General features: G+C 41.6%; 1 protein-coding gene across 1 annotated transcript; it reads left to right on the top strand.

Annotated features, from left to right (window-relative positions):
- The first annotated feature begins 26,412 nt into the window (after positions 1-26,412).
- On the top strand, positions 26,413-139,795 carry DNHD1 (dynein heavy chain domain 1). The gene is made up of 45 exons (XM_036743773.1): positions 26,413-26,506; positions 27,019-27,706; positions 35,345-35,527; positions 37,558-37,761; positions 37,987-38,097; positions 40,177-40,333; positions 48,611-48,865; positions 48,961-49,098; positions 49,402-49,453; positions 68,149-68,465; positions 68,847-69,090; positions 74,150-74,307; positions 74,636-74,761; positions 74,970-75,246; positions 75,394-75,521; positions 75,749-75,947; positions 76,277-76,371; positions 78,050-78,266; positions 87,169-87,294; positions 95,720-95,817; positions 95,955-98,787; positions 99,150-99,324; positions 99,585-99,777; positions 99,890-100,172; positions 102,982-104,599; positions 104,850-105,058; positions 105,335-105,539; positions 105,740-105,842; positions 107,909-108,058; positions 109,991-110,173; positions 110,584-111,015; positions 111,664-112,135; positions 120,916-121,101; positions 121,686-121,838; positions 122,292-122,470; positions 122,939-123,910; positions 124,402-124,468; positions 124,724-124,832; positions 125,169-125,389; positions 127,211-127,330; positions 127,621-127,834; positions 128,090-128,181; positions 128,571-128,720; positions 138,210-139,327; positions 139,445-139,795. The coding sequence occupies exons 1-45, from the start codon at positions 26,413-26,415 to the stop codon at positions 139,793-139,795; spliced, it is 14,655 nt and encodes a 4,884-aa protein (XP_036599668.1).
- The last annotated feature ends 4,384 nt before the right edge of the window (positions 139,796-144,179 follow it).

Genomic DNA, 144,179 nt, shown 5'->3' with positions numbered 1-144,179 from the left:
CCCACCCTCCCTAAGAAGACAAGGCATTCAACATAGGCCACATACATATCATTATGTAAAACCCTTCCACAATACTCATGTTGTGAAAGACAAACTCTATTTTGCTCTTTCCTAACCTATCCCCCTTTGTTGAATTTTCTCCCTTGACCCTATCCCCTTTCGAGAGTGTTTTTGATTACCTCCACCCCCATCTGCCCTCCCTTCTATCATCACCCCTTTTTATCTTCTTCCTCCTTCTTTCCTATGGGATAAGATACCCAACTGAGTGTGTATGGTATTCTCTCCTCAGATAAAATCTGATGAGAGCAAGATTCACTCATTCCCCCTCGCCTGCCCTCTCTTCCCTTCCTACAGAACTGCTTTTTCTTGCCACTTTTATGCAAGATAATTTACCCCATTCTATCTCTCCCTTTCTCCCTCTCTCAATATATTCCTCCCTCATCCTTTAATTTGATTTTATTTTTTTAGATATTATCCCTTCATATTCAACTCACCCTGTGCCATCTGTCTATATGTATATATATACACATACACATATACATACAAATACACACACATGCGCACACATACACACACACACACACACACACATATGCATATTCCCTTTAGCTCCCCTAATACTGAGGTCTCATGAATCATACACATCATCTTTCCATGTAGGAATGTAAACAAAACAGTTCAACTCTAGTAAGTCCCTTGTGATTTCTCTTTCTTGTTTACCTTTTCATGCTTCTCTTGATTCTTGTGTTTGAAAGTCAAATTTTCTATTCAGCTCTGGTCTTTTCACTGAGAAAGCTTGAAAGTCCTCTATTTTATTGAAAATCCATATTTTGCCTTGGAGCATGATACTCAGTTTTGCTGGGTAGGTGATTCTTGGTTTTAATCCTGGCTCCATTGACCTCCAGAATATTTTACTCCAAGCCCTTCGATCCCTTAAGGTACAAGCTGCTAGATCTTGTATTATTCTGATTGTGTTTCCACAATACTCAAATTGTTTCTTTCTGGCTGCTTGCAATATTTTCTCCTTGATCTGGGAGCTCTGGAATTTGGCGATAACATTCCTAGGAGTTTTCTTTTTGGGATCGTTTTGAAGAGGCAATGTGTGGATTCTTTCAATTTCTATTTTACCCTCTGGCTCTAGAATATCTGGGCAGTTCTCCCTGATAATTTCTTGAAAGATGATATCTAGGCTCTTTTTTTGATCATGGCTTTCAGGTAGTCCAATAATTTTTAAATTATCTCTCCTGGATCTATTTTCCAGGCCAGTGGTTTTTCCAATGAGATATTTCACATTGTCTTCCATTTTTTTCCACTCCTTTGGTTCTGTTTTCTAATATCTTGATTTCTCATAAAGTCACTAGCTTCCACTTGCTCCAGTCTAATTTTTAAGGTAGTATTTCCTTCAGTGGTCTTTTGGACCTTCTTTTCCATTTGGCTAATTCTGCCTTTCAAGGCATTCTTCTCCTCATTGGCTTTTTGGAGCTATTTAGCCATTTGAGTTAGTCTATTTTTTAAGGTGTTATTTCCTTCAGTTTTTTTTTCAGTATTTTTTTTGGTCTCCTTTAGCAAGTCATTGACTTGTTTTTCATGGTTTTCTCACATCATTCTCATTTCTCTTCCCAATTTTTCTTCTGCTTCTCTAACTTGCTTTTCCAAATCCTTTTTGAGCTCTTCCGTGGCCTGAGGCCAGTTCATGTTTTTCTTGGAGGCTTTTGCTGTAGGCTCTTTGGCTTTGTTGACATCTTCTGGCTGTATGTTTTGGTCTTCTTTGTCACCAAACAAAGATTCCAGAGTCTGAGTCTGAATCTGAGCACATTTTCTCTGCTTGGCCATTTTCCCAGCCAACTTACTTGACCCTTGAGTTTTTCATTGGTGTATGACTGCTTGTAAAGAGTACTTTGTTCTAAGCTCAAGGGGCTGTGCTGTTGTTTTCAGAGCTATTTCTATACAGCCAGCTCTGCCACACCAGCACTTCTCCTCCCCCAAGAACCACCAACCTAGACCTGACTCAGATCTTTTTTTTTTTTTAAGGTGTTTTATTTATTTTTAGTTTACCACACACGGTTCTACATAGTTTTGAGCTCCAGTTTTTCTCCCCTCCCTCCCCCCTCCCTCCCCAAGACGGCATGAAGTCTCATATAACTGTCATGTATAACTTCGCATTGAATTAATTTATGCTCTAGTCAAGTCGTGGAGAAGAATTTTGACCAATGGAATGAATCACGAGAAAGAAGAAACAGAACCAAAAAAAAAAAAAAAACAAAACAAACAAGAAAAAAAAAAACCCCAAAAACAAAAACAAAAGAGAAGCAGAAAAGGCGAGCATGTAGTGTGCCTCAGTCTGTATTCAAACTTCTCAGTTCTTTCTCTGAATGAAGATAGCATTCTCCATCGTGAGTCCCCTGGAATTGTCCTTGCCCCTTTAGGTTGCTGAAAGAAGCGCAGTATGGACCTGACTCAGATCTTAAGCAGGCTCTGCACTCCCACTCAGAACCGCCACTTAATTCCTCCCACCAGGTGGGCCTGGAGCAGGAAGCAACTGCAGCTGTAGTTCTGTAGCTGCACCACCCCCGCTTCCCTCGGGGCAGTGGCTGAACATGAACTCCTTTCACTCTGTCCCCCACAGCTTTTCCAACTAACCTTCTCTGTTGTCTTTGGTGTTTGTGGGTTGAGAAGCCTGGTAACTGCCCCAGCTCACTGATTCAGGGTCCTAGGGCCTGTTCCGCCTGGTCTGGTTGGTCCAGGCGTAGCCCACACTGGGCTCCGCTCCTCTCCACTCCCAGCTCCATGGGATAGACCTTACCTAGTGACCATCCAGGCTGTTCTGGGCTGGAACCCTGCTTTCCTCTGCTATTCCGTTACTTCTGCAGCTCTAGAATTTGTTCAGAGCCATTTTTTATAGGTTTTTGGAGGGACTTGGAGGGGAGCTCATGCAAGTCCCTGCTTTCTAGCTGCAATCTTGCACATCATTAACACTTCCAAAAATCTCTATTCATAGACAAGAGCTTAAGACATTCAATGATTTTCAACAGCTGCTTGGGGATATTGATTGGATTTGTCCTCACCCACAAATAGGTACCCGAGAGTTGGGAGAACTATTCAAGATCTTAAGGGGAGATCCACACCCCAGTTCTCCTCGACAATTAACCCTACAAGCCTTACAACAACTGACAAAAGTTGAGGAGGCTCTTCAAAAGTACCAAACACATAGGATTGATCCCAAGCGCCTGCTAGAAGTTACTATCCTCCCTACACCAAAAATTCCTTTTGGAGCTTTACACCAACAAAATGACATCATAGAATGGATTTATTTGCCATTTCAAGCCTCAGGAAGCATTTCTCCTTACCCTCAAATGGTTGCTCAACTTCTTCAGAAAAGCATAAAAAGAGTCACATTGCTGATAGGGAATAGACCACATGCTCTTCATCAGCCATATACTAAAGAACAGGTCGAGCTTCTACTAGTTAATGACCTTGACTGGCAAGTTTTTCCAATGATGTATCAAGGTCCCATTGACAATAATTAAACACCCCGTATTCCAATTCTTAACCCCTTACCAGTGGATATTTCCCAAAATTATTAAGTCCTACCCTATATTCCATGCTAGGACAGTATTCACTGATGCAATTCAGCACCACCAAGCATGCTATTTCTCCCCACTAAATGTAAAGCAAATAATTACTACACCATTTTCGTATACACAGCAAAATGAGCTGTATGCTATAATAGCTATATTAAGGGACTTTTCTGAACCACTTAACATTATATCTGATAGCAAAAATGCTGTCTATGTAATCCAACATATTGAGACTGCCCAAAGAAAATTTGCTCAAAATCTCTCTATAAATCATCTTTTCCTTGACTTGCAATGTCTTATTCAAACATGAAGAGAGCCAGTGTTTTGTTCTCACATTTACTTGCACACCACATTACCAGCTCCATTGACTGAAGGGAATTCAATAGCAGATCTACTAAGCACATACTCCTTTTCAATGACAGAAGCCCAACACTCCCCCGCACGCTTTCATCAGTCCTCTAAAATGCTACACAAACAATTTCACATCACATGAGAACAGGCTAGAAATAAAGTAAAACCTTGCCCACAATCTATACCATATCTACCTCCCCCCACCCCAATACTGCAATCAATCCTCGAGGCCTTAAGCCTTATGACTTTGGCGAATGGATGTCCCTTACTACCAACCATTTGGTAAGCTTCAATACATCCACATTACAATAGATACCTTTTCTTCATATATTATAGCCACTGCACAATCACGGAAAGCCTCTACACATGTAATAGGTCATCTCTTAGTCTGCTTCGAGGTGGCTGGTGTCCCAGAAACTCTAAAGACAGATAATGGCCCAGCTTACACCAGCAAATCATTCAAAGAATTCTGTTCCATGTTCCAGATAAAACACATCACAGGAATCCCACACAACCCAACAGGACGGGCCATTGTAGAAAGATATTAAAATTCTCTTATGGGGGTGGAGCCAGGATGGTGGCTGGAAAGCAGGGACTTGCGAGAGCTCCCCCCACCCCCAGGTCCCTCCAAAAACCTATAAAAAATGGCTCTGAACAAATTCTAGAGCAGCAGAACCTACGGAATAGCAGAGAAAAGCAGGGCTGAAGCCCAGAACAGCCTGGATAGTCACTGGGTAATGTCTATCCCACGGAGCTGGGAGCAGAACAGAGCAGAGCCCAGCATGGGCTGCACCTGGACCAACCAGACCAGGAGCCGGGTGGAACAGACCCTAGCATCCTGAATCAGTGACCTGTGGCAGTTACCAGACTTCGCAACCCACAAACGCCAAAGACAACAGAGAAGGTTAGTGGGAAAAGCAGCAGGGAGTGAAAGGAGTTCGTGGTTCAGCCACCGCCCCAGGAGCAGTGGGGGTAGTGCAGCTACAGAACTACAGCTGCAGTTGCTTCCTGCCCCAAGCCCACCTGGTGGGAGGAATTAAGTGGCAGTTCTGAGTGGGAGTGCAGAGCCTGCTTAAGATCTGAGTCAGGTCTAGGTTGGTGGTTCTTGGGGTGTGGCAGAGCTGGCTGTATAGAAATAGCTCTGAAAACAACAGCGCAGCCCCTCAAGCTTGGAACAAAGTACTCTATACTCTACAAGCAGTCATACCCTGACAAAAAACTCAAGGGTCAAGTAGTTGGCTGGGAACATGGACAGGCAGCAAAAACGGACTCATATTCAGACTCAGACTCTGGAATCTTTGTTTGGTGACAAAGAAGACCAAAACATACAGCCAGAAAAAACAACAAAGCCAAAGAGCCTACATCAAAAGCCTCCAAGAAAAACATGAACTGGTCTCAGGCCATGGAAGAGCTCAAAAAGGATTTGGAAAAGCAAATTAGAGGAGTAGAGGAAAAATTGGGAAGAGAAATGAGAAGGATGTGGGAAAACCATGAAAAACAAGTCAATGACTTCCTAAAGGAGACCCAAAAAAATACTGAAGAAAATAACACTTTAAATAAATAGACTAACTCAAATGGCAAAAGAGCTCCAAAAAGCCAATGAGGAGATGAATGCCTTGAAAGGCAGAATTAGCCAAATGACCAGTGAAGAAAATACTACCTTAAAAATTAGATTGGAGCAAGTGGAAGCTAGTGACTTTATGAGAAATCAAGATATTAGAAAACAGAACCAAAGGAGTAAAAAAATGGAAGACAATGTGAAATATCTCATTGGAAAAACCACTGGCCTGGAAAATAGATCCAGGAGAGATAATTTAAAATTATTGGACTACCTGAAAGCCATGATCAAAAAAAGAGCCTAGATATCATCTTTCAAGAAATTAGCAGGGAGAACTGCCCTGATATTCTAGAGCCAGAGGGTAAAATAGAAATTGAAAGAATCCACAGATTGCCTCCTCAAAAAGATCCCAAAAAGAGAACTCCTAGGAATATTGTTGCCAAATTCCAGAGCTCCCAGATCAAGGAGAAAATACTGCAAGCAGCCAGAAAGAAACAATTTGAGTATTGTGGAAACACAATCAGAATAATACAAGATCTAGCAGCTTGTACCTTAAGGGATCTAAGGGCTTGGAATATGATATTCTGGAGGCCAATGGAGCTAGGATTAAAACCAAGAATCACCTACCCAGCAAAACTGAGTATCATGCTCCAAGGCAAAATATGGATTTTCAATAAAATAGAGGACTTTCAAGCTTTCTCAGTGAAAAGACCAGAGCTGAATAGAAAATTTAGAAAAACAGAAAACAGAAAAACACAAGAATCAAGAGAAGCATGAAAAGGTAAACAAGAAAGAGAAATCATAAGGAACTTACTAGAGTTGAACTGTTTTGTTTACATTCCTACATGGAAAGATGCTGTGTATAATTCATGAGACCTCAGTATTAGGGGAGCTGAAGGGAATACACATACATACATACATATATATGTATGTGTGTGTGTGTGTGTGTATACATATATATAGACAGAGGGCACAGGGTGAGTTGAATATGATGGGATGATATCTAAAGAAAATAAAATCAAGTTACGGGATGAGAGAGGAATATATTGGGAGAGGGAGAAAGGGAGAGATAGAATGGGGTAAATTATCTCACATAAAAGTGGCAAGAAAAAGCAGTTCTGTTGGGAGGGTAGAGGGGGCAGGTGAGGGGGAATGAGTGAATCTTGCTCTCATTGGATTTGACCTTAGGAGGGAATAACATACACACTCATTTGGGTATCTCACCCCACAGGAAAGAAGGAGGAAGAAGATAAAAATGCGGGGATGATAAAAGGGAGGGCAGATAGGGGGAGGAGGCAATCAAAAGCAAACACTTTTGAAAAGGGACAGGGTCAAGGGAGAAAATTGCATAAAGGGGAATAGGATGTGAAGGAGCAAAATATAGTTAGTCTTTCACAACATGAGTATTGTGGAAGGGTTTTGCATAATGATACACATGTGGTCTATGTTGAATTGCTTGTCTTCTTAGGGAGGGTGGGTGGGAAGGGAAGAGGGGAGAGAATTTGGAACTAAAAGTTTTAAAAGCAGATGTTCAAAAAAAAAGTTTTTGCATGCAACTAGGAAGTAAGATATACAGGCAATGGGGCATAAAAATGTATCTTGCCCCCCAAGAAAGTAAGGCAAAAGGGGATGGGAGGGAGTGGGGTGACAGAAGGGAGGGTTGACTGGGGAATGGGGCAATTGGAATATATGCCATCTTGGAGTGGGGGGAGGGTAGAAATGGGGAGAAAATTTGTAATTCAAACTCTCGTGAAAATTAATGCTGAAAACTAAAATATTAAATAAATAAAAAACTATTACAAAAAAAATTCTCTCGAAAAAAACAAAAGAAAGGGGGAGGCGGGAAGGAAAAAAGAATAAGAAGAAGGTTGGATCAAGTGCTATATACTATAAATTTTCTAACACCAGATAACCAAAACTTAACCCCAGCACAAAAATATTTTAATAGATAAAAACAAAGGTTCCGGAATGATGAGGATATGCCATTCATGGGGAAAGACCCAAAAACAGGATGTTGGGAAGGGCCAGTTAGGCTACTAACATGGGGGCAAGGGTATGCTTGTGTCTCCCCAGATGACACAGAAAAACCAATCTGGATCCCAGAAAAAAAACATCTTACCTTGTGACTACATTGGCTAACAGGATAAGGATGCTCAAAATACAGAAAAACCCCAGAACAGAGAAGGAGAGAAGAAACCAAAGACCCAGGAGGAGAGGCGACTACAAGAGCCTCGCTACCATTCTTGCCATGATGATGATTTCGGGGGTCAAAGAAAATAAGGCTCACTAGGCACGTATGCCTTTTCCTCCATGGCTTAGGCTCACCACGTGGTGGAATACAACTAAGCTGCCAGGCGGCCTTGAACTTGATTTCTGGTCCAGACAGACGGAGTGTCATGGTCACCTTGGTCACATCACTGTGAATCACAATATATGGTACACACATCATTCGGGGGAGGGGGATTACTATGTACAAGCTGGTCTTCCATATCCCTATTTCTTTGTATCTACAAATTTATGGCATAATCATAATGTGACATGAGATATAAGTGATTTAGAATTTATCACCCACCTAACTGAACACAACAAAGCCCCAGAAACTGATCCTGAAGGCATCACCAATGAGTTATTGCAACTCCTAAAGCAAGTCGAAGCAACATTGTTGCCACCTTCTTCCCTTGTTTGCCTTCCTAACACTATTGTGTCTCATAGGGCCCTGTCTTCTACAAGTCATCATTAATTTAAGCTCCATCTTAAAAAAAAAAAAAAAGTAGGGGGGAGATGTAGAGGGCCAGCTCTGAGAAAGTCCATTCTGGGATAAGATACAGGCCACGTTTTCACTGAAAGCTGTTCTTGCCCTTCGGCTGATAACTCAGGATGTGGGCTCTCCAAACCCCCTCTGCACACATGTGCTAAACACCACCTGTGGGCTGTTAAAACGATATTGTTAGGGCAAAAAGGGAACAAAGCACGAGGAAGTCACGCAATGTAACAAATGTTTCACACACGAACTTGTTGATCTGCTTGCCTAAAAAGTATATAAGCCCTATAGTATATAAAAAGCCCTAAAGTATATAAAGGGAGCTGTGCTGTACTCTCTCGCCTGGCACATGTCTTCTTTTCACTCTCTGTGGCCTTCTTTTTCTCTCTGGTATCCTGGCCCCATGGCTGCTGGTGGCACAGGATCTCTGTGTTTAATTTACCACTAACATTCCATAACATAGTATATACCCATAAAATATTAAGATAAGAAAAAAGTCACATAATTCAGGATAGTGTCTGGGGTTAAGGTCTCATCCTTAATGGCTTTAGAGGAGGAAAGAATGCTCTTAAGTCAGCCTGATCTGGCCTTGTTGACATAGGAGGAGTTTACTCAGAGAACAAAGAAGCTTAAGTTCAGCTAGTTAATCAGTCCAGTCTCTTCTTCTGGTGAATCAATTCAGGCTCTGGCTCTTACTGAAATTACAAAAATGATATTAATGATCATCAAAACTTATCTACCCAGGAGTTGGGAGGAGGTTGGCCCTTCGTAATTCCCATATGAATTTGAATACCAAAATTCCCTTGGAAATGAAGAAACACTTGCATGCCCACCCTACAAGCATGTTACTCTACCTTTTCTGCACACACAAAAAAAAAAAAACTTGAGTTTTGGGACCTATTTCTCCTTTAAGTTCTTGAGCTTGAGGAGTTAAACCTTCATATCATTTAATGACTGACTGACTGCTGGGTGCCAGGTGTAATAAAATTCCCCAGTGAGAGCCCCCAGCAAAGTGATTCTCCTGGCTGGCTCACCAAAAATTGTTAAAAGAAAATCTTTGTTCATACCTTGCTGTAAATAATGAATCAAACCGAGGAAGAGAAAATTTAAAGTTTATCGTAGTGCCCAAAGCAAAAGTTCATCCGCCCACTGCTTTTATAGACAACTTTTTGTAATAAGAGCAAGACAGTCCTGATAGTTACACATTTCCAAAAAGGGATGTGCTATTACTTCTGAGTTCCTTCCCCATTGCAGCATCAGAGGAAAATGAAATTGGAGATAAAGGGAATAGGACAAAAATACAGGTGGCTAAATGCTAATTAGCAGGTAATACAAAGTACAAGGGGATGGGCTCAAAATGGGCTCCTCTCCCAACAGACTGGTCAACTCATGCAGAAGAAAAGTAAGGCTGGAAACAATGGGGTTACTTTGACTAACTCAGCACAAATTTCTTTTTTTTTCCTCTATCCTCTGATGGCATGAAGGAAACTGATTTTTCTTCTATTTATTCTTCTATTCCAAAAGAAGAATTTTCAAACTTAAAGAGGCAGAATCAATCATTTGAAGAAAAAACAAGAGCTCACATCAGCAGGATGATTTAATTTACAAAGAACTTCACCTACAATAACATTGGATCTTCACAACAGACCTATGACATGGTCAGGGTAGGATTCTCATGGCCTTAAGCTCAGGATAGCAGTGACAGATCCAAAATCATCCAGACAAAGGAACAAGGAGGGAAATTTTTACCCTCCTTGAAACAATCACCAGATCCTGTGGAACATCTCTGGGGTCATCATGACCTGCATGTCCTGACTTCGTACCTCAGGCCAGTAGCTCAGAATGGCTGAGTGACCTGACTCAAATCCCTGCAGCTGGAACTAGGACTCAAACCCTGTGACTAGGGGAGCTCCTTCCACAGTACTAGAGGGCCTTTATTGCACTTTCAATAATTTCTTCAAACACTTACTTCATTTTACCTTTTATGTTGTCAATCTCAGGTAATCTTCCTGCTTTTCTGTACTAATCAGTTTTGGTGCACTATCACATGGTTATTCTTTTTAAATTTCTTCTGGCAAAATGAGAAATAGGTTTACTCTTTTGAACTGTCATGTAATAATATACACCAATAATATTCAGTGTTGTATTCAACTATTCTCATATTCTATATTAAGACCAACTGATATTTTATCATTTGCTGCACACATACAAAATGTTCATATGATTTAGCTATTTAATCATTAAGCACAATAATTTCCCTAGTGAAGCTTTTTAATCTTATTTTTTCTATTGACAGATCTGAGACCACAACATGACTGGCAGCCACTTTTTCTTCTTTTTCCCTGAGGTAGAATAGATAATTTTGAGCAATCACTTCTTTAGAATAGCTATTACCCATATATTTTAAAAAATGTATCTTCTGTAACTCCAAACTATCATGATCAATACATGTATACTATACAATGATTTTGGTGTTTATGCAGTAATTATATCAAACTCTGTCCACTTCCAAGTGAAACAAATTCTTTCAGTTTCTCAACCTGACATCAAATTGTTTCCAAACTGCCAGCGGGTTAGGACATACAAGTGCAAATGAATTCCCAATGGATAGCCAAAGCTATGCACAAATCTTCATTTCTTTACTGTACACTGCATCAATGTGGTCACTTCATTCCAAGGTTACTTTGTAATCTCATATCATCAGTGCTGTAATCACCACAACAAGGTGCTACAAATGTTTGTGTTCCTTCATTGAAGAAAGCAGACTATTGCCTCTCATCGAAGTGTTAAGGCTACTTTCTGATTTGAACTTATTTTTCTGTTTGTTGCTATTCTTCTATCCAGATGTTCAAGGGAACTGTTTGGTAACACAAGTCCATAGTTTCTGTGAGAGTACCAGCGGCAGGAAGAAGAAAATAATGTCTGATGAATTCTTTCCTTACAAAGGTTGTTGTATTCTGTCAACCAGGTGAAGCCCATCCCTGAAAATGCAGAGGAGTCCAAGCTGAGATGAGGGTCTCTGGGTGCCTGGGGCCATTTCTTCTGGATCTAGGCTCTCTCCTAGGAAAAGGCTTTGGTCTCTGCAAGCTGACCCAGCACCAGCATGTGCAGACCTGGCTCCAAGAAGGCAGAGAGATCTCAGTTCCAAGGGAAAAAGGCAGAGAGAGAGAGATCGCAGATCCCAGGGCTTTTGCTTCTATCATGTCTATCCACAAATTTCAATAGTACTTTCTTTGCATTTTATAGTCTTGGAGTTTGCCTAGGTGCTCGAGCACTGAGAGATTACATGATGTTTCCAGGGTCACAACTAGTCAGAGGTAAATTTTGAAGTTGGGACTTTCTGGATGCAAGACCAGCTCCTTTATTCACTAGAGCACTCTACTTACCTATAAAAGATATGTGAAAGGAAAAATCAACAACTTCTTAAATGAATGGATGTGGGGAAAGGGAAAGACTTAAAGATGACTCAGTGGTTTCCAACCTGGGTAACTGGGATACTGGTGCCATAGAAAAAAATCAGGGAAATTAGGAGGAGGAGCAAAGGGGCAGGTTTGGGGGGGCAGGGCAGGTGACGACTTTAATTTTGGATGTATCTGTAATTTGGGGTAAAGAATTCTGCAAGAGATACAGATTTAGGAGTCATCTGTGTAGAAATGATCATTGAAGCCCTGTCCCAGTTCAAAGCCTAGACTGGAACCTGCTTGAGAGTACAGGTTGCCTTTTGCCATTCTTTGTATCCCCAGCAGCACTAGTGCCTGGCACATATGGTACGTGGCTCTTAATAAATGCTAGTTGACTTAACACACACTGAGTGGAGTGGGAGGGGGAAGAAGAGATTGGAGACAATAGTAAAGTGTCATTCAATAGAGTGTTGTTCAATCCCCTCTCCCCATTCCTCGTGGCCCAAAAAAACCTTCTCCAGTTCCTCCAGATGCCTTGGCCCGTCTGAGTGCCCTGCACGAGTGGGCCCTCCTTTTGACTACCCCGGAGTCAGTCGTGCTCTGAGATATGCCTAGGTACAGGCCTGGGTAGCTCCGCCCCCAGGAACCCCGGGCAAGACACAACCTGCTTCCTTAGACCGACCTCTGAGGCTCTCTCTGGTCAGCTCAGCCAGCTTCACACAGGCCCCGCCCCAGGCATGCGTCCGCCTTCTCCCCGCCCACTCGAGGCTCTGGCCCCGCCCCCAGCCTCGCTCTGCACACTACTCCTTAACTCCTCCAACGGCTGGAGAGTAACCAGCTGAGCCACCGAGTGTGAGTGGGGCACCCCGAGGGCGGCCCTAGGGAGGACCAGAAGTGGGGGGGGGGGGCATGGCTGGGGACAGAGCTCCAGTCTTCTCCTAAACTGTCTCTCCCCTTGGCTCCGCCCTCCCCGCCTCTCCTCGACCTCCCTCCTCCTGGCACTTACTCTTTCTAGTCCTTCCTCCTGGTGCCTTCCCGCCTCCTCTCCTCTCCCTCCCTCTCTTCCTTCTCCCCCCCTCTCCCCCTTCCCACTCCCTTTCTCTTCCTCTCTCCTCCTTCTCCCCCCTTTTCTCCCCTTTCCCTCTTAACTCCCCACCTTTTCTCCCCCTCCCACTCCCTTCCCCCCCTTCCCTTTCTCCCCCTCCCACTCCTTTCCCCTTCCCTTCCTTCTCTCCCCCTCCCTCCCTTCCCTCTCCCCCTCACACTCCCTTCCACCTCCCTCCCTCTTTTCTTTCTCTCTCTCCATCCATGGCCCCCTGGAAGGACAGGGGACCCGAGCCTACCTGACTTTTGGCAAGTCACTTTGCTTCTCTGGGCTTCCATTTCAGAGCTGCACAGGAGGGCCCCTATAGTACCCTTCCAGCCCTGAATCCGAAAACCTGTGCTCCCTTCTTTTCTCCTTGCACTCCCCATCTGCTCCACTTCCCTAGTTCCTTTCCCTCTCTTGGCCTCAGGAGGATTTCCACAAGCAGAGATTGGGGTAGGAGGAAGGCATTGTCTGAAGTGTAGAGGCTACAGAGCCCAGGATAGATAGATGTTCAGGAAATGGCAAGTAAGTTTGACTCCATCATATGTGTAAGTGAAGGAAGTCGAAGTCAAATTGTTTTCAACTTTGAAGGGTTGGCATATGAAAGAGGGCCTTTTTCTTTTGCTTGGCTCTAGAGCTAAGAGCAACAGGTAAAAGTAGTTAGGGGTAAATTTTTGCCTGTAAGGAAAAACTGGCTCAAATTTAGAGCTATCCAAAAATGAAATGGGCTACCTTTGGAGGTCCGAAATTCCTTGTCATTGGAGATCTTCAAGTATAGAGGAATTGGCCACTTGTCTAGCATATTCTGAGGGTATTTTTATACCTATGGATTGGACTATAAATGGCCTTTGAGGTCCCTTCCAACTCTGCCATTTTGTGACAAGGTGGAATTCTTTAGGAGATGCCTATGTTTAGGACCCAAGAAAAGGATAGACATACTGAATTTTGAGGATATAGGACTAAAGTTTGAATCCTAGTTTTTCTACTTAGTGCTTTAACCTTCCTTTTATCTATAAAATGAGGGGGGTTAGACTAGAGATCTTCTTTTTTTTTGTAGAGGGAAGGCAGGGCAATTGGGGTTAAGTGACTTGCCCAAGGTCACACAGCTAGTAAGTGTGTTAAGTGTCTGAAAGCAGATTTGAACTTAGATCCTCCTGACTTCACTGCACCACCTAGCTGCCCCTAGATAGCTTCTAAAGTTTACTTCTATGGTTAACTTTTAAACCTCTTCTGTGCTTTAGGTCTATGATCCTATAATTAGATAAAAGTGAGTGGTAAGAGAGTTAGGAGGAAAATCAAGTATCTGGTCACATAAGAGAGTAGAATATCCAGATATGAGTAGTCAATACTGTAGGGAGATCAAAGAGAACAGAGAAAAGGTTTTTGGATTTGGTGATTGGGGTAATTTGAGATATTGAGGAGAGCATTTTCAAGGGAGGGGTAAAGTAAGGGTGGGGTAGAAACCAGATTACAAAGAGCTGAGAAATTTATCGAAGTTATGTGATATATTGGAGGAACACCCTGGTTTAAAATGGATAGAGTGTTGGCCTTGGAGCCAGGAAGTTCTAAGCTTAAGTCTCATCTCTAAGACTAGTATTAGTTGTGTGGCCCTTGGCAAGTCATTTAAACTTTCAGTGCTGAGAACCTATGGTTCCCAATTTTTTTTTATATGTGAACCCTCTTTCAACAACAACAAAAAATGTGTTATGAACCCCAGAGTGACTTAATATACTACTTTTAATATTCTTTTGGATTTATTCATTAAGTGCTTATAATAACTACAATGATGATTTTTGCCCTCAAATGCTCTACATTAAAATTTACATTTTATAATTATAAAATGAAAAATTATTCTACCTATAATTATGGCATCTCTAAATATGAAATTATAAAATTAATTATGAGATAATTATGAATATTTTATTTGAGACATTCTATAAAAATTAAAAAATCTTACAAGACCTTATATGCTTGCTATTATCTGCAAAACTTCATATTAAATTTATTTATTTTAGAAGAGTTGTTGACTATAAATAACATTTTATTTTTGGTGAAGCAGTTGGGGTTAAGTGACTTACCCAGGTCTACCCATCTAGTAAGTATCTGAGGTCATATTTGAACTCGGGTTCTCCTGACTCCAGGGCTGGTGCTCTATCCACTGTGCCACCTAGCTTCCCTCAAATAAAAATTTTAATGAAAAAAAAGTTACACTTTGGAGATATTTAACCTACTATGATAATCATATATAAACTTAATTTCTTATTTTGTAAATAGTATTTTTTCCAATTACATGTAAAGATAGTTTTCAACATTTTTTCTTGTTTTAATTTATTTAATATTTTTAGTTTTCAGCATTGATTTTCATAAGAGTTTGAATTCCAAATTTTCTCCCCATTTCTACCCTCCCCCCACTCCAAGATGGCATGTATTCTGAATGCCCTGTTCCCCAGTCAGCCCTCCCTTCTGTCACCCCACTCCCCCCCATCCCCCTTTCCCTTACTTTCTTGTAGGGCAACATAGATTTCTACGCCCCATTGCCTGTATATTTTATTTCCTAGTTGCATGCAAAAACTTATTTTTTTAACATCTGCTTTTAAAACTTTGAGTTCCAAATTCTCTCCCCTCTTCCCTCCCCATTCACCCTCCCTAAGAAGGCAAGCAATTCAACATAGGCTACACATGTATCATTGTGTAAAACACTTCTACAATACTCATGTTGTAAAAGACTAACTATATTTTACTCCATCCTATCCTGTCACCCTTTATTCAATTTTCTCCCTTGACCCTGTCCCTTTTCAAAAGTGTTTGCTTTTGATTGCCTCCTCCCCCTATCTGCCCTCTCTTCTATCGTCCCCCCTTTGTTATCTCCTTCCTCCTTCTTTCCTCTGGGGTAAGATACCCAACTGAGTGTGTATGTTATTCCCTCCTAAGGTCAAATCTGATGAGAGCAAGATTCACTCATTCCCTCTCACTTGCCCCCTCTTCCCTCCCAACAGAACTGCTTCTTCTTGCCACTTTTATGCGAGAAAATTTACCCCATTCTATCTCTCCCTTTCTCCTTCTCTCAATATATTCCTCTCTGATCCCTTAATTTGATTTTATTTTTTTAGATATCATCCCTTCATATTCAACTCACCCTGTGCCCTCTGTCTATATGTGTGTATGTATGTATATTCCCTTCAGCTACCCTAATACTGAGGTCTCATGAATTATACACAGCACCTTTCCATGTAGGAATGTAAACAAAACAGTTCAACTTTAGCAAGTCCCTTATGATTTCTCTTTCTTGTTTACCTTTTCATGCTTCTCTTGATTCTTGTGTTTGAAAGTCAAATTTTCTATTCAGCTCTGGTCTTTTCACTGAGAAAGCTTGAAAGTCCTCTATTATATTGAAAATCCATATTTTGCCTTGGAGCATGATACTCAGTTTTGCTGGGTAGGCGATTCTAGGTTTTAATCCTAGCTCCATTGACCTCTGGAATATCATATTCCAAGCCCTTTGATCCCTTAATGTAGAAGCTGCTAGATCTTGTGTTATCCTGATTGTGTTTCCACAATACTCAAATTGTTTCTTTCTGGCTGCCTGCAGTATTTTCTCTTTGATCTGGGAGCTCTGGAATTTGGCAACAATATTCCTAGGAGTTCTCTTTTTGGGATCTTTTTGAGGAGGCGATCTGTGGATTCTTTCAATTTCTATTTTACCCTCTGGCTCTAGAATATCTGGGCAGTTCTCCTTGATAATTTCTTGAAAGATGATATCTAGGCTCTTTTTTTGATCATGGCTTTCAGGTAGTCCAGTAATTTTAAACTATATCTCCTGGATCTATTTTCCAGGCCAGTGTTTTTTCCAATGAGATATTTCACATTGTCTTCCATTTTTTCACTCCTTTGGTTCTGTTTTATAGCATCTTGATTTCTTATAAAGTCACTGGCTTCTACTTGCTCCAATGTAATTTTTAAGGTAGTATTTTCTTCACTGGTCGTTTGGACCTCCTTTTCCATTTGGCTAATTCTGCCTTTCAAGGCATTCATCTCCTCATTGGCTTTTTGGAGCTCTTTTGCCATTTGAGTTAGTCTATTTTTTTAAGGTGTTATTTTCTTCAGTATTTTTTTGGGTCTCCTTTAGGAAGTCATTGACTTGTTTTTCATGGTTTTCCTGCATCACTCTCATTTCTCCTCCCAATTTTTCCTCTACTTCTCTAACTTGCTTTTCCAAATACTTTTTGAGCTTTTCCATGGCCTGAGGCCAGTTCATGTTTTTCTTGGAGGCTTTTGTTGTAGGCTCTTTGACTTCGTTGACTTGTTCTGGCTGTATGTTTTGGTCTTCTTTGTCACCAAACAAAGATTCCAAAGTCTGAGTCTGAATATGAGTCCGTTTTTGCTGCCTGTCCATGTTCCCAGCCAACTACTTGACCCTTGAGTTTTTTGTCAGGGTATGACTGCTTGTAGAGTATAGAGTACTTTGTCCCAAGCTTGAGGGGCTGCACTGTTGTTTTCAGAGCTATTTGTAAATAGCAAGTTCTGCCACACCAGCGTTCCTCCTCCCCCAAGAACCGCCAACCTGGACAGTGACTCAGATCTGAGCAGGCTCTGCACTCCCACTCAGATCCACCACTTAATTCCTCCCACCAGGTGGACCTGGGGCCAGAAACAACTGCAGCTGTAGTAATCTGTAGCTGTACCACCTCCACTGCCCCGGGATGGTGGCCGAACTGTGAACTCCTTTCACTCTGTCCCCGCAGTTTTTTCCCACTAACCTTCTCTGTTGTCTTAGGTGTTTACGGGTTGAGAAGTCTGGTAACTGCCCCAGCTCACTGATTCAGGGCACTACGGCCTGTTCTACCTGGCTCCTGGTCTGGTTGGTCCAGGTACAGCCCACACTGGGCTCTGCTCCATTCCGTTCCCAGCTCCGTGTGATAGACCTTACCCAGCGACCATCCAGGCTGTCCTGGGCTGGAGCCCTGCTTCCCTTTGCTATTTTGTGGGTTCTGCAGTTCTAGAATTTGTTCAGAGCCATTTTTTCTACGTGTTTGGAGGATCTTGGGGGAGAGCTTTAGGCCAGTCCCTGCTTTCCAGCTGCCATCTTGGCTCTGCCCCCCAACTTAAGTCTTTATACTTGACTCTGTTCAACTAATATACCTTTCTATTTCTTAGCTGGTACCTGGTGGTTTTTGATAATTACTGCCTTATAATATACTTTAAGATCCATTACTGCTAAACCTCCATCCTTTATTTTTTTCCCTCATTAGTTCCTTTGATATTATTGACCTTTTGTTCTTCCAAATGAATTTTGTTATTATTTCTTCTAACTCAGTAAAATATTTTTTTTGGTAATTTAACTGAGATGGCATTGTATATATAGATTAATTTAGGTAAAATTGTCATTTTTATTATATTGGCCCTGCCTATCCATAAACAACCAGTATTTCTCCAGTTATTTAAATCTGATTTTATTTGTATATTTATTTTGTATATTTTATTTGTATATTTTTTATAATTTTGTTTACATAGTTACTGAGTTTGTTTTGACAGGTATACTCCCAGATACTATATACTATCTAGAGCAATTTTAAATGGGGTATCTCTTACTATCTTTTCTTGCAGAGTTTTTTTGGTGATATATAGGAATGCTGAAGATTAATGTGGGTTTACTTTCTATCCGCTACTTTGCTAAAATTATTATTTTAGATAACTTCTTAGTTGAGTCTTTAGGATTTTCCAAGTAATCATCCTATTGTCTGAAAAAAGAGATAGTTTTATTAACTCATTCCTTCTATTTCGTTTTCTTCTCTTATTACTATTGTTAGGATTTCCAATACAGAATTGAACAACATCGGTGATAATGGGGCATCCTCCTTTCACACCTGATCTTACTGGGAAGGCTTATCTCCATTACAAATAATATTGCTAATGGTTTTAGGTAAAGGCTTCACAACAATTTAAGGAAAAATCTATTTATGCCTATACTTTCGATTGTTTTTAATAGAAATTAGTATTGTACTTTATCAAAATCTTCATCTACATCTATTGACATAATCGTATGATTTTTGTTATTTTTATTATTGACATAATCAAATAGTTTTCCTTATGTTAAACCATTGTTGTGTTCCTGGTATAAATCCCACTTGGTTACAATGTACAATCTTCGTAATCTATTATTGTAATCTCCTAGCTAGAATTTTATTTAGGATTTTTGCATCCATATTCACTAATGAATTGTTCTACAATTTTCTTTCTTTGTTTTTACTCTTCCTGGCTCTAGGTATCAATATCATATTCTTTTTATAAAAGGAGTTTGGTAGGTCCACTTCTTTGCCTATTATTCCAGATAATTTATTTAATATTGAAATTAGTTGGTCTTTAAATGTTTTATAGAATTCACCTGTAAATCCATCTGGTTCTGGATTCTTTTTTCTTAGGAAGCTCATTTATGGCCTGTTTAATTTCTTATTCTGAGATATGTCTATTTAGATATTCTGTTCCCTCTTCTGTTGATCTAGGCAGCTAACATTTTTGTAAATGTTCTTCTATTTCACTTAAATTTTTAAATTTATTAGCATATAATTGGGCAAAATAGCTCCTTATAATTCTTTTGATTTCATCTTCATTGGTGGTATATGCAACCCCTTCATTTTTAATACAAGTGATTTGGTTTTCTTCTCTCTTTTGATCTTATGATTTTTATCATATTAACCAATGGTTTATCAGTTTTATTGGTTTTTTTCATAAAACCAACTCCTAGTTTTATTTATTCAATGGTTTTCTTAACCCTCAATTTTATTAATCTTACCTTTAATTTTTAGAATTTCCAATTTAATGTTTGAGTGGAATACAAGATTGTGAAAGCTTCCCTGTGAATAACTCAAGCAGTAAGCCTCACCAGACCTAAGTTTCGTTTTCCTGTAAATCATACGATTTAGGGGAAACCAGATGGTATTTCCCTCTCCCCCTCCCCTGGCCTACTTGCAAACTGCCATCTTAGCATTAGAGTTCCCCTGTAAGGTAATTCTGTAGTTTTTGTGCTTGTATTGGGTAAAAACTTATTTCTTTATTCCTGGTTAGATTGTGAGGCCACCTGTCCCTGCCAGTGGGGATGAGGGTCCAGCCTCTGGGGTGGGATTTCTTAGAATTGTTTGTACAAGGGTATATATCTCCCTGCTTGCCTTCTCTCCCGCTCAACCCAACTCTCTCATCGCTGCTAGTCTGCCCTGGTAGTGAAAAAGATGCCCAACTCTCTTGAGACTTGATCAAATAAAGCTTCTGTTTTCCCTACTTTGAGAAACCTCTTTTTTTTTTCACTTGAGTCGGTGGTCTTCTGACCCATACATGTTTAATTGGAGATTTTTAGTTTTGGGTTTTTGTTTCTAGTTTTCTGAATCACATACCCAGTTCATTGTCTGCTCTTTCTGTTTTATTTTTAAAATTTTTTTATTTTTAGTTTACAACAGTTCCACAGGTTTTTGAGTTCCAAATTTTCTTCCCCTCCCTCCCTTCCCTCCTCCTCCCAAGATGGCATGGAATCTGATATATGTTCTACGTATACTTTCACATTAAACATTCTTTCTCTGCTTTATTGATGTAAGCATTTAGAGATATAAATTTTCCTCTGTTTACTGCTTTTGCCATATGCCATAGCTTTGATATGTTGTCTCACTGTTGTCATTCTCTTTAATGAAATTATTGATTGCTTCTATGATTTATTCTTTAACCCACTCATTCTTTAAGATTAGGTTGCTTAGTCTCCAATTAGTTTTTATTCTTTGTTTCCATGGTCCCTTTTTAAATATAATTTTTATTTCATTGTGATCTGAAAAGGATGCATTTAATATTTCTGCTTTTAAATATGAAATTTTTATCCCAGACATATGATAAGTCTCTGTAAAGATACCACATATCACTGTATTCCTTTCTATTCCCATTCACTTCTTTCCACATATCTATCACATCCAGCTTATCTAAAATTCTATTCGCTTCCTTGATTTCTTTCTTATTTATTTTTTGGTTAGATTTATCTAGTTTTGAGAGGAGAAGATTAAAGTCCCCACTATTAGGATACTACTGTCTATTTCTGCCTGTAATTCATTTAGCTTTTCTTTTAAAAATTTAGATGCTATAGTATTTGGTGCATGTAAGTTTAGTATTGATATTTCTTCAATGTCTATGGTACCTTTTATCATAACTTAATTTTGCTGCTTATCTTTTTTAATTAAATCTATTTTAGCTTTAATTTTGTCTGAGCTCATGATTGCTACCCCTGCTTTTTTTTACATCAACTAAAACATAATAAATTCTACTCCAGTCCTTTATTTTAACTCTGTGTATTTCTCATTTTTAAATGTGTTTTTTATAAACAACATTTGTTGGATTTAATCCATTCTGCTATCTGCTTCTGTTTTATGAGTGAGTTCCTCCCATTCATATTCAAGGTTATAATGAGTATTTGTGTATTTCCCTCCATCCTATTTTTCCTCACTATTATCTTTCTCAGCCTCTTTTTACCCTATCTCGCCTCATACTGCCTAGTTTACTTCTAACTACTACCTCCCTAATCCACATTCTTTTAAAGAATTCCTTCCTTATGCTCTCCCCTTTCCCTCTAATTTTGTATTCTACTTACCCCTCTAAGAGTCCCTCCCTTATCCTCTTCCCTCACCCTCCTAAATCCTAATCTACACACACTTCCAAAAGTCCCTTTCCTGTCCCCTTGCCCTCTTATTTCTTTATAGATTTAGAAGACTTTTATACCCTTCCAGATATATATGTTCTCTCTTTAACCCAGATCCGATGAGAGTAAGGTTCCAACACCACCAGCCCTCCATCCCTACCTGTTTCTTCTGTATCATTTCTTCCTTTCATGAGATAATTACTCCTTTTTACTTTTTCCTACCCAATTTTATTTCTTAGAATCACCCCATCATATTTAGCTCGGCCCTAATCTTTTATTTTTTTTGAGGGAGGGAAGGCAGGGCAGTTGGGATTAAGTGACTTGCCCAAGGTCACACAGCTAGTAAGTGTGTCAAATGTTCTGAAGCCAGATTTGAACTCAGGTCCTCCTGACTCCAGGGCCAGTGTTCTGCTCACTGCACCACCTAGCTGTCCCCCTTATTCAGGTTCAGTTCACTAAATGTTACTTTTTTTCATTCAGGATTATACTCAACTTTGCTGGGTAAGTTATTTTTGTTCACAACCACAGCTTTTTTGCTCTTCAAATATAATGTTCCAAGACCTGTGGTCTTTTAGTGTAGAAGCCACTGGGTTTTGTGTAATCCTGATTGTAGCCCTGCCGTATTTAAATTATTTTTTTTTTCTTGTTGCTTGTAATATTTTCTCCTTAACCTGGGAGCTTTGAAACTTAGCTATGATATTCTTGCAAATTTTCATCCTGGGATCTCTTTCAGGTGGTAATTAGTGGATTTATTTCTACTTCTACTTTACCCTTTTGTTCTAGAACTTCAGCAATTTTCCTTAATAATTTCTTGTAATATTGTATCAAGATTCTTTTTTTAATCATAACTTTCAGGTAGTCTACCAATTCTTACATTGTCTCTCCTAGAACTGTTCTTCAGATCAGTTGTTTTCCTAATGAGATGTTTTATATTCTTTTCTGTTTTTTCATTATTTTGATTTTTAAACATTATTTCTTGGTGTCTTATAATGTCATTAGCTTCCCCTTGTCCAATTCCAGTTTTCAAGGAGTTATTTTCTTCTTTAAGTTCTTGGATCTCTTTTCCAATTGGTTGACTCTCTTTTAATAATTTTCTTGATTTTCTTGGATTGCTCTTATTTTTTTCCCTAATTTTTCCTCAATCTCTCTTATTTGGTTTTTGAAGTCCTTTTTAAGTTCTTACAAGAACTCTTTCTGTGCTTGTGACCATTTTACATTTCTCTTTGGCATAGTGGTGGCTTCTTTATTTTACTTCACTAATCTTCCTCCCTAGATCTTCTTTATCTCCATAGTAGCTGTCTGTGGTCAGGTTCTTTCTCCTTGCTTACTCATTTTTGGTTTTGTTTTGTTTTGTTTTGTTTTTAGCAATTTATTGTTGTAATCAGATTCTAGTACTGAGATGTGGCTAATGGTGTCCTGCCTCAGGTCCTTCTAATTGTTATTTTCTGAGCTCTGTCGCAGGTGGGAGGAGTAGGAAAGGAAAGGGAGACTAATCTCTGGCACTCCTCTTTACCCCCATATTATCCGGAAAAGCTCTTTTCCCTATAGTTCTTCCTGTGGACCTGTAGTCCCCTCCAGGGACTCTGCTATTCTTCGAGTGCCCACAGCCAGCAGGGTCCCCACCCGTCTGCTGCCTCACTGACCTGGTATGTACTAGCTCCTTCTGGCCCTCACCTGGGGACCACATCTAGTCAGCACAGCTGTGCCTGATATCTCATGACACCAGATGGTCCTTCATTCTTCTCCTACTTAGCCATCTGACCCCCACACCATTAGTGAGGTGAAAGTCCCTGAGGCCTAGGCTGCTTCCCAACAGCTGGCTTGTTGTTTATTGCTTCAGCAGAGTTGACCAGGAGGGATTTAGACTTCACTCAGGCTGAATCTCTGCCCCTGGCGATCCAGACTTTCCTGAGGTCCTCTCAAGTTGTCATAGGAGGACAACTGCTTTACCCCAACTTTGGTTTATTTTTGCTGCTTTGTGTTCACTTTGAGGCAATGTTCTCTCTTGTTTGTGGAGGAAATTTGGAGAGTTTGGAATTTTCTGACCTACTCTGGCATCTTCCCAGAATCCTCTTTCCAGTTACTTTTGAAGTCCTTTGATCTAAGAGTTCTAGCTTCCTCTGCCCTCATTAGTCTTCATGGTTGTATGCAATGTGTGTCTTGTGCGTATGTACACACATATGTTCTATATTAGATACAGTTTTAAAATTATATATATATAGAGAGAGGGGGGTGGGGATTGGTGACACTTATTAATGTGTGACATTAAGCAATTGTTAAGACTTGGTATGGTGAAGATTTGTGGATTTAGTGTCAGTGGACCTAGGTTGAAATCTTAGGTCTGCTCCTTACTAAAGGGGCCTTGAACAAGTTTCATAGCCTCCATTTCTTCACTTGTAGAATGTGGTGGTTGAACTAAGGTTCCTTTCAACTCTGAATCTATTGTTCTATGAATTAAAATTTGTTCAATAAACTCATATCTTTACATTTATTATTTATGTCTTTATTTGATTTTCCTTTTTCTCGTAATGGAATAGTGAGATTTCTCACTATTACTGGATTTTTTTATCCATTGTTTCTTATAATACTGTTAACTTTTTGAAATTAATTTGGCTATTATATTATTATATTATAAATTTTGTGTTCTATTCTTATTCCTCTACTAAGTTCCTACTCTGATGTCTTATTGTGTTGCAGAAGTAACCTTGGGTTTTAGAGATTATTCCAGGTTAGTGTCAGCTCTGACAGGTCTTATGAAGCTGGAAAGACTGAGTACAGGTCTGGTGAAGGACTGTACCTCTTGTTTAAGAACAAATAGAGCTAAATTTGGGAGTCTGATAACCAGTTTGGACAGAGGATGATGACTTTTCAGCTAATATTTTAAGTTAGTTATTTCCTGATATATCCTCTCCTTTTTTATAATAAAACCAATAAAATGATTGATGCAATTTTAATAGCATAGATGACATTCAGCCCCATGAATGAATGAATGAATGGAAGGAAGGAAGGATAAAGTAGTTATTTAGTGCTTACTGTGTGCAAAGCACTGTGCTAAGTTTTGGGGGTACAAATAGAAAAGTAAAACAGTTCCTGATCTCAAGGAGCTCACTTTTTAGTGCAGGAAGACAACACAATGTGGTAAGTTTTAGCTGCAAGTCAGATAAAAAAGCCCCATGGTTCTTAGGGTGCAGCAGCAAAGCATATATGGGAATGCCTCTTCTTTAATGTGATTTCCTCTGATAAAATCTTATCGCTTTCTGATATTGAACCATTTGATAGTGCCAAAGACTTTGGTGATAAGAACTTTCTTTTCCGCATCTCCAATAAATGAGGTTGTAGCACTTGCAAGAGTAGTTGCCAGGCTGTATCTCCACCGGGGTTGCTTCCCAGGATGATGGCTGGGCGCTGGGATAGAAGCATTGTCATTCCCAAGTCTCTTGGTTTAGAGTCCTGGGCTGATTCCACCAGAGTATGAGGGGAGATGGTGGCTTCCATTGTTGCCGGGGAAGGGGAAGAAGATATGATTTCCACTTTCATAGGAATTCTAAGGGAGACCTTTCAGAGTCCTAAGTAACACATCCTTTTAAAGCAGGAATTCTTCACCTGGGGTCTATGAATTTTTTCTTCTTATTTTGATAACTGCATTTCAATATAATTGGTTTCCTTTGTAATCCTATGTATTTTATTTGTTCTGAGAAGGGGTCCTTTCATAGGCTCTACCAGACTGCCAAAAGAGGTTTATGACACAAAAAAGTTAAGAATTGCTGCTTTAAAGTCTTCTAAGAAGGCAGCTGTTGCTGCTCAGTTGCTAAAATCTCTGACAAAGCTCCTCTTTCATAAGCGTGGGTAGGGGAGTGAGACCAGTTAGAAACTTCTGGTGTAGTGTCAAAGGGCCTGTCTGCTAGAAGGGGGCAGGATATACACTCAGCTCTAGGGAAAGTGGATTCTCCTGATTATCTCTATTGTATGAAAATATTTTTAATACAAGGCCATAAGAATTGTAAAGACCAAGTGTTATGGGAATTCAGAGGAGCAGTGAGGTTACTTCTAGTTGGGGGAAATCAGGAGGGATTTTCTGAAGGAAATGGCATTTGAGGTAGACCTTGAGTATTGTTAGGATTGATAAGTAGCATGGTCGGGGAAAGCATCCTAGGCAGATGAATGAGTTGACATGGACAAGAACCAAAAATTTTATTTTTGGTCTTATTGGAGTATAGAGTAAATGGAGAAGAGTAGTGTGAGAATGAGTTAAAGGTGGAAAGCTAGATGAGGTACAGAATATAAAGGACCAGATGAGAAAGTTGTGTCATTCCTTGATAGCCTCTCTTCCTTCCCTGTCCTCCCTCCCCCTCTAATATCACCTTCCACTTCTATGAACTCTCTGCTCCTTAGTCTAGGTCTCCTTCTCTCCATTCTCTGAGGACTTTGCTCTTTTCTCCCCTGCTTCCCCTTCTACTCATACACACATTATTCCTACCTAAGCCTATTGGAAAAAGAAAAGAATTAGAGGTGGATTTCTCTTCTTGCCTTACACTAATGAGCTATCTCCTTTCTTTCTCAGGCCGTTGCTGGAATTGGCAGAAGACTACTTCATGCTCCCTAAGGTGATGTGTATGACTGGACTAGGGATATGTGTGACTGCCTGTGGATGTGTGTGTGTGTGTGTGTGTGTGTGTACGCACGTGCATACACGCATGAGCACATACATGCACATACTAACTGCTTACCTGCCTTCCTGCTGTATGCTGAATATTTTGGGTGGAGGTATATGTGTGTTCTGTATCTGACTAGGGCAGTGGGTGTGTGTAGTAGGTTACTATATGTAAGTAGATTTGATCGGAGAGCTTCTGTGAGACTGATGAATGTATATGACTAGCATTGCTCTGTGGAGATGTGATTTAGATGCATTGTGTGGGAGTGGTGTTTCTTGGGTCTGTGACAAAGGAAGGTCTGTGATTGGGGGTTGCCATTGTTTGAATATAGGCTCAGACTCTGCGCTGTGAGAGAGGCCATGAGCTACTCTAGGACTTCTTCACCTAAGGAGCATGGTTTACCTTCACCCCCTCCAACCACCCCTATTCCCTTTAATCAGGAGATTAGACCAGGTGAGAGGGGAAGGGACTGGGGGGGGGGAGGTTGGAACCTGAGGGTACCAGCTTTATAATTTCAGCTTCATTGAGCCAGTTCCTTATCAGATCTCATAGGATGAATGGCTGGAGAGAGGTAATACGGTACTCTGGAAACTCATGGGGTATAGGGAGCATGATATCGTCTACCTGTTACAAGCCATAGGGAGGCCCTGTCCAACCTCAGCACTGATTCCCTTTCCCCTATTCCCTCTCTCCGCACAAGTGTCTCCTTGTCTCTCCACAGTTCCAAGTCTTTTCCTAAATCACCTTGTTCTCGTGGAGAGGTTGGTAGATGGCTCCCAGGCATTCCACATGCCTTCCAGTTACTCAAGACTAGGCAATACTTCACCTGGTCTATTCCCCTAATATCTTACTGGGTTGAGGTGTACAAAGTGGAAAGCAGGGAGGCTACTGAGACTTTTTTTCCATATCCCCATTTTGGAGCTCTTCTCTTACTCATCTCTTCTTTCCTTCCTGCTCTCTCCTAGCCTGGGACTGGCAATCAAAGCCAGAGCTGTGGGCTCAGGCTATTCGTCAGCAGCTCAATGCCCAGCTGCAGCATCCCCTGGAACTGGACCAGTCCCCAGCAGTGGAGCTCCTTCTAGCTGAACTTCAGGTCCTTCTGGCTGCTGTGCTCAAGGATGGCAGTCCTGCAGCTTGGTACTACCTGTATAATGTGCTTGCCTCTCTCTCACCTTACCGGAACCTGCTTTGTGGTCACCTTGACACATTACCTTTCTTGGAGCAGTTATATCTCTGGGCCCCCAAAATCCAGACCCAGTTTGGTCTGGATTTTCCAGAGGTGCTGAGACAGGCCTTTCCACCAGACACCTCTATGATGGCCCCATCCACCCATACTTCTTGCAGACACCAGAAGAAGCTGAAAATACTGTCCTCCCAAGCTGCTTTGAGCCAACTGTGCCCTTTTGTCCAGGCTGAACAAAAGCAGAGACAGGACAATAAGGATGAAGATGAGGATGAGGATGAAAACTGGGTGTACCCTGTGACCCTCCCTGAGCTACAATATGCTCTGGGCATTGTGGGGGTAGATGTGGCCCAAGATGAAGACTTCTGGATGAATGGCCTTGGTCTTCTGCCTTTGGCCTTGGCCACAGAAATACCTGTGAAGTATATTAGTAATAAAGAGGAAGAGGAGTATCGTAGCAGTGGTGCTAGGTGAGCAAACACCAGAACCTGGAGAAAGAGAGAGGAGTCAAGACCCTAAACTCTGGCTCTCCTCCTTATTCTCTCCCTTTTTTCTCCCTTCTCTCTCCTTTCCAGTCCCTGCCCAACATAGTTGTAGACACTCTGGCTGACTGGGGCCCCTGGGTGAAGGTGGGGGAAGCTCTGGTTCTAGGCTCTCTTACTGGTACAATCTCTAGATGCTGCAGCCCTAAACCAACTTAATTTGTCACTATTTTTGCTTTTTGGCCCTGGGAACAAGGCTATCCTGCTTATTTTTTGTCCACTATTACTAGACACTCCTGGCACAGTTTTTTCTTTTTAATCCACTTAGGCTGAGACTACCAGACCCACAGGGGTATTCATGGCAAATGGATCCCCTGCTTTCCTCACCTGAAATATTCAGGCAAGAAGGGGTACCCTTGAGATGTTTATTACTCAGCCTTGGAATGAAGCAGATACAGGTACAAGAGTGAAGGAAGGGAAAGAGGACAGTTCCAAGGGACTTCAGAAGATCAAGGAAAGATTCAGTGGGTTTGGAATTTGAGTGCTCTTCTTGTTTTAGCTAGAATTCATTTGTAAAAAGTTCTGCCTGAAAAAGTCCTGGCCCCTTTTGTGGAGCTATGAGGTCACCAATTTCACCCCTATGTGGCCTGTTCCTCCCTACCCCCTAGAAAAATATTACATTGGGCCTTTGGCAGGAAGCTGCTAATTGTTAGTCAAAGGTTATTGAGCAAATTAGTCTCACCTCATGAGAAAAGTCAGAAAACTGCTATAAATACATAAAGCCTGTTAAGGTGAATAGACTTAGCATTTAGCCAGTTTACCTCAGCAGTTCATTGTGGCAATTGTCCACAAGAACTACCAACAGGGAAGATTGAGGTTTCGTTTCTAGCAGGTATGGAGAGCAAGGAGAAGTTTTCAGGGGCCTGCATAGAGTGTGAGATGTTTGCTTTTCTGGCATGGCCAAGTAACTGTCCGCTATGGTCAAAATACAGATTAGTTTTGCTTCTAGAAGGGAAGATGCAGAGGTTAAAAGGATGGATTCCCAAAGCGGGAAATACCTCCCCTTGGGGGTCACTGGAATGATCCAGGGGGTAGGTGGTAGTAGCCTTAAGTGATGCAAATTTAAAAAAAAAAACATTAAAGGGTTAAAGAAAGTAGATCTCCAGGAAGGAGCTGAGCATTTTTTTTTAAGGTGTGATAGGCCAAATAAGTTTGGGAACCTCTGGAATGTCTTTCCATTCTCGGGGTTATCAGGAGAAAATGAATATCTAGTTAAGAAGATGGTATCTGAAAATAATTTTAGTTCAAAAGAAACATGAGATACACAAATTTAGAGACATCTCCGCTCCAAATGCTCGTATGGACTATTTGTACCTGACCATGGTAGAGCTTCCTGGGCTCGTATTGGTCTGATTAGTCACATTTGAACACATTGTACCTTGACCCCAACATAGTGATGTCATTTTGGTCTTTTTTGAGTATGAAGGACAATAATCAAGTAACCAACTATCTGAAGATGAAATTTAGATTTTGGACTACAGCATCAATTATGGGTATGATAGGCTCTATACTGTAGAGGTAGTGCATCTAATGAGAGATTGTAACTGTATAATTGTCTGAATTCTTAAAAATCTAATTAAAAGGAATTTACATTGAAAAGAGAAGCTGTAGAGGAAGAAGAAAATCAGTAGGGGTACTTCATAATTCATAGAATACCAAATCTAAGACCAGAACCAGAAATAAAACCAGGATCTTAGTTATTTTTGCAAAAATTCACAAAATACACACAAGAAACAAAATGACATACAGAACTTAATGCAAGGACATAAATTCTCCTTCATAGATATTTTTTTAATTTAAATTTATTTATTTGACATATTTAGTTTTCAGCATTGATTTTCATAATAGTTTGAATTACAAATTTTCTCCCCATTTCTACCCTCCCCCCCCACTCCAAGATGGCATATATTCTGGTTGCCCTGTTCCCCAGTCAGCCCTCCCCTCTATCACCCCCCTCCCCTCTCATCCCCTTTTCCCTTCCTTTCTTGTAGGGCAAGATAAATTTCTACGCCCCATTGCCTGCTGTATCTTATTTTCTAGTTGCATGCAAAAACTTTTTTTTTTGTTTTTGAACATCTGATTTTAAACCTTTGAGTTCCAAATTCTCTCCCCTCTTCCCTTCCCACCCACCCTCCCTAAGAAGTCGAGCAATTCAACCTAGGCCAAATGTGTATCATTATGTATAACCCTTCCACAATACTCATGTTGTGAAAGACTAACTACATTTTGCTCCTTCCCAACCCATCCCGCTTTATTGAATTTTCTCCCTTGACCCTGTCCCCTTTCCAAAGTGTTTGTTTTTGATTACCTCCACCCCCATCTGCCCTCCCCTCCATCATCCCCCCCCTTTTATTTTTTTTTATCTTCCTCCCTCTTCTTTCCTGTGGGGTAAGATACACAACTGAGTATGTATGGTATTCCCTCCTCAGGCCAAATCTGATGAGCACAAGGTTCACTCATTCCCCCCTCACCTGCCCTCTCCCCTCCTCCCACAGAACTGCTTCCTCTTGCCACTTTTATGTGAGATAATTTACCCCATTCTATCTCTCCCTATCTCCCTCTCTCAGTATGTTGCTCTCTCATCCCTTAATTTCATTTTATTTCTTTTAGATATCTTCCCTTCATCTTCAACTCACCCTGTGTCACACATATATATATATACACATAGATATATACATATATACACATTCACTTATATATATACATAAACATATATATATATATAAACATATATATATATATGCATATTCCCTTCAGCTACCCTAATACTGAGGTCTCATGAATCATACGCATCATCTTTCCATGTAGGAATGTAAACAGAACAGTTCAACTTTAGTAAGTCCCTTGCAATTTCTGTTTCTTGATTACCTTTTCATGCTTCTCTTGATTCTTGTGTTTGAAAGTCAAATTTTCTATTCAGTTCTGGTCTTTTCACTGAGAAAGCTTGAAAGTCCTCTATTTTATTGAAAATCCATATTTTGCCTTGGAGCATGATACTCAGTTTTGCTGGGTAGGTGATTCTAGGTTTTAATCCTAGCTCCATTGACCTCCGGAATATCGCATTCCAAGCCCTTCGATCTCTCAATGTAGAAGCTGCCAGATCCTGGGTTATTCTGATTGGGTTTCCACAATACTCAAATTGTTTCTTTCTGTCTGCTTGCAGTATTTTCTCCTTGATCTGGGAGCTCTGGAATTTGGCGACAATATTCCTAGGAGATTTCTTTTTGGGATCTATTTGAGGAGGCGATCGATGGATTCTTTCAATTTCTATTTTGCCCCGTGGCTCTAGAATATCAGGGCAGTTCTCCTTGATAATTTCTTGAAAGATGATATCTAGGCTCTTTTTTTGATCATGGCTTTCAGGTAGTCCAATAATTTTTAAATTATCTCTCCTGGATCTATTTTCCAGGTCAGTGGTTTTTCCAATGAGATATTTGACATTGTCTTCCATTTTTTCATTCCTTTGGTTCTGTTTTATAATATCCTGATTTCTCATAAAGTCACTAGCTTCCATTTGCTCCAATCTAATTTTTAAAGTAGTATTTTCTTCAGTGGTCTTTTGGACCTCCTTTTCCATTTGGCTAATTCTGCCTTTCAAGGCATTCTTCTCCTCATTGGCTTTTTGGAGCTCTTTTGGCATTTGAGTTAATCTATTTTCTAAGGTGTTGTTTTCTTCAGTGTATTTTTCAGTATTTTTTTGGGTCTCCTTTAGCAAGTCATTGACTTGTTTTTCATGGTTTTCTCGCATCCTTCTCATTTCTCTTCCCAATTTTTCCTCTACTTCTCTAACTTGCTTTTCCAAATCCTTTTTGAGCTCTTCCATGGCCTGGGACCAGTTCATGTTTTTCTTGGAGGTTTCTGTTGTAGGCTCTTTGACTTTATTAATTTCTTCTGTCTGTATGTTTTGGTCTTCTTTGTCAGCAAAGAAAGAATGCAGAGTCTGAGACTGAATCTCGGTGCGTTTTCGCTGCCTGGCCATATTCCCAGCCAACTAACTTGACCTTTGAGTTTTTCAGTGGGGTATGACTGCTTGTAGACTACAGAGTTCTATGTTCCACGTTTGTGGGGGAGGTGCCAGCTCTGCCACACCAGCACTGCTCCTTCCCCAAGAACCCCCAACCCGAACTGGGCTTAGATCTTCGGCAGGCTGTGCACCCCTGCTCTGATCTGCCACTTAATTCCTCCCACCAGGTGGGCCTGGAGCCGGAAGCAGCAGCAGCCGTAGCTGCCCCACCTCCGCTGCCCCTGGGGCTGGAAGCCGAACCGCGAACTCCTTCCACTCCCGCAGCTTTTCCCACTAACCTTCTCCACAGTCTTTGGTGTTTGTGGGTTGAGAAGTCTCGTAACTGCCGCAGCTCACTGAATCAGGGCGCTAGGGCATGCTCTGCCCAGTTGCTGGTCTTGTTGGTCCACGCCGCTCAGGCTGGGCTCTGCTCCACTCCGTTCCCAGCTCCCAGCTCCCAGCTCCGTGTGGGATAGACCTCACCCAGAGACCATCCAGGCTGTCCTGGGCTGGAGCCCTGCTTCCCTCTGCTGTTCTGTGGATTCTGCCATTCTAGAATTGGTTCAGAGCCATTTTTTATAGGTTTTTGGAGGGGCTCGGCAGGGAGCTCCGGCTGGTCCCTGCTTTCCAGCCGCCATCTTGGCTCCACCCCCCTCCTTCATAGATATTAATGAAACTTGTCTACATGGTGTTGGTTGGTCTCCTTCAAGGAAAAATAGGTGAAAGGCCTTGAGGGAATGCTGCTTCCTCTCCTTCTTCCAGGTTATTAGAGACAATGAAGTGATCCTCAAAATATTAGAAGATAGACTTCAATGTGAAAAAGAAAGAGGTTAAAAAAAGAATATGAAGACGTAGAGGGAAATTGTGACTTGCGTTAGAGGGTTGGTGGGAGGAAGAATAAAATATACAGTTTGAGGAAGGAAGACACTGAAAAGAACGCTTGGAGCTAAGATGCAAACTTGAGGCTTTTCCAGAAGAGAGAAGGGCATTTGGTGGTTTGAGAGAAAGCAATCGCTTGTCCTCCAAGAAATGGTGAAGTAGATACTAGATTTGTCAGTAAGGGGCATTGGAAGAAGAAAAGAGTGATGGAAATCAGTGAGTGTGCTGTTAGTGCAACAGCCATTTAGCAACCTGATCAAAATATAGAGGTTTCCTGTTTTTCTAAATCATGTATCCAAGATATGACAGAGAACCTGTTAAGATTTGTCAAAACAGATGGCTACTACCCACTTCTGGTGATTCATGTGGGCAAAAATGATACTGTCAGAAGGAACCTAAATTGTAAAATCTTGGGCAAGAAACAGAAGACTACAGGAATATAAGTAGTGTTTTCATTACTCCTGCCCACTGAAGACAAATGATGTATGTAGAAGAGGAAAAGAGATTTGATAAATGAAAGTTAAGACTATGGTAGATGGGCATGGGATTTAGATTTCTAGAACAAGATATAGGAATATATTAGCTTAAATAGCTTAAAATATAGGAATGAGAGACTCATATAATGATGTAATTTACCTCACAAAGATTGGTAAGCACATATTTGCCTGAGAGTTTACAAATCTAATGAAAGGGGCTTTAAATTGAAGAGAAAGGAGGAGAAAGAAAACCATCAAACTACATACCTACATAACTACCTAGGGAGTAGTTCACAGTGTAAGAAGAATAATAGCAGTCGTGATGCTCAGAAGATTTAAGACAAAATCCAAGAAAGGAGCCAGTAATAAAAATCCATGTAGCCCAATAGAAAGAGTGCTGGACCTGGAGTCAGGAAGACCTGAAACCTAGGGTGTATGGGTAAAAATTATACTTGTTTTATTTATTTGTTTTTAACACTCATTTAAAATTTTTTTTCCTGTTCCACATTCTTTCTTCTGCCCCTCTCCTGCCCATTGAGAAGGCAAACAATATGATATCAATTATACACGTGAAGTCATGCCAAACATTTCCATATTAGCTGTGTTGTAAAAAAAAGACAAGCAATAAAGAGCAAGAAACATAAAGAAGTATCCTTCCATCTGCACTCAGAGTTCATCTGATCTCTTTTTGGAGATGGAAGTAGCATTTTTCAATTCCTTTGGAATTGTCCTGGATCATTGTATTGATCAGATTAACCAAGTCCTTCATAGCTGATCATCGTTACGGTATTGCTCTCACCGTGTACAATATTCTCCTGTTTCCGTAGCATTTCTTGTAGCACAATAACATTCTATCACAATTATATACCACAATCTGTTCAGCCATTCCTCAATTGATGGACATCCCCTCCATTTCTAATTCTTTACCACTACAAAGAGAGCTGCTATAAATATTTTTGTAGGCCTTTTCCCCTTTTCTTTGGTACCTTTGGGATATACACCTAATGTATTGCTGGATCAAGGGGTATGCAGAGCTTTATAGTCCTTTGGGCATAGTTCCAAATAGTTCTCCAGAATGGTTAGACCAGTTCACAACTCCACCAGCAGTACATCAGTGTACCTATTTTTCCACATCCCCTCCAATGTTTGTCATTTTACTTTTCTATCATGTTAGCCAATCTGATAGATGTGAGATGATACCTCAGATTTATTTTAATTTCTATTTCACTAATCAGTAGTGATTTAGAGTGTTTTTTTCGTGTAACTATTGATAGATTTGATTTCTTCATTGGAAAACTGCCTGTTCATATCCTTTGACCATTTATCAATTGGGGAATGGCTCTTGTTTATAAATTTGGCTCACTTCCCTATATATTTGAGAAAGGGCTTTATCAGAGAAACTTGCTGCAAATTTTTTCCCTTCCCTGCCCTTCCCTTTTTCCCTGTTTCCCTTCTAATCTTGGCTGCATTGGTTTTGTTTGCATAAAACCTTTAAATTTTTGTACAGTCAAGATTATCCATTCTATTTCCTGTAATCTTCTCTATGTCTTGTTTGGTCATAAACTCTTCTCTTATCCATAGATCTGAGCCCCCCTTTATGTCTAAATCACGTACCATATGTGGATAAAAATCACAGGAAGGCATATTTATACCCACCTAAGGGGAAACTTCTTAACAATTACAACTGGCCAAATGTAGAATGGGCTGCCTCAAAAGGATTGTGAGTTCTCTGTCACTTGGAAATATTTAAGTGAATCCTGGGTGAAGTCAAGAATGTTTCATATAGGATTTCTATTTTGGTTAGTAGTTGGACCTCTGAGGCGCCAAATCTAAGATTCTATCATTCTACATATTTGAGGTGGGGGTGGGGGTGGGCATATATGTGGTATGGACCCATGTGTATGACCATATATGAAGTATGTGTTTTTATATGTGAATGTCAGTATCTGTGTATATATATTCAAATTCCCCTTGCACAAAATCTCCCAGAAGACTTGCTCTACCAGTTCCTCCTTCTTGATCTGTACATCAAGGATGAGCATATAGCTTCCTTCTACCCTGATGTAAAGCAGTCAGGATACCCTGGGCCTGAACTGTCTTCCTTAGTAATTCTAGGCATAAATATCCTATTACCTTTCTTTTCTCCCCTTCTTTTGCCCTTCCTTTTACTCTCTTTCCCAGCACTGTTTTCTACATTATATTATACAGATACACATCTCAGTTATTATCATTAAGGGCTACTGAAGAAAAGAGACCTCCGAGGTCAAGCTCTGAATACTTACCTCAAACTGTCCTCCTAAAGAACCAAATCATTTCAATTTTTCGGAAGAACAGGTACCTAAGTCAGATCCACTTCATCTACCTCAATTTGGCAACTACTAGGCATTTCAGGTAAGCATCTAGCTCCCACGCATTCCTGGTTTAAGCCCATATCCTCTAGGAACCCTCTTCCTTTGATCTTTTCCTTTTTGCTCCCTGCCCTAAATCCTGCCTTCCTCATTCTCTTTCTTTGTCCCTTTCCAACAAATCTCTCATTCTATCCTTATCTGACCTCCTTTCCTTGGCCTGGAATCCTAGAGTTAGAAATTATCCTAGAGGTCATTTAGTCCAGCCTCCCTTCTAGTGCAGGAGTCCTCTTTGCTAATGTTTATTCTGCTTGTTTGAACAATTCCATTAACATCTTCCAAGGCAGCTCTAATTGTTAATACATTCTTTCTTATATTGAGCTAAAAATTTCCGCTCTGTAACTTTCCATTTATTGGGCCTAGTTCTGTCCTGTGGCTCCTCCATATGGGGCTCACCCCATATTTTCAGACCAACATTTGCTCTTTATACATCCTTTCTGATGCTTTTTTGGAACCCTCTCATGCATGAATCTTCTTGCTCTCCACATTCCTCAGTTAGGAAACCTCCAGTCTGTGTCAGAGGAACAGCATATCACCATCTTCCTCTGGATTGGCTTTATTTTGTCAATATCCTTCCTAAAATATAACACTCAGAGCTGATTGTAATACTCAGGTTTGTCCTGAGCAATGTGAAGTCAAATAGAACTATAACATTTCTTGTTTGGTTCTGGATATTATATTAATTCAGCATTAGATTTTTTTGTTTACCACATCTTCTTGTTGACTTGTTAAGCTCATCATTCAATAAAACCCCAGAACCATTTTGTAACCATGCCTCTGTTTGACATCAGTTACTGATGGAGCTATTTTTTAAAGTTAAGTGCAGGCCTTTCTGTATAACCCCATTAGGGCAGGTACTGGTGCAATAGATAGAGAGCTGGGCCTGAAATCAGGAAGAGCTGAGTTCAAATCTGGCCCCAGACACTTACTTGCTATGTGATCTTGGGCAAGTCACTTAACCTCTTAAATTTTCCTTACCTGTAAAATGAGGATAATAATAGCACCTAACTCCTAGAGTTGATGTGAGAATCAATTGAGATAATATTTGTAAAGTACTTAGCACAGTGCCTGACACATAACAGACAATTATTTATTCTCTTTCCCTGTTCCCTTACCTTCATTATATAGTTAATCATTCTAGGCCCTAGAAATCCATTCCAATCTTGGTTGTATCATACAACTGTATTACCTTTTGCTCCCATCAATGGAACATTCTCAGTTTAGTAAACATGTATTCTAAATATTAAAATGATTAAGAAACATGTTGAATGGAATAGGACCAATATGAGTCAACACCTTCTTCCATGGTGACATCCATCACCACTCTTTGTATATGGTTGTGCTACAAACCTACACAAAGCTACAAATCCACCATCTTCCCATCTTCAGCACTACCTCTTGCTTACAAGAATATCATGAGATACCTTGTTAAGTGCCTTGCTTAAATTCAGCTTCAGTGTCATTTCCTTGATTAATCTACTAGTCAAGTAACCCTATGAGGTTAGTTTGCACAAGTTGTTCTTAGTGAATCATTGCCACTTGATTGTGATTACTACTGCTAAGTACACACGGATCTACTAATTAAGAAATCGATTTGAGAATTTATAAAATATTAGTAGTGTGTAGTTTCCAATGAAGGGGGAACCTTTATCTTTTCCCAGTTATTTTGGCACCTTTCTTTCTTAATGACTTCTCAGCAGTCACCAATATGATCCCAGTATCATATCCTTATGTTATTGGTATTAGCCTGGAGATTAAGATTCATTTAAAGTGATCCTTACTATGATCTTATCTCTCTTGGGCTATATTTTGGTCTTAACTGTTTATTCTTTCCTGTTTGAAGGTCATAATATCTTTCTCCTATTTTTCTTACTCTCATCCACTTTTTTGCCTCCTTTCTTCTATTCCTTTACTCTTCCACTTCCTCCTCTGTCCTCTTTTCTTGGGCAATACAACCTAATTATAGGGGTTGAGGGTATGTTTGTGTGTTCATTGGTCAGAACACTCTCTTCCTAGGCCATATAGCCTGATGGTGGTGCCACGGAACCTGGCAAAACCAGAGCACTACATCTTTTCTCCTTTTGGAGTCCTACATGTGCATCCTGTGGAAGGCAGTGAGTTAATAACACTGGGTGTCTGGCACCGGCATGCCATGCTCTGGCAACAACTCCAAAATATCCCTTTCTTCAAGCATTATCTTGTGAGGAAGGCCTTTACTTGGTAAGAGTGAAATGGTTTGGAGTACAGAGATGGGGGGAGGTGGGAGAAGGAATGGAAAAGGTGGGTGAGGGGACAGGGTATGAGGAGATGAGATTGTGAACATTGCTTCAGGCTAAGGAGACTTCAGTGGTGATAGGGGAGTTATAGGGTTAGAGTAAGAGTCAAAGAAGGGGGTAGGGGTGAGGAGAAGTTTGAAGAGAATTCTGACTGAACTTTGGTCCACAGCTGGAGGAAGTGTGTTAAGTTGCAGGTGCTGAAGAAACGCCGGGATTTCCTGAGGAACTACCTGCTCTTTGCTATACCCCACTTTGGAGTTTGTCTGCTCCACATTAACAGGTGGGATTTTTGACTCTTGTTCCTTGAAACCTTTTTCTCTGTCCTTCTCCTCAGCCCTCTACCCTCACTATCCAAGTGACAAAATGCTACGTCCTCTACAGCTTTTCTCCTGGTTGTAAGCAGGACTGTTCTGGGCAATGTGTGAGGAACAAGACAAGTCTAGCTATATCCTGAGGGATGGAAGGCATATCTCACTCTTACATCCCTTATCCCAGTCTGTTCTCACTTTAGTACCTTCTTTCCTTGTGTTTCTATCTTTTTCTTAGGGTTTTCTCTACTTTTTTGGCCAACCTTGGTTGGCCAGGGCTGACTACTGGGACCTTCAAGATTGGCTAGTAGATCTTGAGGAGACCAGGAGTGATGGCAGGCTTTTATAATTCAGATCTTTCATCTTTTAGTCCCTTATTTTCATCTTTTAGTCCCTTATTTTCTCCCCACTTGGGCACTCAAATTTTACCCTTTCTTCATAGTTAGTTCAGTTCTTCTCTCTTGGCTCATAGCTTACCCAATATATAACATCCCTTCCAATCTACCACACAGCCACTTAACATGAAATAAACAGATAGTGACTTCCTGAGCACAAGATCTTCAGGAAGGATATATCCAGAGTGGGGAATTTTTTCTCTTTCCTTTCTCCCTGATTTCCCAACCCCTGTTCTTCTGATTTGTTATCCTAGATTTCCTATTGCCTTTATTCTCCTGCCTTCTTGAGTTTTTACCACAATTCATCTCACATCCTAATCTTCCCATCCCTTGCTCTTATCTCTTTTGCCCCAGCTGGGCTGCTATGATCTCTGGCTCCTTCTACCAGTCCTCTTCCATTTTCTTTTAAGGAGAGTAGGGTAGCTAAGAAGGGTCTGGCCCAATCTAGTGGGTATGTAGCATTTTTGTCTCTTATAAGCAACTGGTCTTAAGAGTGGAAGCCTGGTCTCAGTCCTCAAGTTTTCGGGGGAAGGAGTTTAGACAGATCTCAACCCCCAAAATTCTTTCTCTGGGGCCAAAGAGTGAGAAAGGGGGTTCCTTCTAAACTAACCAATCAGTAAATCTCTAGTGGATATTATTATGTGGCCAGCCCTGCACTAAGCTCAGCTATGAGGGAGAGGAGAATATGTGGTCATTGCCTTCAGGGAATTTACTATACCTGTATGACTAGCCCAGGCCAAGGATGGTAGTGTCTCATGCTAGCCTAGATAAGGTTTTTTTTTTAGCTATGGGTACTGGCATTTCCTTTCCTCAGCCCCTGTTCTCTGTTACTTCTTGATCTCCACTGATCTCCTTTCCCTAAGCACTATAGACTTTTTGCTGAAGAGATAGACTTCAATGTTCTGCTATGTCTAGAAAAGCCAATAAAGGTCCAGGTACCATCAGAAAAGAAGGAAGGAAGAAAGAAAGGAAGAAGGAAAGAAGGAAGGAAGGAAGGAAGGAAGGAAGGAAGGAAGGAAGGAAGGAAGGAAGGAAGGAAGGAAGGAAGGAAGGAAGGAAAGAAGGAAGGAAGAGGGCATGAAAGCTAAACAGGAACTATTCTGTCCCCATATGAATCTTGGTTCATCCAATTTTGAAAATTATGTAGGTGTGGTCATTGCAGCTCAAAGAAGATATACCAAGATGAAAAGTGCAACTAGAAGGACATCTTATGTGAGGTGACAGTTCTGAAGTCTAAGAACTGGGAAGAGGATGAAGAGGTGGAACACAAATGTACTTACCAAAACCTTTGTTTTAAACCAGACTACCTTTCAAGTTTGAAAGTTATTTTAGAATTCCTTCCCAAAAAACCAAAATAAAACAAACAATTCACACAGGAGAGATTCACGGTATAAACCAGATTACTTGGGAGATGATTCAGTTACCCAGACCAAGCAAGAGAAGAAAGATTTTGTAAGTTGTGGCCCTGATTTCTCAGAGGTGGCCAAAAATCTAAGAGATCATCAGTCTTAGGAAGGGGTGCAGAAATCCTATTGGTACAATTTCATTAGGATATTCAGAGAAGGGATGTGGGAAGGCTGCCTATGGTCCCTGTCCTTTTGTGTGTCTGGCCAAAAGAAACTTCGATTCTAACATTCTGTGGGCCCTTCCTCCCAGGTTCCTGCAAGAGCTACACTCTGTTTCCTGGCTGCCGCAAGAGGAGAATCGATGCTACACCCTTCCTGAGCTGCAGCGGGCCCTGGCCAAGATGAATAGAGGAGCCTTGCGGGTATTGAGGCGTTGCCTCCGGCTCTCCGCAGCTATCCTTCAGATGGTAAGCTTTCTAACTCCAAATAGATAATCCAAAAACCACCTATCCCCTGTGCCCCAGGGCTGAAGATAACTGTGAACAGTGACAATAGCATCTATGTAGTGCTTTAAGGTTTGCTGGGTGCTTTACCACTATCTCATTTTAGCTCCACAGTAACCCAGGGAGGTGGGTGCTGTTATTATTCCCATTTACAGATGAAGAAACCTGGCCTTGCTCAGGCCTAGCCTTTCGCCCCTTCCCTAACGCTGCTGTGGTTTGGTCTCTGAGGTGGCTTAGAGCATCAGCACAGCTAGGGAAATAGGCATTCAAGTGGTTTAATGGGTGAGCAAACTGACAAGCAGTCTTCTGGGCAGACATATAGGCTACTTTCTGGGGGGAAACTTTGATGGTGGGCTTATCATGGGCAGGCCTTTGACTTGGTGTTAGGAGGAGAGAAGGGAACTACCAAAAACATCTGATTGCCCCTCCCCCCCACTCCCCCTTTCCACTATCCCTCCATCCCTTCAGTTACCAGTTCACATATATATCATTTACCTGACTTCCATCTCCCCTTCCTTTCCCTTGATCATTCCAAATTCTCATCTATTCTTTGATTATGCAGATGTTCTTTTGAAAAATAATTTATCGTGCACTTAACTTTAAGCTGAAACAAAACCAATCAACTATACATATACAGTGATTTAAACTTAGAAATTAATTTCTACATAAAAATCCATAGTAGCCTATTAATTATTCCCCCTCTATCCTGTTCTGTTCTTTTTGTCTATTCATGTCTGTGTTCCTGTATATTTAGAAAATCCCAAATGTCTCATAGCTTAAAACTCCATTGCCAATATGGTTCTTTTTTTAACACTTAGTTTATATTTTATTTTTTCTCAATTACATGTAAACAAAAAAATGTTAACATTCTTTTTTATGGTCAGACAGTTTTGTTTATTTACTTATTTGTTATATTTCAAGTTCTGAACTGTCTCTCTCCCTCCCTTCCCACCTCACACTAGAGAAGGCTACCATTTGACACAGATTTATCTATTTCTATGTCTATATAGATCTATATACCTATGTCTGTATCTACATATGTAAAAAACATATCATGGATACTTCTATTTATCAGTTCTTTCTCTGGAAATGGATAGCATTTTGCATCATAAGTCCTTTAGAATTGTCTACGATCACTGTATTGCTGAGAATAGCTAAGTCATTCACAGTCGATCATCATACAATATTACTGTTACTGTATAAATGTTCTCCTGCTTCTGCTCACTTCACGTTTCATCAGTTCATGTAAGTCGTCCCAAGTTTTTCTGAAACCATTTGGCTTGTCATTTCTTATAGCACAATAGTAATCCATCACGGTCATATACCACAGCTTGTTTAGCCATTTCCCAAATGATGAGCTTTTCTCAATCTCTAATTCTTTGCTACCACAAAAAGAGCTGCTATAAATATTTTTGTACATATAGATCCTTTTCCTTTTCTAAAATATTTCTTTGGGATACAGATTTAGTTGTGGTATTGCTGGGTCAAAGGATATGCATAGTGTTATAGTCCTTTGGGCATAGTTCCAAATCACACTTCAGAATGATTGGATCAGTTCACAATTCCAACAACAATGCATTAATGTACCTATTTTTCCAAATTCCCCATTTGTCATTTTACTTTTTTGTCATATTAGCCAATCTGATAGGTATGAGATGGTACTTCCTAGTTGTCTTAATTTGCATTTCTCTAATCAATAGTGATTTAGAGCATTTCTTTCATATGACTAGGGATAGTTTTGATTTTTTTTCTTCTGAAAACTGCCCATCCATATTTTTTGACCATTTGCCAATTGGGGAATGACTCTTATTCTTACTGATTTGACTCACTATATATTTGAGAAATGAGGCTGTTATTAAACAAACTTGCTGTGAAAATTTTTTCCCAGTTTCCTGTTTCTCTTCTAATATTGTCTCTGTTCTTGTTCACTCAAAACCTTTTTAATTTGATGTAATCAAAATAATGAATTTTACATCTTGTAATGCTCTTTATTTCTTGTTTGGTCATAAATTGTTCCCTTATCCATAAATCTGACAGGTAGAATATTCCATGCTTCTCTAATTTGCTTATGATATCACCCTTTAAGTCTATGTACCCACGTACCCATTTTGCGCTTATGTCCATGTGGTGTGTGGTTTGTCCTTCATTCTTGAGGAGGACCATGACATCAGGAAGATGATGTCATGACTTGCAAGTAAATTGGATTTAAGTGAGGGAAGGCTGTGCAAAGTCGCCAGCTTCACTTTCTTCTCCAGAGTCATCTAGGTTCAATGGCCAGATAGAGATCAGGATGACTGGAGATGCAGTAATATAGACTATACCTTCTATTTAGTTCCCACAACCAGTTCACCCTTTTAGGCTGGACTTAGTCTCTTTCATCTCTCAACCACATGCTAACACAAAGTTCTGTTTTATTTTAGATTTCCCACCTCCCAGTGAAATGGTAACTGGCCAGATGCAATTTAATGACTAGTTTAGAAAGCACTATAGAGAAAGTTAAAGGATTCTCAGAGACACAGGCACATGAACAAACAGCAAGGGCCAAGGTCTTGGTAATTCTGCTCCAGGATCTAGAACTTTGCCATGCTTCACATTGTTGTTGCAGCCCCATCAATAAAATAGGGTGGGGTTCAAGAGCCACCAAGGTTAATGCTTACCTAGTGCTTCCTGTTATGGATTGTCAACCATTTACCAAAGGTTTAGTCCAAAGAAACAAACAGAATCCGTTTCCCCCTTAACTGAAGGTTTGCCTTAAGAACAAACAGAATGGCGTCTGCCTTAACCAAAGGTTTGTCCGAAGGACAGACAGAATGAGGTTCCCCCTTTACCAAAGGTTTGTTCAAGAACAAACACAATAGAGTTCATCTTACCAAAAGTTTGAACAAGGAACAAACAGAATTGGGCTGTACATGTGCTATAACACGCTTATTTATTTTCATTAAGCCAGAGAATCATACATGGTGGAGTCAGAAAATAATTCTGAACTCAGAGATAAACAAGCTGAAGGAGACCCTTTATACACTTAGAGCAATCCCAACTCAGGATGCCTGTGTCAGCCCAAAATGATAGTCTCCATATGTGTTTAACCATAATGTGAGAAAGGAATTTTTTAACGGGATAGGTTGTAAATACAATAAGAGAATGTCAAGGTGTCAATTAAATTATAGACCCAGATGTCTATGTTTCTTTTTTCATTAGCATGATGTAATATAACATAAGAAAACGTAAGAAAAGTCCCATTATTCAAGATAGTGTTTGGTTCAAAGCACTTTGTCCTTCGTAGTCATAAACAGAAGAATGCTCCTGGTCAGCTTCATCTGGCCTCATAGTTGCTGACACAGGAAGGGGCATTTTGTGTTCACTCAGAGAGCAAAGCAAAGCATGTCTGTTATGCCAGAGTACACAAAGCATTATGGTAGGTTAAGCTCAGAGTGGGCCAAAATGTCTTTCTCCTGATTGTCCAATCCAGGTTTTAGGCCTTTCTCAGGTGATGAGAGGCCCAAAATGGTTCAGAGGATTTAATGCTAAAAATTACAGGGGAACAGATGTAGCCCCTGCTGCCATTGTGTCTTTCTAATACTCTGTTTCTTTTCCTTTCTTAAACTCACATATTGGGATGTGTCTCCTGCATCAGAGTGGTCCCTAAAGTCCACCAATTAAATCCAGTTCTGTACTGAAGGAACAAAACCAGTTGTTTTGTTCTCTGCATTTTCCTTAAGTTGCAAGTGTAGCCACATCGCTTTCACACTCCAAATTACGTATAATACTCTCTATGCTTCTCTCCCTCCACTTAAGTTCTATTCTGATGCCTCACTGTGGTATGGAAGTGATCCTAGCCTGGGTTACCAAAATCTAAGCCAGATAACCACTTAGATTTTCAAGTCCTACCAAATTAAAAAAAAACATTGAGTAAGGGACCAATGATAGCTTTTGAGTCCCTTGTCTGAGAACTAGCCTGTCCAGCTGTGGAGAAGCTCATCACCAGATTGGTCTGCTCCTCACTCCTTCCATTTTTGTTTAATATTCTTCTGACCCATCTTTTTCTTCCTCCTTTCTACCGTAGTATATTCCTTTTACAGCAGTAACAGTAGTAGATGCAGCTAGGTGGCACAGTGGATAGGGCCTGGAGTCAGGAAGACTCATCCTCATGAGTTCAAATCTGGCCTCAGATACTTACTAGCTGTGTTACCCTGGGCAAGTCATTTTGCTTCAGTTTCCTCATCTGTAAATGAGCTGGAGAAGGAAATATCTTTGCCAAGAAAAATCAAAATGGGGTCATAAAGATTTGGTCATGACTGAACAACAACAAAATTCCTTTTCTTTGTCCTCTTTTCCCTTTCAAAATCCTCAGAACAGAACCAGTCCACTTTCAGGATCTCTGGTTTTCATCTTTAGCTTTTTTAATACCCTTTGAGAACATTAATATTCTAAAGGCATACTTACTTCTCTTCCCTCTCTTAGAATATTAACACTGTGTCATCATAGAGCCCTTTGCAATTGCTCGAATAAATTAATCTTTCTAGGTTTCTTTTAACTCTATGTTTAGATTTCAAAGATCCTACTCAACTCTGTTCTTTTAATCAGAAATGCTTAACAGTCTTCTTCCATTAAAGGTCCATTTTTTCCCTTGTAGGAACTTTGAAGGATAAGTTATTATTGATTGTAAGCCTATATCTCCTACCTTTTGTAATATTCAATTTCAGGATTACCTCCCGTTTATAGTAGAAGCTGTCAGGTTTTGAGTGACCCTAAATAATGTGGTTCTTTGATACCTTAATTCTCCTTTTTCGTTGTTGTTGTAAAAGTTATGGATTTTGGTGAGTTTTCACTTTGAAAGTTTCTTTTAGGAAGTGATCAAGTGATTCTTTCTATTTTCACTTTGCTTTCTAATTTTAATACGTCAGGGTAGTCTTCACCTGTGTTTTCTTTAAGTAAAGTGCTCAGGCTTTTAAAGAAAAATCATAATTTTCAAGGAGTCTGATGATTCTTAGATTACCTCTCCTTGACCTGTTTTCCAACTAAATTGTCTTTGGTAGAAAGTGGCTTATATTTTCTTCTACTTTTTCAGTCTTTTCATTTCGTTATAATATTTTTGTTGTTGTCTCATGGAGCCATTCATTTTTCTCTGGTATATTCTAATTTTTAGGGAATCTGTTAATTGGGCAGAGTTTGCCACTGTAAGGGCTGTGTGTGTGTGTGTGTGTGTGTGTGTGTGTGTGTATGTGTCCCATGTAAGTTATATATGTCTGCATGAATTGTCTAAATGTGGTTTGTGAAAGGTATTGATAGATATCTTTGGAATCTTGCCCTCTCCTTTCCAAGGGAGACTGCAGACTACAATTCCTGCCTTGAGGAGAGAGAAGGGCCTTGAACCTGCATCCTCTGTTCTTTAGTCTCTGAGAAGGGTGCTGGCTTAGAGTGATATCTGTCTGCCGTGTCCCCTTCCTACACCCCCTTTACCACTTCCTCCCACCCTGCCCTGCCCATACCTGTCTGGGGTATGATTTTGGTTCAAAACAAAAAGATACTTCCCTCATAGCTCTTAAAGAAGGAGGATTACCTTAAACATATCCATAGGCTTAACTCATTCCTATGAAATGCTAGTTACATAAAAAACCTCATAGACAGTTAAAAAGAGTAACCCATTTATCAAAGCATATGACAAACAGAATTCAGAAAAATTATATAGATTAGAATTAACAGAAAATACATAGAGTAAATGGGCTTTTTAGATTAGTGTGAGATGAAATTTCAACTCAACCAAGAGAAAGTCCCTGATCTCATCTAAGAGAAAATTATCTGAAGTCTTTAGAGGGGCAAGCTAGAAATCAGGGACATATTGAGGATCCTTCTTCCCTATTTGTCTGCCATTTCCAGAGGCTGTTTATTTTTCCCCATGTATCCAGAATTGGTCCCGAAGAGACTAATTTTTAGAACCTAACATGTCATTTTGATAAATTTCTCTTCTTTCCAAAGTTCTAGCACTTACTGCATCCTTACACAGACAGGTGCCCTGCTCTTAGTATTCTCTCAACTAGAGTTATACCTATGCAGCAGCATGAAAATACACCATGCTTGGAAGCCTTATTATATCAACTCCTCTTCTAAGCAATTTATTCTCTACTCACTTTTTTTTTACGTCAGAGCTTATAGTTCATTTTTTATCTCTTGCTTAATTTCTTCCAGGCATTCATGTAGTGCTTGTGGAAAATTTACTTTTTTCTTTGAATCTCTACTTGCAGTTGTTATGGAGTTATTTTTTCTTTCTAGATTGCATTTTACGTGTCTTTGGATATATTATAATTCTTTATAACAGCCTATATCTTCCGCTTACTCATCTCTTTTAGTTCCTGATTCGGGCTTTGTGCCAGGCCCAGACTCTGCCTTCTGTGGTACTTTTGAGTGGCTGGTCAGCTCTTTTTGTTCTCATTTTGGATTATCTGAGTTCCATGTTCTAACTTCTGCTTCCCCAGGTTAGGCCTTCTTGATTTTTAAAGTTCAGAATGCTGCATCTTCAGAGTCCTCTATGGTCTCAGAACTGAGTGCTAGGAACCTAAGTCTGGAGTGTTCCTGGCTGAGTGCTGCTACACCTCTAGACTGGTTACTGCCATGCTCTGGGAGCATCCAAGTTACCCTCTGTGGGTCTCTAGCCACCCAGGGGATTTGTCAAGGGAGTTCTCCATTCTCTTTGGTTGGGAGACAGAATCATGTCATCAATATGTATCTCTGGCCCATCTCTTAAAATGTTGAGAGCCTGCTGGATTGTTTGCTTATGTTGGCGCTGGCTTTGCTGATAGCCATCTTTCCTATTTTCTAAGGGCTTCTGGATGACTTTTTTGTAGCTATAGGGTATAAGAAGTCACTTGTTATACTTTCTTGATTGATTTCCTAATCATTATTTGGTCTGATGTGATTTTCTTAGGTTTTTATTTGAGTAGACGTGGCGGGGGGGGGGGGGGGTGTGTGCGGTGAACTGCCCTTATCTATGTGGGAAGCCATCTTGGCCAGAAGTCTCAGGTCTAAATATCTAGCCCTTCTCTCCCTCCTGAGTTCAGTTCTTGCGTCATCAGTTACCTACTGAACACATCCAATTGATATCTCTTAAGCATCTCAAACTCAGAATATCTATGACAGAACTCATTATTCCCCCCCACACACACCCCAATCCCCTACTCATATGAATTTCTCTTTTTCTTTTGTGGGAACTATCATCCTTTCATTCACTCAGCTTTATTTTTATTGCCTCATTATTATTCACCCTACATATGCAATCAGCTGTCAAGTTTCCTTATTGGTTCCCCTACTTCATGTCTAACCTCTCTCCAGTACATTCTCTACACAGCTGCAAAAGTGATGTTCCTGAAGAACAAGTCTCACCATGCTACCCTTCCCTGCCTCCTGCTCCTTGAAATAAACTCCAGTTATTACCTCTAGGATCAAATACTAATTCCTATGTTTGGCATTTAAAGCCCTATACAATGGATTCTTATCTACCTTTCCAGCCATACTCTATATTTACTTCTCATCACCTATTGTATATTTCAGCCAAACTGGCCTTGTTCTTTACATACTATGTTCCTTCTTCTGTCTTCATGCCTTTCCATAGGCTGTAACCCATACTCTCGTCATCTCTGCCTTTTGGAATCCCTAGTTTCCTTTAAAGATAGCTAAAGTGCCATTTTCTATACAACACTCCCCTCAAATCCCCCACCCCACTCAGTAGTTGGGGGAGAAAAGGAGAGAAGTTATGAGTGAAGGAGAATGAGAAAAAGGCCATTAGATTTGGCAATTAAGAGATCGTTGGTACCCTTTAAGGGAAAAGTTTCAGTTGAATGATGAAGTTGGAAGCTGGTTGCAAGTGGTTAAGGAGAGGGTAAAAGGAAAAGAAGTGGAGTGAGCACAGGTGGGTTTGTTGTTGTTATTGTTTGTAGGAGTTTGAGGAAAGGAAGGAAGATAATAGACTGAAAATTTGGAAGGATGGCAGGGTTAAGTGAAAGTTCATTCTCTTAGTTCTCTATTGTTAGACCTAAGTGGAGGGGACTCTACCTGGAGTAGACATTTTGGAATCCCTCCAGAGTCCTTCTTTTCCTACTCCTGCTAAAGGCTCATTCTACAACACATGTACTGCTGCTTTGTGTATAAATGGTCTGGGCTTTGGGTTACTGTGGCCTTAGAACAGGGTTGGGCTGTAGGTGTTGAGTCTGTGGCTGTGCTGTACTGTCTTGCCATCTTCTGTACCAGGTGCATGAAGACACATATCGGATGCGGCAGGGCCTGCAAGAGCGAGTAGAGAGCTTCTCCGAGTACAGTTCAGCAAAGGGCTCCATGTACCGAAAGTGGTTTCGTCAGCAGCAGCTGATTCAGAAACTGAACCGAGCAGAGCTGTGGTGGCAGCTTTTGGGACGCCTCGCTCGCCTTGTTGACTATATGACCTGCCAGAAACTCGTCTCCATTTTGGAGAGTGAGCTGGTCACATTTGTTACTTGTGTCCTACAGGTGAGGGTGAGGCAGAGTAGTATGGGGTAAGTATAAAGTTCAGGAAAGGCTGGAGAAGACTACACCCAGTGGTTTTTCTTGGCTGTCTTCTCCAGGCTCCAAGGCAGGTTGCCTTGCTGACAGGAAGATTGGCCTTTGGTGAAGATGGGAAGCTGCTTGTGGTGCCAAGTGTGGAGCAGATGGCCCAGAGCATATCTGGCTGGTTGAATGCTGTGGTGACCTCAGCTCTAATGGTAACTGAACCACCCACAATATTTGGGACAGAACTCAGTGAAGTTGTAGATATCATTGTGGCCAGGCTCTGTACCCTACCAAAATTCTGTGTGGTAGGAACTCTGGTCCCAGTTCTAGCTCCTGTAATCACCCTGAGCATCTGTGTTCCTGAACTATATTTTTAGGGGCCACCTTGATTCCCTCCTCCATTCTGTCCCCTCCTTATTTACCCACCCTTCTATCCCTTCAAAGTGCCTTCAGTCTAATGCTCATTCTCCTCTCTTTTCTTGTTTTCTGCATTTTCTAACATCCTGGTGTGAAAGGTTATGAAGTCTACAGATTTCCAGACCCCTATAAACCCTTCTCAAGCCTCAGGTATGTGGCAAAGCAGACACTATCATTTTGGCCCTGGCTGAGGCCTGACTAGCCTTGGAATAGTGAGCAGGGGAAGGGGGGACTAGGGCATTGGAGGGGTAGGGGGAAAGTGGCATGGCATAGAATTGGAAGGGGACCCCTGCGCCCTAGGTCACAGTGGCTCAGCTTCTTCTTTGTGACTCCAGGGAAGAGTTTTATGGAATTTGTGTTTGGTGTGGATAGTGTTGATCCAAAGCCCTAATAGTAAATAATAAGCAAATATTGGTGGGGGAAGAGGGTAGGGGAAGGCATGTTTTTGAGAACAGATTGTATAAGTAGATGTTAGTAATCTGTTCTCATCTGGAGTCAGTGACTGTGATCCTCACTTTGGCTCTTAGGCTTCAGGTATTGTTTTCTTCTTGTCATTTCCAGTTCTTCCCCAATGGACCTTTTTTGTTCCCCTGGCCTACAAGCCAGAGAACTATGTCTTACTCTCAGAGTTGAGCAAACTTTAGAAATCATCGAGTTCAACACCCTTATTTGACAGATTTTTAAAAAACTTGATGGCTTTTAGATTTTTAGCTCTAGATAGATCTCTTCCAGTTCAGTTAATGTCTTTAGTCTAGCTCTGACTTGAACTTAAGGGTTTCTTCTGGACTAATGCTGAACTGGACTTTCTATTCTCTGGGACCCACCTTAGCTACTTGGCTCCTGAAGGAGAAATACATTTTCCTGTCTTGTTTCAGGTTGCGTGCATTAAACTTGTGCTTATTTCTGCAATATCTTTCCTGGAGGTTTCTCTAATCTGTGCCCTCAACAAATCTTTGCCTCTCTGTCTAACTTATCTCTCTCTTTTGGTACTTTATAAACTGACTTTAATTACCACTAGGAGCTTTTCTGACCAGGTTAGTTCACTAGCACTGTAGCCCACTTCTGAAGGATTCTTAAGGCCCAAACCCTGTCCTACAGGTAGTACCATCCCTGAATGGGAGGGTGGGGGGAAAGGATTGCATAATCTCATAAACTCTATGAAAATTCCCCACTCCAAACCACAGGGGTCTAATTTCTATACTATGTGATCTATAGTAGTAGCTTTCAGAATTATAAAGTCATAATACTGTACTCTAAGCATAAGCTGGGTCAGATAGTGATTAAAAATGTGCTTCTAGATTAGAGTTGCTGTCTTAGTAGAGAAGTACAGAAAAATGTCTGGTTGTAAGGCCAGGTAGAGGCCCTCTCTACTGGGGAAACTGGGAGCTTGATAAATGTCTTGGAGAAATTTGCTAGCCAAGCTCCTAATCTCCTAGCAGTCACTGCTGAGCTAAAATTCTTAATGGATAGTCACTACTAGGAATTCTGCATTGATTACCCCAAGTTAGCCTTCCAGATTTCCTATCTGATTGGGCAGGCTGTTCTCTGGGCCACATTTTATCCTACAGCAAACAACCCACTGCTTAGCAACTTAGGAAGGTTCATATGAGGGCTCTGAAATTCCTTTTATGACCTACTTCACAAAGAGTCAGCCAATGAATGGCTCCACTGGCTCTGATGAAGGTGGTGATTAAAGCCAACTCCTCTATCAGCTAGTCCATACCACTTCTTCCCTGTAGGCAAATTTCTGTGTCTAGATAATATGGAAAGAGCTAGAGGAAGGAGTCATGATCCCTGCCTTCAAAGAATTTGCTGTCTAATGGAGTTATGATATGCCCCTTTTAGACCATAGGCATATATTACAGTGATGTTCCTGGTAAAGTCAGAAGTGGGACACCTGATTTCAAATTCCTAGGCTTGGGATTTTGCCCTGTTTGAGGTTAGATTATTAAAATTAGACTCCTGAGAGAATTGCATCCTGAGCCATCTCCAGCCATCCTGATCTGTATATGGCCACTGGACCCAGATGACTCTGAAGGAGAAAGTGACCCTGCACAGCCCTCACTCACTTAAATCCAATTCATTTGCATGTCATGAAATCACCTCCCTGATGTCATGGTCCTCTTTGAGAATGAAGGACAAACAACAACAATGAAGGTGGTGATTATTGATAAGAGTATGTAAGTGTAACCACTAGATGTCACCATGCAGCTCTATCAGCAAGGTCGGGAAGTCAGACTGGGGAGCGAAACCAAAATAATTATTCACTCTTGCTTTCCAACCTGCTCTCATGACAGGTGATTAAAACTGGATTATTCTTCTAGGGAAAAATGATGAATAGGCTTAAGATTCTATTTGTTGAGAAGGTTTTAGAATCATTCATAAAACTAAACAATAGCTTGGTAAGCCCCCAAAGAACATAATGCATTCTCATACCAGAGTTAAAGGCATACCCTTGCATTCTCATACCAAAGTTAAAGGCATACCACAAATGTGTGCCCTAATCATTCAACTTTTATAGAGAAAAAGAGCAAAATCAGTACAAGTCCCTTAGCATGTAACATGAAATAAGTCTGTCAGTAGGCATTTATTTAAGTGCCTACTGTGTGCCAGGAACTGTGCTGAGCACTGGGATACAAAGAAAGGCAAAAGACATCCCCTACCCATAAAGAACTCATGATCTAATGGAGGAGATAGCATGCAAACAACTATATACAGACAAGCTATATGTAGGATAAATAGGAAATTGTTTTTGGTCTTTGGTTCTCGAAGAGGACCAATGACATCAGGAAGGTGATGTCTTGACTTGCAAGTGAATTGGATTTAAGTGAGTTAGAGCTGTACAAAGTCATCAGTCTCACTGTCTCCTCCAGAGTCATCAGAGTCCAGTGGCAAGACACGGGCCAGGATGACTGACGATGTAGTGGGAGACCTTGGCCTTTTTAAGCTAAGGTCTTTCTCAGGTCTCAGTTTGTCTGAGACAACATCCATTCAGTAATTAAAGTCTAGATAAGAAATGAGGTAAAAGATGGCCTTGTTTGCCTTCATAAAAGGATCAGTCTGGGGGCAGGGGAGAAGATCGTCAGAGTTTCTGGCCAGAATAGAAACAATTGCTATTTTAATCAACAGAGGAAAGACACTAGATTTAAGAGGGATTAGAACAAGCTTCCTATAGAAGGTGAGATTTTAGCTGGCATGTGAAGGAAGCCAGAGAAGCCAGGAAGTAGAGATAAGGAGGGAGAGCTTTCTAGGCATGAGGGACAGGTAGAAAAAATACTTGGAGCTGAGATATGGAGTGTCTTTTTCAAGGAACAGAAAAGAGGCCAATGTCATTAGTTTGAAGAGTACATGGTAAGGTGGGAGTGGATAAGAAAATTGGAAAGGTAGGTGAGGGCTAGGTTATGAAGGGCTTTGGATTTCAAACAGAGAATTCAGTATTTGATCCTAGAAGTGTTAGAAAAACACTAGAGTTCGTTGACTAGGATGATGATGGAGTCAGACCTGGGCTTTTGGAAAATCAGGGGGAATAGATGGGAGTGGGAGAGACTTAGGGCAGGGAGACCAACAAGCAGGCTATTGCAATAGTCCAGGTGTGAGACAAGAACCAGGGTAGTGGCAGTATCAGAAGAGAGAAGGTGTATTTGGGAAATGTTGCAAAGATGAAATCAAGAGGCCTCGGCAAAAGATTGAATGTGGGGTGTGAATGATAGTGAGGAATTGAGGATGACATCTGTGAACCTGGATAACAGGGACCATGGTGATTCCCTTAACAGTAAGAGGGAAATTAAAAGAAAGGAGAAATTGGGCAGAAAGATAATGAGTTCAGTTTTGGACATGTTGAGTTTAAGATGCTTACAGGATATCCAGTTTGAGATGTCCAGTAGGCAGTTAGAGAGAAGACTGGAGGTCAACAGAGAGGTTAGGGTAGGATAGGTAGATTTGAGAATCATCAGCATAGAGATGGTCCATGAGAGCTGGTTAGATCACCTTCATAGAAGGAGAAGGGAAGCAATATATCTTAGCTCTTTCTCTACCAACAAAGATTGAGGAAGAGCAGCAGACTGAGTGATGATTAGGAGATCCAAGGAGAAATCCACGATGGTTTATTTTGCAATCCCTGAAAGCTTATAGGCAATGAGAAGGGGTACCACTTTGGAGGCCCAAGAAAAGCCTTTCAGCATGGGCACTGGACTGGGACCTGTACCTGTATATAGGGCAGGGAGCAGAAAAAGGAGTGAGCTGTTGGCTGTATTGACCTAACTCTGTCTTAGTTCCAGTTCAGACTGAGGCCGGGGGGGGGGGGGGCCTATAACTATATATTGGGACAGGAAGGGCAGATATGGGGTGAGCTTGTAGCTGTGTTACTTTGATACAGGAGTAAGGTTTAAGAATAATAGAGCAGCTGCGTGCCAGTGTTGAAACCTGTAGCTTTGTCTCTCTCTGACTCCAGAACAGCTTCATTGATTCATATTACAAACCTGGTCTGGGGCCTATAGCTGAGTAACCAGATAATAGAATGTGGACCAGGGCCAAGCCTTCAGTTCTTTTGCTCTAAGCCTGTAGAGTTTTCAAGCTAGCTGATAAATTGGGTCTAACCTTTATCTACTGGAACTCCAACTAGGGCAAGCCCACTGTTTCGTTGCCCAGCCCCAAACCTGGAGGAGGAGCCCTCAAAGTGTAGTGCAGGAGGGCAGCAATCAGACAGCTCCCTTGATCTTAGAGTGTGCTAAAATTTTGTAACTTTCTGACCTGAGCCCCTACTAAGATCCAGAAAGTTGTTGTTGTTGTTCAGTCATTTCAGTCACATCATGTCTGACTCTTCGTGACCCCATTTGGGTAGTTTTTGAGAAGATACTGGAGTGGTTTGCTATTTCTTTCTCCAGCTCGTTTTACAGATGAGGAAACTGTTGTGAACAGAGTTAAGTGACTTGACCTGGGTCACACAGCTAGTAAGTGTCTGAGGCTGGATTTGAAGTTAGGTCTTCTTGACTTCAGGCCTGGAGCTGTACGCACTGTACCACCTACCTGACCCAAGATCCAGAAAGTACATAGCACTTAATATGCAGAAAAAGCAGCAGCAGAACCTAAGATAATAGAAATAAATGCCAAATAAGGCCCCAGCATTCCAGAATTCTCCTTATAGAGCCTGGCCCAAACACAAAGTTTCAGCTTGGGTTTTAAGCCTCGAAGAATGAGTAAACAAAAATGAAACCAATGTTAACTTTTATGAAGCTTGGGACACCTAAAACACAAACCCAGAAGAAAATATCTTCTCAAGCTCTACAAAGTCTCAAAGATAAACAGAGATTGGCCACTAGGTCAACTAGAAATTCAGCAGGAAAATTATATTTATAAATTAATTATATGATTAATTATAATTTCCTCCTTTCTGGAAGAAAGGGTTAGAAAAGAAAAGAAAGCTCTAGTGGAAAGACTAGGAAGGAGAATTAACAGCTTGGCGCAAGAGGTACAAAACAAGCGATAGACTCCCTGAAAATTGAATGGAACAAATAGAAGCCAATGACTACATGAAAAAAAAAGAAATATTAAAGTCATAAAACTGAAAAAATAGAAGAAAATGTATAGTATCTCTTAGAAAACTGACAACTGACTTGAAAAACATCATGAAAAGCCATGCAAAAACCGGAGCAAGACATCATACTTCAAGAGAATATAAAAGAAAACTTCTCAAATGTCTTAAAATCCAAGGACAAAGGGAAAATAAAAAGAATTTACCAGTTACCTCCTGAAAGAAACCCCCTCCCAAATGAAAACTCCCAGAAACATCATAGTAAAAATCCAGAGCTTCCAAGTCAAAGAAAAAATATTTCAAGGAGCTAGAGAGAATGAGTTCAAGCAATCAGGAGCCACATTGAGGGTCACATAAGATTCAGAGCTACTACTATAAAAAAGAGGAAACCTTGGAATTTGGTAGTTAAAAAGGCAAGAAATATAGACTTACCACAAAGAATAATTTACCTAGAAAAAACTGAGTATAATCCTACAATAAAGTAATGAACCTCTAATAAAATGGAAGACTTCCAAGTATTCCTGATGAAAAGATCAGAGCCAAGAAAAAAATTTGAAATGCAAGCACAGGATTAAAGAGAAATATAAAATACTAACAAATGTGTGAACAATGGTAAGGGACTACCCAAGGATGAAGTATTTACATTATAATAGGGCAAGAAGAAATGTGTCCTTTCAGGACCCTAATATCAGCAAAGATTTTAAAGAAAGAGTTAAATCACACAGAGGGTCTGGGAGTGGTTTGGGAAAAATAAAGGGGGCAAAGAAGTATAAACAGATTCATCAAGCATAGATTACTTTTGCTGAGCATATACCTCTGTCACTACGCTCTTCTTTCTAGTAAAGCTGGGAAAGAGAATAAGGATAAAGGGAAATATTCGGTGATCACAACTGAGACTGTAAATGGGATGAATTCACCCATAAAACAGAAGATAACAGAACAGTTTAGAAAGCAGACTCCAACCACATATTGTTTACAAGAAACACATTAGAATCATAGATTCATACCAAGTTAAAATTAGGGTCTGGAGCAAAATACAACTTCAGCTTATTCTTTAGTTGAACTTAAAAAAGCAGGGGGTGGCAATCATGATCTCAGATAAGAAAACAGCGAGAATAGGCTTAATTAAAAAAGATTAACTGAAAACTATTATGTAGAAAGTCATTATAGATAATGAATTATCAATACTTAACATATATGCATTAAATACCATAGCTTCTAAATACTCAAAGTAAGTTAAATATCTTACAAGGAGAAATAGACAATAAAATCATAATAATTGAGGTTACCGGTGTACCTCTTTCAGACAGAAAAATCTAACAAAAGAGTCAAGAAGTTAAAAACTGGAACAGAATTTTAGAAAAGTTAGTTATAGATCTCTTAACGTGAACAAATGGAATAATACATATTTCTTAACTGTTCATGGCACTTTTACAAATATCGATGAAGTATTATAGTATAAAAACCTCACAGAAAATACATCAATATTAGACACATACTTTACTGACCACAACCCAATAAAACTATATTCAGTAAAGGGTCTTTGAAGAAAGGATTAAAAATTAAAATTAATTGTAGACTAAATAATTTAATCCTAAATAATTTATATGCCAAAGAACAAATAGAAACAATAGATAATTCAAAGAAAATTACTAGGCCTCCCAAATATGTGGAATGCAGTTAAAGCAGTACTTAAAGAAAATGTGTCTTTAAACATTTTTTTGGATCTTTTTGTTTGTTTTTGTTTTGTTTTTGAGGGAAGAAAGGCAGGGCAATTGGGGTTAAGTGAATTGCCCAAGGTCACACAGCTAGTAAGTGTGTCAAGTGTCTGAGGCCAGATTTGAACTTAGGTCCTCCTGACTCCAGGGCCAGTGCTCTATTCACTCTGCCACCTAGCTGCCCCTAAACATTTTCATCAACAAAAGAAAGAACAGGTTAATAAATTTGACATACAACTAAAAAGCCTAGAAAACAAGAAGAAAACATTTTAAAAGGTAATTAAACAGCAAAATATTAATTTTGAAAATAAGAATAACAAAATTGAAGGCAATAGCATTTATTTAATTAATGAATAAAATTAGGGACTATTATAAAAAGAAGAAAGACAAATTATTAGGTAATTTTTAAAGGGAAAAACCAAACTACTAGTCTCAAAAAATGAAAAAGAATTCACAAAAAATGAATAAAATCTATAGGAAATTATTAGAAACAATTTTGCTTATATATATGCCAATAAAACTTATACAAAGAAATTGAACAAGCCATAAATGGACTTACAAAGAAAAAAACATCAAGACCAGAGGGATTTTAAAATGAATTATATTCTAAGAACAAGTCCAGTGTTGTGTTAGCTGTTTGAAAAAGTAGGAAAGGAATGGGTCTTATATTTCTTCTGTAATACAAATATGGTTTTGATAACTAAGCCAGAAAGTGTCAAAACAGAGAAGGAAAACTGCAAATATCTCTAATGAATATTGATGAAAAAAACCTTAAAATAGAAAGGATATTACAGAAACATATCACAAAAATGATACCATTTGGATTTACATCAGGAATACAGGTTTGGTCCAGTATTAAGAAAACTAGCAACATGACTGACCTTAATAATAGCAACAATTATATGTTAGCATTCAATGCAAAGAAAGCTTTTGACAAGATTTTACCATCCCTGTTAAAAAAATAGAAAACATAGAGATAAATGGAGATTTCCTTAATGTGATAAATTATATTTATCTAAAACTAGCATTAAATATAATGGGACTAAACTAGAGGCCTTCCCAGTTAGATTAGGGAAAAAGAAAGGATGTCCATTATTACCATTAATAGTTGATATTGTAAGAGAAAGATTAGCCATAACAATAAGACAAAAATAAGTTACAATAGGGTAGACAAAAAGAAAACAAAATTATAGTTTTTTTTTCAGGTGATATGATGACTTAGAGAACCTTAGAGAGTCAACTAAAAACTAATTGAAATACTAATTTAAGTAATATAGCAGGTTATAAAATAAATCCACCTGCCCAAAGGGAATGTAAAATTTTAATCTCTGAAACTTTTTTTGTTTGTTTTGTTTTTTTCTCTTAAAAATCAGCCTTAAGCCCAAATCAATCTGGTCCCAGACTCAGCCCTACTTGGTCACTATTTGGGCCTGATTGGCTCAGAATTAATGTAAATAGCAGTTGTTTCCATTTTGGCCAGAAACCCTGAGGATCTTCCCCTTCCAGATCTAATTTTTTTTTCAAGAGGCCATTCTTTGCCTCATCTTTTAAATTAAGCCTTAATATCTGAATGGATGCTGCCGCAGTCAAACTGAGACCTATTAAAGACCTTAGCTTGAAAAGGCCAAGGTCTCCCACTGTATCCTGGGCCATCTCCAGTTGTCCTAATCCATATCTGGCCACTGGACCCAGATGGCTCCGGGGGAGAAAGTGAGGCTGGTGACTGTGCACAACCCTCCCTCACTTAAATCCACTTCACTTGCATATCATGGCAACACCTCCCTGATGTCATGGTCCTCTTCTAGAGCGAAGGACAAATGAAAGACAAATAGCAGCCTCTATGAGTAGAGAAGGTCCCCACTAGTGAACAAACTTCCAGTTAGTCAATACGGCTTTGTTTTTCCTTCCTTCCTTCCTTCCTTCCTTCCTTCCTTCCTTCCTTCCTTCCTTCCTTCCTTCCTTCCTTCCTTCCTTCTTTCCTTCCAAGATGCAGAACCTATATGAATACAACTACAAAATATTCTTAACAGAAATAAAGACAACCTAAATAATTGAAGAAATATTCCTCAAAGGTAATGACCACCTACCTAAATTACTTGGTCAGTGCCATACCAATCAAGCTACCAAAAGGAGTACTTTATAAAGCTTGAAAAAATAATAAATTCATCTGGAGAAACAAAAGATCAAGGATCTCAAGGGAAATAATGAAAAAAGTATGAAGAAGATCTAAGAGTACCAGAACTCAAACTATGTTATACAACAGTAATCACAAAAATTATTTGTTGCATATAGAAACAAATGAACCTAGTGGCATATTTGATAAACCCAACACCCCAGCTACTGGAGTAAGGACTCACTATTTAATAAAAATTGCTGGGAAATCTAGAAAGAGAGCTGGCAGAAAGAAATTTGGTATAGACCAACTTCTTACACTATAATATCCAAATAACCTCTGCGTGAATATATGACATTGATAAAAAGTTATAAGCAAATCAGAGAAGCAAGGAAGAAATCATCCTTAATTATAAATAGGGCGAAAGTTCCAGTCCAAACGAGAATCACAGAAGATGGAATGGAAAATTTTGATAATATGTTTTTGCTACAATTAAACTAATGTGGCTAAAATTTGAAAGAAAATTAACAGAAAAAAATTTTGTAGCAGGTCTCTTAAAAAGTTCTCATTTCCAAGATGTATAAGAAACTGGATCCAATTTATAAGAAGAGTAATATCCCAATGGATAAATGGTCAAAGAATATGAACACATGTTTTCAAAGGAAGGAATCCCACAGCCACATGAAAAAATACTCCAAATCACTAAAAATAAGTGAGATGCAAATTAAAACTTCTACCTCATACCAGTCAGATTGTCAAGTTGGCAAAAAGGGAAAATAACATATGGGGGGGACTGCCAGAAAATAGACATATTAGTGAGCTGTGAATTGATCTAACCATTCTGGATAGTAATTTGTAATTATGCCCCAAAAGTCACTAAGTTGTGGTACCTTTTGACTCAGTGATACCACTACTTGCCCTATACCCTGAAGATCAAAAAAAAGGAAAAGGACCCAAATGTAAAAACATTTACAGCAACTCTTTTTGTAGTGGCAAAGAACTAAAAACTAAGAGGCTTCCCATTAATTGGACAATGGCTAAACAAATGGTATCTGAATGTAATGAAATAATATTGTACCATAAGAAATAATAAAATGGATGGTTTCAGAAAAATCTGGGAAAACTTGTGTGAATTGATGCAGAGTGAAGTGAGCATAACAGTTTATATCCTAGCAACATTGTAAAGACAAAACAGCTGTGAAAGATTAAAAACTTTGATTAATGCAATGACCCACCATGATTTCAGGAAACCATGATAAAGTTGCTACTTGCCTCCTGACAGAGAAATGATCAGTCAAGATGCAGAATGAAATATACATTTTTGGACATGCTTAAAGTAACCATTTTTTTTGCCCATCTATTCATATTTGTTTCATGGAATTTTTTTCATCTGAATGGTTGGGAGATGAGAGAGAAATGGATGCTGAAGATAGAGTTATGCCTCTCTTCCCATTATCCCCCAATGAGAAGTGAATAGAAAGTCAGAAAAATTCACAGACAGACAAGCAGGACATATTTGTACGTTACATGTTGAATTTGTCGTATGCTTAAAAGCATGCTCTACAATTTAGACATTCCCAGTTTTATGTATGGATCCTCTCCTTATCTGCAACTATATAGAAATGCTTATCTTACTTGATGTTAAATTCAGAATAATAGTTTTAAAAGACAGAAAAAAGACATAGTGTGGAGAATTTAGATGAGCATCATTGGAGTGACAGATGCATGATATTGCTCTATCACAGACCACCTGGAGAGAAGAAAGAAATGCAGAATTTGGGAAATAGATCATGAACCTAATTTAGATACATTTATCCAGACGTTTGCTAGATCTCTACCAAAATTAGAGCAACTAATAAATTTATCATTTTTCTTGATAATAATTTGAGGCTAGTTTTATCCTCAGAAAGATGGAGAAAATAGCAAAGGCTTGATTCCTATTCTAGGCCTTATTCTAACTAATAAAAAGGAACTGATTGTTGGAATTGGACTGATGGGAATCTTAGAGGCAAGTGACTGCTCTACTATAGAATTTACGAGAGAGGAGCAGAAGAAAACTAGGCATTGTCTGATCTATCCTGGATTTTAGGAGGGGCATTTTTTCTGGATTCATGGATATGTTTTGCAGGGAAAGTTCAACCAAGAGAGAATGGAAACTATTGACATTAAGCAGAATCAACTCAAAGAGAAAAGAAAAGGGATAGTTGTCTAAAGAGACCCATAACTGCCCAGGGAACATACTGATGGACAGATTTTAAAAAGACATATTTAGAAAATGGAAATATAAAGGCAGGTATCAGAATTGAATATAAAAGTGTAGCATAATCCTGTAAGATTAGTGTCAAGACTACTAACTCTCAAAATGTGCTCAAATTGTCAAATGAGTATTAAGGATAAAAAAAGGACTTTTAACAAAATCAAGAACTTCAGTAGTTGAAAAGGACCTTAGAGCCACTCTAATAAATAACTGAACATAAGTTTCCTTTCTCACAGGAAATGTATAGTGGAAAGAACACTGAATGTGGAGTCAGAAGAGAATAAATTCAGTTTTCTTTGATACTAGTAGTTTGGACAAAAATACTTAAACTCTCTGAGCCTTGGCTGTCTTATTTACGAAATTAAAATAATTTTATTTATAGTGCTTACTTCATGCGGTTGCTGGTAAGATCAAATAAAATAAAATATATAAACACTGCAATTTGTGAAGTGTTCTATAAATGTCAGTTGTGACTTCTAAGAGCAGCTTCTTGATTTCAGATTTGACCTCAGATACTTACTAGCTGTGTGACCCTGGGAAAGTCACTTAATCCTTTTTACTCTAGTTCCATATCTGTAAAATGAACTGGAGAAGGAAATGGCAAACCACTCCAGTATCTTTGCTAAGAATACCTCAAATGGGGTCTTGAATAAAGTTGGTCACAACTAAAACAACTGAAAACAGCAACATGATTGTTGTAATTTTATAGTCTAATAATATGTAATCTAGGCTTATTTCCCAAAGTAGCTTATACTGCTGTAGCATGTGCTTTGGGATGACTATCCCAACCCCTATTTCTACTGTCAGTTTGAGTCCCCAGAACTCATCTAGCCATATCCTCTCAGGGATTTAGGAGTAGCCCTCAGGGTTTGAGGATTATTTATCTGTGTTCTGTAGTTCATGAGCCTTCACCAGTATATTTCCCACCATGACTGTCAGTTGATTATTAGTTAGTCAGACTTAATTACTTTTACTAAGTGGTGTTTACTGTGGTGGCATATAGTAAGAATAGTTGGTACAAAACATCCCCTCAAAAGTCTGTGACATCCTCTCCCACAAGTATATCCTGAGTCCAGGGAAAAGTAGGCTCAAGCTTAGAGAGAACATGTGGCAAGGTGGTAACTCACAGTTCCTAGTTACTAGAAATCCTTTACTTCCCTTCATGAAATGTTCAGCAGGTTTCCCCTAGGCATGGTGTAGCTTCTTTGCAAGGCTCCTTGTGGATTCAGTCTCTTCTCTATTCCCAGTGCAGATACTGTTGCAGTCCTGGTGATAAAGCTAGGTTACCCAAATCCTCTGACCCTTTGAAGCTTGAAAGGTCCCCCTCTGGCTAAGTTTGGGCAGGGGAAGGAGACCTAGGCCAAGGCTGAAGGCAAGGTAATCTCTTCACTACCTCCTAAGTTATTCCTCCTCAGAGATAGTTCTCTTTCTACTCTGCTAATATATGCTCACTTGACTCCAAACCCCTTTGGGCCTAAGCTGGCTTGATATTTTATAGACAATCACTAGCAGGCGACCATATTTCCTCAGCCACTCCAAACACTTTTCCTGGACAGTGTCATTTCTGATTGATCCAATAGCCCATCAGAGACATCTAAATTGATCGAGGCCTTTACACACTTCGTTGGAATGCCTTTGATTCATTTGATTCACTCCTCACCTTGTTAAACTGTTGGTTACTTTAAATGGGATAGAATGGGATGAGTTGACTGATTTGCCCATTTAGCCTCTCCCTTATGCCAGCTTTGGGAACCATCTCCAGTTGTCCTGATTGTGGAAAGATTGTGGAGAGTGAGAGAGGTGACACAGGACTAGAGAAAGGTTAGGATCTCTTTATTTTTTTAAAGGGAAAAGGATGGAGCCTGATGGAACCGAAATATATGCCATTGCTTGACTACACACACACACACACACACACACACACACACACATACATATACATATACATATATCCATATATACTTGACTTCAGCTCCTAGGAAATTTCCAGGACTCATTGTTAAAAGCATTGTTTAGAAAGCAAGGGATGATCACTGACTAAAAACCATCATGATATTATTAAGAAAAGGTAATACTAGACTAACCACATTTACTTTTTCGATAGGGCAGCTAGACTTGGTAGATTAGGGGAATATTGTAGACCCAAGATATCTAGATTTTAGCAAAGTCAAATGACAAATTCTATGCAATCCTTTTAGGGAAGAAGGCTGATCCAATATTTTTATTGTCTTAGTCTGAAAATCTTCATAGAAAGTTATAGATTATGATAACTTCACTCTGAAGAAACTTCTGGGCAAAGGATACTTTGGAATGATTTCACCTTTTCAATTTCTTTCTTGGAATTCTTTTCATAGACTGAGTTCACCTATATAAATAACAGCACGTTTTCTTGTTATCTCCTGTCACTTTAGGATTTAGACTGCTCTTTATGTACTATGACAAATTGTCTTTTATGAACACCTTTATTCTCCGTTAAACAACAAATATAATCCACGGCCTTCTGGTTTATGATGTAATTACTTCAGGGTTGAATTACTTACTTTCTGAAGCTCAACCAGGGGATGATTAATCCATAGCCACTTTTAGAGCCCCAGAGACTTTTTTCTGGCAATACCTATATTCTGGTGGCATATATATATAGGCATAAGATTGTTCATGCTTTCCTCACTGTTACTTATTTCCAATCACAAAGACTGTTGGATCTTTGTCCATATCAAACTTATTAAGTAGGCCCATGCAATAAATTGCAACATAATTTGCTAGATCATCTTTCACTTTGGCAATTCATGAGCACAACATATGCAAATAATGACCCCTTCTATGCAGGAATATGCATTCTAGCATGCTAGTGTTACAGACTATCATCCTGGATTTTTGCATATTCTTATTTATATTCTAGACTATCAAGGGCTTATATGCATAATATTCTGTTTTTAATTTTTCCTCTTGAATTTCACTTGATACCCCTTGAAGAAGTCCTTATGCTTGAGCACTATGAGAAACCCTATCCTGCTGTATTGAAACTGTATTTGTTCACTTGTATAGTGAACCCCACAACTCTGAATTAAAGTACCTTGTGCTATTCTTGAATCTTGTTTACAAGATAGAGAGATATGCACTAGATGATAGTGCATTTATGGACATTTAGAACTGAGTGAATAGAGTCCAAGAATAATCATTAAAAGATTGATGCCAACTTGGACAGGGGTAATCAGGGAAATTGTCAATTCAGTTCAATCAACAAGTGGTTATTAAGCACCTATTACATGCTAGGCAATTGGAATATAAAGACTAAAATGAAACAATACTGTGCTCAAAGAGCTTACATTCTACTCAGGAAAGCAACATTTAAATATGTCACTAAATACAAAATATATACAAGATAATTTAATTTAGGGGTAAGGGACAAATAACTAGAGGGATCAGGCATGGTCCTGTGTAGGGTTGACATTTTAGTCACTTTCCTAGCATAATTCCAAATTGCCTTCCAGAATTATTAGGCCAATTTACACTCCATCAATAGTGTATTTGTATGCCTGACTTTGTACAATCCCTCTAGGAACATAGTATCATTGCTATAGACCCGGAAAGGACCTTAGAGGCCATCTAGTCCAATACTTTCATTTTACAGTTGAGGAAACTAAAGTACATATCCTAACTTCTAGTCATCCAGGCTTGTAACCTGAGTCATCCTAGGTTTTTCCTTATCCCTTACTCCCATATCTAGGCAGTGGCCAACTCTTACCAATGCCGCCTCTATGGTACCTCTCACTTTTATCCACTCCTTTTCACACACATGGCCACCAACCTTGTTCAGGCCCTCAAGAACTCTAACCTGGAATATTTCATTAAACTCTTCCAACTGTTATCTTTGCCTTCAGTCCTTTTCTCTTTAATCCATCCTTGACATAACTTCCAGAAAACTCTTCTTAAAGAACCATCTGACTATGTCCCTACTCTGCTGAAGATGCTATATAGTGAATCTAGAGTATAAACTCTATTTAAAATATAAAGCCATTTGTCTTCTGACTCCAGGCCACCTTTTGAAACATTTAAATTACTCCCCCTTCCACAATCAGCATTCTAATCAAACTTGCCTATTTTGTGCTCCCTGTGCATAATATTCCATTTCTCATTGCTGTCTTCTCCCAAACACTGGAAGCGCTTTCCTCTTTAAATCACTCCTTCCCTTCAAATCTTGGCTTAGGTGTCACCTCCAATTAGAAGCCTTTGCTGATCACTTCAGATGCTAGTGCTACTTTGTAAAGTACTTTATGCTTATTTTGTTCTTAACCCTGTGCATGGTCCTTGTGTAAGTTAATTGATGACAGGGATTGTATATTTTTGCAACCAAGTACCTTACAACTCGCACAGTGCTGTGTAAATATAGTCTATGTTTAATTGCTTAATTAATTTTTATTTTGAGGGTAGGTGGGCTGGATTTGTGATTTCATCTAAATAAGGAGCTCTCAGTGAAGAAATTTTCCTGCCAATGCAGATACTACCATCTCTTCACTTTATAGTCTTAGTTGCCTGAGGAACGGAGAAGTAAAATACCTTGCCAGCAGCCACCCAGCCATGTTTGTTAGAGGTGGGACTCAATTGAATCCAGGTCTTCCTAACTCCAAGTTTACCTCTTCACTATACCAGGTTGTCTATTACTGAATCAGATTGAATTGAATTCCTACTGCCACCATCCTAGTAGAAGTACATCCACTTGGACTATCAAAGTAACCTCCTAATAGATCATCTTAACTATTTTCTCTCTTCTAATCTATCTTGGTTGTTGCTGGCGGAATAATCTTTCAAAGGCAAGGAGGCAATAGATGGAATATTGATTTGGGAGAAACACAAGCTGGCTAGTTTAGCTGGAACATGCATGAAAGGAAGTAGTAGTATGTAATCATCCTGGACAGATAGGCTGGCGCCAGATTGTGAAGAGTTTGAAAAGCCAGAGGAGTTTGTATCATAACCTAAAAGCAGAGGGAGCCCTCAAGCTTCTTAAGTAAAGGAAGTGATATGGTCAGACTTTAGAAATATTAACTGGGAAGCTGTTGGAAAATGATTTGGAAAAGAGCGATAATGGATATAGGGAAACCAATTAAGAAGTTATAACAAAAATTCAAGCAAGAGGTGATGAGGGTTTGGATCATGGTAGTGAGTAGGAAGACAGGGACTGTGAGCTCCAAGACACAAAGGTCTGTATCTTATCTGAACTATGAATTCCTTCCTTCACTCCCCTCCTTCCTCCAGTATTTAGCAGAATATTCTGCAAACTGTGGTCATTTGATGAATTTTTTTTTGTTTTTATTGTCTTACCTAGTAGGAGGGGTTAGTCAACTGTGTAGAAAGCTACTGAGTCTTTAAGGTAGATAATTAAGGTAGATAACATTGAAAAAAGATAATTAGATTTAACAATTAAAAGGTCATTGGTAATCATTGAGAGAATAGTGTGTTTATGCTTCTGTTTTTATGCACAGATCAGCTGGTTTGAGTGGCTGTTTATGTTTGTAATTACTGAAGTTGGACTTAGAGTGGGTGGTGTCTTCCTCTGTAAAACGGAGCTAATGTTTACACTGCATACCTCACAGACTTGCAGGGAAAGTGCTTTGTGAACCTGAAAGTGCTATTTAAATAGGATAGAGATGTGTGAAGTGGAATGGGCAAAAAGGGGAAGTTGTGGTTTCCCCTTCTTTGGAGATCTTCAGTTAGAGGCTAGATAAGAGATTGTTATTGTTCAGTTACTGGTTAAACCAAGCGATTTGGTGATTCTGTGGGAACTACTACTCTTGAGGTAATGTGGCCTAGTACAGTACACAGCCTGTCAAATATGAAGCCAACATGGTCATTATTTCATTGATGAGGAGTATGGTACCTGTATGTGTACTAGGAGAGTCTGGTAAACATTTTGGTGCGAGCCTGAGAATGCTTACATATGTATACTAGGTTTGGGTGGACATCTATGGATGTCCATCTAGTATGTAGGGATGGACATCTAGTATGGATGAGTGTACACCAGAGTATAAACCAGAGTGAAATGTTTGTGGATTTATTTGAAAGTAGTGGCAGAGTAGGCTGCTATGGGTGTGTGCAAGCGTGTATGTATAAAGTAATTGTGCTGCCCATGGAAGATATATTTCTGGATTTTTTCCAACCCCTCTCCAAAGGAAATAATCTACTACTTGGTTATTAAATCTCTACCTCCTGGTCATTAAGTCCATCATTAGCCCATCTGATTATTAAGTCTACTAATGGATACTTACTATGATGCATACATATGTGCCCACCAGCTGCATAGAAATGCTTGAGGGGTGCTGAATTGAAGAGGAGAGGAGGGATTCAAAAACACAGTGGTAGAAGTAGCATTTTAAATTTCTTTTCCCCCTTGTGTTTCTACACTGAATTTCCTGAAATTCCTACCTTAGAGTAGCAAGAGAAGGGATTTGAGGCTGACTGCTTTGTTCTCCACTCTCTAAGGGAGGGGTATCAGATTCTAATTATGTCTGTCTGCCCTCCCTAAATGTTGTTTGTCTAAGGGTATGATTTTGGTTTAAAACAAAAAGCTACTTTTCTGATAGCTTTTAAGTGGGGAAGATTACCCCAAACTTACAGCCACAGGCTTAACTCCTTCCTACCAAATCCTAGTTACACAAAAACCATCACAAATACTGAATAGTCACTAAACCTATGTATTGAAACATATAGCAAACAGCATTCAGAGAAGTTATATAAATTAGAATAAACTGGAAAATAGGTAGAGTGAATGAGCTCTTTAGCTTGGAGTGAGATGAGATCTCAGCTCAACTAAGAGAGAGGTCCTGATCTCACCCAAAGGGAAAATTTCTGAAGTCTCTGAGGAGGTAAGTTGGTAATCAGGGAAATATTGAGAAGATGGCTACCACTTCCAAAGTCTTTCTTTCTCTCCATATGTCTCTCCCTGAAGAGAGTCTAGAACCAAGTGCATCTTCTCAAAGAAGGAAAAACATTGTCTCTTCTTCAAAGCTGTCACATCAGCTCCTCCCTTTATATATCACATTACACTTGGCATTCTCTCTAGCAGTCTGGAGTTACTCATCTACATGTGAAGCATCCCAAAGTTGGCTTGTGTGACTTGTGTGAATTTGTATCTGTGTGTATGCTGGAGCCTACTTGAATGGAAGTGTTTATGTGATGGGCATACATGGAACAGGCTTATGTCTACATCAGGGTGTGTTTTGTGTGTACCAGGTGAGCCTCAGGTACGAGGAGGCACAGCAAACAGTACAACGGTGCCAATAGAAGAAGAGGATGAAGAGGAATTAGCTCCTGCTTTTATTTCCTTGGCATTCCGGGCCCAACCCAGTGAAGCTGTCAGAATCTTTTGTGGCCCTGAGACAGAGATGGTGCGTTCAAGGCAGGCTGACCCTAATGCTGGGCCTCTTGAGGTTCTTGGGCACAGAGTAAGATCCCAGTATGCCCCACCTAGCCGAATTCAGCTGCAGAATGATTTGGACACTAACAATGGAATCCAAAAAGCTTTGGCTATCCAGCAAGCATTATTAGAGGTAGGGGGTAAGAGATCTCCCCTCTTCATTCTTGCCCCTTCCCTAACCTCCCCTTCTCCATTCTTACTCTGTTTTACCCTACTCCCCTTTACTTCTCTTTCTTGTCCTCCTGAGTACCATACCTGTGGTCTGACTATCTTTTCTCCCTTTTGAATACCACTGGCTCACACCTTCTTAACACTTAATGACCTCTTCCCCTCCTTCACTGGCACTATCCTTAACCTGTCCTAGACTATTTCCTCTTGGCCCCCCCCATACTACCTCCTGACCTCCTCCATCCGCATGGCCCCTCTACTTCCTATTCCCATTTCGGCAGTGGTAGTATATTGGGTATAGAAGTGACTGTGCCCCACAGTCTCTCATTGCTTGCATCGTGTCCAGGATATGTTGCTGGAAGTGAACAATTTCTGCCAGGAGCACAAATGGCTCAGAGGCATCTACCAATTTCTGAAGAACTGGGGACCCCAGAAATTGGAGCCCATGAACAGCTGGCCTGCTGCGAGATATCTGAGGCTCATCACCGAGCTGGAATCCTGGCAGAGCCGAGCGAGCGAGGTGCCCACCGTGTTGCTCACTGAAAATCTGCTGCTGCATCTCAACTGTGACTGTGTTCAGACAGACATCGGTGAGTTTTCTTCTCCCTGTATTGCTCCCTCATCTATTCTCTTCCTACCTCCTTGCTTACCTTCCCTGGTCTCTTTGCCCTGCCTCATTCTTCTCCTCTCTTTTCCTCCTTTCCTTGTCCTCCCTACCTTTGTCACTTACATCTCTGTCCCTTCCCCCCCACTGTTCCCTCTGCTCCTTCTCTTCCCTCTCTCCGGTCTCCTCTCCATCGCCACCTGATCTGCTTGGCCTGTCAGGAGCCGTCTCTTTTTCCTTTCTTTGTCCCCGCTACATACTGTAGACCACTAGTCCAATTCAGTTCAATAACCATTTTAAAAGCTAGATATGAGGAACATAGAGAAGAGTAACAGGCCTGTAACCTCAAGAAACTTACATTTTATTAGTGGGAAATATCATGTACATGGAGGAGAGTAATAAATATGGGTGGTAGTAGTGGATTACAAGTAGGTCTCTTTCTTGTAAATTCTCACTCACAGGTAAGTTGAAAAGTATTTGGTGTGGAGGTGGGGAGGAAGGTCTCATGTAAGCGTTAGCAAAGAATCCAAAGAGCGGCATAGTCCAGTCCGGCTTGATGCAAGGGACTTGCCTTTGATATGACTCGGGGCTTTTAAGTCATCTTATAATATTAATCTCTGTTTATTATTCCATAAACCAAGTTGAGGTGACTTGAGGATAAACCATCATAAAATATCTCCAAATTATTTGTGATCCCCTCAGGGGCAATCATTAATTCCACCATCTCCTATCTCACACTGAAGCAGAATGAGTCTCTTACTTTCTACCGAAACTCTCTTTCTGCCCCAAATCTCTTAACTTCCATCTGCATTGCTAACATTAACCATACAACAAGGATTACCAGCAATAGTACCAAGTGGCTACCAGCTTTCTTCAATAATAATAATAATAATGATAATAACTAGCATTTATATAGTTTTAAGGTTTACAAAGCACTACAAATATCTCATTCTCACAACAAACCTGGGAGATAGGTACTATTAATATGCCCATTTTACAGATGAGGAAACTGAGGCAGCTAGAGGTAAAGTGACTTGCCCAGCTAGGAAGTGTCTGAGTCTGGATTTGAACTCAGGTCTTTCCGACTCCAAACCCCAGCAGTCTGTCTGTTGTACCACCGAGTTGCTGCTTTCTAAAGGATAATATATAATAGCAATGAAAGAACAATGAGCATAGGGGTAGGGGGATGAAGGCGAGGTCTTACCATTCATCACTTTCAGTAAGGCAATGTCTCCATGCAAGAGCAAACACATCAGTAGTCACAGAAGTAGTAGCAGGAGCAGTGGCAGGGCCTGTCAGAGTCTTTGTAGGGAAGAAAACTCAACAGAGAAACTCAAACCTCCTGATCCATCTGAGTGCTTTACCTTGGAATGTCCAGATGGCTCTCAAAATGGAGATGACACCTGAATATCAATTCTCAACTCTTCTTCCTAGAAAGCTTCATAAAGATTTCCCCATAAGTTCCAGATCCCAAATAACACTAACTGGTGGTCTCTGAGGAAGTTTTCTAGAGTGTCTCCATAGCAAAACTGGGTTACATAAGTAAACACAAATGCCAAGCATTTTTTGGGGGTGGGGGTGTCCTGATAATTAGGAAGATTAAGAGAGGCCCTATGTAGGAGGTAGTACTTAAGCTGAGGCTTGAAAGGAGGTAAGGATTTCAGGAGAGAGGTAGTTAGGTAAGAAGAGCATTCTAGGTATGGGGGACAGCCTATGCTCTAGAAATATGTGTTGCTGATGCGAGTACCACCATATGCCTTAGGGAGACAGAGGAGGATGCATGGGGAACAGCAAGTAGCCCAGTTCAGACTACAGAGTCTACTGTATGAGGAGGAGACAAGTGAAATCTACTTATATAGATTAGAATCAGATTGTGAAGATTTTAAATGCCACAGAAAAATTTCTGAGGTGTCAGGGAACTACTGAAGTTTTGTGATCAGGGGAGTGATCTAGATTTCTGCTTTAGGCATATCAGTTTGGCAGCTGTGTGGAGGATAGATTGGAGAGGGGAGAGATTGTATTCAAGGAGATCAGCTAAAAAATTATTGCAATATTCCCGGTGCAGAGGATCTGAACTAGGGTGGGTAGCTCCGTGAATGAAGAGAGCCATGACTGCAACAGATATTGCGGAAGTAGAGTCAATGAGACTTGGCAACTGATTAGATGTGGGAGGTGAGGGAGAGCAGAGAGTCAGGAGAGACTTCGGTGGTTGTGAACCAAGGGGATGTGTGGGATGCAAATAGGAAAGCTAGGAAGAAAAGTAACTTTCAGGGGGAAGATAATGACTTCAATTTTGGATATATCAAATTTGATATTCCTATAGAACTCCAGGTGGAATTCCCTAGTAGGCAATAAGTGGTGCAAGACAAAGGTCAAAAGAAAAAAGAAGAGCTGTTACCTAGATTTGGGGATCATTTTTATCAATAGCTAAATATCAATAGATGGCATGCTTTTCAAATTGCAGGTGACATAAAGTTGCAATACTGGATGACACAGCCAGCATCCAAAGAGATCTTGACAGGCTAGAATGATGGGCTGAGTCTTAATAGATAAAATTTAATAGGGATAAATGGATAGTCTTACGCATGAGTTTAAAAAAAATATACTTCACACATATAGATTAGAGGAAGCATGGCTAGACAACAGTTTGAAAAAGGTCTGGAGGTTTTAGTGGATCACAAGCTCAGCGTGAGTCAGCAGTGTGATGTGGCAGCCAAAAAAGCTCTTGAGACCTTAAGTTGCTTGAAGGGAGACATAGGTTGTGTTGGTCCTTTCTTGAAGAGGACCATGACATCAGGGAATGATGACATGACTTGCAGTTGACTTAGATTTGAGTGAGGGAGGGCTGTGCAAGGCCTCACTTTCTCCTCTAGAGCCATCTGGGTCCAGTGGCCAGATGTTCATCAGATTGACTGGAGGTGGCCCAGGATGCGATGGGAGATCCTGGCCCTTTTAGGCTAAGGTCTTTTCGGGTTGTCACTTTCCTTGCTCACACCACATCTGGAGTGTTGTGTTGAGTTCCAGGTGTCACAGTTTAAGAGGAGCATTGATAATCTGGGAGAGTTGTGTGTTCAGAGGAGGGCAAAGAGAATGGTAAGGAGTATTATGCCATCTGAAGATCATTTGAAGAAACTAGGGATATTTAGACTAGAAAAGATTCAAAGGTTCAGGGGGAGGTATGATAGTTATCTTCATATTTGTTAGTGCTATCCCAAGGGGTAGAACCAGGAACAATGAGTAGAAGTTACAACTAGGCAAATTTAGAATTTTTATCAGGAAAAGCTTCCTAACAATTTCCTTTATGTAGAGTAGAGTTTTCCCAAATGTGGGCAAAAAAGCAGCCCCCAGCTCTTTTGGACAAGCATTAAAGGTACAAAATGGATGTTGGGTATGTGGTAGCCTTTATTTTGTCCTATAGGAAATGCCAAACACACAAAGTATCCCAGAGGAGCCAATGAACAGATACAGAGCTTACATAGAGCACTCAACTAGTCCGTCAGCTCTTCCCTATCTCTGATAGAAGCCAAACTTAGGGTTGCCAGTGGAGTAGGACCCTGCTTTCTATTCCAAGTACTGAAATTCCTCTCTCCCACAGGGTGATAAATAGCCCTTTCCAGACTCATACTGCCACCTTATGATTTAGGTCCCTCATCCCCCTTTCTGATCAGCATGGTATCAACTGATCGATGTTTTTTGGTACAGTCATCTATACAGTTAACTGAAACAGTAGCAGAAGCAGCAGTGCCTTTCAGAGTGTAGTTAAAAGTAGAGAAGCATAAATCCAGAGAACCAGCTGAGCGTTCAACTCCGGAAAGTCCGCATGGTGCCAAGATGAAGGACAAAATTCTTAACTCTACATCATGAGTTAGTTTCCTCCTCTTCCACTATCTTCCCCAGACATCTTTAGAAAATGTCCCAGAAGCCATGGCTTGTAGATTCTGTGGAAGCATCTCTCATCTCCATGACCATAGCAACATAGGTTTCCATACTCCCTGCCTCCTGGCATTGTTGTGAGGAAAGCACTTTGCAAATCTTATGATGTTCTACAAATGTAAGTTAACATGATCATAGGTAGTTGATCCATGGTGTGTTATGACTGAATTTCTCTTTTCTCCTTGCCCTTTTAAATTTTAGATAATATGTTCTTATAGGTAGAATTGTGTAGAGAAATGGGCTAGACGAGGAAAAGCAATATGTTAGTTTAAAAAAAAAAACCTGGAGACAGGGATGGCAGCAGTAGAAAGAGGATTGCTTGCTGGGGTTAAATTTGCAGTGATCTCTGAACCCAAAAAGCCAGCTCCTGAGATAGCAATGAGGTCAGGAAGGTCTATCTTTCAATTTGTGGTCTACGGGTATTTTAGTAAAGAGTGCAAGGTAAAATGCCTCTGAACTGACACTAAAAGGACTTACTGTCCTGGGAAGCTGACTGAGAGTCAGTGAAACCTGAGACACAGAGCTGGATCTTTGGCATCTTTCACAACTTCCCATAGATTCTGGGAGTCAATTGGCAGTGCCTGGGTCCTACTGCTGCTACCCCATAGGAAGGTGTGCTAGTGTCCCTCTAGGACCTGGAGGCTTCAGTTTCCTTTACTTGGCTGTAGCCTCAGGAACATAAGTGTTTCTCATTTAGCAAGTTGCTGATAGTCACACAATTATAGGCCAGGGGTCCAAAGGCTAAAAAATGTCCTCTTTTGGTGTGAGGATTACTTAGACACTAACACTATCCAAGTTGGTAACCACTGAGTGGAGGAGCCAGCATGCAAAATCCAGCTTTCTGTGTTTGGCTTTCTCAACAATCATTTGGTTATAGATTCCTCTCTTCATCTGCTTAAGTCCAGGCTATTCATAGCTAATTCACCCTCAAAGTCCAAACTGAGTAATTCCCCTCAATCTTTTATCTGCTTCTTTCCCTACCTTTCCCTTCCATCTATCCTCTCCTCCACTTTTCCTCAACTTCTCTACTTCTCCCATTCACCCCACCATTCTTTCCCTAAATAACTCATCTCTCTGAGACCTGCCTCTTTCCAGCCTGCTTTTTTCTCCAGTGACACAGCTGGCTGATGTAAAGAAGGACATCTTGGCTCAGTTGAAGAGTGTGAGATACAATCAAAGTCAAGAACTCATAAAAGAACTCTCAGAGTTTGTAGAAGTCCTCCAAAACATCAGTGCTGACATCCAGACCATTGCCAAGTGTTCCCAGAAGGTGGGCATGTGGGTATATGACGCAGAACCCAAGGACCTTCCAGGGTAGCGGGAAAGACTGTCCCTGGCTAAATGGAACTTTGGTCTGATAGTGTGTCCTTGGACAAGGCAAGCTCCTCATTCAGAGGTGGAGATGTAGATCCTGCTCCTTACCTTCCTATGAGACTGTTCCATGGGTTGGGGTCTAGAAAAGGAAGGTACTACTTTGTAGCAGTTAGGAAAGCAGGTAGGGAGTTCCTACTGAAGAAGAAGAAGAACAGAAGGGAGGGTGTGTGTGGTGTTGGAGCTGGTTGGAGAGGGCAGAGGTCCTGATACTGAGTTGCCTGCAGCTGACAGAGGCCAAAGAACAAAGTGAAGGCCTGGAGGAACGAGTGGAATATGTACGTGCTCTCAATAACCTTGTCCGATCCCACTTTGGCAAATTAACCTATGAGGATGAGGGACTGGAAATTGCGGTGAGAAACATGCTGGGCAGGGACTCTTCCCAGAGCTTGTCCTCTCCAATCCTTAGAGAAACATTGGATAGAATATTGGTTCCTCAGTGTCCTCTATTCCCCCTCATCCATCTCCCCCCCCCATCCCCATTTTTTTCCTTTCCCCTTCCCTCCCCCATCTCCCATCAGGGGTCCCTGTGCCTTACTTCCTCCTGTTCTGGGCCTGTAGCTGCTAGATGTGTGGGAGACCTTCCTCTTTGAGCGGCTCCAGGCTTCTGAGTTCCTGCTCAGCAAGCAGAGCACCTTGGTGCCCCAGCTTCAGGAGATGATAGCAGCTGCTGTGAAAGAGTTGGAAGACCTGAGCCTCCAGGCCATCTCAGGCCCCTTCATGGACCCCACCCAGGAGCAGCGCAGTACTGAGCGTCAGCTTATCAACATGGAGCGTACATATGCCTCCATCTCTGCCCGCCTTGCTGAGCTGCACCATGCCTATGTCATCCTCAGTGGTACAAAGCCCATTCTTCTACTGTCTCTCTCTCTCTTTCTTACATACACGCATACATACATATACGCGTACACAAACACACACACACACACACCCCTCTCTTCCCTGGGGAGAGTCAGGGACCCAGGAGTACTTTCTTCCACTGCAGGGAATGAGAAGCCAATGCCAGTGCCTCAAAGAAATCTCCAACCCATTTTACTTCAACAGCGTGTCTGGCGTCTCTTTTGCCTGATCAGTGAGCAAATTAGTGAATGGAAATGCCTGGCTTTTAGTAAGGTATGGGTAGTTTTCATTCTAGAAATCTTCTATCTTCCGCCCCTCCCCTGATTCAGTCTCCATCCATGTCCTCAACCATCCACGCATAGTACAGTTCTTACCATTGCCCTATCTCTGCCCCTGCCCTGGCCCAACTCCTGTTTCAGCCTAGACAAAGGCTTATTGATTGATTTATTAGTAGTTAAGGTCTGATGGGACCTGCTGACAGGTCATATCATCCTCCTTAGTTCAGCACCTCTTTCGCCTGGGACAAGACAGATCACTGGTTGACAGAGGCAGCCAAGCTAAGCAGGTTGTTCGTGGTGGCTAATCCTGTAATACAAGCCTGTATGCGCCTGCTGGAGGAATTTCGGAGCTATTTGCCAGTGCTCTCTATGTTGGACAACCCCCAGTTGCAAGGCAGTGGCTGGCAGGCCATTTTTCGAGGTGGGAGAGAGGGTCAGGGGGTGGAGGAACAGAGATGTCCTGGTCAGCCTGCTCAGTTTTCTTTCAGTTCTAGAGCTTGAGCCCTTTCCTTCTCTGGTTTCCTTCTCTCATTGCCCACTTGATATGGTGCCCTCTCTTTCCCTAGTATATCCTAAGGTATTCCCCCTCCTTCTCCAAGTTTGTATCTCTACTCACAACTCCTCTGCCTGGTAGATAGGGCATCCCTCAAAGGTCAGCCTTCTTCATGTGTTTCCTTCCTGTAGGAGAGAGCTGAGCAGGCTAGAGCCTAGGTGGTAGCTCTGACCGGCTCTCCGCCTTTCTTTCTATAGCTATGGGGGCAGGTTGTCCTGAAAACATTGAACTCCTGACCTTGGGCCAGCTGCTTTCCTACCCCCTGCTAGAATACAGAAACAGAATCTGTCAGGTAGGACTGAGGCTAGGTTTGGAATTAGAGATGAGGGTGGAAGTAGACATTGCTTAGGCTGGAGAAAGTCAAAGCTAGCTTGTGAAGTCTCCAAATGATTAAGTCCATGGCAAGCTCTGTAAGTTATGAGTGAGGGGCAGGCTGCCAGGGGCCTCCTTTGAAAATGTGGGTAGAAAAGAAAGCAGTGTATTAGGAGCCAAGCAAGGTGGGCTCATTAAGAATATGTCATTCTACACTAATCTCATGTCCTTTTCTGATAGTGCCATAGTCCCAATATTTCTTAATTTCAGCAAAGCATTTATAAATTGTCACTTGATATTAAGTAATTGGAAAAAATGATTGTAACACAAGGCCTTCTGGTTTTCCTTCTGGGTCAAGATAGAAGAATAAGAGGTTGAAGACAACATAGTCAGATAGTGAGATGTAAGCTGGTTAAACAATTGCATTCAAGGAATGTTGATTAATAGTGCAGTGTCAACCTGAATGAGATCTTCAACAGAGCGTACAGGAGATCTGTCCTTGGCCCTGTTCTGTTCCATATTATCAATGACGTAGATCCCAACAAAGAAGGCTTATTTATAAAAATTTACAGGTGATATAAGGCTGAGAGGAATAGCTAGAACAGCATTTGGATGACAGAATAATAATGGTGATCAAAATGTTAGCTTTGTATTGCACCTTAATGTTCCTAAAAGCCTTTCCCATCCATTATCTCATTTTACCCTCACAGTAGGCCATGTTGTCAGGGCAAGGTTTATTATCTACATTTTATAAAACAGGAGACAGATCTTCAAACAGGTGACTTGCTCAAGGTCTTCTGACTTCTGGTGTCCTGTCCACTACTGAAATACTAGACTAAAAATATCTAGGCAAATTTTAGCAGGGATAAACATAAAGTTATATGTGTAGGTTCAAAAAATAAATCACACAAAAAGTGGAAGTCATTTTCCTATGAAAAGTAATGATATCTGCTTTGAATACATTGAATTTCTGATGAATATGGGACATCTAGTAGGAGATATAGGACAAAAGCTTAAGAAACAGACTGGGGCTAGAGATAGATATACAAATATAGATCTGTATACAGATACAGCTTACCAAAAAGTGTAGTACAGTCTTAGACTATGGTAATAGAGATATAGTGTCCTAAGGGAATGCTTTTGTAATTTTGTCCTAATTAAACCACAATTGGAATGCTGTATTCATTTCTTGGTACAACCTTTTAAAAGGCACATTGGCAAACTGAAGCATATCCAGATGAGAGCAACTAGGAAGGTGAAGGGACATACAGGAAGTTCTGTTGAAAAAACTAGAGATGTTTGGCTTGAAGAAGAGAATATTTAAAGATAACAAACCAGCTCTTTTCAAGTTTTTGAAAGCTTTCATAGAGAATACAGGACAAATTTGTTCTGTTTGTCCAGGAGGGCAGACCTAGAAGCAACAGGTGGAAGTTATAGTGATTCAGATTTCAGACTCCTTAGGAAGAATTTCCCCAATAGTCAAGGCTGTCATTAGAATGGGTTGTTTTATAAAGTAATGAGCTCCCTGTTACAGGATGTATGTAAACAAAGCCTTGAATAACAACTGTCAATATTGTAGAGAGGAGTCCTTCATTGGGAATGAGGTTGGGCTAGATGGATTTAAGACCCCTTTCAATACTGAGATCCTATCATTCCAGATCTGGCTGAGTGAGAATGAGCACTGCCAGACTCAGGAGAGTCTACGGAAGCTGCAACAGACTTGGGAGGGCCGACAGCTCCATCTTCTCAACTTTATCCTTTGTGTGCCCGATGAGCTCCCACCTACAGAGCGCTCCAAGCGACATTCGCACAGCCGGGCCCAAGGACAGCAGTTGGAGATAGTGGCCAAGGACAGCAATACCTATATCTTGTCTGGTAATGCTTAGCATTCCCTAACCCTGCAGTTGTTCTGACCAGAACATAGTCTCAATTTTGTCACATCCGTTAACAGGGAGGTCACTACCTTATTAAGCAGTCCATTGTGATTATTAGGAAATTGTTCCTAAGAAGACTGAAATATGCAGTGCATAGATATGTATCTATCTGTTGCTTCTAGTTTTTTCCCTCTGGGGCCAGGCAGAACATATTTCACTCTTGCTCATTCCTTATCATTCCTACTGTGGCAAGGCATGGGTCTTTTCTCCAGGATTCTAGGAAGTTCTCTTACAGGACCATGCCACACTTTTTTATTTTCAATTTTATGCACTAATTTCCCCTAATTTTAAAAATGTTGGCTAATTATTTCCTTGTGTATTAACAGCAATCTTTTTGGACAACTCTACCTTTTCTTCCCCGCCCCTTCCATTCTTCTTTGAATCCTCAGAATTTCATTTTTCTGAACTTCTCATACCTTCTGAGCTGACTTTCCTGGTAGAATTTTAGATTATGGGATCCTATCTATCCTTTTTCTGAACTCTTTGAAATCTTGTGCCCCCAAATCTAGCCTGTCTTTCAGACTATATCCAGCTTCCTCTTCCTCTAGAACTTGAATTCTAGTATGAAATGGTAATTTCCATTCACTTCTCACTGGTAACTCCTTTCATTTCTATTTGAGCAAAAAACTCTTCCTTTTTTAGTTGGAATCAGGCCCAGAATGAGAGATTCCTTCATTGGTTTCTCTCAGTACTGGAAAGATGAAATTATCATTAAGAATAACTTTATTATTATATATTAGCTTATATATTAACTTCTGCTTTTGGCACAAAGATCTCTTGCAGATATCTCTGCAAGTTGCCCATCACTACTGTAATCATGCCTCTGTTCCATGTTCGTGAGCTCTTTTCCTAACTCCTCACCTCTTTTCTCTTTTGTCTAGGAAATCTCTAGTATATTCCATAAAGCAATGTTGCTTCTATTTCTGCTTTCATTTGGTATTGAAAGGACAAAGATCAATAATCGTGCCTTGAGTGCTTTGCTCTATATTGCCTTGCCAATCTTTTATCAGCTATAATCACTAGGATAATTAATAATAATAAACTAATAATAACAATTAGGAATATAACTAACTCATTATAAAGTGTGTCTCTTAAGCATGTGACCATGATAATCATACCTATACATTAATCTTTATATTAAAATAAGGGAAGAAATCCTCATCAAAGGGCTAATTGAGACATCATGGAAATAACAAAGTTAGGATGTCATAAAGTTAGGACATAGTGACCTGCAAAATGCAATCTTGCATAAATCAGCTTCTAGAGGACTTGGTTGCACCATAGATGAATCAAAAGACCTATAAGTAACTGTGAATTTTGTATTTTGGGGTCTCGGACCATACTGGGCAGATTATAGGCCCCACCTTTGTTTCTCTTAATAAAGGTTGGTTTCTTTGCCCAGGAAGGCTTCCCAGTCTCTTTTTTACAATATTCACCTAGATATTCTCCAGTTTGTCACCCGTTGGGTTTTGGGATTTCCTCATATGGACCTGTCTATATATAGATATAGATATAGGTATAGATATAGATATAGATATAGATATATATATAGATATAGATATAGGTATAGATATATAGATATATATACATATACATACATATATATGTATATATATATGTGTGTGTGTATGTATGTATATATATATATTATCTCTTCTGTCCCAATTCTTTTGCATATTCTGTTTCTGTTGAATAATACATACCTGTCTAGAAACATATTCCAATCATAGGCTCCATTACACCAAGTTTCAGTGATATAGATGATATCAAATTTCATTGATTCAAACAAGCATTTATTAAATGCCTACTTTGTGTAGGTAACTGTACTGGTTGGTTGTTGTCCCTTGCTCTCTAAGAGGACCAAAATGACATCACTATGTTGTTATTAAGGTACAGTGTATCTGACTGTGGCTGATCAGACCAATATGAGCTTGGAATGCACTACCACATGTTGGGCACAAATAGTCCGTATGAACATTTGGGGTGGACATGTTTCTAAACTTGCATATCCCCTGTTTCTTTTGAGCTACTGCAATTATGCTTCTCTCATAGAGCACATACCTTCTTTGATGTGGGCACGCTATGCTGGGTGATCCTTTGCCAGCATCTCCCATGAAATTGATTACAAAGTTCTTCACAGAGACCTCGAGAATATATTATTTCTTCTGACCACCATGTGAGTCCCTTCCTTGCCTGAGTTCTTCATAAAATAGTCTTTTTGGCAAACATATGTTTGGCATTTGAACAACGTGGCCAGCTCATTGGAGTTGTACTCTCAGCAGGAGAGTTTGAATGCTTGGTAGTTTATCTCAAGAAAGAAACTCAGTGTCTGCTTTCTTATCTTTCCCAGTGGTCTTCAGAATTTTCCTAAGACAATTCAAATGGAAGCAATTCCGTTTCCTGGCATGGTGCTGGTATACTATCCAGGTTTCATAGACATACAAATAAAGAAGTCAGCACAACGGCTCTATAGACCTTCATTTTAGTAGGTATTCTAATACCTCTTCTCTCCCACACTTTCCTTCAGAGCCTCCCAAACACTGAGCTAGCTCTGGCAATGCATGCTTCAGCTTTTTTATCAATATGTACATCTCTGGAAGATATATTGTCAAGGTCAGTGAACTTACCCACAGTATTCAAAACTTCTTCATTTGCTGTAACTGATGGTTTCACATGTGAATAGTGTGGTGCTGGCTGGTGGAGAACCTGTTTTTTCTTGGTGTTAATTGTTAGGCCAAAATTAACACAAGCAGCAGAGAATCAATACTTTGTTGCCTCAGGGACTGCATAAGAGCACAATTGTATGCAAACAAAAAAATCATACACCAACTCTTCTACTTTAGTCTTAGCTTGTAGCCTTCTCAAGATAAATAATTTACCATCAGTGTGGCAGCTGACCTTAATCCTGTTTTTGTCCTCATTGAAGGCATCTAACAACATTGCTGAAAACATCATGCTAAAAATCATGGGAGCAAGAACACAGCCTTGCTTCACTTAATTGGTGATGGGGAAAGTGTGAGAGCATCATCCATTATCCAGAACACGGGGAAGCATGCTGTCATGAAATTGATGTACAATACTCTGGGCAACCAAATTTTGACACACTTTTCCAACTGTACTAGTTTCTAGGGAGAGATCTAATATCCAACAGACACTATTCCTGCTCAGAATGCTTATAGTATAGTAGAGGTCAAGGATATCAAGGGAATCAATGAAAAAAAATGTGAAGATGGTCTAGCCATACCAGATCTCAAACTGTATTATAAAGCAGTAATTATCAAAACTAGGTGGTATTGGCTAAGAAATAGAGTGGTAGATGGGTGGAAAAAATTAGGTGGTACGTAATACATATGTACTAATAATCATAATACAAAATAATTGATGAGAAGAGTAATAGAGAGGCAAATTCTGTTCAGTTTGAAGAAGGCAAGATTATTTTAATTATTTTAAAGAGTGGGTAAGGGGAGGTAATCAGGGACTACTTAATGTAGAAGGTAGTATTCCTTTCTATTCCCATTCACTTTTCTCTAGAGATCTATCATGGCTAACTTATCCAGAATTCGATTTACCTCCTTAATTTCTTTCTTGTTTATTTTTTGGTTAGTTTTATCTAGTTCTGAAAAGGGAAAGTTGAAGTCCCCCACTAGTATAGTTTTACTGTCTATTTTTTCCTGTAACATTCAACTTCTTCAAAAATTTAGATGCTATGCCATTTTGTGCATACATACTTAGTATTGATATTACTTAATTTTCTATGGTACCTTTCAGCAAGTTATAGTTTCCTTCATTATCTCTTTTAATTAGATCTATTTTTCCTTTTGCTTTGTATGATCATGATTGCCATCTCTGCTCTTTTTTTTGCTTCAACTAAAGCAAAATAGATTCTGCTGCAGCCCATTACATTTACTCTGTGTGTGTCTCTGTGCTTCATATGTGTTTTTTGTGAACAACATATTGTAGGATTCTGGTTTTTAATCCATTCTGCTACCCACTTCTGTTTTATGGGTGAGTTTATCCCATTCACATATACTATGATAACTAACTGTATTTCCCTCCATCCTATTTTCCCCTTGTTTATCCTTCCCTCTTTCTTACCTTCACCCTGTCCCTCCTCACAAGTATTTTCTGATCACCACCTCCCCCAACCTCCTTCCTTTCTGTCATCTGCCCCCTTTCTATTTTCCCCATCTCTTTTTACTTCTTTATAGGGTAAGATAGATTTCTGTATCCAACTGAGTGTGTATGTTATTCCCTCTTTGAATCAATTCTTATGAGAGTAAGGTTCAAGCCTTACCAACTCCCCCATATCTTCCCCTCCATTATAATAGCTCTTTCATGCCTCTTTTATGTGAGATAATTTACCCCATTCTATCTCCCCCTTCTTCTCCCAGTGTAATCTTTTTTCTCACCCCTCCCCCTTTTTTGGTGTTATCTCATCAAAGTCACCTTATAGCCACACCCTCTGAAAATGTATACTCTTTCTAATTGCCCATATAGTAATAAAATTCTTAAGAGTTATACATATAATCTTGCCATATAGAAATATAAACAGCTTAACCTTACTAAATTTCTTACATTTTCTCTTTCATGTTTCTTTTTTTTTAATCTTTTTATATTTTCCTTGAGTCTTTTATTTGAAGATCAAATTTTTTATTCAGCTCTGGTCTTTTAATTAAGAATGCTTGAAAGTCCTGTATTTCATTAAATGTCTATTTTTTCCCTTGAAGGATGTAATGGCAAGCAAAGTGGGACTTTTTGCTGTTTTTTCTTTTGGAATGCTTCTCAGCACTAGGACAATCAAGTGCTTTTGATTGACTCTTGCCTTTGTTTCAATCAAGAGTCTTTGATTGAATCAAGAGTCTTTGATGACCTGCTTAAGTCACAAGAAAGCCTAAGTCACACATGAGTTTGAGTCACATGGTTGTGACACCCTCTGACCCTGAAGATATGTGTGTGTGTGTGTGTGTGTGTGTGTGTGTGTGTGTAGTGTGATGTTAGCATTTTGCTTTGAGGGCTCACTCATTGGAAGACTGTTCCTGTGATTTGGCCAGCCAAGACTCGGTAGCCATTAAGGACCCCCGCCACACCCCCGCCCCCAGCTTTGAAAACCCAGAAGTTGGTGCTTCTCTCTCTGGTAACTGTGTATGTATTGCTATGGTCAGACAGAATCTGTCTGTTGATTTGCGTTATTTTCTCTGTTTGTAATTTCTGTTTGTATTTGCTCTGAAGTTCAGGGTGCTGGCCTTTCCCCCTGAACTAAGTGAATGAAGTATGTATGTTTAATTAAAGTAAGATTGTTAACCCCTTAAAGTTGCTTTCCTTAGAAAAGCAGATCAAAGAACTTATGCTAGCAGCCCTCCTGTGTGCTGGTGTTACTGGTCTTATACCTCTACAGCAGCTGCTAGTAACATGAGTAACATGTGTTAAGCCCCATTCAATTGAAGGGGGGAATAATGATATTGTTCTGTATACCTATTTTGTATTATCCTCCTTGTATTGCCATACTGTTATGGTATTATTGGCACCACTAGTTTCCCATTGACCTGTGTTATAGATACAAAGATTTAGAGGCCAACAGTGAGCTATGTGGCCACTCTAGTGATGAGATGTTACGTTATGTATTTTTCAAATGTGATGTGTTTATTTTGAGGGGATTTTGTTGTACTTAAGAAATATGTTGGTACTTATTCAGACACAAGTTGCCTATGTAATGGAGGCGAAAGATCTTGGGGCTGAATATGATGCCAATCAGTGATTAAAAATCTTTCCTGCCCCTTCAATAGCTCTCAGGTGGGGCCAGTTAAGGCAGGTTTGATTAGAGGCAGGCTCATATCATTTACTTACTAAATGCTAAGCCCCAGGCCTATACCCTTTTGCTGATTGGGTGTGAAGCTCTCAGGCCCTAAAAAAAGTATATATACCCAGAAGGTAGCCATTATAAGTTCAGAATTCAGCCCAAGGAGAAGAAGTAAGAACTCCAAGATGACAGAGCTGAGAATCTGCAGACTAGCAAGCTACAGAACCCAGAGAGCTGTGGAGAGACGAGAGAGAGCTACAGAGAGAGTGCAGAGTGGAGACCAGAGAGCTGCAGAGACCAGAGAACTGAGTGGGTCACACAGGCAAGCAGACAGTTAAGATTTGTGTTTATGGAAGGTCCCAGCAGGGGGGAAGGTTACAGGATAACTTAGTTCCTTACTGTAATTTGTGTTATAATTTCTTTATTGTTACATTGAGGTGGACTTACTGGTTTTGGAATACAATTACTGCTATATCGAATTGGAATACTGGTTCTGGTATTTGATCCTCTGGTGTCTAAGTAAATGTTATACTTCCTGTGTTTTCTACCTAGAGAATGTCTTATATTTTGTGATTCCAAACTACACAGGCATGTTGATAGTCATCTTCGAGTTCATGAATCTTGCCTTACTGATACATTGGATTTTATTCAGTTTTGCTGGGTAGTTGATTCTTGGTTGTAATCCTAATTCCTTTACCTTCTGGAATATCATATTCCAAGCCCTCCAGTTCTTTAATGTGGAAGCTGCCAAATCCTGTGTTATCCTGACTGTAGCTTTGTATTTGATTGAGAAAAAAACTGAGAATCTTGATTCATAGAGATAAGTTATCATAAATGGAATTAAAATGTTGTGAGTACTTTTAGTAAGAGTGGGATATGCTTCTCTAAGGGTACCCTAAAAAGGTTGTGACGTAGTTGATTAGAAATCAGTTCAGAGCTTCTGGTGAAGTTTCACCTTAATATAGAGTGAAGAAAGAAAATAAAACCCAGTGAACAATTGAAGCCATATAACATGTTAAAAGGTCTTCCCACAAGAGCCAAAAATTGACTTTTGGAGGCAGAAGCAGCTGCTATGCACTGTGGAATCATGAAGGGGAGCCATAAAGGCTTCCAGGAAAAGGGCATTTAATATTGGACAGAAAAAGAAGACAAGTTCTGGCAGTGAGTGACTTCCTGCTGGGGAAGGGATATAGAAGCAATCATAAGTGCAATATGACCAATTTGAGAGGTATTCTGTTTTCTTAAATCCTATTATCTGGAATAGATAGCCTCCTGAGACTTAACACCTGATAAGTACTACCCTCTTCTGGTGATTCATGAATGGATCTATGATTTCGAGTTAAAAATTACCTTAGAGGTCATCTAATAGACATATTTAGAGTTAGTTCAGACCTTAGAAGTTATCTAGTCAAACCCCTCATTTTAAAGAAGAGGGTATTGAGGTTCAGAGAGGTTAGGTGACTTTCCCAAGGCCATTTAGACAGTGACAGGTTTAGGATTCAGACCTGGGTCTTATGATTCCAAATTTAGTACTCCTTTAATTATCCTATCATATTGTCAGACAGAATCTAGGAAACATCTCCAGAGATTATAAAATTCTGCACAGGAACCTAAGATCTTAGATGGTGTTTTTATTATTGCCATCATTTGAATATGTGAAGAGAAAGGAAGATATGGAAAATGAACAGCTTGGTGAGAAGATTATGCTTGAGAATAGAATTTGGAATTCTAAATGATAGCTTAAGATGAACTTTTGGATAAGGGAAAGAGTGTATAAGGGCTGGGATAATATAGTTGTGTGAAGACTTGAAGAATCAAAATAAATGAAGATGGCTTTAAACTGAAAACAGAGGACAAACTACCCAAATACAACCTCTAAACCACATACTGTGGACAGTAGCAAGTATGATATAGGAAGAATAGCAGTGGAAGTGCCCAGTAGAATGGAAGAAACAATATCCAGAAAGAGGAGCAGTAATAATTATCAGTCTTAGATGTCTCTACAGGGATTATGTGCAGAAATGTGCAGAGTATGAGTAATAAAATGAATTTCAGATCTTAACACAAGATAATTGTGATCAAGAAAGTCTTAGGTATCATTGAAACTTAATGGATATTTAGTCATCCCTGGAATATGGCAATGGAAGGCTATACTTCCTTCAAAAGGAATAGAGTAGATAAAAGACATGGTGAAGTAATATTGCTTATCAACAAAATAAACTATGTAGAAATCCATGAACTAGACCATGGAATAATGGTGAAAAGGATTTATCTGAGGATCAAAGGAGAGGGATACAGAAGTGATATTCTCGTGGCATTATGATACAGATGACCTGGCCTGTAAAAAGTGGAAGAAATGGATGATGAGTTCCAGAAACATATCCCAAGCTGACATGGAAGCAGAATATGGTAGTGATAGGAGACTTAGTTAAGGCTCTCTAAGCAGTAGGTAGAGGTGATCCAGTTTCCCAGCTATGAACGGTAACAATGCAACAAGGTTTTCTCCCAATTCCCACAATTGAATAGTTTTCTCCTAAGATGGAAATTGGACTACACCCATAACTGAACAGAAAAAAAATTGTCACAAGATGGAGTCAGTGTGGTTCACTCACTTCCCATGATTAACCTCTTGCTGTTCTAATGCCCTCAATTCCCTCAGTGATAGCCCAGCACTTTTAACTCTTTTTTTCCCTCAGCCACACGCATCATTGAAATTTGAAAAAGAACTAAGAAACTTAGGGAGTATAAATTTTTTAAAAACTATAAAAATAATACACAGTAGATTTTATGGAATATAAGGCCCTAAAGGTTCTCAATTCTTTCATCTACTTCATCAAAACCCTAGCCACAGATGGTATAATTGATACTGCTCTTGGGTGAGGGTGAATTTTCTTTCCAAACCCGTTCTTCATCCCCACTTTCCAGTAGCCCAGTGTCTCCCATAGGCTTAGAGGGGATACGCTAGAGGAAGGGGTGGCTCCAGGAAGAATGGAACCTTATTAACTGTCCCTTGCCCAAACTATACTGTACCTTATTTTATTTCCAGATATCAGTAGCCTGCAAGATGGAATTCAAGAAAGCCTGCAGATGTTACTCAAAATCTTGAACTCCCATTATGCTGGGAGTATCCGAGACCAAGCCCAGGAATGGGTGACCATCTTTCGGGGCCTACGTGAGTGCAGGGTCCACAGGAAGAGAGGGGCATTAGGAGATCTAAAGGAATGAAAAGGGGTGTGTGTGTGTGTGTGTGTGTGTGTGTGTGTGTGTGTGTGTGCGTGCATGCGTTAGGGGATTCGGGATAAGATGAAAGAGTAAGAGCTCTTGAGGGAAGGAAGAGGATGTAAGGGAATAAGAGTAGAAAGATGTATCTGGGGCTATGAGAGACCCTGAGAAGAGAATGTAAGGAAATGAGAGTCTGTGTACGCAGTTTCCATGTTACAGATCCCAGGGACTGATCCATCAGCTTCAGTTTTTGGCTCTACCAACCTTTAAAGAGAAGCTGCACTATAACCAGAGAAGGGTACACCAAAGGAGGACCAGAAAGAATGCATTTGTCTAGAAACTATCTGACTAATCAAGAGGGCTTTAAGCTTTAAAAGGGGGAGGCAGATACTGCAAAGAGTAGCACCTATGACATAGTATTAACTGATATATACATGTGCATATACATATACAGTATATGTACATATATAGTCCATAGATAGATAGTGTACATAACTCATTATGTGCCAAATGCCATCCTAAACGCTTTACGAACATGATCCTCATAACAACCCTGGGAGGTAAGTGTTGCTATTACTATCTCCATTTTACAGTTGAGGAAACTGAGGCAGATAGCAGTTAAGTGACTTGCCCAAGGCCCTGCAGCTAGTAAGTGTCTGAGGTTAGCTTTGAACTCAGGTCTACTTGACTGCACCAGAAAGAGGACATGAAAAACAGAAGCAAAAATACTCACAGAAAGCAATGGTGGGGAATAGGGGCAGAAATGGTATCCATGGACTTGGCTGTCTGTATAAAAATGAGGAGAGCATGAGTAATAAGCAGGGTGAGTTAGACTTAAGATTGATACCTTGGTAGTAAATGTGGCCCCATAGCTAACACTGACATTTGGTGGGATGCTTATCATGACTAGAATAACAGTGGAGAAATACACTTTAGTTTAAAAGGATCAGATCAAGATAGGGTGGGGTAAGAGTGACATTTCATGTCATAAAACTATTTATTGGTAAGGAAATCCACAAACAAGAGGGAAGAAACATAAATGAGAACATTTGGGTGACAGTCGAAGGACAGAAGAAACAGATGATATTTTGATGAGGAATCTATTACCAGTGTATGAATGCATGAAGAGTTCTTAATGTAAACTGTGAAGTTGGCACAGAGACAGAGAATTAAACTTACTTCCTGAACACTAGGGTATCTCTTTATTCTGATGGCAGTTGTCTGATAAAGTTTTGACTTGGTGATTTCTTCTTTCAGAGATAGAATAGGTAACAAGAGAAGGTATTATTCTGAAAAGTAACAAATTGGTTGGTGAAATAGAAAGAACAGGAACTTCAGGGGGAAGTAACCATGCGATCTATGTGATGGAAAATTCCAGTCAATCTGAAATGAACTCTAGGTCTTAAAGATATTTTAACAAGTTCATTAAAAAGAAAGATAATATGTCATTACAGTATTCTACAAGTGAAATCAAATCAAGAACAATAGGCTATTGATGATATAATTATGACAATGTAACCTAAACTCTGGTCTAAAGCAGATTTCTAAGATAAGGACCTCATGCGTAGTATAGGCATACCTTGGAGATATTATGAGTTCAGTTCCAGACCACTGCAATAAAGAGAATATTGCAATAAAGTGAGTTGCAAATTTTTTTTTGTTTCTCAGTGCATATAAAAGTTATGTGTACATTATACTGTAGCCTATTGTGTGCAATAATATTGTGCCTAATAAAATGATGTAGATACTTAATTTTAAAACATTTTATTGCAAAAAAATGCTAATCATCATCTGAGCCTTCGGCAAGTTGTAATCTTTTTGCTGGTGGAGAGTCTTGCCTCAGTGTTGATGGCTGCCGACTGATCAGGGTGGTAGTTGCTGAAAGCTGAGGTGGTTGTGGTAATTTCTTAAACTAAAACAACCATGAAATTTGATGCAAACGATTGACTCTTCCTTTCATGAAAGATTTCTCTGTAGTATGTGATGCTTTTTGATAGCATTCTATCCACAGTAGAACTTCTTTCAAAATTGGAGTCAGTCTTGTCAAACTCTGCTGCTGCTTTATCCAGTAAGGTTATGTAATATTCTTCAGTTCTTGTTATGATTCAGGGGATAGGGAGGCCCAAGGACAGCCAGAAAGACAAAGGAACAGCCAATCAGGGGAGCAATCAGAACACTCATATTTAATAAGTTTTCTGTCTTCCATATGGGCATGGTACACGGTACCCCAAAACACTTACAATACTAACAACAAAGATCATTGATCACAAATCACCGTAACAGATAAAATAATAATGAACAAATTTGAAATATTGTGAAAATTACCAAAATATGACACAGAGACAGGATGTGAGCACATGTGGCTGGAAAAGTGGTGCCAATAGACTTGCTCCATAAGAGTTGCCATAAACCTTCCAATTTGTAAAACAAACAAAAACAGCAACAACAAAAAAAACCCCTATAATATCTTAAAAGTGCAATAAAACAAAACTCAATAAAACAAGGTATGCTTGTAATTCTGCACTTAGAAGGGTAGTCATGAAATGGCTTGTGCTCATACTCCTAGTTATAGTGCACAACTTTCTAACAATAGGTTGGAGATTGAACTTCCATCTCAGCACTGGGGAAAAATCCCTCCTAGGTGGCTTTCGTTGTGCCCTTATGCTGCAAATAAAGGGACACACAGCAACATAAGGATGGAGTTGACTATAGGTGTTTATGAGAAATAACATTAAATCTGGTAAATGTATTCTTTAATAGAATAAATTTAAGAAAAACACAAATGGAAGTAGGACTAGGGCAATATAGGGCCTGCCACTTCCTCTTGGCTGGTTTATTTCTCTTAGACCTATGACAAAGCACACATAGGCACACCCATCTCACAGCTTATCTCTCATGGTCTTAACGAAGGCAGCTGGTAGAGTAGTGCATACAGTGCTGCGTCTGGAATTAGGATGTTCTAAATTCTCATCTGGCCTCTGACACTTACCTGTGTGACCTTGGGCAAGTCACTTAACCTCTGTTAACCTTAGTTTCTTCAACTGTAAAAAGAGAATAATAGCAGCACCTACCTTCCAGGGTTGTTGTGAAGATAAAACGAGAGAATATTTGTAAACTGCTTTGCACTTAGCTCATTACCTTCCTATTAAAAAAGGGAATTATTAAAAAATTTGGTGGACACCATCTGCTGCCCCAGTCACATTGTATCTAGGTGACAACAGCAACCTCTCCTTTCACTCAGTCTCCTCAAGAAGCTCCCAGTCATTGTGAAAATCTTCCCCCTCCCACCCTTACTGTCCAAGGGCTAATCTCAAGTGAGTTTTAAGAGATCATCAAGATATAACAGAATCACTCCCTGTCCTAGTCTAATTGGACTCTCTCTAATTATCCCTCACGATGATAGAGTTCAGAGCGGAACACATGTATCATCTCCAAAGAATGTAGGTACATTATCCTTGTTTAGTCTCTTATGATTGATTATTTGCATTTGTGGTTTTATATTTTTCTTAACAACTGTGTTTGATCCTCAGAATTACTATGCAACTCTGATCTTTTCATCAGGAATGCTTGGAAGTCCTCTATTTTGCTAAAAATCTATTTTTCCCCTGTAGGATTTATGCTTAATTGTTCTGAGCAAGTTATTCTTTCTTGGTTGTAAGCCTTTGGCTTCTGGAATATTGTAATTCTAAGTTCTCCATTCCTTTTGGCTGCTTGGTATTTGATTTTTTCTTTCTGGTTGCTTACAGGATTTTTCTTCTGTTTAGGAGCTATGGATTTTGGCTATCATGTTCCTGGAAATTTTCATTTTGCGATTTCTTCTAGGAGGTGACCAGCGATTTTGTTTTTATTTCCACTTTGCCTCCTAAGAGATCTGAGCAGTTTTCATTTAAAATTCCTTTGAAATATGATGTCTGGGTTCTTTTTGTGGTATAGCTTTCAGGCAGTTCAATGATTCTTAAATTATCTGTCCTAAATCTATTTTCCAGGTCATTAATTTTTGCTATAAGATACCTTACATTTGACTTCGTTTTAATATTTCATTTAGTCTTGTGGAGTCATTAGCTTCTATTTGGTCCATTTTAATTTTCAAGAAATTTGTTGTTTGAGAAAGGTTCTTCTTGTGCCAAGCTATAAATTCTCTTTCAAGTCCTTTCTGCCATAACTCTTATTTCTTTTCCAATTTTTCTCTAGCATTCTCATTTCATTTATAAAAACATTTTAAACTCATAATTCTCTTTGAATTTTTGCCCAAGCTGTTGAACAAAAATTTTCCTGTTAGCAGGTAGATATTTTTGAGTCATTCTCTTCTGGATTTGTTTCTTGAGCATCCTTGTCACCATAATAGTTTTTTTAAATGGTTGGAGTCTTTGTTGTTGTTGTTGTTTAATTATTCTTTTAACCTACTTTTTGGAGGTGGGTAGCATGTTTCATCATTAGTCCTTTAGAACTGCGTTTGGTCATTGTGTTGATCATAGTTACTAAGTCTTTCAGAACTGATTATCTTTACAATAGTGCTGTCACTGTATAAAATTGTTCTGGTTCTGATTATTTTACTTTGCATTAGTTCATGCAGATCTTCCCTTTTTTTCTGAAACCATTCCCTTCATCATTTTTAAAGTAGTATTTTATTTTTTAAAATAGCATTTTATTTTTTTCTAAGTACACGTAAAGCCAAATTTTAACACTTGTTTAAAAATTTTCTCCCTTCCTCTCTCACCTTCCCTCCCCTTAAGATGGTTAGCAGTTTGTTATTGGTTACTATGTGCAATCATGTAAAACATATTTCCAAACACAGCCCCCCACCAAAACCATGAAAAAAATAAAGTGAAAATAGTATGGTTCAATCTGCATTCAGACTCCATCAGTTCTTTCTTTGGATGTGAATATCATTTTCCCTAGGAGTCCTTTGGAATTGTCTTGGATCATGGTGTTCCTGGGAACAGCTGTCATTCATAGTTGATCATTGTACAAAAGAAATAAATAATAATTAAATGAGTGGAATAAATGGACCTTTCCTTAGTAAATTGTATATCTGAAACCTACAGCCAGCAATATATGTAGTAAAGAAAACACTGGAGGCCTTTCAAGTAAGATCAAAGGTAAAGAATGATCATTATTATTTTTTTTTTTTTGCTTTTTGGCAGGGCAATTGGGGTTAAGTGACTTGCCCAAGGTCACACAGCTAGTACTTGTGTCGAGTGTCTGAGGCCGGATTTGAACTCAGGTCCTCCTGACTCCAGGGCCGGTACTCTACTGACTGCGCCACCTAGCTGCCCTCTGATCATTATTATTTGATATAATCCTAGAAATGCTATGCATAGGAGTAAGCTAAGAAATCAAGAAAATAAGCATATTCAAAGAGAGAAACAAAATGATCACCTTTTGAAGATGTTCTGATGGTTCAAAGAACCTTATTCAACTAAAATTAATTGACACAATTTTTTAAAAGTTGTGGAATATAAAACAAATCACATAAATCTTTAGCATTTCTGAATACTAACAAAATCCTTCAGAGGGAAATTTAATTCAAAATAATTATAGAATGTATAAAATACTGGAGAGTCTGTGTACCAAGACGCACACACAGAAACTACATCAATGCAGCTATAAAAGACTACTGAATTACAGACCTAAATAACTGGTGAGAAATTAACTCTTCATGATTAGGTCATACCAATATAATAAAAAGTGATAATGCACCCTAAATTAATGTACTTATTTGGTGTCATACCAACTAAAACCTTACCTAAGAATTAATTTACAAATTAATATTAGAAAAAAAATTAATTCATCTGGAGGGAAAAGATGTCAAGAATCTCAAGAGAAATAATTTTAAAAGGTAGGAAGGAAAGGGATTCTAGCAATACTAGAACTCAGACTATACTATTATAGGAGTAATTATAAAACAATTTAGCTGGTTAAAAAATAGCAAAGTTGATCAGTGGAACAGATTAAGGATAAAGATAAGATATAATTATCTTAAGTATAAGATAAAAATAAACAAATGATAGTATTAATAAACTCAAAGACCCCTACCTACTGGGTCAAGACTTGCTTTGTGACAAAAACTCCTGGAAAACTGGAAAGCAATCAGATATTTACTAGTTATGTGACCCTAGGCAAGTAACTTAACCTCTGCCAGGCTCAGTTTCCTCATGTGTAAAATAGAGATAATATTACACCTACTTCCCAGGGTTGTTGTGAGGATAAAATGAGATTATATTTGTGAAGCTTTGTAAACCTTAAATTGCTGCATAAGATGATAACTATTGTTGTTATTATTAATTGTTATAACATCATCATCACTGTCACCATTATTATTATCATCACAATAAGCTCCAAATGAATAGATGACATAGACATAAAAGGTCACATAATAAGTTAGAGCAGCAAGAAAGAAGATACCTTTGTCAACTATGGATGTGGGATGAGTTCATGACCAAACAAGGGATAGAGAGGATCCTAGAAAATGAAATTAACAATTTCGATTACATATAACTTAAAAGTTTTTGCACAAACAAAACCGATTCAGTTAAAATGAGGAAACAGGAAGTTTTTTTTTTTTAAAAAAAATCTTTGTAGCAAATTTCTTTAATAAATGTCTGGATATAAATATAGAAATAACAAATTCAAATTTGTAAGAACAAATGCCATTCCCCAGTAAATACATGTGTCAAAAGAAAATAGGTAGGGTTCCCCTCCCCCTCACTTTTTTATTTAATTCCATTTTATTTTTAGGCCTGCATTGTCTCCCTCCCACTTGCTCTTTTCCTCTCCACCAAGAAAGCAAGAAAAACAAAACCCTTTACAAACAAGGAAAACAAATTCTCTCAATAACCATGTTTAAAAAAAAGTCTCAGTCTGAACTTTGAGTCTACCACTTCTTCATCTGGAAGTGAATAACATGTTTCATCGTAAGTCTGGGGAATGTAGTTGGTTGTTGCATTGAACAGAATTCCTAAGTCTTTCCAAGTTGTTTGTCTTTACAATTTTGTTTATTGAATGAATTGTTCTCCTGGTTTTGGTCATTTCATTGTGTATCAGTTCATATATGTCTTTCCAGGTTTCTCCAAAACCAGTATCTTCATGATTTCCTAAATCACAACAGTATTCTATCACATTCATATACTATGACCTGTTCAGCTGTTCCCCAATCGATGCAGCACCCTCTCAGGTTTCAATTCTTTGCCCCCACAAAAAGAGCTGCTATCGTTTTGCACACTAGTCCTTTTTTCTCTTTAATATTTTTGGGGTATAAAACTAGCAGTGGTATTACTAGGTACTACATAAAAACAGGCAGTTTTTAAAGGAAGAAATCCAAGCTTTTAACCATATGAAAAAATAGTCCAAATTATTAAGAATTAGAGAAATGCAAATTAAAGCAACTCTGAAGTCTCAACTATAAGTTGAATTCAAATCTTGCCTCAGTTACTAGCCGAGTGACCCTGCACAAGTCACTTAACCTCTCTCTGCCTCAGTTTCCTCATCTTTAAAATGAAGATAATAAAAGCACCTACTTCATAGGGTTGCTTTGAGGCTCAAATGAGTTAATGTATATACAACACTATATAAATACTTGCTATTATTATTATACACCTAGAAAGGGGCTAGTTGATGAAGGAGGTCATTTTCCACCACATGAGGTTTGTTTGAAAGGATTGAGTATGTCGTTAAGCATGTTGAAGAGAAGACATAATGGGAGCACGATTGCCTTAAAATACTTGAAATATTGTCATATGGAGAACAGAATTAGCCTTCTTCTGTATGGTCCCAGAGGGCACAAGTTGGAGCTATGTGGGAAAGTTGCAGAAAGGCAGATTTAGGCCTACCAGAACAAAGACTTTAATTATTGCTGTAACAGGGTTGAAAAGATGGGTAAAACTTCCCTTCCTGATTCCAGTTAAAGGGCTTTCTAAGAGTGAGATAGGCATATTTGTATCAGGAAGTAGTAAATCCATCACTATAAGATCTTTACCCAGAGGCGGGCTACTTATTAGGCTTCAGGCTATGGTTAGGAGTTGAATTACATGACTAATGAGGGATCTTTCAATTCTGAGATTCTGTTGTTGTAAAATATTGAAGGCTGTTGAAGGATATTGAATTATCAAAGGATCCTCTCTGTAGGATTTATGGAAAGAAATGCATAAAAATAACACAGGATGAAAAGGTGTGGAAGGGCTACAGTTTGCAGTGGTAGAAGGAATACCCACATTAATGATATAATGGATCCATTATGTTTTTACAGCCATATCATCACCTTCATTCTTGGTTATTCTTGGGGTTGGTCTTCAATAAGAACAATGAGCCTGGTTCTGCTCTAACCCTTAATACCCCAATAACCCTACCCCAGATCTTCTTTCTTTTTCTCTTTGCAGGTGCTTTGATGGAGGTTTGGGTGGTTTTCCAACAGAAGTGGATCTTTCTGAATAAAGTTATCTATGAGATGAAGATCAACTTCCCCAGCCCAGAACTGGTGAGAAAGTGGGGTGGGTATGTTGTAGAACAAATGAGGAAAGCAACAGGCAGGGATTACTTGATCGGTGTCTTCTCTGCTTCCTCTGCCTCATTTCCTTACAATCTTTTTCAATCTTCTTCTTCTTCCTCCCGTAGAGTAAAAGGTTCCAAGTGGTAGACTCTCAATACCGAGAACTCATGCAGATCTCCATGGAGGACCCTCTGGTGCTATCTCTTATGGTGCCTAGCAGTTCACGAAATCCCAAATTCCAAGACCAACAGCTGCAGAAGCTTTTAGAGGCAGGCAATGTAGAACTGGAGCATATCATCACAGCCCTAGAAACAGTGCTCTATGGGGTCCGCTCTCGCTTCCCTCGCCTCTTTTTCCTCAGTGACAGGGAACTAGTAGCCCTGATGTCAGCCCCCAGGGAGGCCACTGAGGCCCAGCTGTGGACACACCGCTGCTTCCCCCATGTTCAGGGTGTGGTATTTGGGCCATCTTGTATCTCCTCAGGAGCCAGTGCCCTGGAGATCAAAGAAGAGGCACAATCAATTCTAGGCACATATGGGGAGGTATTGACCTTGCGTTCCCCCTTGCCCCTGCAACACGATGTCCCCAAGTGGCTAACCTGTCTTGAACAATGGATACGTGCAGCCTTGGTACATGGGCTTCCAGAATGTGTGGCTGCTCGCCTGGCCCTACATCATTCCTTGGACCGTGTCTTCGAGCAACCCCCAGATCCTGGGCAGCCCCCCCTGTATCTTCATGGCCATCAATGGCTAGAGTTAGCCCAGGCCTTCCCAGTCCAGTGTGTGCTAGTAGCCGAGGAGGTGGCCTGGCGGACTCAGGTGGAGGAGATACTGCTGAATCAAAGGACCCATCTTCTCAGTCTCATGCAGCTCCGCAAGCTGGAAGCCCTGGCCCACTTTGCCCGTGAGCAACGGAGCACCCACGTTGGACACCCCCCTGCTTCTCCTCGACTGTCCCTCCTGCTGAGCCTGTTGCTTACAGGGGCTGTAGCCCACAGGGACACTGCATTGCTTCTGCAGCAGCAACAGGTCAGCGAGTTTAAAGACTTCCACTGGGCCCGCCAGTTGAAGTACTACTTGGGCCCTCGAAACAACAGCCAAAGCTCAGATTTTTCCAACAAATCACCCCAAGTGTGCTTATCCCACAAGAGCAATCCCACATGTTGGGTTGAATTACTGGATCACTCCTTCCTATATAGCTATGAGTATGTGGGTCCTGGCCAGAGACGAGTAGCCAACCTCCTGCTTGAACGACCTGCTCTGGGGCTGCTGTTGGCTCTGAAGGAGGTGGCATGTGGGACCCTACTAGGCCCTATCGGTGTGGGCAAGAGCGCCTTAGTGTCCAGGTTGGCTTCTGCCCTAGGCCGCCAGCTGGTGACACTGCACTGTGTGATGCACATAGAGGCCCGCTGCCTGGGCTCCTACCTGACTGGAGCCTTGCAGAGTGGTGCCTGGCTCCTGTTAAAAGCTGCAGGCGCTCTGCCAGTTGGCCTGCTCTCTGCTCTGGGCCAGCGCTTGGGTGATCTGCACCGTCTCTATGTGCCTCTGCTACAGGGAGCTCAAGATATCTCTGTGGTGGATCCCATGCTGCCCCAGGTCCTAGGCAACAGCTTCTTTGAAAATCATCGAGTTCATGTGCGCTTTGGCTACGGATGCTTCTTAACATTCACCCACCTGAGCTCCACATTACCCACCAATCTGCGCTTCCTGCTTCGCCCAGTGGCCATGACACTGCCAGATCTACAGCAATTGACTGAAATAACCCTAGTGGGTGCTGGCCTCCGGGATGCTGTGCGCCTGGCATCTCGTCTGGCCACATTCTTCTCCTTGGAGCAGGATCTAGAACTTGGGCTACAGCCCTGCCGCCTCCCCCTACTTATACAGGTGCTTGAGACTACCCTACAATTCTTGGAAACTCCTAAGGATCAACAGGGTCCCCCACTTCCTCGAACTCTAGGTGCTGCTGAGGAGGCTGCTCTGCTTCATGCCCTACTCCACTCACCACTGTTCAGTGGCCCTGAGAGGCCCCGTCTCCATATGCTGCGCCAGCTGCTCTGCGGCATCTTCTCAGGGGCAGGCAATGTGCTGGCCACGCCATGGACTATGACTCCACCAAAACTGGCAGATGAATTACGGCAGATTGGCCTATATGTTGGTCCTGATTTTCTGGCCTCTCTGGAGCAGTTGAGCCAGGCCTTGAGGCAAGTGCCTGGGATCCTGCTCATGGGTCCACCTGGCAGTGGCAAGAGCACATGCTGGCAGAGCCTGGCTAAGGTCCAGAACCAGCTGGCATACAGGGACAAAGCCGCTAGAAATATTAGGCCTGTGTATATCACCTCTCTATACCCCAGCAGCCTCAGCCCAGAGGAGTTCCTGGGCTGGTTTGAGGAACATTGTTGGAACCATGGGGTCTTTTCTCAGCAGCTGTGGTCTGGCATAAACCAACATGAGAGAGACCCACGAGGAGTTCAGCACTGGCTGGTCTGTGATGGAGTGCCTAGTGCTGCCTGGCTGGATCCCATTGCCTCCTTGCTGAGTGACAGTGCTAAGCTTAGTCTGCCCAATGGCCAACAAATACCTCGGCCACCAGACACCTGGATCTTGTTAGAGGTGGTGAATACAGCTAGTATGTCTCCTTTTGTAGTAGGAAGCTGTGCCCTGGTATGGTGTGGAGGGCATCAGACATGGCAAGCTATGCTTGCAACTCTAATGACAGAACTGCCCCGAGAGTACTATCTGCTCCCCCAAACCATGGTTGAGCTGCAATATCTAGCAGATAGCCTAGTGCCTACCATGCTTCGCTTCCTAAACCGCCATGGTGCCAACTCTGTGCTCCATGTCCATGGACAGCCAGCATCCAGCCCAGGTGTGGCAGAGGTCAACAGCATGACCCACCTCCTTCGAGGGCTGCTTAACCCCTACCTGCACTACACAGAGGAGGAGCAATACCACATCATCGGTGAGGTGTAGGGTGGGGAAAAGAGAAGAAGAAAGGGGAGGAGAGGTAGCAGGATGGACTTGGGATGAGGGAAGAGGAGGCAAATGGGGTGAAGGAAAGAGCCTAAGGTATGATAAAGAAGGGGAGGAGAGGAAAGGAGCAAATAGAGATGGAGAAAAGGGATGGGGGGAGAAGGTTAGGGTGCTATTAGAGGTAAATAGCATAGGGTCAGGGATAGGAAGCGGTCCTAGAACCCAGGACAGAGGGGGCTGATGACAGGGCCTGACAAGAGGGAGCTGCTGGGGTAAGAGGCTTCCCTTTGCTCCTCTTTTTTCTTCCCTTTCCTCCTCCCCTTTGTCTCTCCCTATCTTTCCCACTTCCAGAGAACACGAGTTCAAGTTCAATGCTCCAAGACTCTGAGACTACTCAGGGCAGCATCTCTGCTGAGGGACTCCAGAAAGATGTGGAGGGGGACAGAAAACGTCGAAACCATTTGCTGGTTATCAGTAGCTTCCTCTTGGCCTTTATTTGGGGCTTTGGATCCCACCTTCCATCCAGGTGCCCACAAGGAAACACCAGATACCCTGGGGGTCATCTTCTGGTTTGGGGGAAGCAGGGCAGTGCCGGACTCAACAAACGGTTATTTCTGTGTGTGAAAGAAAGGGACATTTCTTTCAGTTATTTCTGTGTGTGACAATTTCTGTGTAAGAGACTTTGTGTATATGTAACTAGTAGTAACTATGTGCATTCAGCACATAGACTCCAGAGCCCAGATGAGAATTCTGTTGGAATGTATCTCACTCTTTTTATTTATACAGGCTTTGGTCTGGCTTTGACAACTTTGTTAGGGGAATTTTGAAGCACCACCCTGAATGCATTGAGCTGCCCACCTCAGCCTCTGTGTTTGACTTACATCTTTGCCCTGAGGATGGATCCTTGGTCCCCTTCACAGGCCTCTACTTGAGCAGCCGGATCAAGGGTTCTTTGGGCACTTTCAACCTCTCCCCTCAGGTATGGTTGATAAGTGGACAGGGAAGAAAGTGATATGGGAAGCAAGCAGTCTGGAAGTGGCTTTCTTTGCTATGTGAATGGCCACAGCTGATGTCCCACTTCCTGCTCACAGGCAGAGCGAGTACTGTATGTGATGGACCTGCTCTTGACTGTGGGGCATCCTGTGTTGCTGACTGGAGAGGTTGGCTCTGGAAAGTCTACCTTCGTGGAAGTCCTAGTGGAACCCAACCACCCATGCTTGCACATCCCGATCCACCTGGCTCTCACCACAACCCATCTACGAAACCTTCTGAGTCAAGAGATCCAGAAACAGAGCCAGGTTTGGGCAGGGAAAATCTTCCCCTCCAAGGGCTCTTCACTTTTCCTTCTGGAGGACCTGCACATGGCAGCAGCTGGTGAGGGTCCAGAACTAGGGAATGGGATGGAACAGATGTTACAGGTTCCAAAAACAATGGGCTCCTGAGATAAGAACCACCACCTAGGGGAGTAGAATGCTTTTTTCCTTTTGTGACTATTACCTTGAGACTTCTTGGGTCTGCCTTGTCCTCTACCTCTGATTTGCTTTTTGTAGTTTCCTCAGTGAGTTATTGGCACATCATATCCTCCTAGGAGGTTGGTGGGTTCTGCCTGTTCCCTCCTCCATTTCTGCATAACCATTAAACTACCCTAATGCACACTCTCACAACTATTAGATCCATCACCAGGCAATCAAGTTCTCAATGTCCCACAGTTTACAGTTCCTTTTCTTAGGGTCCCTCTAGCTAGGTTGTCCATTCACCCTTCAGTTCCTCAGTTCTCTCTGATTGCATTTCTAATAGTTATTTTGTGGACCATTTTCAAGTTTCCCCTGACTCTCAGACTGGGCTGCACTCTTACTTTGCAGCTTCCTGGCCCGTATGGATTTTCCCTGATCCCTGGCACTCTGGATAAGGAAGATATTTTCCTATCTGGCTGCCAGACTTTTCACCTGCATTTCAGGCTATCTGGTATTGACTTTACAATCCACTACTTTATTCTCCCTAAAGGTTTCACTGCCTCTGGTTCTGATACTGTCTTCACACCTGACCCCTTCCTCTGTTCTGAAGAGTGTTCACTAGGGAGTTGTTCTAAGGGCCCAAATGGGAAGAGACCATTGTTCTCTGCTGGTTCTAACAACAACAATAATAAACTAGAATGTGTACAGTGCTTTAAGGTTTGCAAAGCACTTTACAAATATCTCATTTTATAATCACAACGACACTGGGAGGAAGGTGCTATTATGATCCCCACTTTATAGATGAGGAAATTGAGACAGGCAGAAGTTAAGTGACTTGCCCAGGAACACACAGCTAAGTGTCTGAGGCTAGATTTGAACTCAGGTCTTCCCTTCCCAGGTCTAGCTTTCCCAGGTTCCTGTTCTGTCTGAAGCAGTTCCACTAGATCTTACAACTACAGAACCTCCTCTGAATTGGAAGGGACATTAGAGTATATCCAATCTAACATACCTTCCAGTCTTCTGGAGCACACAGGGGCACACTGTTTTCCCATTTCCCTGTTGGATCTCCTGCTAACACCATATATTTAACCCATTTCTCTTCTCCAACACACTCGCTAAATTCCATACCACACACTCAACATTCCCACACATTTCATTCTATACCCATTCCATGTCACACTTCCTCTTTTCCTACCCTATATCGTCTCCCCACATACTTCTGAAATGAGGATTGAGATGTATAAAAGATAATCGGGTAGACTGTCCCCTATCTGGAAAGTAGGGGACTCACAGGGATTTGCTTCAGTGCTCACCGTGGATAAAGGATTGATGTTATTGCCAAAGGTAATTTAGGAAATTGCCTGAATTGCCATGTAACTCACTTTCGCCCCCTTCCATTACCTAGGTTCCTCTCTACTCAATCTAGGGTTTAAAATGTAAGTAGTCATTCACATACAATATTCCTAAATTATTATCCTACATTATTTTATCCCCAGGTAGAGCTCTCAGAATATCTCCAAAAACGCATCTCATACTCCATTTCCAAATAAGATTATTACCTTTTTCCACTCTTGAAGTGAGCAGAAAGGACACATGTTCACATTCTAAACTAGGACATTCACTCAGCTTGAAACTATGTAGGACCATTCCCCAGCCACTTTCTGCCCTACTCCCTTCCCCCAACAACTCTTTCCACCTCAGATCAATACTACCTCTGGAAAGAGTCATGGCCACCATGATTTTATGTATATTGTGTCCCTCCGTTAGAAAGTGAGCTCCTTGCTTTTGTATTTGTATTCTCTGTGTTTAGCACAGTATTTGGCCCATAGTAAACACTTAAATGCTTTTCCATTCATTCATCCTGAAAACAATTATGATGAAAAGGGTACAGTTATAAAACCCCATGTGGTGCCATGCTGTTCAAGTAGAGTCAGCTGTCTCAGCAACCCTCATCAAATGCTGCCCTGTTACTGTTAATAGCTGAGTTGATGCATAATCACTCCCAAGAGAACAAAGTTCCTAAAAGCCTTTAACAGAGAAGATCTATTGTTTAGTTTCCCTTACCCCCAGTATCACAGTCATAGAGTAGTGGAATATTCCTTCTCAACTCTGAGTGTATCCTGAAGCAGTTCACTAGAGGATTCAGTGTCAAAAGCTATCTTGATCTTCTCCCAAAGTTGGTCACTGCCATTCTTTTCCTCAAAAATCTCTGCTTAGTACCCCTGTTGGGCCATCTCTACCATCCTGGGCTCTGATACGTTGTAGTCTGTGATAGCATATTGAAGCCAGAGAGAAGGGAGTAAAGGAAAGAGATTACATCTACTTTCCTTGCAAATTACTCTCTCCAATCCCCCAACTTCTTCAACATCTGTCATTTTATCACATGATACTGCATGGTTTGGTGTTCCAGGGCATTGAACTGTTTTTAAAAGTCCACTCAGAACAATAAATAAGATTCTCATTACCTCTAGAGCACCCAGTCCAGGCAGGAACCAGAGGAATGCAAAGGAAAGATTCTGCTTTGTAAGATAGAGATACACATCCTTAACCCATACACCTGATGGACCCTCATCTTCCCCATACCACACACCACTGCTCAAATCCCTCTCTCCCAGCCTTTATACCCCATTCCTACCACTCTCCTTGGTGAACTGTGGGTACCTGGGGCTGCCAGAGAGTTTGTCCTACAAAAGGCCTAATTATCTCTCTTCTCCATCTGATGCCTGCAGACCCCACAAGGAAATGTCAGCCTGTGCTGGAAACACTGCGTCAGGTCCTGAGTCATAACACATTGTATGCCAATAACTCACTGGAGCTGCAGGCAGTGCCCACCCATTTCAACTGGCTGGCCACAGCCACAGCAGCCTGCTGCTCCGAGCTGCCTTTGTGCCCACGCTTCACCCGGCTCTTCACAGTTCTGTTGCTAGGCAATGTAAACCGGGTGACCATTTTATCCAGGCATTGTGCAGGGGTCCAGGCCTGGCTTGGGCGCTTCCCCTCCCTGGAGAGGGAGGAGGTCACGGCAAGAGCACTGGTCACTGCCACAGTAGATGCCTGGGAGGAAATGCGGACACACTTCCCCCCATCCCCCTGCCGGCCCCACTACCGCTTCTCCCCACATACTATAGAACATCTCCTCAAGAGCCTACAGCTGCTGCACCCTCGACCCCCAGTGCGCTTTACTGAACCACAGAGTAATCTAGAGCAGCTGCGTCGCATGTCAGGCCTCCGGGGTGCCCGCTTGGCTGCTTTAGTGGCCGTCAGGACCATAGTCCACCTGTGGCTGCATGAGGCCCAACGCACCTTCACTGATCGCCTTATTACAGCCACAGAACAGGAACGCTGTGTCCAGATGCTGCTGGCTGTGGCGACCAATGCTTTTTGCACAAATGCCAGTTACGAGAGCATTTTGGCACCTGGGGAGGTGAAGGAAGAGGAGGAAAAGGAACTGGTACCTGAGGTAGAATCTGAGGAGGAGTTGGCACAGTGGGAAGACCACAGCAGCAGCGAAAGTGAAGATGAGGGTGAACCAGGGACTAGAGACCTGCTGGCCTTGACTGTGACTTGGCCTTCACTGGGCCCTGGGCCCAAATTCCTGGGCCTAACCTCTTTGCTAGTACCACAGCCTGACAAGGCCTTTCCCTCAGACATCTCTGTGAATCTGAGCCATGATGCTATCTCTTCTCCAAAGCTAGACAAAAAAGCTAGGATCCGTTGGCAGAAAGTTTCTCACCTGAATTTTTCAGCCCCGCTGTTGCTACCTGCTCTGCTGCTACTACCCCAGGAACGGGCCTCTGAGCTGCTCTTCACACAGGAACTGTCACTGGTGCCCACTACCGAGGAACCCAGACACTACCTGCAGCAAACCTGGGAGGTCCTGGAGAAGCAGCTGGCAGAAGTGCTGCCAGAGTTGGGCCCAGGCCCCCGCCTTTCCTTGTGTCACCCCTTTGCCCAGCATGTGGTCCGCCTGGCCCGGGTGTTGGCCGGTCCACACCGACATGGAATTCTGCTATCAAATACCAGGGGGACAGGGCGACGAACTGCCCTGCGCCTAGCTGCCCGACTTAGCCAGGCTCTCCTCTTTGAGCTGCCCCTGGAGCCTGAAGAGGCTGTGCTGCAGTGTGTCAGGAAAGCCAGCTGGCATGCAGGGTTCCTTGGGGAGCCAGCAGCCCTGATGGTGCCGGAGGGGGCAGGTTCCTCCATTTTGAACCTACTCTTAGGCCTTGCACAAGAAGGGTACTTCCCTGGCCAATTGGCAGAAGAGGACCTGAAAGCCATTACTGAGCAGCTGTCCATGGACAATACAGCTGTCAAGATGAGTTCCAAGAAGGATATGATGCTGCAGAGGTAGGGTGATGCAGGCTACCACAGAGGGAGACTGGTGGGGCTGGCCCTGGGAATGGGGGAGAAGGGAGTCACATAGCTTTACTGACATGTAGTAGAAGCTTGGCCATTTAGGAAGGGTCTTTTCTCTGAATTCAGAAACCTCTCTTATTTGTTGAAGGTTGGGGAGAAACAGGGATATAGCGGGATGCAGAGGGTTGAGATTGGGCTGCTCAGGGGATTAAGTGGCCACTCATCAATCCCCTGTCCATAGGTTCCGCCGGACGGTGTGCCAGAACCTCCACCTATTCATCCTGATGTCTGATAGTTCCAGTCCTCCCCAGATCCGCCCCACCACCTTCCTGGCTCTCCTTGATCTTACTTGTGCCAGCATCGACTACTATGAGCCCTGGAACCAGGCTACCCTGATCAGCCTGGCCCAGCATTACCTAGACAGTGCCTTTAACAGAAGCCAAGAACTTAGTAAGCCTGCCTTACCTTGCCTCACCTCACCTCACCTCATCTTCCCTACCCAGCCCTGCCTTGGTGAAGCTTCTCCTCTTAGCCCAAGTCCTGATAAAGCACCTCCTTTCTTCCCTCTCCTGAAGAGACTTCCCTTCCCCATCAAGCCCTGGCGAAGCATCTCCTCCCTTTCCTCTCTGTCATTTCCCTTCCTTCCCCCTTTTTGATGCTCAGCTCCTTTCCCTGTTCCCCTTTTCTTCTTCACTTTCCTATATTCAAAGGTTGGATTTCTTGCAGACTATCCCCGGCTCCCAGCTCTGCAGGCCTCTGTTGCCAATATGGCCAAAGTTATGGCTCTGATCCACCTGTCAGCCACCAAATACTATCAGCTCCTCTGTCCACTGCTGCCCTTAGCCACTCCCAAGACTTTCCTGGACTTCTTGGATACCTTCTTGCTGCTGTACTTCCAGCTATCAAATCGTACCCAGAACAAGATCCAGCGGTGGGATCCTGTGCCCCTCTTGATACTGTCTCCAGATTTCCCTGTCCCTTGTCACCCACTCCTCTCCCATCATCCCTAAGCCCATGATCAAACACTAACCTGGCCTTGTCCTGCTCCACTGGGGGAGTTCCTAGGCCCTCTTCCTGCTCTTGCCCCTTTTCTAAACGCCCCTTCCTGCAACCCCTGGCATCTTTTCTCAGGATTCAGACAGCCCTCGGGAAACTGACCATGGTGATAGAGCAGAACAATGCCTACAACCGCCTGGTGGACAGCCTGGAGCTCGAGCTGCGATATGCCCATGAGGTGTGAATGGTGAGGGGATGATCCAATCCATGTCAAATGTAGTGAAAGAAGACATAAGGCAATTTTGTCCAGGGTGTGAGCAGCATCAGAGGATGAGGCCACCTTGGAATAGGAGAACTGTTGAAGTGTGGGAAGTGTTAGTAAGCACAAGAAAAAACTGCATAGTGCTTACTAGAGAGCTGACTATCAAAATAGCTAGTAATTGGGTGCAGGGGAAATGTATGTCAGGAATTCGAAGTCATTGCTGTTAATTGTCACCTGAGGTAATTACTGGTGGGGAGAAAGATCTGTGTCCAGAGCCCACTGATGCTTCTGATTATTGGAAAGATTGGTCAATAGACCTGTTGAGTGAGCCACTCTTAGCAGCATTGATGCATGATGCTTCTGGCATTGTCAAGAGTATGGCACTGTCTCTCCTCACACTTGGAGCATCCAGATGGTATAGAGAAAAGGTGAGTTCGGTGTGGTTCTCTGCTGTGGGAATCAATCATAAAATGTTAGTCCTGTCTGTGTCCTAGGAAATTAAGAGAGCATGATGAGGGAGTGAGCCACTTGTCTGTTTTAGTCTAAATTTCAGGAAAGAACTAAAAATTATCCTGTGTCAGGGGCATCACTTTGGCAAGCTACCTAGAGAATAATAGAGTCCAGGTTTCCTGGGTGGCCTTCCCTGAGAGTTTATTCTCAAGCGTTTTCTTCATTTTTGGTAGATAGAAGAATACAGGGTATCCCCAAAGTCTGGACACATACAAAAATTGATGGCAATGTGGAGTTATTGCACTGAGTTCACGTGAATCTTGCAAAGCGCATCAACCTTTGCATCACAAATGATGGAAATGATATTGAAGATGTTATTTGTTAATATTCCAATTAAATAAAATGTTGAAAATTTCATTCATTTCGTTTCTTGAAAATATGCATTTTTGCCTATGTGTCCAGACTTTAGGAACACCCTGTAATTGATAATAGCATGTGCATCAATCAGACTTGAGGCTTTGACCAATTAACACAGATTGTAGGTGGGTGGGGCCAGCCGATAGAAGAGCTGTGATGGCCCATTTTATCTAGTCTCATTCCCATGACTATTCCAGCCCCTCTGAAACTGTTTCCTCCTCTCCCATCTCTGTTCACACGAACTAAGGAAAAGGCATCAGTATTTTGAGGAAACTAACTAAACTTAATTTTAAGAAATAATAGCCAAATTTAGCTTTTAAAGAACTCCTTTTAACAAAGTAACAACAGTAACCCTTCACTTTACCTTAATATATAGCACAATGATTTCAGCCTTAACTTCTTGGCTAAAATGTATCTCTCCCACTGGACCTTGATCCCTTAGAATGACATTTCACCATGAAGGTCCCTGGTTAGAGTTTAAGGACTGGGAACCTTTTAATTTTTATTTTATTTTCAGTTAGCAAGCATTCAATGCCTTATTAGATGGGATGGCTCTCAGGCAAGACACTGAGCATGCAAAGAAAAGCAAGAAATTGGCCCTGCTCTCAAGGAGCTTGCAGTCTAATGATTAGCAGCTAAGGGTGTGGAGCCTGTGGCCTCGAGGCCACGTGTGGCCTTCCAGGTACTCAAGTGCAGCCCTCCGACTAAATCCAAACTTCACAGAACAAGTCCCCTTAATAAAAGGATGTGTACTGTAAAACTTGGACTCAGTCAAAAGGCCGCACCCAGACCTAGAAGGCCACAAGTGGCCTTGAGGCCACAGGTTCCCTACCCCTGTGGGGTGGAGTATTTTATGTAGAGAGCGTCAGACATGAGAAGTAATGTTAGTAGTATTCCAGCTACATAGGAAACTAAGCCTGAGTTTGGCAGTGGTAGGGGAAGGAGGGTCACAATGAGGTAGTTGTTACACCCAGGAGATTTATGCTTCAGGAAATGTGATCTTTAAAGGCCATGACCACTAAAATCTTAGTATTCTGGGAGTATAGTATTCTATCTCCACACTATTGCCTGAGTAATTGGCTGGGTTGTACCCTCTCCTTCTGACCTCCTTCTACCTATTGGGCAGGGACCACTGGGAGGTAGAATTGGGGAGGGCCTGGCTTCTCTGTCTCCAGGACCTTGTTACCTGCCAGAAGCAGCTGGAGGTAGACCGGATCCAGTACCTTCAGTACCTGACAGATTGTCAGCAACAGGAAATACTCATCAACAATCTTACCAAGCAGAGAGACACACTGCAGAGCCAGGAGGAGTCACTGACTGAACAGGTGATCCCCTGCCCCTTCCCTCTTTTCACCTCCCCCCTCCCCCATTCATCTTCTCCCACCTATCAAACTAAAGCAATACCCGAGTGGACACAGGACCCCTCACTGAACCCTGGAGGAGGTGGCTCCTTCAAAAAAAGAGTCCTAGGCCCAGTGCCGGACTGCCTATTTTGCTGTCTATCGTCACTCATTCCAGAGTTGCCAGGGGTTAGTGATAGCTTTCTCTCTACTGTTGCTACCAGTCTGGAGCTCACTTATGTTTTCCCCCTTCCTCTCTCTCAGTTCAGCCAGGGCTACAGATGGGTTTTGCTAAAAGATTCACATAGTGAGTAAACATATGGGATGGAAAGAACCCTGGATTTATAGTCAGAAGGACTGGGTTCTAATCCTGGCTGATACTTAGCTCTGTGCCTATGGGAAAGTTTTTCAACACACATTTATTAAGCACTTACTGTGTGCCAGGCATTGTGCTAAATGCTGAGGATATAAAGAAAAGCAAAACAAAAAACAGCCCGCATTCTCAAGGAGTTTCCAGTCTAATGAGGTAAACAACATGCAAATAACTATGTATGACCAAGATATATTCAGGAAAAATTGGAAATAGCATCAGAGAAAAGGCACTGAGATTAAGGGAGGCTGGGAATGGCTTCTTGTAGAAGGTAGGACTTTAGCTGAGACTTGAAGCCAGGGGAGCCAGGAGGTTGACATGAAGAGGGAGAAAGTAACAATTTCCCCCCCAAAAAACTTTGGGAAAGTAACAACCTCCCTAAACTTCCAATTCCTATTTGTTTAAAAAGAAAAAAAATACCACTTGCCTGTCCCATGTCTTGGGCTGTACGTTGGCTGACTGAATATCCCAAAAAGCACAATAAACTTGGGAGGAGCAAAGGGTGCTAAGTCAGGAGAAGAATTTGTAACCTTTAATATACTATCAAAATGGAGCTGATATTAATGGCTACTAGACAGAAGATAATATAGTACAAACTCTGAGAATACAGAATTATTTAGTTGCTTATTAGTTCAGGGATATCTCAAAATCCCAGCATTAGAAAAGGCCTCTGAAACCATGCAGGCCAGCCTGTATGTGACCGAGAATCCCGTCTACAACATTTTCAGTAAGCGGTCACTCGGCCTTCTCTGGAAGACCTCAAGTGGGGCGGGGGAGGGGGGGAGTGCCGCTGTCTCCAGAGGCAGCCCCCTCCTCCACCTTTGGATAGCTCTAATTGTTTTTTTCCCTGACATCAAGTCAAGTATGTCTCTTTGCAGTTTCTATCACTGCTGCTAGTTCTGACCTGTGGGGCCAAGCAGGACATCTAGTCCTTCTTCCACATGAAAGCCCTTCAAATACTTGAAAATAACTAATGTTCTTGTCCAAAGATGGCCCTGATTGTATCACGAAGATTAACCCAGCTCTCCTGGCTCATCTGGCCCTGGCTCCCCCATGTAGCCACTGGGCCACCTCTGGAGAAGATGTGCCTGTGGCCCTCTTAGTGAGGTCTCCTATCCCACTTGAGTCTCCTTTTCACATAGAAATGAATGCCCTTTTAGTTCTTCCCATTATCTCTCCAGCTCAGTTTTCTCTAGTTAGTGACGGTATTCAGTGAAATGTGTCACATGCATCCCAGCTCCACTTCTGGCTCTGCCTTGCTTTGCAGGTTTAATTTGATGAATTCTAGTTTCCATAACCCAAGCAGGGAAGCATTTCAGCCAAAGGCCCTTGCAGTGTGACTACAGATGCCTCCTTCTAAAGTAATAGCATCTTGCCATAATGCTTGGCCACCAAGATGCTGATGACAAAGTGCCAGAAAAGGGCAAGAGGTTACTTATAACAGATATCTGGTGTCAGGGATTCATAGCTAGGGACTAAGATCCCTCCAAGAAGTTCTGTGTTTAGAGCCTTTTCCACTCTCATCCCTTTGTGGTCCCTTTTCTTAGATGGACCAGGCTTACCTGGGGCCCCTGACCCAGCTTAAGATGGCTGATATGGAAGAGCTGCGCAGTTACCGGGCTCCCCCGGCTCCTGTGGTGATGGTGACTGATGCACTCTGTGTCCTGTTCCACCGTCCCCCGGGATGGGAGAGTGCCAAGCAACTTCTTGGCAAAGAGGGCTTTTTTGAGGTGGGAGCTGAACCCAAGTGATATAGAGTTGGACAGGATGAGGTGACAGGGCAAAATGAGAGTGACAGAGGTGACTATTAGGGAAACCAGGATAGGAATATGATTGAGATTATGGGAAGGGGGAGGATTAGGGGAACAGGATGATGGGGAAATGGTCCAGAATAGAGGAGGGTCAAAAAGGATTATGGGGCATGAGCCATATTGGAGGAAGGAGCAGTGATAGGCCAGGAGGAAGAGAGAGAAGAAAAGGGGCTGAAAGAGATAGGAGCAGGGGAAAGGTAATGTGGAGAGACTGAGGTGGGAAGAATTGACAGGGGCTGAGGGATGCAGGAGAAGGGGCCATGTAAAAGTAGGCAGGGTGCAGTTCTGACCCTGACCTAGTGTTTTACTCCCTTCTTCCTTGGGGACAGGACCTTGTATTCTTTGACAAGGGGACAGTAGGAGAAGCAGAGCTGCTGAGCCTGAGTCGGATATTGGAAGATCCAGGCATAAATGACAAGGTCCTACAGCATGTGAGCCAGGCTGCAGCAGGGCTAGCCTCTTGGCTTCGGGCTGTGGTGTGCTTTGGATTGGCACAGCGCAAAGGGGTCCCCACATCGGCCCTGATGAGACAGGTGGAGAACACACTGCTGCAGGAACAGATGCGCATGTGCCGCTGCCAAATGCAGGCAAAGGAGCTGCTGCAGCAAAACAATCTCCTGGCTCTTCAGGTTGAACAGGCTCGGCAGTCCCACAATCTGCTGGCTGAACGGCTGGCTAAGGCAATACAGGGCCGGGAATCAAAGGGACAGGTGCAGGCTGCCCTAGTCACCCCCATGAATGTCTGGGCTCTCCTTATTCAGGTAATCCTCCACCTTCATCTGTACTTCTACCATTTGATGACTCATGCACTCTCACCTGGAGTATGCCTAGAGGAACCTCTTCCTCTTCCTCCCTCTGCTCAGCCCAGGGAGTTGTTCTTAATTTTGCCCCTGCCCAGGCCTTGGAATTTCCTGCCCCTGTCCCAGCCTCAGTCCTGAGAACTGTCTACTCTTTGTCTGTACCAACCCCAAGGACCTAGAAAGACTCCCACCCTGAGAGAAACATCTGAATTCAAGTGTCAGCTCAGATATGTACAGTCATGAACCAGCCACCAAACCTTAGCCTCCCCATCTATCAAAAGAGAAGCATGAGACTTGTAATACCCATCTCACAGGGTTGTTGTGAGGCTATAGAAATATCACCTGTGATTGGTGGTACTAGTAATAGCAGTGGTGGTGGTAGTAGTAGTAGTAAACAACAAGAACAGTAATATGCCCCAAAAGGCTAGGTGAATTGTCCACTCTTGGCTCTCTCTGCTCAAACTGTCCACTCTCGGCTCTCCCTATCACTTTCCTCCTCTTTTAGCCCCATTTCCTTCCCCTTTGTCCCCATTTTCCCTCCTTTCTCCCTCTCTCCCAACATGAACTTGCTTTTCTCACTTCCCCTTCCTTCTGTCTCTTTCCTCTCAGAAGCTGAAAGGGAACTGTCAGACAACACCTGGAGATGCCCTGCTGTCTGCAGCTGCCATCAACTACCTGGGCCCTTTCCAGGCCGGAAGACGTCAGGAGATCCTTGACAAATGGTTGGCACTGTGTTCAGGTCACCAGGCTCATCTGGATCCAGATGATGTGGCCTTGGAACTAGATCGAGAACAGGGCCTACCAAGAGACTCGAAAGACTTCCAGATACCTACCCTAACACCCTTCAGCCTCTTGTCGGTGCTGAGCTCTGAGACTGAGCAGCACCAGTGGGACCGGGACATGAGGCCCCGTGCAGTGCCTGCACGCCTGGCCGCCCTCCTCCTCCGCAGCCCCACTCACAGGTCTACCCAACGATGGCCCCTGATCATTGACCCTCACGGCCAGGCCTCTGTCTGGCTGCTGTCTCTGAGCCAGCAGGACGTTGAAGATATCTTCAAAATATCGCGGTATCTCAACAGACGTGAGAGAGGTATCTGGTTTTCCAGAGAGGATTTCTAGGGCTGCTTCTCAGAATCAGAATTGGGGTAGCAGAGATGGGGGGGGCTGAAAGAAGGTACAGTACAGCTGGCTACCTTGACCCAGGGCTCTACTCAATTTGCACACCAGGCCCCTCCTGTTGGCATGAGGATGTTAGCTTTTGGGCTTTGGCAAGTGAGCAGGGAGGTCCCAATAGCCTGGAATTCTTTAGATGCTCTCTTTTCAGGAAAGGTACAGAGGTTTTTGCTTATCAAGCAAGCATTTATTACACACCTACTGTTGTGTCAGGGACTCTGCTAGGCAACAAGGATACAAAGACAAAGGTAAACAGTCCCTGACCTCAAGAAGTTTATATTCTAACTGGGGAGACAATATGTGCATAGAGAGGTGCAGAAAGGACACATGTACGGGGAGCTACAAACACGCACAGAGCAGAGTAAGGCACTAAATGAAGCAGGGGTCAGGAAAGGCATCATGTGCAAAGAGGCAGTTGAGCTGAGCCTTGCAGGAAACCAGGGATTCTGAGAGGAGAAGGGGAAAAGGAAGAGCATTCCAGGCATGAGATGCAGCAGGGGCACAGGGAGGTGAAGTACAGCATTATGTGGGAGGAACTTGAGTGAAGTCAATGTGGCCGGACCACAGAGCACACCGACAGGAGGAATGTGTAAGAAGGGCAGAAAGGCGTAATGGGGCCAGGTCACAAAGAGTCTATAATGTCAAGCAAAAGAGATTATCCTAGAGATGTTAGGGAAACTTAAGACTTTATTTAGTAGGTTGAGGGTAACACGAGCAGACTTATGCTTTCGGAAAACCACTTTCAAATGGGGAGACACTTAAATCAGGGAGACCACTTAGAAGGGCATTACAGAAATTCAGGTAGGAGGAGATAGGGGCTTGGATGAATAGAAAGTCATGGCAACTATGTGGTGCAATGGGTAGAGAACGAAGCCTGGAGTCGGGAAGATCTCAGTTCAAATTCAACTTCAGACACTTGCTGTCCCTATTTGCTTCAATTTTTTTCATCTGTGAAATGAGCAAGAGAAGGAAATGGCAAACCACTCCAGTATCTTTGCCAGGAAAATCCCAAATGGGGTCACAGAGTTGAACGCAAGTGAAAATGACTAAACACACACACAATATGTATATGTATATATGTGTGCGTGTGTGTGCATGCGCGTGTGAATAATGTATAGACAGAAATGACAAGATCTGGCAAGTGCTGGGATATGTGGAGTGAAGGTGAAGAATCGAGGTTGCACCAAGGTTGCAAGCTTGGGTAACTAGAAGGATGATAATACCTTTGAAATTAACAGAGTAGGATGGAAGAGGATTGGAAGAGGGATGGGTTTGGGAGGAAAGATAACAAATTCTGTTTTGGACATGTTGAATTTGAGATGCCTTTGGGACATCAAGTTTGAAATGTTCAATGGGCAGGTGGTGATGTGAGAGTGGAGGTCAGGAGAGTGACTAGCACAGGATAAAGTTATCTACATAGACATTCTGTCCATGGGACCTGATTGAGGTCACCAAGAGAGAGAATGTAGAGAGGGAAGTCCAAGGATTGAGCCTTGGGAAACACTCACAATTAGTGAAGATGATATGAATGAAGATCTATCAAAGGAGACTGAGAAGGATTGGTCAAGTCAGCAAGCATTTATTAAGCACCTATATTCCAGTTATTGTGCCTGTCATGGAATAATATGTTCAGATAAAAGAATTTCACTTGGGTTCAGATAAAAGAAGTGGAACATTTGTTGGTGATGGCAAGATCACACCATCCTTGTGTGTAGCTGAGGTAGAATGAAGGAGGAGGGCATGAGAGTCTTTTCTCAAATTAAATCATATGTGTCTGTGCTGCCTACCAAATGACTGGACTTGGAATCTAAAGACATGGGTTTGGATGCCAGCTTTTTCAATCATCTATTTATTGCCAAATCCAGTGACTTTTTTCCCTTAGTTTTCAGGCTTTTTTTTAACTCTGCTACACAGCTAGGTGGCATAGTGGATAGAGTGCCAGGCTTGGAGTCAGGAAGACCTCAATTCAAATCTGGTCTCAGATGCTTTCTAGCTGTGTGACCCTAGGCAACTCACTTAACCTTTTTGCCTCACTTTCCTCATATGCAAAATGAGCTGGAGAAGGAAATGGCAAATCACTGTCAAGAAAATCCCAAATGGGGTCACAAAGAGTCAGACGTGATTGAAAACAACTGAACCAAACCAAATTGAACATTTGACACTGCTGATCACCCTCTTCTTCTGGATACTGTTTTCCCTCTGAGTTTTTGTGACCCTGCTTTGTTATGGTTCTTTTCCTACCTGTCTGACTGTTCCTTCATAGTTTCCATGGCAAGTTCATCATGTTTTACTCCCTATCAATAGGTACACACCAGGTCCTTATTCTTCACTACTCACTCTCTTGGTGGACTAGACAGCTAGATGGTGCAGTGGATAGAGTGCTTGTTCTGGAGTCAGGTTCGAATGTGGCTTCAGACACTTGCTTAGCTGTGTGACCCTGGACAAGTCACTTATCCTCTGCCTACCTCAGTTTCCTCATCTCCAAAATGGGGAAAATAACTACCTACTTTCAGGGTTGATATGAAAACAAAATGAAATAATATTTTTAAAGAATTTTACAAACCTTAAAATGCTATGTAAATGCTAGCTATTATTAGTTGTAGCAATCTCAAAGTATCTTAAACTCAGTATCTCCAAAATTGAACTCATTACCTTTCTACTAAGCAAGCAGTCTGCTTCTTTTGGGTCACAGATCCCTTTGGCAGTCTGGCAAAGCCTGTGGACACCTCAGAATAATATGTTAGTCTTTTTTTTATAATTGAAGGAAATGTTAAATTTAAGTTAGAAGTTATTGGAAAGAAGGATTTTTTTTTCCCCATCAAAGTTCATTGACTCTCTGAACCTGTTAAGAATCTGTGCACCGCAGGTTAAGGACTCTGCCCTAAGCAACTTCTCCTTAACTATTTCTGTTTAAATCACTATCATCGGGGCAGCTAGGTGGTGCAGTGAGTAGAGCACCGCCCTTGGAGTCAGGAGGATCTGAGTTCAAATCCAGCCTCAGACATTTGACACACTTAACTAGCTGTGTGACCTTGGGCAAATCACTTAACCCCAATTGCCCTGCCTTCCCCCATCCAAAAAATAAAAATTAAAAAAAAATCTCATCATTCTGCATACTCCCTGTAATCAATTGCTAAGCCTTGTTGATTACATCAACTCAACATTTCTCACATTTGTCACCTTCTCTCTACTCATGCTACAGCCACTCCAGTTTAGGACCTCACCACTTGTCACTTGGGCTGTTGCAATAACCTCCTACAGTCATTGGCACCTCTGTATCTAGTCTTTCACTTTTCCAATCCATCCTCCACACAGCTGCCAAGTGGATATTTCTAAAGCTTGTATCTGACCATGTTACTGCTTTGCTGCTAAACATATACCAAAGGTTGACTGGGTCCTCTGCACATTTATTTTATCTAATAGCAACTGGGTCCTCACAGCTACAGAGCATTCCTTTTCTTCTCCTTTAATTGATTCTCATTCACACTGCACCTGCTCTTCTATGCCTTCTCTCTTAAGCCTCTTATATCACCCTATGCCCTCCTCAGAAGAGAACCTTGCCCCCCAACTTTACTGAGAAAATTGTGTTCATTCATCTTGAGCTCTCACTTCCCTATTATTCAATATCTCGAAACCCCGTAACATGTTTGCTCCTTATGTTATTCTTTACTGTTCTATGTTCTTAATAAAACATCCATTCTCCTTACTGAGGACAACCCCCCTACTTGACCCCATCACTTCTCATTTCTTCTTGGAGCTTGCCCCCTTCTCCTGTTCTTGCCGCCTCCCTTTCCAGTCTATAATTTCTCCCTATCCACTAGTTCCTTTTCTCCTTTCTACAAACTGACTTAGGTTTTCCTATCCTTGAGAAAAACTTTCATTTGATTACTTGATCCTGTCTACCCAAGTTGTTATCTTATATCTCTCCTCTTTTTCACATTTAAACTCCTAGAAAAGGCCATCTATATTCATTTTCTCCATTATCTCTACTCCTGTTCATTTCTCAATCCCTTACAATCTGGCTACTGACTACAGGATTCAAATTGATGTCTTAATGTGCTCTTACTAAAGCAATTCTGACTCCTTTTGACCACTTCTTTTTCTAGATATTCTCTTTTTTAGTTAATTTTTTTTAGAGAAGTTGAGGATGCTATAGATAGGAAATGTATGCACTTTCACATGGGGTTGTTATACTGTATATTTTGCTTATTATTTTGTTACAAGATACCTATCACAGAGAAGATATATAAATCTTTGTCATGTGAAAAACAAAACATCAAGAAAACTTAAAATACCCACACATATGTGTATGTATTGGTAACAATATATAAGATACATATGTGTACATGTGTGTATGTGTGTATGCATATATATATATTTGTATTTAACACTGTTGATCCTCTCTTTTCCTGGATACTCATTCTTCTCCGGATTTTCAGGGCACTACTCTTTCCTGGTTCTACTATCTATATGACCACTCCCCACTCTCCTTTGCTGGCTCATCAACATTATCATACCTTCTAACCCTGATCCCAAGGAGCTGTCCTAGGCCCTGTTCTCTCCACAGTCTCCCTTGGTAACCTCATTAGCTCCCATAGATTTAATTACCATATCTATGCAGATAAATATCAGATCTGTTTCCATTCTTTCCCCTGAGCTTAAACTCAAAATGTCCAAAAGAGAACTAATTACCTTTTCTTCCCAAATCTATTTTCCAAACTTCTTTATTTCTGTAGAAGGTGCCAGATTCTTTATTTCAGCAATGTACCTGACTTCTCCCGCTCCTTTACATCATATAGCCATCAACTGCCAAGTACTGCCATTTCTGTCTCTTTCACATCCTGCCCCTTCTTTCTACTCCCAGAGCCACCACCATATTTCAAGCCCTCATCATCTCTCACTTTGATTATTGCACTAGCCTCCTAATTGGTCTTCCTGCCTCAAGTCTTTCCCAATTCTAGCCCATCTACCACACTGCTGCCAAAGTGACATTTATACTGCCATTAGGAAACCATATTAGAAAGAATAAATGATAAAGCATTTATCAAGTGCCTACTGTTGTCTTCAGGCTTTTGTACCAAATTTTAAGGATACTGGTAAGTTGGAGAATGTCCAGAGGGGAGTGAGCAGGGTGATGCAGGGCCTTAAGAACATGCCATATGATGATTAATTGAAGTAACTGGCGATTTGTTCTAATGAAGAGGAGATTTAGGGAGGGATTGTAACTGGAACTGTGATTTCATTGCTATGAAGAATTCTTGTTGTGCAGGCTGGCACATTTTCTGAAACATGAAAGTTTCAGAGAACTACCTGGACCACTGAGAGGCTAAGTAGCTTCTAGGGGGATGCTGCCAGTATGTCTTGGCAGGATCTTGGCTTTGAGGCCAGCTCATATTGGTAACTGGGGATTGGAGAGAAGAAAAAATTTAATGGGACATATTCACACTATTCAAATATTTGGAAGGTTGTGTGATATGGAAGAGAGATTGAACTTGTTTTGTGTGGCCCCAGAGGACAAAGCTAGAAGCAGTGAAGGAAAGTTGTAGAATTAGATTTATTTTTATTTTATTTTAGTTTAGTTTTAGTTTTCAACATTCACTTTTATAAGATTTTGAGTTGCAAATTTTTCTTCCTTCCCTCCCTTCCCCAAGACAACAAGCAATCCAATAGAGGTTATACATGTACAATCACATTAATCATATTTCCACATTAGTCATGTTGTGAAAGAAGAATCAGAACAAAAGGGAAAAACCTCAAGAAAGAAAAAAAACAAAAGTGAAAATAGTATGCTTCAATCTGCATGCAGACTCCATAGTTCTTTCTCTGGATGTGGATAGCATTTTCCATCATGAGTCTTTTGGAACTGTCTTGGATCACTGTCTTGCTGAGAAGAGCTAAATCTATTGTAGTTGATCATTGCACAGTGTTGCTGTTACTGTGAACAATGTTCTCCTGGTTCTGCTCACTTCACTCAGCATCAGTTCATGTAAGTCTTTCCAGGTTTTTCTGAAATAGGCCTGCTCATCCTTTCTTATAGCACAATAATATTCCATTACATTTATATACCACAACTTGTTCAGCCATTCCCCAATTGATGGGCTTTAATTCTTTAATTCTTTGCCACCACAAAAAGAGTTGCTATAAATATTTTTGTACATGTGGGTCCTTTTAGCCTTTTTTGTGATCTTTTTGGGATACAGACCTAGTAGTGGGATTGCTGGATCAAAGGGTATGCAGTTTTATAACCCTTTGGGCATAGTTCCAAATTACTCTCCAGAATGGTTGGATCAGTTCACAACTCCACTAACAATGCATTAATGTTCCAATTTTCTAGAATTAGATTTAGATATGATATCAGGAAAGAAGACCTAAAAATTAGACATATCAAAAAATGAAATGGATTGCAGGGGAAAGCAGTAGGCTCCCCTGTCATTGAAAGTCTTCAAGCAATCACTTGTTGGGCAGCTTGTATGGGATTCTTATTCAGGTATGGATTGTACTAAATGACTTCTGACTTCAAGTTGCAATAGACATTTATTAAGTGCTCTTTATGTGACAGATACTTTGTTAGGTGTTGAGATACAAAGGCAAAAAAGGAAAATAATCCCTGCTCTCATAGCCCTTACATTTTATTAATATGATTTGCTTATCAAGAATTGGAAATCAAGGGGATGCCCATCAATTGGGGAATGGCTGTACAAGTTGTGGTACATGAATATAATGAAATACTATTGTGCAATGAGAAATGGGGAAGATACGGACTTTACAATAACCTGGAAAAACCTACATGATATAATGCTGAGTGAGTGGAGCAGAACCAGGAGAACATTATACACAACCACAGATATATGGATTCTGTGGTGACTAACCCTGATAGACTTGGTTCTTCTCAGCAATACAAGGTTTAAGGATGACTCCAGGGGACTCATAATGGAGAGAGCTATCTACATCCAGAGAAAGAATTATGGAGCCTGAATGCAGGTTGAGGCAAACTGTTTGCTCTCCTTTTTTTTCTTCTTTTGTTTTTGTTTTTTTTGTTTTTGTTTCTTCTTTCTCATGATTCATTCCATTGGTCATAATTTGTCTTTACAACTTGACTATTGTGTAAATAAGTTTAATTCAAAGTTATATGTAGAAGATATATCAGATTGCATGCTGTCTGGGGGAGGAGTGGGGAGGAAGAAAATATGGAACTCAAAATCATGAGGAACTGAGTGTTGTAAACTAAAAATAAAAATCTTAATTTAAGAACATATATATATATATATCATTAGAAAAAAAATATGATTTGCTTATCAAATGTAAATGAATTCTCCAGGAACCACTTGATGTTTTTCCTTGAACTTATTTATGTGTCAAAGGCTTCATTCAACCTGTTGTTTGGTTTTGTTTTCCTGGTAGGAAATTTGGAAGTTTTTCCCTTGTGTCTGTACTCCATGTTGCATGATGTCTCATGGGATGCTGCTTTTAATTAGTCTTATTTTATCTCGAAATCAGTAAAGTCTCAGTAATTGGTAATCAGCATCAGTTTGCTAGGCAACTCATTTAGGTGTTATAGCAGTCTCCTTAATAATAATTAGACATAATAAGCAAGATGCATAAACCAGAATATCCCAAAATTTTTCATCACTTCCTATCCCTTTGCTGCACCTACTCACCACCTACGTGATGTCATGTGGGAGTTCCTTGGGTGTCACTACTAAGCTAGTCTATACATTTACTTCCCCTCTTGCCCCTGCCAAACTGCTCACATAAAAGCAATGGGCAGTTAGCACCAGTTTGCTAGCTGGCTAGCAATCCCTTGGTCTGTCCAGTCCCCATACCGAGTTGACAAACTGCAGAGGTTTTTGTAGCACCTCAAACTCATTATACCTCTTAGAATCCTTAGCTTCGTTCAAGGCTCAATTCAGGTGCCACATCCTTGTTCTCTTAGTTGTCAGTGCTCTCTTCCTGTTCAAATTATATTGTATTTGTAGAATAGTAGGTAGGCTTCAAGAAAGCAGGCTTCTTGAGAGCAGGAACTGTTTTTAGAGCCTAGTACAGTGCTTTGCAAACAGTAGTAACTTAATAAGTACTTGTTAAATTGAATTTTAATTTTCCCCAGGTGCTAACTATCCAGCCAGTGTTCACCAATCACTCCTATAGTATAGTGTAACATGTGCCTATTGCTCCTCATGCTCCCAATATATGACCTCTTTACTCTTCTTTTGTTACCTCTTTTTGTTTCTCTTCTTCCTTCTCATCTCCTTTCTCAAGAGGATGAGGAACAATCAGAGAATTTCAGATTTGTCAGGAAGGCTATCTACTCCCATCCCTCCACCCATCCCTGAACTCCAGTCCCTTCCACAAACTTGATTTAAGGGAAGGTTTTCTTAGACCAAGCCTATATCTACTTCTCTGTAAATTCTAACCATTACACCAAGTTCTGCAACCTCAGTCCACAAGGAAAGCAAAACAATTTTGTTCACCTTGTTCTACCTCTTCTATAGTTGTTCACATTGATCCTGTGTCTCCCTTCCAGAAACATCCTATCCCTTCTTTCATGGGCACCTCTCTCCCAAAAATGTCTCCCTTTCAGAGACATCCCTATGAGACTGGACCTTTTGGATTCAAGGGATGGACAGTTGCCCCAAAAGCCTGAGTTGAGGTTCTTAATGAGAAAGTAGAAGCTCTGGCCCTGTCTCTTAGGGAACACAACTGAAAAGGACAAAAAAGATAAGAAGGAAGAGATAAAGGAGGACGAGGTATATAATGAGAAGGAAGAAGAAGGTGAGAGCATGTCCACTCCAAGCATGACCAATTCTGCAGCTTTCAGAATGCTTTCGGCCAGTGACCCCAGTCTGGGAAAGGAACTACTAGAAGCGGCTGCCAGTGGTGAGAATTGACCTCTTGACCACTTCCCCCTTAAAAGGCTGTCTCTGTGACCCCCTTGCCCACTATTTCTTTGGCTTTCTCTCACTCTTTCCCCCTAGTCACATACCCCAGTATCACCTCCAGGATGTGTCCACCTTTCCAGACACTTAACTTCTCCAGAGTTCCTTTTGTCAACTGAATGAGAGATCATAGTAAGGGTATAGAAGAAAGATTTCCCTAGGTGGCCTGGGGCTAGGATGCAACTAGAGCATGGTTAGGCCTGAAGATGGACAGAGCAGATAGGAAAGGATATTGGAGAGAGGGAGTATGATGAGAGTAGGCATGACCACGAAGGGGGTCAGAATTTCTGATCTGAAGGCCTAGGCTCTGCTACTTAACATGAGGTCATTTCAATCTCTCGGCTTCAGTTTTCTCTTCTGTAAAATGAGAAGGTTGGACTGGATAACCTCTGAAGTCCCCTTCTATAATCTCTGACATAGGTGAGTATCTAGGTAGGAGCATGCCTTGGAGGTCACGGCTAAATGGAGATGCATGTCTGGGTTTGCTAGAGGCTGAGATGAGTGTCAGTGGTTATTTTTTTCCAGGGGTGCCAGTGCTGCTGAACAATGTGGAGCTGGGTCTGTGGTGTCCCGAGTTGCAGTGGCTCATTCAGAGGGAGCATCTGTGCCTCCCTGCAGTGCATCCCAACTTCTGCCTGTACCTGAGCACCAGGCTGCGCCTTGATGCTTTGCCAACAGGTGAGGCCGAGACTTGGAGGTTGGTGTGGGGTCACCTTCCCCATTCCTCCAGGATTATTTGCTGCCACCACTCAAGGACTCTTCCTCTCCATCTTCCTCAGCCCCTTGCTACAAGGTCCAACCCACTCCACAACAAGGTTGGATATATGCCCCAAACTGTTATAATGTGAAACATGAGGGTCAGAGGCTAGATGGAAGTTGGAAGATGAACAGAAACTTAGGAAGCAGTGGCTGATCTAGGGGCTGGGAACAGGGGCTGCAGAGAAATGGGAGTGTGGGGTCGGGGTAGATGGGGATAAGCCAAGGGTTGAAGCCAAGGGCAGAGGAAGAAGGAAGTAAAGGCTGATGAAGGTGGAGGATAGGGAAGGGGGCTTGGCAGAGGCAGGGGATGGTTTAGGAGCCTGGGTACAGAGAGCATGTTTGTGGATAAAGCTGAATGGGGCCTATCTCCAGGTCTGAACTCAGAGATACTGAAGGGTATGAATATAATAGATATGCATACGGTTTGGGAGATGATAGAGGAACAGCTTTTACAGGAGATCATAAGAGCTGAGAGGCCAGAGTTGGAAACAAGATGGCTTAGCCTGGAGCTCAACATACTGGATACCTACGATCAGATTGAGGCTACTGAGGTGAGTTTGGGCCTGGGCCTGGGATATAGCATAGAGGGAGGAGTCAGGGGAAGAAGATTAGGAAGGTTAGAAATGAGGAAAGGGCACTAGGAGAGAAGAGACAGGGACCTAATAAGGCAGAAGTTAACCTTTTTTTTGTATCATGATCCTCTTTGTCAGTCTGGTGAAGCCTGTGGACCCCTTCCTAGAATATTTTTAAATGCAAAAAATAAAGAAGCCACTTACATTGAAATAAAATCATCAAAATGTTTTTTTAAAAAACAAATTCACAGACCCCAGGTTAAGAACCCTGCATTTGACAGAAGAGATATCTGTCCAGGGGAAAACAGGGTCAAGGGTCCAGGAAAGGACAAGGGAAAGTATGGGAACTATGATCTATGGGGATGGGAAAAAGCAGGTTTGGGGGGGATGAAGTGGGTGGGTAACAGAGGATGGCAGACCAGGCTTTGAACAGGGGGCCCCATACAGGAAAAGCTCCTGAGGTTCGTGTTAAACACGGAAACAGACCAACTAGGCCGAAACTATTTTCTGCGGGACATGCTGTGCTACCAGGCAGAGCTCTATCAGCAGAAGGCTTCCCTGGAAGAGTTGAAGGAGATGGAGGCCCAAGAAGTAGAGTTTCGTATACATTACCAGCATGTGGCTCGTCTGGGTACCACCATGTCCCAGGCCATGTCCCCTCTGCAGAATTTACACCCTATCTACCCCACGGCCTTAGACAACTATCTGATTGTGACACGCCGCACTCTGGCCAGCACTGACCACCAGCTACCACCGCAGCATGGTGAAGACCTGGAAAGCCACCTTCAGGAGCTAGGAACCCGGCTAACACGCCGGCTGCTAAGTAATACCCTGACCTCCTTGCAGCCCCACCATGCACCCCTAGTAGGGGTCTGTGGTGCCCTGGCCCTGCTACAGCTAGCTGGGCAGGCATCTGCCCTGGAGAGGCTGGCACTCTGCCCAGGACTAGCAGCCTCCCCAGTGGTGGACAAGAGTGTGCTGAGCTCGAATGTCACCTGCCCTTCCTGGCTACAGCCCAAAGCCTGGCAGGAGTGTGGGCTGCTGGAGCTGTTGCCCCCCTTTGTAGGCTTGCGGGCTTCCCTGGTTGCTCACTCAGGTGCCTGGCAGGAGTACCTGAGATTGCCCTTCACAGTGGTGGGTCGAACCCCAGTAATTGGCACCACACCCCTGAGCTTACTTCAGAAACTAGTGCTGTGGCGGGTGCTACAACCGGAGCGGCTAGCTGGTGCCTTTGCTGACTTTACCACCTGCCTCCTGGGACGGCCCCTGGCTGAGGACAAGGATCCAGCTATCAACCCCTACAGGCTGAGCCGCCCCAACCGGCCTCTGATTGTGCTGCTGCCCCCACCAGGCCAACCTACTGCCAACTCATACCCTTTACCCTTCATCTGGAAGCTGGCATCCCAACAGGCACAGGAGGTGAGGCTGGAGGTCTGAGTAGGGATACCTGAAACTACCTGCTTAGCACCAGAGGTACAACCCAGGGCAGGTGTGCCTCCTTCCTGACTGCTTTTCATCCTTAGGTGACTCTTAGACAACTCATGCTGGCTACCAGCAATTCTGTTAGTTAGAATGTTTTATGCTGGACCTGTAACATTTCACCTGGTCAGTGCCCACATTTTACAGACTAGGACACTGAGGCCCAAAGGGAGTGGGACTTGAGCAAGATAAAGTAGATGGGCAGGAAGTAAAGTCCAGATCTCTTAATGCCCAGCCAGAGCGTCTTTCCCCAATTTCCCAGACCCCAAGCAGGGCACAGTCTGAGCTAAGAGCCTTAGGAACACCAATTGGCCCTACTACATGAGACCTGGATTGACCGATGCTCAGGAGCAGATGAGCCACTGAGTCACACAATTCTTCCCTTTTCCAAGTTGTGAAAAGCAAAAGCTCCCTGCCTGTTTCTATTCCAGCATGAGTTTCAGTCATCCCCCTTCTTCCTTCCCACTCTCATCAGCTTGAAAAGCTCCTTCACAAGTGGTAAGGTCCCGACTACCCCCATTTCCCCTGCACATTTCACCCTAAGTTGGGGTGGCTCACTCCTGCGGCAGCCTTTTCTCCATCTGTCCTATCTCACTTTCACTGACTCTGTATTTCTGGTAGCCAATCAAATGAAGGCTCCTTATCACTCTGAATCTGTGAGCACAACACTCCAGAGAAGCCCAGCCCTAAGCAGGCAGTGGCTGAGCATGACTTCTGACCACCTCTCCCACACACTTGTATTCCCAACCCAAGAGCTTCTCCCACCCATCCTGCTCACCAGCTCAGATGTCAACCTCATGGAGAACTACAGCCAGCTCACTGCTCCACTGACACTCCCACAGGTGGTATCTACCATGTGGCTGTGGGGTCCTTTTAGAGCCAGCTGAGCCGAGGACTGTGGTATGACCCTATGAAGTTCCAGGGCTAAAAGCATCAGAGAACACTTTCAGTAGCAAATGGGGGTGGGGGTTGAGTCCAGAGAAGAAGTCCATAACCAGCCTGGAGCCTCTGCAGACAGATGGTGAGCAGGTAACATCCACCAGACCCTGGTTCTCTCTCATTGCTCTCTGAAGGGCAAAGGCTGGGTAGGAGAGAATTGTTTCTTTTACACAGCCTTCAAAGTAGCAAGGAAGGGATTGTAATTTGTTTTCCTCAGTAAAGGTACTGGGGGTCACCCTGTGGTTACTTGGGGTTACAGGACCCCTAGAAGCCACTCAAGGCTGTCTCTGTTGGGGCAAAAGCATCTGCAGGTCATTGGACTGGGTTCCTCTCTATGGGACTCTGCTCAGGCTGTGACCACAGCTCTGACCGAAGCCATGCGAAAGGGCCACTGGATAGTGTTGGACAACTGCCATCTGATGTCTTCTTGGCCATCCGAGCTCCTGGAATCCTTGTTGGGGATGTTAGATGGGGCTCAGGGTAGGTGAGCCTGATGCCCCATACCTTCTATCTGTGCTCCCCTGCTGTCTGTACAGCCTTCTCGTCTGGTCTGTGTATCTTTGTCTTTGGCTGTGCCTTCCTTGTGACTACACTCAGCTCATGGATACAATCCCTGTCTGGGTCCCACCTTGTGCCTCTGCCTCTCCAGGAATGTGTCTCCTCTATCTCATTCCCTTTCTGCCTGCTTCTTCTGTTGGTGTCTCCTATGTGTTCTGTATTCCTTTCATATTTGTTCCCCTTTCCTGTCTGCGTACCTCCCTTCATATATGCTAGCCACCCACCCCATGTGCTTCTGTTCTTCTGCCCGCCTCCATTGTGTCCTTGGTCCTTCCTTACGTCCATGCTCCCAGGACTGCTTGTGTGTGTCTGTGTTAGTCTCAGTTTTGTGTCCCCATCTCATTGCTTCACAATGTCCCAGTCCCTAATGCCAGGCTCATGTTTTCCTTCATGCCATTATCTCACACACCATGTTTAGGTTCCTCCCTTTATGTCTTTTTTCTTTCTTGATTGTGTTCTTCACATCTCTGTGTCTCCCCCTCCTAGTAGTGTTTTCCATATCTTGCCATCCCTCATGACTGTGCTTCCCACAAGTCCATATCCATTTCCTCATGCCTTTGTCCTCTTATATCTTTGTTCCGTCCTCACATCCATATCCCTCCCCTTGTTTCTGTGTCCTCATTTATAGTATTCTCTCTCCCATCTAGGCCCCTCCCTTCATCTAGCTCTCTCTCCCTTATCCATGTCCCTAGAATATCCTGCTTGGGTACTCTCTTCATGTCCCTATTCCTTCTTTGTCTGAGTCTGTCATATCTGTATTTCTGTCTCATATGTGGCCCCTCTATACCTGTGAACCTCCTCCTCCTCCAGGTGTATCTGTGGCCCTTTTCTTTGTGTTGGCAGTGTGCCAAAAGCAGAAGAGAAGAGAGAACACTGCCTCTTGGAGGCTACAGCCAGCCCACATCTGCAGTGGCCCTGTGTGCCCAGCCCTGTGCTAATGAGAACTGGGGATATAAAAAAGGGGCAGAAACCACTGAGAGGACCCAAGTGGCAATCCCCTTCTGGGCATTTATTGACTGTGTGACCTTGGGCAAGTCACTTAGCTTCTGTGTCCAATGCAAGGGTTGGACTAGAGGGCTTCTGAAGTCCAAGGCTCCAGAGTTATGATCCTTTCTTTTTCTCTTTCTTCATGTTTGTGTCTCTCCCTTCACATCTTTGTCCCCTCATGCTTCTATCCCCTCCATATTTTTGTTCCTCCTATTGTGCCTGTTCCTGTGAATACCCACCTCACCTGTGTCCTTCACTGTTCCCCTTCCCTTCTGTCTGTCTCCCTTGTGGCATGTTTGTTCACCCCTCAAGGCTGCTTTCCTCCCAAGTGTATCTTTAATCTTTTATCAGTGTCCCCACTCTTTGTCCACCTCATATCTTTGTCCCTCTCCTTTGTGTCTATGCCCCTGGCCTCGTTCCTGTGGCCCCCTGGTGTCTGAGCTCCCTTTATGCATACATCTGTTTGTGTACAGAATTGTGTACATTTGTGCTATGTGTTCATGACTTTGTTTCCCTTTCATGTATATATTAGCCTCATGCCTGTGTTCCCCATTCATGTGTATGTTCCCCCATAACTGTGACTAACCATGTTTATGTCTCTTTCATGTCTTTGTTCCATTTATACCATAAATATGCTCCCCATGTCTTTCCTCCCTTCTTATCTGTGTCCTCCTTTCTAATAGCCCCCTTCCCTGGGACTCTGTGTTCCCCATGCTTTGGCCATTCCACATCTCCCTGTATCCCATATCTCCACAGTGACATCAGAAGTTTTGCCACAGGTCTTGCACCAATCCATGTCCAGACAAAATATAATTATAAATAAGAAATTCCGGCTATGGCTTATTTGCTCAGCTAATGCAACTGACTCCCTTCCAGGTGAGGATGAAAGCCCCTTAACCAGAATCCTAATTGAATTGGGGGAAGAAGAGGAGTAGGCTGTTGCCCAGGTGCTAGCCCCAATGGAGTCTAAAAGGTGGGGAATGTCTAAGGCACTGCACTGAACAGAAAAAAGGACTGCTGTCTAGGGTATATTATTTGGTGGCAGTATAGGATCATAGGCCGCTGTCCAGGCTTCTTTACAGAGGAAGCATGAAGACTTCTCATCAAAAGTTGATTGGCCAGAGTTATGCTCTGAGTCATGCCCTCTGCCCTTTCTCTGTTACTAGTGGCGGTGGTACAGCACTCAGTTCCTATATTCTGGGAGCAGTCACTAGAACTGGGCCACATCCTGATATGCAGCCTACATGAAAGACAAGATTCTGTGGAAAATCCTCTATCCTCAGTGTCCCTAACACTGTCTGTGCCAGTAATGTTCCTGCACAGCCTTCTGCTGCACCGCCAACTCTATGGGCCCTGGCTTCAGGCCAAGTGTGGCAAATGGTAAGTCCCTCACACCTGAAGGCCCCAACCTTTTCCCAAGACCTAGGGCAATTGATGGTTTGACGTGCCCCCAAGCCAAGCCCAGTCTTCCTTCTACCCAGTACCTGACTGGGGAGAAACCATCTGGAAAAGGCTTTTCCTTCCTTTTTCTAAGCCTTATCTTAATGCCATCAGCCACTTCCCACTGGATCTCATATCTCCTGCTACTATCCTCTTGACCCTCTATTCCCTTCCCCCCCCTCCCCATCCCAACAGGAATCACATGATCCTGGAACAGACTTTGAAAACACAGGAATGGATATGGAAGAGGTTCAGCAATCGCTGGGTGGCCCTGAAAGAGCTGACTGGCAAGACCCTGTCCCTGCCCCCTCCTTGCAGCTTCATATAGCCTCTGACGAGGTTCCTGTCATCATTCCACTAATCATTTGTCTTCCCTTCCTTGCCCTTTGGCTAGCTTTGTTTTCTCCTATCTTTCTCCTGTCTGTCCCCAATCTCTGGCTTCCTCTGAGTCCCCTCCATTTCTGTTTCCCTTTTTTCTCTCCCCCTTTTCTGGGTCCCATCCCATTCATCTTTTAGTTTCCTTTGTTTTCTTCATTCTTGATCTCTGCCTCCCTCATCCATTCTCTGGAAAGGGGCTTGAAACCTGAGTATCTTCTTCCTGGTGCAGAGTCCAAGCAGGGGGTAGATGGGATTGGAGTACAGGCCTTTGAAAGGTGCCTATGGTTCTGTCCTCCAGGACCAATTTTTTATGGAGGACATGTTGCTGATCCCGAAGACCAGGCTGCCATATTCAGTCTTGTCCAGGTCTGCCTGGACCCCAACAATGAACTGAGACCCTACAGTTTTACCCCGCAGAATCTGCTGGCTGCCCTTATGCCATGCCAAGGTAGGGCCCTGGGGCGGGGGGGTTGGGAGATGGTCAAGTGTGATCCCCAACTCCATTGAGGAGATATTTGTGTTAAAAGTGTCCAAAATCATAGATGAGGGGTGGGCTCCCATCTGTGGATAGAGGCATTGGTTATCTGTGTTTGGGGATGAAGTGAGTAGGGAAGACACTTGGTGTATATATGTGATTGTGTGTGTGTGTGATGTCCTATTTCTATGTGTATATGTATGACCCTGAATCAATGTAAGTGAGAAGAGGTCCTATCCCTGATTAATGTCTTACTGTGGGGATATCCTATTCTTGTGTGTGCAAGACCCTCTCTGTTGATAAGTTCTTGGGTGTATGTGTGTGGAGCGGAGGTATGTGTGTGTACTTAGTAGTGATGGTTTCCCTGTCTCTACAAGTGGGAAGCCAAGTCCATGTGTATGCTCAAGAGCTGGGTAAAAGAATGCTTTCTCTCTCTCTGTATATGAAAGGGATTATATTATGTCCCAATGAGACCTTATGTGTGTGAGCCTGGGCAGGGGGTGGGTTCAGAGCAGGGAGTAGGATGGGAGAGAGGTTAAAGTGAGGGTAGATAGAAGACTTGTATGTGAGAAGGTACTCCACGGCAGAAAGGGAGGGGTATTGTTGGCCTCATCTTACGCTTCTAGAGGTTGTTGGTTGTAGCTTAGGGCATCAGGTTGTCCTTTTTCTTCATTGGTTATCCTTAGCAAGAGTTGGTGTTTTGCTGTTTTTCTTTTAAAAAATCTTGATTCTTTAGATCAAGATGTGGTCGACATGTATTCTCTGTATTTACCCCAAAAATCTCTTTCTCTTGGCTCTGTGTTAGCAGCCAGGATTTCTTTCAGCTTATCTTGGGGAATTGTGGTGGAAAAATCACAGCATGACTTCCCAAACCACAGTGATATGTCTCTACTCTGTAACCAGCTTGGGTTCCCCTCCAGTTCAGAACTTCTGATGGCTCTGCCAGGTCAAGAGTTCTACATCTAGCTCTGGAAATACGTCCACTGGAAACACATAGCCATAGCTATTCTGAGCCCATTCCTTGATGACTCCCTATTAACTCCTTTGAAATCTCAAGAGTCAAATGACTTTGAGGTATGGAAGCAATAACTCTGTCTTCAAATTGCCAAAGGCCTATACTCCTCTATAAAGATTTTCCAGACATTAATTATGAGCTGCTTAGATTTGAAGCATTTAAGCTGAGGTTGAGTTATGCAGATAACTATAGCCTCACACATAGCTTTGGGTCAGTTTCTCCTTTCTCTACTGATACTATGTCCACACTCAAAACTAGTGTCCCCTGGGTAAATGGGCAGCATTTTGGGGATGGGCCAGGGAGCAATCAAGCTAAACCCCTGATTGTCCAGGCCCAAAGTTCAGCAGTGATGGCTGAGGCAGCAGGAGGCAATGGGACCTTTTAAGAACTATGCAAAGCCTCATTGCCAAGGAGGCCACACGGCCTTCTGGAATAAAGACTTATTTTCTCAGAGCAATTAAATTTAGAGAAAGCATCAAGTCCATGTATCTTCTTGAATTTTTAGCTCTCTAAACTTCATCAGAATATCTTAGCTTTGATCTCTGATCAATATGGGTTCATCACATGAGTATCACCACAATCATTCTGATAAGAGATTCAACCTAACCTTTGGTTTTTGTCTGCCTGAAAGAAGCCTCACTTCTTTTGCCATCAAGAAGGATTACCATTCCTTGTATGTAGGAACTTCCATATTTACATGCTTATGCCCATTCTATCATAGGCTAAGTTCAACACTATTGAAGTAACTTACAAAACAGTGGCTGACTTTAACACTGCTAGCCCTCCAGTTGGAAGTGGGGTGGGCTCCAAAGGCCATAAGGTTGTAATATCTGCTGTCTCAGACTTCTAAAAAAATGGTCTTGCTTTAGAGAACATTTGAGATGTTGAATGCTGCAGAATGTTAACTCTCTCCCACTTCCACATTGCTCCCAGTTCTGCTTTTTGTAGCCAAAGAAAGCAATCTCTTTCACACAGCAGGGCTTTGACAGGAGACAGAATCTTCTGGATTTTCTCCTAAACTGTGGCCTCCAGAACTGATTCCCCTGGAGTCCAGAGGGACAGTCCCATCCTTATTCCAGGAAGGAATGCCTCTCATTTATAGCAAGGTGATTCATCAGATTGGTTGATTCCAACACAAAGAAGAGATGATAAAAAGACTAGGCTAGTTTTCTATGGACCCTAAATCAGACCTCATATGAAATATTTCTGCTCTGGAACATCAGTTTTTAGAAGGCTTGGCTCCACCTATTTAGGATGGCCCAGATGCCCTTGGCTATCAAATGGATACTTTTATGGCAACAAGTTCTCCTGTTTGTGACCAGCCTAGTAGTCAGGTACCTGATGTGAAGGAGAGGAATCCAGGATGACTTTTGGGGGAAGTGGCTGCCCAGGCCACTTTTGTCACCCAATCACAGGAGTTTTATGCAGGCTGAGAGCCATCCATGGACCAGTCTATCTGCCATCATGTGTAAGGGAGCAGCAAGGTTCTCTACTCATCTTTCATCTCTGAACCAACTTTACTTTGCCTGTCCTCCAGCTCATATTTCTCTCTTTTTTAAATAACATCACTGATATATTTTTACATGACCTTTACTTCAGAATATATCCATCTCCTTCCCTCACCCAACCCCCAATAGTCATACCTTATAACCTAGTATATGCCAGAGAAAGACAAAAATGAAACAGTCTTCCCTCAAGGAGCTTATATTTTTATCATGGGAAATATGTATGGGTGAATATATAAATGTACGGTAATTTAGAGGGGGAAGGCACTGGCCACTGGGGAAATAAGCAGAGGCTTCTTATAGAAGATGCTATTTGAGTTCAGTTCTGAAGGGATTCTAAAAGACTAAGACAAGGAAGGAATGTGTTTGAGACTTGAGGAAAGCCAGCACAAAGGCACAAAGACAGGAGATGGTTGTTTGCAGAACAGTAAAAAGGCCAGTTGGCTTGATCATAGAATTTGTAAAGAGAAGCAGTATATGATGAGGCTGGAATGGGAGGCTGAGGGCCTTTAGTGAACCACTGGAAATTGCTGAGTAAAGGAGTTTCCTTATTTGTATAATGAGGAGGTTGGACTAGTGTAAAGCCCATCAGTAAGTGAAAAGATCTTTCCCGCCCATTGAATAGGTTTCAGGTGGGGCCAACAAAGGGAGGTCCATACCCTTTCACTAATTAGATGTGAGGCCCCAGGCAGGTTAGCAAACTAGTTAGCTACTTTGAGAGAGGCATGAATCCCTCTGGGCCCTATGGGGAGCTGCTAAGACCAGAGCCAATGGTATGTGCCGGAGTTCTAGTCAATCACATGACGTCTAAGGACTGTATGAAAAGAGACAACAGAACACAGAAACAGCAGAAACTGAGGACTAGGAGGAGCAGAAACTGAGGACAGAGGACTGAGAGTGGAACTGGACACAAGGGAGCCAGAAGCAGCGGAGCGGACAGCAGCAGGATTCAGAAGCCAAGGGCCAGCTTCCAGAGTGTGCAGAGTGGAGAGTGCTGAACGCAAGAGGGAGTTGCAGAACTTGGAGTCAGAGGAGCTTCAGGAGAGTGCTGAGCAGGGAGTTAGGATTCATGAGTGATCTTATTATAAGAGGGCCCTAGCATTGAGGGGAAGCACAAGTATGGTTTGGTTTCCTGCTATAATATTTTGTTATAATCTCCTTGTTACTATAGTGAGGTGGGCTTATTGGTCTTGGAATAGTATTGCCACAATATCAGATTGGGGGCATTGGTCCTTGAGTCTGATCCTTTGGGGTCTAAATAAATGTTATACTTCCTCTGCCTTCTACCTAGAGAATTCATTATACTTTGCAATTCCGAACCATTCAGGCATGCCCACGGTCCTCTCTGAGGTCATGAATTTTGCCTTACTGATATAACTAGACAACTTCTAAAGTCCTGGACCTGGAGGGAAGCTATAGCCAGAGGACTCTGGCCTTAGCTTAGCTGGAGCACATTGGCCTGGGGCTGGGCTTCATACCTTCTAACCAGCTGCCTCTTAGAATCTTCTGCTCTCCTCCATCCTTAGGAGAGAAGTCTAGTGTTTAAGACACTGTCTCGATTATTCAGTCACTGGGTAAGCACATAGTGGTGTCAACACCAAGTCCTTGGTAATTTCCCAAGGGGCACTACACCTACATCACAACCCTTCTTCCATCTACCACCTGGGTATTCTCCAATACTCTGCCATGGGCCCTCTTTTTTTTTTTCTACATGTTCTTCCTTGGTGAACATCATCCATGCAAAGGACTCTCAAATCTAATCTCCCAACCCTAATGTCTCTCCAGAAGTCCAATCTTTAATAAGATGTCCTGTAGAAATTACAAACTCACTGTAACATGTGCAAAATGGAACTAATATTTTCTCTAAAACCCACTCCTTTTCAAACTGCTTGTTTCCATCAAAGGTACAAGCATTCTAGTTACTCAGGCTTGAAATGTTGGAGTTATCCCTGATTCTTTTTCTCTCTTTCATATCCCACATCCAATCAGTTGTCAAGTTATCATTTCTGCTTCCATATCTCTTGTACCCATCCCTTTCTCTCTACTCCTATCCCAATCCCAGGTTAGGTCCTCATCAATTCTTGCAGTATCATTCTGATTAGTCTCCCTGCTCCCCGTCTCTTTTCTCTCTAATTCATTCTCCACAATGATATTCCTAAAATAAAAATCTGGCCATTTCAATCCTTTACTAGAAAACTCTCCTGTGGCTTCCTATTGCCTCTAAGACAAAATACAAACTCTTCACCCTGACATTTAAAGCTCTCACAGTATGATTCCCACTGACTTTTCTTGTCATATTCATACTATGTCTCTTCATGCATTCTCTGTTCCTATCAAAATGGCTTTATAACTGTTCATAACATTCTATCTCCTGTCTCCATGCCTTCGCACTGGTGGTCCTCTATGTCCAAAATTCACCCTCTGCTTGTGTTGGAATCCTGTGCTCCATGCTTCCTTCAGAGAACAGATCAGGGGCTACTACGTACACAAAACCTTTCCTGATTCATCAGTAATCATCCTGATTACTGCTCTCCTCCCTCTTGAAATCCCACTGCAATGCTTTGCATATACTTGTTGTGTCATATTGCCCCAGCAGAAAATAAGCTCCTTAAAGCAGGGTCTGTTTTAAATTGGCCTTTGTATCCCCAGCACTCAGTACAGTGTCTGACACATTGTGGTTGTTTGTTTGCTGAAAGGGAGTGGTCAAAGAGAAGAAACAGGGATGTTTAGCCTGAAGAAGAGAATTAGAGGAAATGAATGCTGGCTATCTTCCCATATTTGATTTGTTCTGTTGGGCTCTAGGTGCCAGAACTGAGAACAGTGAGGTCAAAATTCTCATGGGGTGCATATAAGCATAATAGTGGAAGGAGGTATGCAGTTTTTATTTGGGTGGTGGGAGGAACTGCTTCCCTCATCAGTCTTAGGATCTAGATATGTTCTTTGGTTCCATCCATCCCATTGAAAATACCCCATTTCCTCTCAGATCCAGGCATAATAAAAAATCGCTTAGATTTAATATCAGTAATAAGGGATAAAGATAATTTACTTAAAATAGCATTTTGAAATCAAGGAAATACATAAGCAGCAACTCTACCAATGTCTGTGGCTCCACATGAACATCCCTTTTTTCTTCCCAACCCTCTGCGGATGAAAAGTTATGAATTCATTCTTTCCCAGCCCTGGCCCACAGGAACAGTTCACCTTCATGATCAGGAAGCCTCAGAAACTTTACATGGGAACTCTGTTTTCATGAAAGAGGTGTGGTCCCCCCAGGGTCAGTAAAAACCCAGACTACATTAAGCTCAGGCAACTGCAAAAGGTTCCCTGCCCTATCCCTTTCAAGCACAAGAGAACTGTCTACGTTAAAGCCAGCTGGATGGGCATGGTTCCCAAACGATTTGGGCTACAATTTTTTTTTTTCTGTTTCTGTCTCTGTCTCCCCTTCTCTCCCGCTCCAATGTTCATTACAACTGTAGTGCTTCTTTCCTCTCAAGAAGGGTTAGCTTAACAAAAACACTAACTATACAAGATAGGGAAAACACGGTGAAGCGAGTAGCTTGAATACTGTCTGGGGAGTTTGGTGGGCTGAGAACTTAACAGGGGTCAATGGCATGATACAGCAGCCAAAAGAGCTAATGGGATCTTAGGCTACCTTGAGAGAGGCTGAGATTCAAGTAATAATAAGGAAGTAACAGTCTTTGATGTCCTCTTCCCTGGTCAGGTCACTTCTAGAGTACTGTGTTCCAGACTGGCTGCCAGAGTTTAGGAAGAATATTGATAAAGTGGACAGCATCCAGACAAGGGCAACCAGAATGGGGAAGGGACTTGAGTCCATGCCCTATGAGGATAAGTTGAAGGAACTGGTGATATTTAGCCTGAAGAAGATAGACTTAGGGAGAATATGATAGTTGTATTTAAGATCCTTAGTTATTAGAGAAGCATATGGAAAGGCTATCATATGGAAAAGAAATTAGATTGGCCTTTTGGTCTCAAAGGGAAAAACTGGGAACAATGGGTGGAAATTGCAAAGAACCAAATTTAGGCTTGGTGTCAGGGAAAACTTCCTTATGCTTAGAGCTATCCAAAAGTGTAATGGAGAGAGGGGGTTTCCCTTCACTGGAATTTTCAAGTAGAGGTTTGATGACTACTTATTGGATATAGTGGTGATTTCTTTATGGCTACTGAGCTTCCTTCAACCTCTGTGATTCTGCAATGTTTTGAATCCAGCTGGTCCCCAATTATACTGGGACATACACTTACTCTCAGCTTCTTAAGCAGTATATCTTCCTTACCCGGTGTGTTGGTAAGCAAAATGGGCTCTTAGCACTTAGTTCAACAAGTGCCCTTGAAGAGTTTGGCTTTTGTTTGCTTTGAGTAATTCAGTGTTTTTCATTGAGTCTTACTAAGTGCTAAGCCCCAGGCTCTAACTCCTATTAGGTGTTAACCTAACCTATGTGGATGTGAACCTCCCAGGGTCTTAAGGGGAGGGGCTAACTCAAGAGCCAATCACGGGAGCCTAAGTTCTGGTCATTCAGATGACGTTTGATGACGTCTGAAATCCTATAAGAAGAGAAGACAGAACCATTTGCGCAGGGCTTTCACTCTTGGTGGTGTTTGGAGACTCCCGGGCATCTGTAGCTAAGAAGCCCTCCAGCCTGTAACCCGGATGCCGGGACTTTGTTAAACTCTGGTAACTATGTATTGGGATTTGAATCAGACAAGGTCTGTCTGTTGATGTTTGTACTTTGTTTGTATTTTGCTCTGAAGTTCAGGGTGGTGGTTTTTTCCCCTGAACTAAGTGAATGATATTTGTATGCTGAATTAAAGTAAGCTTGTCAACCCGTTAATGTAGCTTTCCTTAGTTAAGCAGATCAAAAGAACCTGTGCTTTGGCAGTGTGCTGGTAGCGTTCTTGTTGTTGGCCTTGGGTTGGTCTTACACCCCCACAACAGCTGCTAGCCGGATTGTTAAAACTCCCTGAAGCACCATAGGTATATGGTCACTCTCTGAAGAAGTTCCTTATACAATTATGAGGTACAGAAAAACCTCCTAACAATTTGCAGTGTTCCAAATTGCAGTGGGCTACCTTTTCTTTGGGGCTCTTAAAGCAGAAGATTCTTAGTGATGTAGAGAGGATTTCTACATAGCACCTGGGGTTCCCTGCTCATATGTGGGACTCACAGAATCACTACCCCAGGATCAAGATAGGGCCAAAGCCAAAATGGAGCTAGGGCTAAGGACCAAGCTGAGCCTGGGGCTGGTGCCAATGCTAAAGCCATAACTAAGGTCAAGGCCCAAGCTGGGGTCAAGTCAATGACAGAAGCTGTGACTATATATGGAGCCACCACTGGGACTAGGACCAAGACAGGATTGGAGACCTTCAGATCTTCCTTATATTGTTAGGGCTAAATTAGAAAAACATATAAAGTGTTTACAACATTTAAAATGCCATCTAAATCTTAGCTATTAATTTAAGATAGTATTTTTCCAATTACATGTAAAGATAATTTTTAACATTAAATTTTTTTTCTCCCTCACCTACCCCCTTCCCCGAGACAGTAAGCACTTTGATATAGATTTTATGTGTACAATTATATAAAACATATTTCCATATTAGTCATGTTGTGAAAGAAGAAACAGAGCCAAAGGAAAAGAATCACAAAAAAAATAGTATAGTGAAAATAGTACGCTTTGATATCCATTCAAATTCTGTCAGTTCTTTCTCTGGATATGGATAGCATTTTTCATCATGAGTCGTTCTGGATTCATCTTAGATCATTGTTTTACTGAGAATAGCTAAGTCACCCACAGTTGATCAAGTGCTGTTACAGTGTGCAATGTTCTCCTGGTTTTGCTCATTTGACTTTGCATCAGTTCATCTAAGTCTTCCCAGGTTTTTCTGAAATCTGCCTGCTTGTCATTTCTTGTAGCACAATAGTATTCCATTCCATTCATATACTACAACTTGTTCAGCCATTCCCCAACTGATGGGCATCCCCTCAATTTCCCATTCTTTGACACTGCAAAAAGATCTGTAAATCTTAAGCTACTATTATAAAAGCAGGCATCCTGCCTGTCCTCAGACTACATCCTAGCCAAGTAGAACTAAGATGGAAAGCAGGGGACCCTTGAAGAGATGAAGCCTGGAAGCAGGGGGGAAGGAAAAATTCCCAGAAAAGTCTACATGCCCAGCAGTTAACACAAGACCAGTGGAGCAACTCACCCAGGAAAGATTCCACCCCCAGAAGGTAGCAAGCCACTTGAGAGTTTGATGACATCACCAGAAGATTTTGGGAGTCCTGAAGTATCAAAGGCATGGATTACCCCCTTTACATGTTCCCTGGCCACGTGTTCCCTACAAGTGTGTTCCTCATTCATGATCCTTATTGTACCCACTCTACCTATTTATGGTGAGGGCTTCAGATTTGTGGAGGAAACGTGACTTACCAAATGCCTTTGCTTTGAACTAGTTGCATTTACTGACTAGAGAAAAATACATCAATGGAGGCTGAGTGCCATAATTTTAAATGGATGAAGATTCAGAGTACCTTGACCTGGGGTAGCTATTCTGTGTTGTCTTCCAACTCTTGAGATTGTGTGTGTGTGTGTGTGTGTGTGTGTGTGTGTGTGCGCGTGTGTGAAAGAGAAGGAGGGCCCTCTGTGTATGTATGCATGTGTGTGTGGTGGGGGAGAGTGTCTTTCTGTGTATATGTGTGGGGACCTCCCTAAGTGTAGAAAAGGGTGAGTTTGGATATCTGTGTGTACAATTTTCCTCTACATGCATCTCTGTGTATGGAGAACCTTCCCTCTTGTGTGGGAGGCCCTGGGCATGTGGGAGAAAGTCCTTCCTTTGCATGTGTATTATCTGTATAGAGGCTGACATCTTTCTCTTGCAGTGTCTTGTTCCTCTTAACTTTCTATCCTCCCCTTCTCAACCCCCTAGATATGTTGGAGTTAGAGGCATCATTAGAGGTAGAGGCCCAAGCGCACCTGATACCTGCACTGTCTGAGCCTCGCAGTTTTGGAGTAACCGAAGGGCCCCAGGCTTGGCTATTAAGGAAAAAGAGTCGGGCCCTCTTGGCTTCTCTGTACAAGGCTCAAGATCCCTGGGGACCCTCAGGACTGCCTAGTGCCCGAACCCAGGCTCTTCTTCAGGTGGAGTATCGACTAAAGTATCGAGTGTCCCAGGCTATCCGGAGGCTCAAAGCATTGCAGGCCATGCTGGCCTTGAGCTCACATAGCCAGACCCTTGGTTGGACCTCCTCTAAAGGGCTGCAGACCCTGGAAGGCTTCTTGGAGGAGGAGGGCATAGCATTAAGTTTGCTATTGCCAGAGCTACATAGTGATCTGTGTTGCCTGGAGAGCCAGCTGGCAGGGGGCCTTCCCTGCTCCTCCCCCCGATGTGAAGAAGTGGCCACTGCTCTCTGGGCTGGCCGTCTCCCTCCACCCTGGCGGCGCCACATGTCTGCTGGGCCCCAGCCACCCTGGCTCTGGCTACAACAACTGTGGCGCCAGGGCCAGTTGCTAACCAGATACTTAAGTCTATGTGGACAGCTTGGTATGGGACAGTTTGACCAACAGAATCGCTCATTTCACCTATCTGCCTTCCGTCACCCCAGAGGGTTATTGCTGGCTATTCGCTGGGAGGCCAGCCAGAACTGGGTGGGCCCCTACACCATTTCAAATTTAAGTTCAAGTGTGAGCCCTAGCCCTGGCCATACACGTCCGACCTGTCCTGCCTCCGTCCCTGGTGCACGCCCTCACTTTCAGCTTAGCCCCAAGTATATCTCCCCCTCCCCTGCTCGTCACAGCCCCAGTAGCGGTCGTGATGGTCCTAGCCCCCGAGGTGGCCCTCAATCCGGCCTTGATCCCAGTCCTGGTGGTGGCTCCATACAAAGTCACAGCTTCTATAGCCAACTTGGCCTTAGTCATGGCTTTAGCATTGGCACCAGCCCCAGGCTCAATGCGGGCCAAAGCCCTAGCTCTGTTTTTAGCTTTGGCCCTAATCTCAACACTGGCATAACTCGACAAGGAATTGAAGCAATTCGCCTTCAGTTTCAGGTAGGTACTCTTGTGCCCTATCCCTGTCCCTTCTCCTTCTGGCTATATGTATAAGCCTGATTCATTTCCTGCCCCTCCCTGATGCCTCAGCCCTACCCATGATGATTGTGCCCTCAGGTGGAATGTGGACCAATGCCCTTAGCTCCTGAGGGTGGCCTTCTAATAACAGGACTGCTTCTCCATCATGCTGAATGGGATCCCAAGGACAGAGCCCTACAAGATGGGAACTCTGGCAAGCCCAGCCCTCTGCCCCCTGTCAGCGTCAGTCCCCATTTCATCAATGAAGAGCCACCATTGCCCTCCTCTCCTCTGCCTCTCTATCTCTGTCCTGTCTACCTGGGGGGAGTCCTGGGCTTCTCACGGCTGGACCGTGCCCACCTCTTGTTACACCTGCCGCTGCCTTCCAAACTGTCTCCTGCCACTTGTGCTCAGCGCAGGGTATATGTAAGTAGTCCACCCTTGATGTGAACCAATATCCAGAATAAAGGAGTATGGCTGAAGGGGTGTGTGTGTGTGTGTGTGTGTGTGTGTGTGTGTGTGTGTGTGTACCACACACATACATTCCCCCATGAACATTTCTACTCATGCATGTTCAGGCAGCCCTTGAGGCAGAGGGAAAAAAGAGAGGGTCTAATGAATTCGACCCCTTTTCCTTGTCTAGTAACAGCTATCTGGTCTTTTAGTCTGGAGTTTGGCTAGCTTGGGGGAAAGAGTACAAGGGTAGTGAGGTGTAGAGTGAGAGATTGACGCCAGGCCAATAACACCCACTGTCATTACTATAATGGAGCAGGATGTAAAAGATCATCCTACTCATGCCTTCGCTCTCTGATACACTGTATGCTTCTAGGTCTATTCCTAGAAAACCATTCATCAAGCTGGATCTCAAGGACATATTTGCTTAGAGCACTGAGTAATGGATAGTGAGCAGGCCTCAAAGCTGACACACACTGGCTGTATAACCTTGGATAATTCACTTAACCTCTCAGTGCCCTAAGCAACTCTCTTCTTAACTATAAATTGCAAAGAAGGTGCTGACCTGAATTGGTAAAGTGTGTTTCCCATCTGGGAATTTCCTATACTAATGAAATCATAGTTCTAGTACCTATCTTACATTTACAAGGGAAGAGTATAAGTCATAACACAGAAAATCATCCCATGGGCCTTCCTTCTGTTCTACAGCCTAGTAAGACTTTACCTACTTTTCAATTCATCTGACTTAGTCTTTTGGTCAGGCTACAATAAATACCAGTCCTCAGCCAAGCTATGATGACTATCAGTGGGCACTGGCTTTAGCAATCTAGCCATCACCACCTCCTGTCCCATCCCCCATCATGTGTCCTTATCATTATATTCCCTGTAGTGCACCTACCTATAAGACAGAATAATGCACATAAAATAAGTGCTGGATTTGAAGTCAGAGGTCGTGAGTTCAAATTGTGTGTCTACCTCTGTGACCTTTGTTAAGTCTCTGGACCTCAGATTCTTTATCTGTAAAATTAGGGTATTTTACTGGAGGACCTCTTCTTCTAAGTACAGGGTGTCTCAAAAATCTTAGTACAGTTTTAAGCTTTGCCTGTATATACTACAAACCAAGTGTAACTCCTGCGTCAGAGGCTTGCTCTGAAAGTGGAAAAGTTCCAGGTATACTTTGGAGGATTTCTTACTTCTCTAGTTCGTAGCTGTACTGGCCCCTCCCACAAAAACACATGAGAAAATCATAATGTGATAACCAACTTTTCTTTCTACAAAGCACTTTTTTCATACATTATCTTTTCTTGAAATGATGGTATATGATAGGATCTATGTATCAGATCATTCAGATAACTCTTCACTGGTGTAGATTATAGAACTAGAGAATCTCAAGAATCCAATAACTACATTTAAATATAAAAATTAAAGGCCTTTGATTTATGGAACACCTATTATGGTTTTAACATTGATGCAGTATTTAAAGGTAGACAAATACTGGCTACAAGGTCCCTCTCCTTAAAGGAGGTTTATATTTAAGCTGAGAAATGCACACATGTACACATACACAAGATTTCATCAGCAAAAGGCATTCTATTTGAATCTGATTAAATACGTGTATTTATGAATGACATCTTGAGGGAGGACAGCTTTTATACATCTGGTCCCTCTTGGTTATTGTTGTTGCAACCTCTGCCTGGACAGAAGCTCATCACCTTGGACTTGAGCAACCTACTAGTTCAGTCTAGGGTTCTTTCCTCAAGAGAAGTGGTTTAAAGTAGAGTAAGGCAGCTCCGTGTTCCTGAAGTAAGCTGGCTTCAAAAATACAGCATGTTAGACACGGGAGGGACTTTACTGTCATCTGGTCCAACAGCTTCAGTTTCCAAGGCCACACAGAAAGCATGTGGCAAAGCTGGGATTCGAACCCAAAATAAAGTATATAGAATACAGAATACAGAATATAGAAAAGCATTAAGTACTTACTATGTGCCAAATACTTTGACTACACCACAGCTACTTGCCTACCACAGGTTATGTGTCTGTTCACATTGGAAGGGATGGGGTTGGGGGAGGGGCACATGTACCTACTGGAGAACTTGGGTAGTAGAATTATGGAGCACAAGATCATATACAGTTCTGGATACTAATTAAACAAGTATTTATTACCTACCATGAACCAGGCACTGAGAAGCCTCGTGCTAGGAAAGACAAAGACAAAAATGAAGCAGTCTCTACCCTCAAGGAACTCAGCATATTCACTGAGAAGTAAAAAATTTACAAGATAAATATAAAGTTATTTCAGTGAGGACAGGGGCACTGAAAACTTGGGGAATGAGTAAAGGCCTGATTGCTTACATCAACAGAGCAGACCAATGAATTAATAGAAACAATTAAAAATACTAGAAAAAGAAATTAAAAACCCCTAGTTAAACATCAAATTGGAAATCCAAAAAATTAAAGGTGATATTAATAAAATTGAATCTAAGAAAACCATTGAATTAATAAAACTAGAAGTTGCTTTTATGAAAAAAATAAACCACTGATTGATCTTTTTAAAAAAGAAAACCAAATCACTAGTATCAAAAATGAAAATTGTGAATATGTCACCAATGAAGGTGAAATCAAAGCAATTATAAGTTATTTTGCCCAATTATATGCCAACAAATTTAACAATTTAAGTGAAATGGAAGAACACTTACAAAAATATAAACTGCCTATATTAACAGAAGAAGAGATCTATTTAGAAAAAGAAACTGAACAGGCCATAAATGAGCTTTGGAAGGAAAAAGCATCAGGACCAGACTGATTTACAAGTGAATTCTACCAAACATTTAAAGATCAACTATTTCCAATATTATATAAGTCACTCGGAATAACAGACAAAGGAGTCCTATCAAACTCCTTTTATGAAACAGATATGGTGCTGATATCTAAACCAGGAAGAAAAAACAAAGAAAAATCATAGACCAATTTCACTAATGAATATAGATGCAAAATTCCTAAATAAAATGCTAGCTAGGAGGCTATGACATAATCAGGTGGGATTTATACCAGGAATATAGAGATGATTTAGTATAAGGAAAATTATAAACAAAATTGATTATTTCAATAAAAGTAACAAAAATAAGACATCAACAGATGTAGAAAAAGCTTTTGACAAAACACAACACCTATTCATATTAAAAACATTTCAAAGTGTAGGTATAAATGGATTTTTCCTTAAAATGGTAAGAAGCATCTACCTAAAACCATCAGCAAGCATTATCTCTAATGGAGATAAGTCAGAAGCCTGCCCAAAAAGATGAGTGAAACAAAGATGCCCATTATCACCAGTATTATTCAATATGTATTAGAAATGTTATCAATAGCAATAAGAGAAGAAAAAGAAATTGAATGAATCAGAATGGGCAATGAGGTAATAAAACTATCTCTTTTTGCAGATGACATGATACATAGAAAATCCTAGAGATTTAATTAAAAAGCCAATTGAAACAATAATTATGGCAAAGTAGCAGGGTATAAAATAAATCCACATGAATTATTAGCATTTCCACATATCACCAACAAAACCCTGCCAGAAGAGATAGTAAGAAAAAAAAGATAAGGGATACCTCATTTAAAATTATAATAATGGGATAATATATGGGAGTACACTTGTCAAAAACAAAACCAGAAACTACATGAATATAAAACACTTTTTATACAAATAAAGTCAGATTCGAATAATTAGGGAAATATTAATTGTTCATGGGTGGGAAGAGCCAATATAATAAAAATGACAATTCTACTTAAACTAATCTATTTATTCAATGCCATCCCAATTAAACTACCAAAAATGTTATTGAGCTAGAAAAAATAATAAGAATTCATTTAGAAGAACAGAAGGTCAGGCATAGTATAGGAATTAATGAAAAAAAGTAGAAGGAGGTTTTAGCAGTACCAGATCTTAAACTGTGTATTATAAGGCAGTAATTATCAAAACTATCTGGTACTGGCTAAGAAATAGAAAAGTAGATCAGTGGAACAGAGTAGACATACAGCACACGGCAGTAAATGATTATAGTTACTTGGTGTAAAGATTTAAGCTTGTGGGATAAGAATTCACTATTAGGTAAAAAAAAAAAAAATCGTTGGGAAAACTGGAAAGCAGTCTAGCAGAAATTGGGTATAGACCAATATCCTACATCATTTACCAAGATAAGGTCAAAATGGATTCATGACTTAGATAGAAAGGAGATATCATAAATAAATTAGAAGAACATGGAACACATTAGCTATCAGACTTATGGGATATAAGAAAAAATTATGAATAAACGGGATAGAGAACACTGAGATATAAAATGGATAGTTCTGATTACATTACAAAGGTTTGGTACAAATAAAA

The sequence above is a fragment of the Trichosurus vulpecula genome, chromosome 2 (genome assembly GCF_011100635.1).
Source record: "Trichosurus vulpecula isolate mTriVul1 chromosome 2, mTriVul1.pri, whole genome shotgun sequence".
NCBI classification, from domain to species: domain Eukaryota; kingdom Metazoa; phylum Chordata; class Mammalia; order Diprotodontia; family Phalangeridae; genus Trichosurus; species Trichosurus vulpecula.
This window is presented reverse-complemented; position numbering and strand designations above follow the sequence as displayed.

Coding starts and splice junctions, on each gene's coding strand:
- DNHD1 (XM_036743773.1), top strand. CDS start 26,413: ATGAGCTACTCTAGGACTTCTTCACCTAAGGAGCATGGTTTACCTTCA. Junction 105,540..105,739: donor ACCCAGAACAAGATCCAGCG/GTGGGATCCTGT, acceptor ATCTTTTCTCAG/GATTCAGACAGCCCTCGGGA. Junction 122,471..122,938: donor ATCAGATTGAGGCTACTGAG/GTGAGTTTGGGC, acceptor GGCCCCATACAG/GAAAAGCTCCTGAGGTTCGT.